Source organism: Pongo pygmaeus, chromosome 13, assembly GCF_028885625.2.
Source record: "Pongo pygmaeus isolate AG05252 chromosome 13, NHGRI_mPonPyg2-v2.0_pri, whole genome shotgun sequence".
Taxonomy (NCBI): Eukaryota; Metazoa; Chordata; class Mammalia; order Primates; family Hominidae; genus Pongo; species Pongo pygmaeus.
In genome coordinates, this window is record NC_072386.2 from 82,809,753 (window position 1) to 82,953,931 (window position 144,179).

At 44.9% G+C, this 144,179-nt stretch overlaps 2 protein-coding genes, 1 non-coding gene and 3 pseudogenes across 6 annotated transcripts; 4 read left to right on the plus strand and 2 right to left on the minus strand.

The window, feature by feature from the left end:
• Positions 1 to 14,097: 14,097 nt before the first annotated feature.
• Positions 14,098 to 14,675, minus strand: LOC129043633 (small ribosomal subunit protein eS10-like; annotated as a pseudogene).
• Positions 14,676 to 21,887: 7,212 nt separating this feature from the next.
• Positions 21,888 to 79,310, minus strand: LOC129043636 (double homeobox protein 4C-like). The gene is made up of 3 exons (XM_054500397.1): positions 79,066 to 79,310; positions 28,165 to 28,325; positions 21,888 to 23,039 (listed from the first exon to the last, which is right to left on the minus strand). Exons 1-3 carry the CDS (start codon positions 79,121 to 79,123, stop codon positions 22,506 to 22,508), a joined length of 753 nt encoding a protein of 250 aa, XP_054356372.1. The 5' UTR covers positions 79,124 to 79,310; the 3' UTR covers positions 21,888 to 22,505.
• On the plus strand, positions 55,714 to 55,820 carry LOC129044850 (U6 spliceosomal RNA). The gene has a single exon (XR_008504825.1). It is a non-coding gene; the product is annotated as a U6 spliceosomal RNA (small nuclear RNA).
• On the plus strand, positions 76,808 to 87,961 carry CDK20 (cyclin dependent kinase 20). Of its 4 annotated transcripts, XM_054500393.2 has the most exons (8): positions 76,808 to 79,562; positions 79,899 to 80,012; positions 82,642 to 82,830; positions 83,080 to 83,201; positions 83,347 to 83,409; positions 84,058 to 84,181; positions 84,628 to 84,783; positions 86,359 to 87,961. In XM_054500393.2, exons 1-8 carry the CDS (start codon positions 79,488 to 79,490, stop codon positions 86,554 to 86,556), a joined length of 1,041 nt encoding a protein of 346 aa, XP_054356368.1. In that variant the 5' UTR covers positions 76,808 to 79,487; the 3' UTR covers positions 86,557 to 87,961. The 4 variants fall into 4 exon arrangements, with proteins under 4 accessions (XP_054356368.1, XP_054356369.1, XP_054356370.1 ...); XM_054500394.2 differs by lacking the exon at positions 83,347 to 83,409; XM_054500395.2 differs by lacking the exon at positions 82,642 to 82,830.
• A 30,964-nt stretch (positions 87,962 to 118,925) lies between these two features.
• LOC129043637 (major vault protein-like) lies at positions 118,926 to 121,698 on the plus strand (annotated as a pseudogene).
• An 8,194-nt stretch (positions 121,699 to 129,892) lies between these two features.
• LOC129043638 (BEN domain-containing protein 3-like) lies at positions 129,893 to 132,297 on the plus strand (annotated as a pseudogene).
• The last annotated feature ends 11,882 nt before the right edge of the window (positions 132,298 to 144,179 follow it).

Sequence of the window (144,179 nt, forward strand, 5' to 3'; positions counted from 1 at the left end):
TGAACCCGGGAGGGAGAGGTTGCAGTGAGCCACTACACTCCAACCTGGGTGACAGAGTGAGACTCTGTCTCAAAATAAATACATAAATTAATTAATTAAATAAAATAAAAAATAAAGAGGTAACTAAGGTTAACTGAGGTCCTTAAGGTGGAACCTAATCCAATATGACTGGTGTTCCTTATCAGAAGAGGAGATGAGGACACAGGGCAAGGACGCCCATCTGCAAAGCTAAGGAGAGAGGACTCAGGAAAGAACAACACTGCAGATGCCTTGATCTCAGACTTCCGGACTCCAGAATTGTGGGAAAACAAATTTCTGTTGTTTAAGCTGCCCAGTCTGTGACACAGAAAGCCCTCACTTAACATTGTCAGTAAGTTCATGGAAACTAACTTTAAGTGAAATGATGTATAACAAAATCAATTTTCTAATCAATAGGCTAATTGATATAAACAAGAGTTAAGTTCCTACAGCACAACTTCTCCCTTTGCAGGGCGCACTCACACACATGCCCACCCTCACTCACCTTGGGACCATGTAGACACATCAGTTCACCTAATGGGCACAATCATGGGATCAAGGAGGAAACGAAAGCACCGAGAAAAAACCCACACAGACATGGGGAGAACATGCAGACAGACTCCAACACAGGTAGTGGCCCCAGATGAGGATCATTCTTTTCTCATCGACCTTATAACAAAGACCTGTTGAGGCCAGGGGAGGTGGCTCATGGATATAATCCTAGCACTTTGGGAGGCTGAGGCAGTAGGATCGCTTGAGCACAGGAGTTTGAGACCAGACTGGGCAACACAGGAAGACTCCAGTCTCTACAAAAAATATTTTTTAAAAATTAGCCAGGAATAGCGGCAGGGGCCTGTTGTCCCAGCTGCTTGGGAGGCTGAGACGGAGGAAGATCACTTGAGCCATGATTGTGCCATTGCACTTCAGTCTGGGCAACAGAGCAAGACCCTGTCTCAAAATAAATAAAAACAAAATGACCTTATTCTAGGACCTGCTGTACTTTGTTACAATAGCCCAAGCAAACTGAGACACCATGTAAATGCCAGTTTTCCATTACAATAAAGACAATAGTGCACGTACCCCAGATGTGACAACTGTAGGATTCCATTTGAAAGAGCAGGCAGGCTGGGTATGGTGGCTCATGCCTGTAATCCCAGCACTTTGGGAAGCCGAGGTGGGCAGATCATGAGGTCAGGAGTTCGAGACCAGCCTGGCCAACATGGTGAAACCCTGTCTCTACTAAAAATACAAAAATTAGCTGGGCATGGTGGCAGGTGCTTATAATCCCAGCTAGTCGGGAGGCTGAAGCAGGAGAATTGCTGGAACCTGGGAGGCAGCGGTTGCAGTGAGCCGAGATGGTGCCACTGCACTCCAGCCTGGGCGACAAAGCAACTCTGTCTCAAAGAAAAAAATGAAAGAAAGAAAGAGCAGGCAATTTTCACCTTACAGTAACTTGTGATTGAGGATCTCAGTTGCCCCTCTCAATAGATTTTCCTGTTTTATCCTTCAGTTCTCTGCCCCTGGCTGGAGACCAGACATAAGCACAAATCTGAGGGTTGAGCCCTGGGGTGGGGGACAGGAACCATTTTCTCACTACCACCACCCTCTGTGAGCTACCACTTGCTTCTGCCAAGAATCATCCTTACAGTGAGCTCCTTCCTTACTCATTATTTTTCTTCTTCCTTGCAACATGCAGAATTTATCTCTCCTCATCTTGATGTTGATGAAAGGCAATGTTCTTTGCTAATTTGAAGTGTGATGAAACATACAGAAGAAAACAAGATTTCTGATAAACACTGTTTGCTAATTAAGTATTTGGAAATCTGCTTGTACCAAAATAATATGACATTCCTCCTTGTGCCTTTTATTTCCTCTAATAGAATTGTTTTCCTCCACACAGAGGTTCTTCTTCTTTTTTTTTTTTTTTTAGACGGAGTCTCACTCTGTCGCCAGGCTGGAGTGCAGTGGTGCTATCTCGGCTCACTGTAACCTCCGCCTCCTGGGTTCAAGCGATTCTCTTGCCTCAGCCTCCCGAGTAGCTGGGATTACAGGCGCCCGCCACCGTGCCCAGCTAATTTTTGTATTTTTAGTAGAGACAGGGTTTCACCATGTTGGCCGGGATGGTCCCGATCTCTTGACCTCGTGATCTGCCTGCCTCGGCCTCCCAAAGTGCTGGGATTCCAGGCAAGAGCCACTGCTTCCAGCCAACAGAGGTGCATTCTAGATCTTTAATTTCTCCGCCTCACTTGGAAGATTGCTAGAAATCACAAATAAAGTTTGTGATGTAGTTATATAGCTTTCACTGAACATTTTAAATACTTGAACAAAAAATTCATGACGATTACACATAACCAAGCCCATCCCAAACTTTTTGAAGACTTCATTTGTCAATCCCCCAATAGTTAATAAATACTGTATTTTTTCATGACTCCCACTCTTAATCATCATACTGACTCATACCACTCAAAACTGCAGTTTAATTATATTAGTTTTCTCTAATATAAAATTAGTTACATATTTAATTAACTTCCCTTCTCCCAAAATAGCAACCATCCTCTTTGATTAACCTAGCTGAGTCATGCAAAACCTTATGGTTATCTTGCTGTCAATTACAAGCATATTTTAGTTTTAAGCAGAAATAGCTTACATTGTACCATGCAAAAATTACAGTGTTAGGGCCGAGCGCTGTGGTTCACGCCTGTAATCCCAGCACTTTGGGAGGCTGAGGTGGGCGGATCATCTGAGGTAAGGAGTTCAAGACCAGCCTGGTCAACATGGTGAAACCCTGACTCTACTAAAATACAAAAATTAGCCGGGCATGATGGCGGGTGCCTGTAATCCCAGCTACTCGAGAGGCTGAGACGGGAGAATCTCTTGAACCTGGGAGAGGTTGGTTGCGGCGAGCCGAGATTGCGCCACCGCATTCCAGCCTGGGCAGCTGAGTGAGACTCCATCTCAAAAAAATAAATAAATAAAAGAAAAAGAAAAAGAAAATTACAGAGTTAGGAGGAAGGATGGCATATGGTTAGGAAATTAATTTCACAAGTAAATGGATCCTCTATTGACTCTGACAGACAAAATGTAAGAACGAGAATGCAAAAGTAAGACCTTTTTTTTTTTTTGAGATGGAGTTTCGCTCTTGTTGCCCAGGCTGGAGTGCAATGGCAAGATCTCGGCTCACTGCAACTTCCTCCTCCTGGGTTCAAGCGATTCTCCTGCCTCAGCCTCCCGAGTAGCTGGGATTACAAGGCATGTGCCACCATGCCGGCTAATTTTGTATTTTTAGTAGAGACTGGTCTCAAACTCCCGCCGTCAGGTGATCCACCCGCTTTGGGCTCCCAAAGTGCTAGAATTATAGGCATGAGCCACCGTGCTTGGCAGTAAGACTCTTTTATATTCCTAGAAGTTTTTGGATCACTTTGGTACCAAAAGGTCCTTTACTTGATAAAGACAGTTCATGACTACTTTATTCATTACTAGTTTATTTCATTTAAAATTTTATTACTTTTGAAATCTGGATGTCACAGACAAGGTTGGGTCATAACAATTTAAGGTTAGAGTCCTCCTGCAAGGACAAGGATGTCAATGAGAGGTGAGGAGGGTTCCAGGCGCATTGGTGCCCACATAAAAGAGCGAGCTAGGGGCCAGGTGCGGTGGCTCACGCCTGTAATCCCAGCACTTTGGGAGGCCGAGGCAGGCGGACCATGAGGTCAGGAGATCGAGACCATCCTGGCTAACACAGTGAAACCCCATCTCTATAACAAAATAGAAAGAAAAAAAAAATGAGCCAGGCGTGGTGGCGGGCACCTGTAGTCCCAGCTACTCGGGAGGCTGAGGCAGGAGAATCTCTTGAACCTGGGAGGCAGAGGTTGCACTGAGCTGAGATCACGCCACTGCACTCCGGCCTGGGCAATAGAGCAAGACTCCATCTCAAAAAAATAAATAAATAAAAATAAGAATACCAGCTTTTTAAAGGAAAAATCATTCAGGACCGAGGTCTAAAAGCAATTCTTTGGGAGTGTGGGTCCTAACAGAGCAGACCCTGAGTACTGAAACTAACATGATTCCGTGTGATGGCTGCATGGTGCCTCTCAAATGTCATATGTTGAAATGCTAACCCCAAGAACCTCAGAAGGTGACTATATTTGGAGGAGGGGCCTTTACAGAGGTAATCAATTTAAAATGATGTCATATGGATGTGTGGGCCCTAATCCAATCTGACTGGGTCGCATAAGAAAAAGCTGGGTGCAGTGGCTCACACCTGTAATCCCAGCACTTTGGGAGGCCAAGGCAGGAGGATCACCCGAGGTCGAGAGTTCGAGACCAGCCTGACCAACATGGAGAAACCCTGTCTCTACTAAAAATACAAAATTGGCCAGGCATGGTTGCGCATGCCTGTAATCCCAGCTACTCGGGAGGCTGAGGCAGAAGAATCACTTGAACCCAGGAGGCGGAGGTTGCAGTGAGCTGAGATTGTGCCATTGCACTCCAGCCTGTGAAACAAGAGCAAAACTCTGTCTCAAAACAAAAAAAAAAAAAAGAGAGAGAGATGAGGACATAGACATACACAGTGGGGACACAGGGAGAAGACAGCCTCAGCCATCTGCAAGCAAAGGAGAGAGGACTCAGGAGGAATCAACTCTGCCCACACCTTGATTTTGGACTTCCAACCTCTAGAATGTGAGAAAATAAATATCTGTTCTTCAAGCCCCCCGTTGTGGCACTTTGTTATGGAAGCCCTAGCAAATTAACACATGCATGCAACAATATTCCTCAACAAATGCAAAAGTAGCTTTAAATGGGAATTTGTTAATCCCATCCTCAGAGTATTGTAAGGTCAAAATGTCTACATTTAAATTGCTGAATGCAATTTTCAAGGAGGGACATCACTTTCAAACAAGTGAGATTTGCAAATTCCTCTGCCCATTGCATGCTTCTCAAGATCAGAGTTAGGAAAGAGAAAGGGGTGCCCCTTCTTCGTGGCACACACAAATGACCCTAGGAATGATGCTAAGCAAACAGGCCCTCCCCATGGGGAAGCCCCTGCTGCCGACTCTGTGTCACAAGCAGCAGTGCCACAGAACCAGACTCTGGCCATGCCGCTTTACAGCGGTGGGTCTTCCCTGTGCATTGATACATTCATCCCAAGTGAAATGGCTTATGGAGAAACAGCTCTTCCTGGGTGCTAACTTCTATGGGGCAACTAATTAGTGCTACGGCTTAGGATAATAAAGAGATACATAAAACATTTGAGATGGGAAATGTGACCATGACATATCAAGGCTAAAGACAATAGCTGCGTCCTGGAGGGCCAGGGCCTTTGCCAAGCATCAAAAGGACTGACCTACTGCGGGAGCTCGACTCCTCCCTTCCAGAACCCAGGGTCTCCACCCCTTCCCTGCTCCTTCCCCAAGATGCCAGAGTGCCACCTGCTGGGGGCCTCAGAGGAATTGCCCTCTGCCCCCAGGAATTGCCCTCTGCCAAGTTTTGTCCCTTTCCTGGGAGCAGCCTGGATCTCATAGTTGCATGTGCCACAAAGCCAGGACTTCAGAGGGGCCAATCTCACCCAGAGTCCATTCCAGACAGCCAGCTACGGAAAAGGCATATTTCCTTGGGGTGGCACTGGATTGAAAGTCGTTCAAAAATGCTACATGAGAAGTGCCATGTGGTGTTAAACAAGACTCTAGGATTTAAGGGCAGCAGGTAGTGAGCAAGAGCCCCAGCCTGCCCCCTCCTCCTACTGCCCTTGCTTTCATGGAGAACATTCGTATTCTTCTTTGGAAGTGGAGAAAGTAATGCATAATAACTTTCTTTGACAAGTATGTGTTTCTGCAGTGAGCTAACAGGCACTGGACTGAGACGCAGGAAAGCCTGCAGCAAATCCTAACAGTTCACTTCCCTTTTACAATGTGAATTCATTCAAATTAGACCTTCGAGTGAAAGCCTCTTAATTAGATGATTTCCTAAGTCCCCATTGATGTCTCTTTTCCCATACAAAGGCATCTACAAATGACTGCGTGTTTAGTCCTGAAGTAGTGGCTTTGAGAAACAGGCTTCAGAGGGAAGTGAAATATAACCAGGTTAGCAGGCCATGCATCAGCTATTGACTGAATGAGTGCCAGGAAGTCACCTGAGGAGATATCATCAAACTACTGTTCCTCTTGCAGCCTATCATGCAGATAATAGTAGAAAAAAGCTGCAGGATCTGGAGTCATTTTCAAATAGTCATCAATGATCACCATCATGTGATCCACAAGCAGGTCCCTTCCTCGTCCCTAGAACATATCTTATCTTTTATCATCACTTATAGATTTTGCATGAATTTGCATGAAGTCTCTCCCATTACCCCTCAAACCTAGTAAAAAGTTTCCAAAGCCCTTTCTAAGCACTGCAAGTCAAAACAACTTTGACTTGGCCAGGAGCGGTGGCTCACGCCTGTAATCCCAGCACTTTGGGAGGCCGAGGCGGAAGGATCACCTGTGGTCAGGAGTTCGGGACCAGCCTGGCCAACATGGTGAAACCCTGTCTCTACTAAAAATACAAACATTAGCTGGGCATGGTGGTGTGTGCCCATAATCCCAGCTACTTGGGAGGCTGAGGCAGGAGAATAGCTTGAACCCAGGAGGCGGAGGTTTTTAGAGAGCTGAGATCATGCCATTGCACTCCAGCCTGGGCAACAAGAGCAAAATTCCATCTAAAAAAAAAAAAAAAACTCTGGCAACCTGTATTATATGGTACCTGTGTTATCTACGGGCTTTGAAACTCATCGGCTATTATGCATGGTCCTGTCTTTCCATGTTCTTTCCCTACATCTCTACTGAGTATCTTTCTATGGTTCAGGAATATTACATATTTCCTCCTCCACAGTTATAAAGGTGTATTTCATGGAAGAGCTATGCAGTAAATCCTAATTAATGCACTTAAAGAATTTTTTAGGCTGGGCGCAGTGGCTCACAACTGTAATCCAAGCACATTGGGAGGCCGAGGCAGGCGAATCACCTGAGGTCAGGAGTTCGAGACCAGCCTGGCCAACATGGTGAAACTGTCTCTACTAAAAATACAAAAATTAGCCGGGCATGGTGGCCGTGCCTGTAATCCCACCTACTCGGGAGGCTGAGGCAGGAGAATCACTTCAACCCAGGAGGCAGAGGTTGCAGTGAGCCGAGATCGCGCCATTGCACTCCAGCTCGGGCAACACTCCGTCTCAAAAAAAGAAAAAAAAAAAGAGAGACAGAATTTTTAATCAAACAATCTGGCTTATTATTTTTGAATATATTACTTAAGTCTTCCTTTAGGAGCCAGACAAAATTCCCATAGGATGCCCATACACATACCCCATCCCTGTCCCCCCACCACCACCAACAGCCAGCTTCTCCCCTTCCGGGCACACACAATGCACAGGTCATATTCTGCCCATATGTCCTTTGGCTTCATTTTCTCACATGCAGATCAAGACCAGAACCAGCCGCTTGTTAAAGGATTTCAAGATGTTTAGCATATGCATGAGGAAGAAACACCCAGGGCCTGGAAGGTGACTAGATTACCCATTTTCTTCTTACCTGTTTATTGAGTAATGGGCGGTGACTGCTTTCAGCCTGTAAGTAAGAAGTCGACTGATGCAAGATGACTCTTGAAATAAAAATAACTTTTAAAATGTATTTGAATTGCACCTAGATTGCTTTACTTAATGTGTGTATTGGCCCATTTTGCATTGCTAAAGGAATTCTTCAGACTGGACAAATTCTAAAGAAAAGAGGTTTCTGGGCTCACAGTTCTGCAGGCCGTGTAAGCATGGTACCTGCATCTGCTCAGCCTCTGGGGAGGCCTCAGGACATTTTCACTCATGGCGGAAGATGAGCAAGGAGCAAGTGTGTCACATGACAAGAGAGGAAGCAAAAGAGATGCCAGGCTCTTTTAAACAGCCAGCTGTTGCATGAATTAATAGAGCAAGAATTGACCCATTACCACAGGGAGGCCATCAAGCCCTTCCAGAGGGATCCGCTCCCGTGACACCTCCCACCACGCCCCACCTCCAACTTTGAGGATTATATTTTAACGTGAGATTTGGAGGGGTCAATGTCCCAACCATGTCACTCTGACTAAGTTGAGCTCAGAACCAAGTATATTCTTTCTTTTATTTGCTTTCCACTGCTTCCATTTTGTTACAAAACAGCCCTTAGAGAATATCAAATTGGCCGGGCACGGTGGCTCACGCCTGTAATCTCAACACTTTGGGAGGCTGAGGTGGGCGGATTACCTGAGGCCAAGAGTTCAAGACTAGCCTGGCCAACATGGTGAAACCCCGTCTCTACTAAAAATACAAAAAATGAGCCGGGCATGGTGGCACGCGCCTATAGTCCCAGCTATTCGGGAGGCTGAGGCAGGAGAATCGCTTGAACCTGGGAGGCGGAGGTTGCAGTGAGCCCAGATCGCGCCACTGCACTCCAGCCTGGCGACAGAGCAACACTCCGTCTCAAAAAAAAAAAAAGTATATATATATGCTATATATGCTATCAGTCTTTAGGTACAAAAGTGAAACTTCCAAATTTAAAGGCAGATCTTTAAAAAAATCAGATCTGGGAAAGAACTAGAGAAAACAATTGGGGTAACTCCCAACTGTACAAACATACATCTATTGTTTCTCGTGCTTGTCTTACAAAGGTGGGTCAGGTAAAACCAGAGGTGTTGATGTGGCAGGACTGACGACCAAGTTATTTGTGGTGAAGGAAATTGAAGCAATAAGAGGAAAGGAAAACCACTGATTTTTCCCTAAAACTAGACTCTTTTAAAAATGGCAACTCATTTCTTTGAAGAAGTGGCAGGATTTTTTATTCTGCTCAAGCTCTGTGGGGTGCCTGGTTGAAGAGCCGCGCACATTGACTTGAGGGTTCGGTCTTGAAGGAGCGGTGAAGGGCCGCTCGTTGTGGAGGAGACGGGGCAACCGTCAGGAAACTTGGCTGTAGGTGAACAGTGCCCCTGAGAACCATGAGAAGTTCTCCCAGATGCCCGGCTAAAAGACAATGAGCTGGATTCAGAATAAACAAGTTAGTTCACACAAAACCGTAAGCTCCTTGCCCGAAGGATTAATTTTCAAAGAGAAATTCTGGGAAGCTCTCTCTTCCCAGAAAGCTTTAAAATGGAGACCCAAGAATATGGCAACCGTGGCAGCAGCTTGGTTTTTGGATCTTATAACATCTTTTAAAGAGACAGAGTGAGAAGGCCAGGCGCAGTGGCTCACGCCTGTAATCCCAGCACTTTGGCGGCCGAGGTGGGCGGATCACAAGGTCAGGTGATTGAGACCATCCTGGCCAACATGGTGAAACCCCGTCTCTACTAAAAATACAAAAATTAGCCAGGCGTGGTGGCGGGCACCTATAGTCCCAGCTACTCGGGAGGCTGAGGCAGAAGAATCTCTTGAACCCGGGAGGCAATGGTTGCAGTGAGCCGAGATCGCGCCACTGCACTCCAGCCTGGCCACACAGCAAGACTCCGCCTCATTAAAAAAAAAAAAGTGAGAGCTGAAAATTGGGTACTCATGGACAGTAAGATGGCAACAATAGAAACTGGGCACTACAACTCTATGGCTGGGTGCAGTGGCTCACGCCTGTAATCCCAGCACTTTGGGAGGACGAGGCAGGTGGATTGCCTGAATTCAGGAGTTCGAGACCAGCCTGGGCAACATGGTGAAACCCCATCTCTACTAAAATACAAAAAATTAGCAAGGAATGGCGGTGTGCCCCTGTAGTCCCAGCTACTTGGGAGGCTGAGGCAGGAGAATTGCTTGAACCCAGAGGCGGAGGTTGCAGTGAACCAATATCATGCCGCTGCACTCCAGCCTGGGTGACAGAGTGAGACAAAAAGAGAGAAAGAGAGAAGGAGAGAAAGAGAGAAGAAGGAAGGAAGAGAAAAAAAGGAAGGAAGGAAGGAGGGAAGGCACACACTATTAGAGAGGGGAGAGAGGGGGTGGGGGTTGAAAAATTCACTATTGGGTACTGTGCTCAGTACCTGGGTGATAGGATCAATTGTACCCCAAACCTCAGCATCATACAATATACCCAGGTAACAAACCTGCACAGGTACTCCCTGAATCTAAAATAAAAGATTCTTTAAAATAAAAAATAAAATGTCAAGTATGATTTGACCATGTATCTACTACAAACTTCACAATGGAAATATGACAAACTTAGATATCCTAGAAAATCCTGGGGGATCCATTCTTCTTTACTTCACTGGTCAGAACGAGAACTAATGGGGTCAAGTGGTTGCAGGGGCCAAGGGAAAATTTCCCCTTTGCCCTCTGAAGATTTGCTAAAAAATCAACTCACAAAAGGCAGATTAACTGGAGAGAAAGCACAGAAGTTTATTGGTGTGCACAGGGGAGAACCACAGAGTGATTGCCCAGTATCTCAATGGGGTGCAAATGCTTTTACACCTTACTGCTTAAGAGAAAGGGAGATGGAAAAGTGTGGATGATTTTATGGGAATAGTAAATGACTTTTAGGGGAATTCAGTGGATATTTAAAACATACAATGGTAGCCAGGCATGGTGGCAGGCTCCTGTAATCCCTGCTACTCAGGATGCTGAGGCAGGAGAATCACTTGAACCTGGGAGGTGGAGGTTGCAGTGAACCGAGATCACACCACTACATGCCAGCCTGGGCGACAGAGCGAGACTCCATCTTAAAAAAAAAAAAAAAAGAAAAGAAAGAAAACAGATATTCCCATTACTATTGGTGCATCACAGACCATCCCCAAATTTAGTGGTGCAGGTATGCCACAATCATTTACTATACACACAAATCCTATGGCTCAAGAATTTAAACTGAGCAGACCAGGGATGGCTTGTCTCTGTTCCACAGTGTCTTGGGCCTCAGCTAGGACAACTCCATGGCTGGGGCTGGATCACTGGGAGTCATCTTCATTTGCATATTAAGAATTGATAAGGCCGGGCGTGGTGGCTCATCACTGTAATCCAAGCCCTTTGGGAGGCTGAGGTGGGCAGATCACCTGAGGTCAGGAGTTCGAGACCAGCCTGGCCAACATGACGAAACCCTGTTTCTACTAAAAATACAAAAATTAGCCAGGCATGGTGGTGGGCTCCTGTAATCCCAGCTACTCAGTAGGCTGAGACAGGGAGAATTGCTTGAACCTGGGAGGCAGAGGTTGCAGTGAACCGAGATTTCACCGTTGCACTCCAGCCTGGGCGACAAAGGGAGACTCTGTCTCAAAAAAAAAATAGAATCGATAGTTGGCAAGGTGGTTCATGCCTATAATCCCAGTACTTTGGGAGGCCAAGGCAGGAGGATCACTTAAGCCCAGGAGTTTGACACCAGCCTGGGCAACATGGCAAGACCTCATCTCTATTTATTTAAAAAAGAAAAAAAAAAAAAAAAGAGGCCAGGCACGGTGACTCACACCTGTAATCCCAGCACTTTGGGAGGCCAAGGTAGTTGGATCACCTGAGGTCAGGAGTTCAAGACCAGCCTGGCCAACATGGTGAAACCCCGTCTCTACTAAAAATACAAAAATTAGCCGGGCATGGTGGTGGGCGCCTGTAATCCCAGCTACTCGGGAGCCTGAGGTGGTAGGAGAATCGCTTGAACCGGGAGGCGGAGGTTGCAGTGAGCTGAGACCGCGCCACTGCACCCCATCCTGGGCGACAGAGCAAGACTCTGTCTCAAAAATAAATAAATAAATAATAATAAAATAAAATAAATTTAATTTAATTAAAAAAAAAAGATAATCCCTGTTGACAAGGGCATCACTGGACTTTTGGCTGAAACAACTACACATAGCCCCACTATGTGGTATCTCTGCATGGACTAGTTTGGGCTTCTTCATGATATAGCTTCCCAAGAAAACCAGGTGGAAATAACCTTCTTTTATGACCTCATCTTAGAAGCTGCAGAGAATCAACTTCATCCTAGTCAAAAACCCATACAAATCTAAAGGGAGAAAACAGAGACTCTACTTTTCAAGTGTCAAAATTATTTCAAGAGAGGGTATAGAGTTAGAGATATTGTGGTAGCCAACATTGGAAAAATCTAATACTCCCTTAACAGGAAACGAGAAAACAGCAATCAACTTTGAAAGCTGGAAAAATAAACTAATGATTAATTTTGCAAACCTAAGAAAGATGATTTTTAAAAATTATATATTTATTTATTTATTTTTTAGACAGAGTCTCACTCTGTTGCCCAGGCTTGGAGTGCAATGGCACAATCTCAGCTCACTGCAACCTCCACCTCCCAGGTTCAAGCAACTCTCTTGCCTCAGCCTCCCAAGTAGCTGGGATTACGGGTGTGTGCCACCTCACCTGGCTAATTTTCGTATTTTTAGTAGAGATGGGGGTTTTGCCATGTTGGCCAGACTGGTCTCGAACTCCTGACATTAGGTAATCTGCACACCTTGGCCTCCCAAAGTGCTGGAATTACAGGTGTGAGACACCGCACCTGGCCTAAGAAAGATAATTCTAGGCCAGAAGTGAGTTCAGCTGAGAATCAAGATGTTTAAGAAGCAGTTGGATCCCTGGATCCCATTCCCCATCCCACAGGGCTGCGTAACATTCAGCAGAACCCTGGAGGTCTATTTTCTTGAGAGGACTTTTGGGCTGAGAGTTGACCACAACAGTTGAGCTTAAGGGCACATTCCTCAAAAAGGGACGCAATTACATGAATGCAAACTGATTGCTGACAGCCCCAGCCCTCTTGGCTCACAGAATGCTAAAACCACATAAGAACCCTTCAAACAGGAAATTGGAAGACTACTTTCTGGAGAATCTGAACAGTACATGAGGAAAAGGCAAGTAATATTGATACATGCATTGGGTTCCCTAATAGCATACACACAGACATCATGGTGAATTGCAAGGTAAACAAGCCATACCTACTTACAAGACTTCCAATAAGTTGTTCAGTTCCCTATTTCTAACTGCAAGCCAGGCTGGATGCAATGGTTCATGCCTGTAATCTCAGCACTTTGAGAGGCCAAGGCGGGCAGATTGCTTGAGCCTAGGTGTTGGAGGCCGGCCTGGGCAACATAGCCAGACCCTGTCTCTACAAAAAAACTCATAATACTAGCCAGGAGTGGTGGCAAATGCCTGTACTCCCAGCTACTTGGGAGGCTGAGGGAGGAGGATCACTTAAGCCCAAGAAACCATGGAGGCTACAATAAGCTTTGGTTGCACCATTGCACTCCAGACTGACCAACAGAGTGAGACCCTATCCCTCAAAAAAGAAAAAACCCTGAGCAGACAACCAAGATTTACCAGACAAAGCCTCTAAAATGGAAGATATGGGCCAAAACAAGCAGAGACAGAAGCAAGTTGGAAGAACAAAACTGTGGAAATGTATTATCATGTTCACATATTTAGAATTTCTTTGATGATATTACACATCTATCTATGCCTATTTAGAGTATATATATGAATATATAACTATGAAAAACAAAGAGGTTGCTGTTAAAAAGAACATTCAGAACAGACGAAAAACAAAAGGTAAGTAATTAAAAACTCAGTAGAATAGTTGGAAGAGAAGGTTGGGGAAATCTCTCTGAAGGTGGAGCAAAAGTACAGAGATGAAAATGAAAATGTTAAAATCAGAGATTAAATTCACGGATTCCAATGTTATGACAGGATTTCCAGAAGAGAGAATGGGAGGAGGAGGAATGTTGGGAAAGAGAGAAGGAAATTAAATGTTGGACTGGCAAGATTCTTTGGTTTTTGTTCAACTAATAGCAACAACTATTCTTATTAGTGGTATTGGCCAAACTCTCCTAAAGTCATTTTTTTTTTTTTTTTTTTGAGATGGAGTCTCGCTCTGTCACCCAGGCTGGAGTGCAGTGGTGCAATCTCGGCTCACTGCAACCTCTGCCTCCTGGGTTCAAGCGATGCTCCTGCCTCAGCCTCCTGAGTAGCTAGGATTACAGGCGCACGCCAGCACGCCCAGCTAATTTTTGTATTTTTAGTAGAGACGGGGATTTCACCATGTTGGTCAGGCTGGTCTCGAACTCCTAACCTTGTGATCTGCCCGCCTCGGCCTCCCAAAGTACTGGGATTACAGGTTTTTTGTTTTTTGTTTTTTGTTTTTTAAGGATTTTTGGCTGTAAGTTTATTCAATGCAAAAGAATCCTCTCCAATTTTACTGAGGTGGCTGACCATGTCCACGACCAAATCCGCCTCTAAACTGGAATTCGGTTGCTGACCCAGCCCCAGCCTCGGCTTTCTTGCCGGTACCAGGTGGCACAGCACTCCGTCTGTAGGTATCTCTGTCAGCTTCCCCTCTTGTGAGTCTGGTAGGTCGCTCACCCTCCAGACCTTTAGGCCAAGGCCTGCCAGTCTCTGGACGGCTACGGCGTAGGGTGGCAGGCACAATCTCCGGGGGCAGATGAAGGTAGTCACGGAGATACTGGATACCCTCATTGGTAAGATACCATTAGAAATGTCTCCAGGCAAACTGTTCCTTCACGTAGCCTCGGGACTTGAGAGACTGCATGGCCTTCATGACATGAAGGTTGGGCACATTCTTGTCTGCCAGCTCCGGGTGCTTAGGCATGTGGACATCCTTCTTGGCCACCATGACTCCCTCCTTAAAAAGGAGTTCATAAATGACAATCCGGTTCTTCTTAGGCATCAACATCTCTGCGGCTGCAGGGTCCGGGGCTGGGCCTGGAAAAGGGGATTACAGGTTTGAGCCACCGCGCCCGGCCCCAGATCCATTCTCAAGTAAAATCGGGGGTAGGGGCTGGGTCATCCAATGCTGTGCAATGAACTCTGCTCTGTTGAGACTCACTACAGAGGTTGGGCACGGTGGCTCACATCTGTAATCCCAGCACTTTGGAAGGCCGAGGCAGGCGGATCACCTGAGGTCAGGAGTTTGAGACCAGCCTGACCAATATGATGAAACCCCATCTGTATTAAAAATATAAAAATTAGCCGGGCATGGTGGCATGCACCTTTAATGCCAGCTACTCAGGAGACTGACACAGGAGAATTGCTTGAACCCAGGAGGCAGAGGTTGCCATGAGTCGAGATTATGCCATTGCACTCCAGCCTAGGCAACAAGAGAGAAACTCTGTCTCAAAAAAAAAAAAAAAAAGACTCACTACAGCAAAAATGGCATCCTTTTCAAGTCTTCAAAATGCTCCTGCCACACTTCCAGGGCCTCCCAAGGTACTCTGGGTGGGGCAGAGGCAAAGATGCTCTGAGGTGAAGGGTGGAGCTCCCAGCACTGTGACCACCCACCCCAGGTTTCTCTCCCCCAAATCTCAGTGAATGAGAAAAGATGTCATTGCAGTCTCATAGGTGTTTGCCTAGACCTTACTGGAAAAGAAGGGAAGACAATGAGGGAGAAAGAGAAAAAGGAAATACACCAGGCATGGTGGCTCATGCCTGTAGTCCTAGCTACTCAGGAGGCTGAGGCGGGAGGGTTGCTTGACCCCAGGGGTTTGAGACTAGCCTGGGCAGCTAAGCAACACCTCATCTCTAAAAAAATTTTTTTAAGGATTTTTTTTTTTAAAGATGGACTTTTGCTCTTATTGCCCAGGCTGGAGTGCAGTGGCACGATCTTGGCTCATTGCAACCTCTGCCACTTGGGTTCAAGTGATTCTCCTGCCTCAGCCTCCCAAGTAGTTGAGATTACAGGTGCCTGCCACCATGCCTGGCTAATTTTTTAATATTTTTAGTAGAGACGAAGTTTCACCATATTGGCCAGGCTGGTCTCGAACTCCTGACCTCAGGCGATCTGCCCACCTCAGCCTTCCATACTGCTGGGATTACAGGCGTGAGCCAGTGCGCCTGGCCTGAACTGGCTTTCTCCACCTATGGCATAAAATCACAGGTGTCTACATTCACATTTCAAATACTCCACTTAGTTAGCTTTGAGGTAGGCAGGGATTGCTATCTATATATCAGAGCATCCTCCCTGGCAGACGGGAGATGCAAACCAGGCCTTCAGATGGAATGGCAGGGTTCTTTGTGGCCCCCCAGCTGTCTGCTGTTTGTACTATCACCCCAGAGAACTCACAAGCCCCACACTGAGTTTCTTCGGGGCAGTTTTCACCACCTTTCATGTTCCCATTCTCCAAATGTTGCTGGGAACCTAATGCTGGGAACCTAATGGTTGGTTTGGGCACAGACATTCCACTACCTCCTGCCTCCATGAATCATCTCTTTCACCCCCACCTTCTTGGAAGGGAGCAGCCTGCAAGGAAGGATAGAGCTACAAAGATGCATAGATAAGGGAGACTTCCCAGAAGTGAGACATTTCTTGGGGTAGGAAGGGGAAGGCAGGGTCCCCTTTGTCTTGCTGCTTGGCTGGTGTTTTGATTTGGTCCCACCAAACCCAAAGATGTTATTTCTTAGCTTGTCCCTATCTCTCCCTTGCCCTTATCCCTTGTACAATTGGAGTTTCCTCTTTATTTATTTTATTTATTTATTTATTTTGAGACGGAGTCTGGCTCTGTCGCCCAGCCTGGAGTGCAGTGGCGCGATCTCGACTCACTGCAAGCTCCGCCTCCTGGGTTCATGCCATTCTCCTGCCTCAGCCTCCCAAGTAGCTGGGACTACAGGCGCCTGCCAAACGCCCGGCTAATTTTTTGTATTTTTAGTAGAGACGGGGTTTCACCGTGTTAGCCAGGATGGTCTTGATCTCCTGGCCTCTTGATCTGCCCGCCTCGGCCTCCCAAAGTGCTGGGATTACAGGCGTGAGCCACCGCGCCTGGCCCTTTCTCTTTATTTTTGTTGAGACAAGATCTCACTGTTGCCCAGCCTGGAGTGCAATGGCAAGATCATGGCTCACTGCAGCCTCCACCTCCTGGGTTCAAGCAATCCTCTCACTTCAGCAGCTTGAGTAGCTGGGACCACAGGCATGCACCACTACACGCAGCTAATATTAAAAAGTGTTGTAGAGACGAGGTCCAACTGTTGCTCAGGCTGGTCTCAAACTCCTAGGCTCAAGTGATCCACCTGCCTCAGCCTCCCAAAGCGCTGGGATTACAGGCATGAGCCACCAAGCCTGGCCAGTTAAAGGTTCTCAACAGACCTCAGCTCAGACAGGTGGGTTCTGCTCCTAGGTCTTTCTGACTTTCCAACATATGCCAGATCAAACCAGGACCAAGAGCAGTTCAGAAGCTTCAAGGGATTTAGCAGAAAGGTGATTATGTGTCTTTACAGGCATTTATAATTTATCTGGAGAGATCTGATGAAATAAGAATAAAGGAAGTTGAGTTTGGCTAATTGTCTGCTCAGATTCTTCCCTTGTAAAATAGAGGATTTAATTAGCTTGATTATTCCCAGATGTTGAAAACAAGACTATATGCCATTAAATATTATTTAAGACACTGTTTGAAATGGTTGCATAATAGTTAATGTTAGGCTGGGCTCAGTGGCTCACACCTGTAATCGCAGCACTTTGGGAGGCCGAGGCGGGTGGATCATCTGAGATCAGGAGTTCGAGACCAGACTGGCCAACATGGTGAAACCCTGTCTCTACTAAAAATACAAAATTTAGCCAGGTATGGTGGCAGGCATCTGTAATCTGAGCTACTCAGGAGGCTGAGGCAGGAGAATTGTTCGAACCTGGGAGGTGGAGGTCACGATGAGCAGAGATTATGCCATTGCACTCCAGCCTGGGTGACAAGAGAAAAACTCCACCTCAAAAAAAAAAAAAAAGTTCATGTTATAGAAGATCGACATAACCATTTTGCTTTAATTAAACTTTACATGTTATTTCTAATTTTTACTATTATATACAATGTTCTTATGTATATCCTTAAATATTTGACCATGTAGGACTAATATTAACATTTTAAAAATACAATATGATAGGTATACGACGATTCTTCACTATTTTATTTTATTTTAATTTTTTGAGATGGAGTCTCAGTCTGTTGCCCAGGCTAGAGTGCAATGGTGCAATCTCGGCTCACTGAAACCTCCACCTCCCAGGTTCAAGTCATTCTCCTGCTTCAGCCTTCCAAGTAGCTGGGACTACAGGCATGTGCCACCATGCCTGGCTAATTTTTGTATTTTTAGTAGAGATGGGGGTTTACCATGTTGGCCAGGCTGTCCTCGAATTCCCGATCTCATGTGATGCACTCACCTCGGCCTCCCAAAGTGTTGGGATTACAGGCGTGAGCTACCACACCTGGCCTCTTCACTATTTTAAATTGTGTTCCCTTTAAAATGTAGAATAACTTTTTTTAGGAGCCTGGATCTCTCTGTGTTGCCCAGGCTGGGGTGCAGTGGTTATTCACAGGTGCCAGCATAGTCGCCTCAAACTCCTTGGCTCAAATGGGAACCTCAGCCTCCTGAGTAGTTGGGACTCCAGGTGCCTCCTGAGTAGTTGGGACTCCAGGTGAGCACCACTGTGCCCAGATTTAGTATGATTCTTTTTTTTTCTTGAGACAGAGTTTCACTTTTGTTGCCCAGGCTGGAGTGCAATGGCGCCATTTCGGCTCACCACAACCTCCATCTCCCGGATTCAAGTGATTCTCCTGCCTCAGCTTCCGAGTAGCTGGGATTATAGGCATGCGCCACCCTGCCTGGCTAATTGTGTATTTTTAGTACAGACAGGTTTTCTCCACGTTGGTCAGTCTGGTCTCGAACTCCTAACTTCAGATGATCCCGACTTCAGGTGATCTGCCTGCCTCGGCCTCCCAAAGTACTGGGATCACAGGCATGAGCCACTGCGCCCGGCCTAGCATGATTCTTTCAATGTTTCTTGCCCATTTATAGATATGCTTTCATTTTGAGGGATGCTATTTACGGTTCAAAAGACAAAATTACAACAAATTTAGTTGACTTTTATTTGAAATTCATAAATCGGGGCAGCCTCCATTCTACAAAATGGAATGAGAGATCCCACTGGGCAATGAAAGAACAGTGGGTTTTTTAAGGTGAGAACAGGGAAACAGAACAATAGGAAAAAAAAGCTGATTTGTTAACAGGTTACTTCTGGTTACTTTTTTGTAAGAGCTACAGCAGAGGAATCTTCCTTATTAAGCTAACTCAGGAAGACTGGAAATCTCTCATTTTCAGAAAAAACAATTGGTCTTTTGGGTATCTATTTGCTTGCATAGATCAGTTTCAGCCTAAAGTTTCAGTTCAATTATCTGTCAGTTAGCACGAGTTACTTCATATCAGTTTGGTTTGGTCTTCTGGGATCCAGTTCAGGAGCTCAGTCTAAAACAATAGTTTCTCAGGATTTTTGTTTAACAATCATTATCTTAGCCGGGCATGGTGGTTCACGCCTGTAATCCCAGCACTTTGGGAGGCTGAGGCAGGTGGATCACCTGAGGTCAGGAGTTCGAGACCAGCCTGGCCAAGATGGTGAAACCCTGTCTCTACTAAAAATACAAAAATTAGCCAGGCGTGGTGGCACACGCCTGTAATCCCAGCTACTCGGGAGGCTGAGGTAGGAGAATCGCATGAACCTGGGAGGTGGAGGTTGCAGTGAGCTGCGATCGTGCCATTGCACTCCAGCCTGGGCAACAAGAGTGAAACTCCATCTCAGAAAAAGAAAAAAAAAAAAAAAAAAGTCATTATCTGAACTTACTAATTTATCTGCTGTTGTAAATGTTGTAATTTTTTTCCAGCTTGTCGTTTGCCTTTCAAGTTCTGTGTGTCCCATCTTCCATTAACAGCAAAGTTGGCTCTTTTCTATTGTTTTTCTTATTTTTATGCTTTTTTCTTTTTATGTATTTCTTTATGCTTTCATTACCCCCTAACTGAGCTGGTCACTCACAGGCCATCTTGTAGTTCAGAAACCAGGCTCCATGAGAGAAGAAAGCTGGCCGAGGTCCCTATGTGAAGAAAGTGTGGGAGCCAGAATTGAAACCCAGGCCTGTGGAGGGAAGAGCCTACATGGGCCCTTCTCAGATCAGATGCCATCTCGGTTCAGAAAGAGCCTAGGAAGTGAGAGCGAGGCTTCAGGGGGCTGCTCAAGTTCCCAAAGGCGATGGAAGAGCAAGCTGACTGCTGTCCACTCCCGCTGCCGGGCAGCTCTGCTCTCATGCCTTCTTGTGGCATTGGCAATGAGACGTCCGGAACCTCTCTTCACTCAACAGATTCCTGAAAGTGATCACGGTACACTGGACTGTGGGACTCTGCCTTCCAGGATCTCACAGTCTAGTGGGAAATCCTATAGCCGCCTTCAGCTTAGACTGTCATTTTAGGAAGGTAAGTGGCCATGGGTGTGCAGAAGCCGCAGCTCCAAAGATGTCTACTGATGAACACACAAGCCCTTCGGCATCAGAGCCTGCAGCACTGATGTAGGCCCAGTGTTGGACTTCAGGCTGTGTGGCCAGAGCCTGACAGCCAGGAGCCCCACCCCACCGACCAATCCCTGCATCAGACAAATGGGGAGGACAGATGGATTACATGCACAATTCCATGTCAGTTACATGCTCAATCCCCGAATGTGTCAGCTCTTTCCTAACTTCCCAGGTTGATAAGGTAACCTGGGGATAAAACATGGGAGTATGGTGGCTCACGTCTGAAATCCTAGGACTTTGGGAGGCCGAGGCGGGTGGATTGCCTGAGGTCAGGAGTTTGAGACCAGCCTGGCCAACATGGTGAAACCCTGTCTCTAACAAAAATACAAAAATTAGCTAGGTGTGGAGGCGGGAGGATCACCTGAGTTCGAGATCAGCCTGGCCAATATGGTTAAACCCCGTCTCTACTAAAAATACAAAAATTAGTCAGGCGTGGTGGCGTGTGCCTGTAATCCCAGCTACTTGGGAGGCTGAGGCAGAAGAATCACTTGAACCCAGGAGGCGGAGGTTGCAGTGAGCCGAGATCATGCCACTGCACTCCAGCCTGGGTGACAGAGAGAGACTTGTCTCAAAAAACAAAACAAAAAACAAACAAACAAAACAAAAACAGGCCGGGCACAGTGGCTCACACCTGTAATCCCAGCACTCTGGGAGGCCGAGGCAGGTGGATCACCTGAGGTCAGAAGTTTGAGCCTAGCCTGGCCAACATGGTGAAACCCTGTCTCTACTAAAAATACAAAAATTAGCCGGGTGTGTTGGCACACGTCTATAATAATCCCAGCTACTCAGGAGGCTGAGGCAGGAGAACTGCTTGAACCTGGGAGGCGGAGGTTGCAGTGAGCTGGGATTGTGCCATTGCATTCCAGCCTGGGCTACAAGAGAAAGACTTCATCTAAAAAAAACAAAACAAAACAAAAAACAAAAACAAAAACAAAAAAACCCAGAAAACAAAACAAAACAAAACGTGGTAGTGACAAGTATTTCTGTGGACAAGCAGCACTGGGCTTGGCTTCTGGTTTTAGACTGTGTCAGGCCACTCGTCTCCCTAATTTCCTCTCTGACTTACACCAGATCCTTATTCAGTAACCCCAAAGGTGTGGTCTCCTGAAAAATGAGAGGGGTCTTTATTTCCTGGACCATGAGGGAGCACTGTCCGACCTCCCTGTTAGGTGAATCACCCCTGTGCTGGCATTCTCCCCTTCCTCCATCCCCCTTCTCTCTTTCCATCTCCCTCTCTCTCAGCGTGACTGGACAAATGTTGCACGGGGCAGAAACACTATATGCTAGACCCTGTGAACCGTTAGACAGAAGAAATGTATATCTTTCTCTCTACTCAGACCCACTCTTAAATTTTACTGTGGAGATTACTGTTAGGCCCCAAAAGGTGAGTGGCAGGGAGGGGACTGTTTCAGGAAACTGTTTGCCCAGCGGCAGGGACAGGCTCAACTTCCAGAAAGAACTCCATTTGGCTGGACGCAGGGAAAAGAAGGTTGGTTAAAGCTGGAGAAGCGAGCATGGATCAGGGAGCAGCATAAACGCCAGGCCGGGAGAAGTCACCACGAGGCAGAGAAGAGGGATCATCAGTGGGACACAGAAATGGCAAGCAGAAATCATTGCTCTTTACCGATTACAAAATAATACATTTCTACAAAGTTGTCCTCATCCTGCTGTGCCCCTTCTCTCTAGTGGACTTTGTACATTGTAAGTGCTCCATGTTTACACAGTTAATAAATGGAAGGACAGACGAGTTTATAAAGTCAATCCTTTCTTACTTATCCCATCTAAGGAAAACCCCTAGGTCCCATGCACCCCGAGGCCCTTCCACCCTAACAACCTCATTTCCCTGAAAAGCATGTTTGGAAGCCTTTCTATGACAAAGTTATATAAATCGTGATATTCCTCTTCAATTTTCATAATGTGAACTCTCACGATGGGCCTTAGCTTAGTTCATCTGTCTCCCATCGCCCGACACTGAGAGGTCATTTCCACGGGTTTGCTGTGCAGCTCCCAGAGGTGCAGACCCCGCAGCGGCCGCTGGGGCGGGGATCCTGGGGCCTCCCGCACGGGTTGGGTTCAGGAGGAAGAGAATGAACCTGTTCCTAGCGCTCAGCGGGACCCAGCGACAGCTGTGGCTGTGGCTGTGGCTGCGGCCAGGAAAGAGGCCGAGACGCGGGATGGGTCGAGAGCTGCTGGGGCGGGGACGCAGAGGGCTCCTCCTAGATCCCCGCGCACTCAGGCGCCTCCCCTGGCTCCCAGCCCCACCTCGGCTGCTGCTCCGCGGCGGGAAGGCGCGGCCCCGGCTCCCGCAGGGCCCAGGCCCCGTGCGCGAAGAGCAGGCCGGGTGCCCCGGGACGAACTTGCCCAGCACTGTCAGCTTCCAGCTGTGGGAAGGGCTGGTGGCAAGTGGGACCTGGAAGCAGCGCCGAGCCCGAGGGCGGAGAGCAAGGGACGTCTGCGTAAGGCTGGCCCGGCGCGCTGGCTGCCATCTCCAGGTCAGCGGGGACCACATTTGCGCCCGGGACACCAATGTGCCCCCAGAGGACAGCGTGGCCCGAAGCGACCTCCGATTCCCAAGAGAAGCTGCCCACGTTGCTCGGGACCCCTGGGAAGCCCTGCTGGTAGGAGTAGTTGGGGGCCAGCACCCCGGACTGACCGGGGCCTAGGATCGGGGCCTGCGCCCAGGCTGCCTCCACGCTGGGCCTGCTCTGGCTTCTCTTCTGTACACGAGCTCTCCGGTTCTGAAACCAAACCTGGGAGCCAAGAAGGAGAGACGGAGATGGGGAGGGAAGGAGAGAGAGGGAAAAAAGGCATTTCTAATCAAGCCCATTCCCATAATTATCACCAAGTAGCATGTGACCAGGGTTAAACACCTACCAAATAAAACACCCCCTGGAGCTTAGAGCAGGAGCAAACTCCTTGGCTAGGCTGATTCAAACCGTTCCCTGCGTGGCCCACCTTCCTTCCAGTCAACTCTCCCCAAAGCCCCACCTTGCGGCCTCACTGCCGTCCTGCGCCCCAGCCCTTCTGAGTGTCCTGTGTGCCGACACCTTCCTCGGACCGCTTCTCTACCTGCCAAATGCACTTTATCCTTTGCTATCCCTGTCCTCTCTCAAAAACACCTCTTCTGTTCTATCAGACAGATTTTGCTTTTTGTTTTTAAAGCCGTGAGGACCTTTGCCTTCTTAAAACATTGTTGGCCGGGCGCGGTGGCTCACGCCTGTAATCCCAGCACTTTGGGAGGCCGAGGCGGGTGGATCACGAGGTCAGGAGATCGAGACCATCCTGGCTAACATGGTGAAACCCCGTCTCTACTAAAAAATACAAAAAATTAGCCGGGCGTGGTGGCACGCGCCTGTAGTCCCAGCTACTCGGGAGGCTGAGGCAGGAGAATGGCGTGACCCCGGGAGGCGGAGCTTGCAGTGAGCCGAGATCGCGCCACTGCACTCCAGCCTGGGCGACAGAGCGAGCCTCTGTCTCAAAACAAAAACAAAAACAAACAAAAAAACATTGTTATTCATCACGTAACTGCCCCCTTTTTAAACATATACACTCATTATTATCAAATACGTATTAAAAACATACCGTGTGCCTGCCCAGCCCCGGGAAGACGGCCAGGGCCTGACTATACAAATGGACCACGCAGGCCAGGCCACCTGCAACACCAGGACCCGGGCCCATGCCTCTGCAGCCTCTGCACGGAACTGCTCTCCCCTGCTTTTTACATGCACACCCTCTTCGCTTCCTTCCAACCCAGAACCAACCAAGGAAAGCCAAATGTGCTGCCCTACCTAATCCCATAGAATGCCCCCATCTAGTCAGCCACCCCAGCTCCCCCAGGCCCACAGCCTCCCTCAGAGCCTTCCTGGGGCTTCCCTTGTCCCACGATGAAGCTTCCTGCTCCTAGACCTGCTGGAAATCTCTGCAAACGCCAGCAGTGGCTGACTCCCTTGCAGTAGCAAGATCTGAATAAACAGCTTTTGCAGCCCTGCAGGGTGGCTCATGCCTGTAATCCCAGCACTTTGGGAGGCCTAGGCGGGTGGGTCATTTGAGGTCAGGAGTTCAAGACCAGCCCCGCCAACATAGCGATAAACCTATCTCTACTGAAAATACAAAAATTAGCCGAGCATGGTGATGGGTGCCTGTAATCCCAGCTACTCGGAGACTAAGGCAGGAGAATCGCTTGAGCCTGGGAGGCTGAGGTTGCAGTGAGCCAAGATTGCTCCACTGCACTCCAGCCTGGGCCACAGAGCAAGACTCTGTCTCAAAAAACAAAACAAAAATAGCTTTTGCCTGTTCTCATGGGGGTGGTCTCATGTCCACAACAGCAATGCATAAAATAGACACCCATCTGAGTAAATGCCTCTTGCCACCGCTAATATCTTAGTTCAGTTTCTTTTCCTTCTTTTTTTTTTTTTTTCCTGAGACATTGGTTGTCTTGCTCTATTGCCCTGGAGTGCAGTGGCACCATCTCAGCTCACTGCAACCTCGACCTCCCGGATTCAAGAGATTCTCCTGCCTCAGCCTTCCAAGTAGCTGGGATTACAGGCATGTACCACCACGCCTGGCTAATTTTTGTATTTTTAGTAGAGATAAGGTTTGACCATGTTGGTTAGGCTGGTCTTGAACTCCTAACCTCAGGTGATCTGCCTGCCTGGGCCTCCCAAAGTGCTGGGATTACAGGCATGAACCACTGCGCCCGGCTTTAGTTCAGTTTCAATCCCTGTGGGTTCTTTCTTTGACTCCACCTCATGCAAATATATCCTGTGTGCAAAACACACCTCTCCTTTTCCCAAACACAGTCAGTCCCTTCTCCTGAATTTTGGGGCAGGGCATCAAAATCACTCAAAAAGCTGAGTCATGAGTCCTGGGAGGGCTCAGCCAGGCCCCCAGGAACACAAGGGCAGCCTCTTCCCTGTCCCAGCCTCCAGGCAGCTCTGAAGGCCTCAGGCTGAGCAGTGCAGTGACAACACAAACAATTCACCTGCTGATTGCAAGACAAAGACCCAATTCTCAGCCTGGCATTCCCGTAACCTCTGGGCACACCCAGCCCCAGCCGGCCCAGCTGCTGGCTGCTCACCAAACCCAGACTGCCTTCCTCCCTCAGGGCTTTTGCTTTAGGAACTTTTAAGGATTTGGAAAGAAAGAAAATTTTTAATTTAGTTATTATTTTTTTTTTTTGAGACAGTCTTGCTCTTGTTGCCCAGGCTGAAGTGCAATGGTGCGATCTCGGCTCACCACAACCTCTGCCTCTCGGATTCAAGCGATTCTCTTGCCATAGCCTCCTGAGTAGCTGGGATTACAGGCGCCCGCCACCATGCTCAGCTAATTTTTTTTTATTTTTTAGTAAAGACGGGGTTTCCCCATGTTGGCCAGGCTGGTCTCGAACTCCTGACCTCAGGTGATCCACCCACCTTGGCCTCCCAAAGTGCTGGGATTACAGGCATGAGCCACCATGCCTGACTATTTAAATTTTTTAAAAAGGGCCTCTGCAAGCACAGAGCCGTCTTCCTATGCAGTGAACTCTGCCAGACCCTCTGGGTCAAATTACCTGTGTCTCCCAAGTGCCCCCTGAAGGGACATGCAGTGTCACATCTAAGCTGCAGAATTTTGGGGTTTCCCATTTCAGTTCCAAGAAATACGAGCAAGAGCCAGCCATAACCCAAACCATTTACTGAACTTTTGAAGCCAGTTCTTTTGTCTGTAAAGTGGTCATGACATTGTACCTACCCAGTAGGGGTGTTTGGGCTTCCAGGACACAAGGAGTGGAAAGTCTGTGGGTGCTGTAATAAAGATCCAGCGGGCTGCTGACTCCCTCCCCAACAGTTGCATTTTCCTAAGGCCAGCAGATAAGGCTGTCATCCTCTTTGTTTCCAACCCTTAGGGCTAGCTCAACTTTTCTGTCTCCTAGCAAACACTTTGTAAAGTTGGAACAGCAGAGATCCACAGGAAAGAAGCTATGGAAATTACTGCAGCTACTAATTCCAAAATTAAAAAACCCTACCCCGTCCCCACCCTCACCCTGCTCTACCATGTTCTTGATTCTCTGGTCAAACCTTTCCCCTCTGGGTTGTGTTGGTTTAAATATCTCTGGGGTTATATAGATTTTTTAAATAAAATTCTTAACAGCGCTCCTTGCACATAGCAAATCCTCAGTGGATGTTCATTCTTACTTGGTTAGGTCCTGACTTATTGCACCATTTTTATTAAGCACCTCCCAAAGGCAAGAAGGAAGAAAAAAGGGAATAAGACACAATGGCTGTCTGGGAGAAGCTCTCAGATGACTGGGGAGATGGGGGCTGATGGCTGGAGGAGGAGGTGTCACAATAGCAGGCAGAGAAGACGGGGTGGGATAAGTCACCCCCTCCCCCTGTGAGGCAGTTGTGGATGATTCAACTCTGCTGCACCTGAGAACTGCCTGGGGGAATTTCAGAACTCCCTGGGCCCAGCGGTTGAGCCCTAGACTAGTAAATTGGACATGCATTGTACAGCTTAGTCCATAGTAAAGCTTTCCAGTTGATGACAATGAGCAGTCACAGCCAAGAGCCCCATGTGTAGGGCTTCAGGTCTGCGTGCTGGAGTCACCTGGAGCTGAAATGCTTAGACATGCCTGGGCCAGACTCCCAAAGATTCTGATTCCAGTGCTTTGGGGCGGGGCACTGATGGAGTCTAGGGTTGAAAACCTTTGGTCCAGTCCTAGCTACACATCAGAATCACCTGGCGAGCTTCTCAAGTAACCTGTGCGTTCTCAGCCTCCACTCTCAGGGACTCAGAGAGTTCATTTCGGGCAGCCACTGTCAAACTTGGCTGCATGCGTCAATCACCTGGGGGTAGGGAGATGAAAATTCCTAGGCTGCACCACACTCATCACCTCAGACCTCCTAGGGTAGAGACTCGGTGCCCTGAATGACTACAATGTGTTGCCCCAAGGCTGAGACCCAGAGGATCAAATCCCACGGGAGCCCTGGGAGCCTCAGGGATCCCACCCCTTCCAGGGGTTCCTGTGAGACTACAGCTGTGTCTGTATCACACTCAGTGATTTGCCCCTGCCTTTTCACTCCCCATTCTCTGAGTGGATTTTTCCAGAGGCTGCATGAGGTGAGGCAAGGATGAAATTTGGAACATCTGAGAATTTTCTATTCGCTAGTCTTCTGATGCCATTCCTCTTGCTACATGTTCTGGCTTTGACGATACAGTTGCTTTTCTTGAAGAAAATGTTACTTAAGTTATGATGTAATAGGTTTTTTTTAAATGTATTAGTGAATACTTTTCAGTTTTACAGTTTTTTTTGCTTTTTTTTTTTTTTTTTTTTTGAGACAGGGTCTCCCTGTGTCACCCAGATTGGAATATAGTGCCACAATCACGGCTCACTGCAGCCGTAACCTCTTGGGCTCAGGTGATCCTCCCACTTCAGCCTCCTGAGTAGCTGGGACCACAGGTGCATGCCACCACACTCAGCTAACTTTTGATGTTTTTTTTTTGTAAAGATAAGGTTTCACCATGTTGCCCAAGCTGGTCTCAAACTTTTGGGCTCAAGTGATCCATTCACCTTCACCTCCCAAAGTGCTGGGATTACAGGCACAAGCCACTGTACCCAGCCCAGTTCGGCAGCTTTAATTTCTAATATGGTAACTATTTGACAGCTATAACCCACATAAACCAATTTAGACACCACCACTTGCCAGAGCTGTAACCTAAATTACTAAACCTTGCTTATCTTTATCTTCCCAATCCAGTGAATGCGGATAATACTGACCTCACAGGGATACTGAGAAAATTAACTCAAAAATGCTTTTTAAGCCTGTGGAAAAACAGACGCACAATATATGCCCCCCCTTCCCAGTTAGAGAGACAGAAATAGCTACATTTACACTTTACCTGGATTCGTGGCTCGGGAATCTGTGTTTTTCTGGCCAGTTCTTCTCTGACAGTAATTCCAGGATAGGGGTCTGTTTGGAAGGCCTCTATAAGAATCATGTATTGATATTTGTCGAACTTGGTCCTCCTGCGCCTCTGGCCTCGCTCAGGTTCTGGGACAGCTACACGGTGTGAGGCAAGAGAAGGAACACTCAGAGGACCGCTGGCTGAGCTGTGAGATCCAAGACTTTACCTCCCATCCCAGCTCAGCCAAGGGCCCGCAGCCTCCCCAAAGGAAGGAGTTTACTACCCTGCACGAAGCTTAGGCCACTTGGCAGGGGCCTCTCCACTCTCCCCTACATCTGGGTTGTGTTGTATTCCTCTGAGTGAATTCTATTTTGAGCTGGGTCGCAAGGCAATAGTGAGTCCAAATCTGATGGACTCGGCATCCACCCCAAGATGCTGCCACTGGGCCCCTCTGCACAATCTCATGAAATGGACTCAACCTGCGCCCAGACTCCCTTCAGCTCCAACTTGGGGGCTCCGCCTGCATGTCTTATGGATACGAGAAAAGTCAGAACACCCTAAACAGTTTAGGGGCATTAAAATGTAAAATATAGCTACAACGTTTAGACACACGTCCAGATACTGATGTGAGTGAGATGGGCTCTTGCAGGGCTCCTCCTAACAAGCACTCTGTTAACCCGTAAGTTACTTTTGTCCTTTGCTAAGACCCAAAATATACAAATATTAAGAAATGCCAGAAAACAAAACAGAAATAAATTTTTATGTTTAATGCGAGAAAAATCTAAAATTGAAGTATTGTTATGCATTACTTTGTATTTTCCCTTACGACCTGGGAAAGCCCCAGCCCTCAATTTGAGCCTTGGGCTCCCTGAGTTCATCAGATTTGGACTCACTATTGACTTGTGACTCAGCTCAAAATAGAATTCACTCCAAGGAATAAAACACAACCCAAGCAAAGAAGCTAAGGCTGCCTTCCGCTGAAAGACCTCCCTTGCGTAGCAGAGGAGAAAGCGCCTCTGCCCAAATCCAGAGCTCCCAGGAGTGCTGCCCCACCCTGCAAAAGGGAAATTTTCCCTTTTCTACACTTTACATTTTGAAAAAGAGCTGTACCACGCATGGATGCCTTCCACTTTTTGAACTCATCAAAGGTGGCTTTAAGGGTTTGGCTTGATTTCTCAGCCTTGATTTTTTAAGCCTTCCTTTTTTATTGCTTTTTGTTTGTTTGTTTTTAATTAAGACAGGGTCCCACTCTATCACCCAGGCTAGAGTGCAGTGGCATGATCACAGGTAATTGCAACCTTGACCTTCTAGGCTCAAGCGATCCTCCCACCTCAGCCTCCCAAGTAGCTGGGATTAGAGGTGCACACCACCACACCTGGCTAATTTTTTAAAAAAACTTTTGTAGAGACAAGATCTCACTGTTTGCCCAGGCTGGTCGTGAACTCCTGAGCCTTCCCCTTTCTAAGCCTCAGCACTGAATGTCACGTTGGACAGTAAACTTTAAGGCAGCCACATCAGGCAGGACCTGCCACTCACAGTCCACGATGTATCACCAAAAGAGAGGCTTCGATCCAGTTCCCCAGCTTCTCCCACTTCCAGAAAGGAAGCCCGCCTGACCCTCAGAAAGAACTCACTGTCTGAAGCCATGAGCCGAGCTCGCTGTCCACTGGGAGCGTCAGTGGAAACAGATTACCTCCTGGGAGGCTTGTTAAAATGCTCCAAGGGACCCACCCAGGTAAGCCCCTTGTTAGCACTTTGCAAGGTCCGCCTCCCTTAATACTATCTTCTCTGGGAATGGATGTTCCCAAGAGCAGTCAAGGAACGCTTTTCTAGCTTCCCTTGAGAGCACAGAGATTTTTCTTTATCTGCTCCCCTGGCCTTACAGAATTGTTGAGATGAGCATGCCTAAACCAGGGCTTCGAGAAACATTATGTAAGGTTGCCAAGCATGGCCTCAGAATAGTGTAGAACCAATCTGAACATCATTAGTCATCAGGGAGTGTTGTTTTGAAGGGCATGTCCATACATGAATTAGTTACAGATGGAAAAGGAAACATCTTTGCATCCCAAATGTGTCCCTCCTGTCCTCGTTGGGTGCTGCAGACTCCAAGAAAACATGCCCCAGAGGAGAGTTGAGCTTCAGTGTCACTTGGTTACATGGAACTCTCCACGGCTCTGTTTCCTCATCCCAGTCCTCATTATTACCACGTACCCCATGTGATGTTTTGATCATGAAACGAGCTCTTACAAAGCAGCTACCATTGTGCCCACTCTTGTGCCTACCCAGCACATAGATGGTGGTGAGTCCAGATTCAGATTTGTGCCATATCAGAGCCTGTTTCTCTTGAATTTGGATGGACTGATCAAGCTCCACGGTTTCCTAGTACCACGTAAACTGAAGTAAATAGGACTGTGCTGTCCGGGCACGGTGGCTCACACCTCTAATCCCAGCACTTTGGGAGGCTGAAGCGGGCAGATCACTTTAGGCCAGGAGTTCGAGACCAGCCTAGTCAACATGGTGAAATCCCATCTCTACTAAAAATACAATAATTGGCTGGGCACGGTGGCTCATGCCTGTAATCCCAGCACTTTGGGAGGCCGAGGCGGGTGGATCACCTGAGGTCAGGAGTTCAAGACCAGCCTGGCTGACATGGTGAAACCCCATCTCTACTAAAAATACAAAAATTAGCCAGGTGTGGTGGCGAATGCCTATAATCCCAGCTACTGGGGAGGCTGAGGCAGGAGAATCACTTGAACTCAGTAGGTGGAGGTTGCAGTGAGCCGAGATCGCACTACTGTACTCCAGCTCAGGGGTGACAGAGCAAGACTCTGTCTCAAAAAATAATAATAAAATAAATTTAAAAAATAAAAAAAATTAGCCAGACGTGGTGGCGGGCACCTGTAATCCCAGCTGTCTGGGAGGCTGAGTCAGGAGAATCGCTTGAACCCAGGAGGCAGAAGTTGCAGAGAGCTGAAATCACACCACTGTACTCCAGCCTGGGTGACAGAGCAAGACTCCGTCTCTCTCTCTCTTTCTATATATATATATATATATATATACACACACACATACATATATACATATACATATATACATACATATATACACATACATATATACATATATACACACATATATACATATATATACACACATATATACATATACATATATATATATACACACACACATATATAAATAGGACAGTGCTCTGAAAACTGCCTTGAGGTAGCAGGAAAGGAAGAAGTGAACAGAGGACCAGTTGGCAATCTGCATATCTACCAGTTTAACTCACTCTGAGACTGGCAGGATGGGACATTACTTACAATCACTTTTTTTTTTTTTTTGATATGGAGTTTTGCTCTTGTTGCCCAGGCTGGAGTGCAAAACTCGGCTCACCGCAACCTCCGCCTCCCGGATTCAAGCGATTCTCCTCCCTCAGCCTCCCGAGTAGCTAGGATTACAGGTGTGTGCCACCAAGCCCTGCTAATTTTGTATTTTTAGTAAAGACGGGGTTTCTCCATGTTGGTCTGGCTGGTCTCGAACTCCCGATCTTTGGTGATCTGCCCGCCTCAGCCTCCCAAAGTCCTGGGATTACAGGCGTAAGCCACCACGCCCGGCCTTACAATCACATTTTAATGACCACAAGTGGTCTCTTTCAAGCTACTATAAAGTTTTGTTTTGGTTCTAGCTAGATTAATTTGCAAATGAAATGTTTTTGGGCATCCTAATAAGGTATTTGGGGATTGTCTTAGAAAAGCAAAGAAAGAAAAAGAAATTATTCCCACCAAGGTCTGTGCTGAGCTGGAAGATTTAAATACCAAAAAGAAATCATGTTCTTTGCAGCAACATGGATACAGCTGGAGGCCATTTTCTTAAGCAAATAAATGCAGAAACAGAAAACCAAATACCTTGTGTTCTCTCTATTAAGTGGGAGCTAAATACTGGGTTCACAAGGACACAAAGATGGGAAAAATAAACACTGGGGATTCCAATAGGAGGGTGGGAGGAAAAGGGGCAAAAAATTACCTGTCAGGGACTATGTTCACACTTGGTCGATGGGATCATTAGAAGCCCAAACCTCTGCTGGGCATGATTGCTCACACCTGTAATCCCAGCACGTTCGGAGGCAGAGGCGGGAGGATCACCTGAGGTCAGGAGTTCAAGACCAGCCTGACCAACATAGTGAAACCCCCGTCTCTACTAAAAATGCAAAAATTAGCTGGGCGTGCTGGCGGGTGTCTGTAGTCCCAGCTACTTTGGAGGCTGAGGCAGGAGAATCGCTTGAACTCAGGGGGTGGAGGTTGCTGAGATGGCGCCACTGCACTGCAGCCTGGGAAACAGAGCAAGGCTCCATTAAAAAAAAAAAAAAAAAATCACCAATAGGCCAAGCGTGGTGGCTTGTGCCTGTAATCCCAGCACTTCAGGAGGCCAAGGTGGGTGAATCGTTTGAGACCAGCCTAACCAACATGGTGAAACCACCGTCTCTACTAAAAATACAAAAATTAGCCCGGTGTGGTGGCGCATGCCTGTAATCCCAGCTACTTGGAGGCTGAGGCACAAGAAATGCTTGAACCTGGGAGGTGGAGGTTGCAGTGAGCTGAGATTGTGCCACTGCACTCCAGCCTAGGTGACAGAGCAAGACTCTGTCTCAAAAAAAATAGAAAAAAGCACTACGATCCTAATTGTCAATGGCCAAAAGATATACTCTTTACATTTAAAAGACTTCTACATTTTAAAACAATTTTAGATAGCTCTCATTCTAAAAAATTGGCCCATTGGTATTTACTTAAAAATCAGATAGCAAAAAACTCAAAAAAGTATTATGGCTAGCCTTAAAAATTCCCTTAACAGGTCAGGCACGGCGGCTCATGCCTGAAATCCCAGTACTTTGGGAGGCCAAGGTGGGAGGATTCCTTGAGCCTAGGAGTTGGAGACCATTCTGGGCAAAATACAGCCACCCCATCTCTATTAAAAAAAAAAAAAAAAAAAATCCAATCCGGGCGCAGTTGCTCACAACAGTAATCCCAGCATTTTGGGAGGCCGAGGCGGATGGATCACTTGAGGTCAGGAGTTCGAAACCAGCCTGTCCAACATGGCGTCTCTACTGAAAAAGTACAAAAGAAAAAAAAATCGCTTAACCCAATTAAAAAACAAAAAGCAGACCTAAAGCAAAAGGTGCAATCCACTCCCACTATAAATCCTCCTTCTCCACCCATTTACACTCCACATTATTCCCAACTTCCTTTTCCTGACCTCAAGTGATCCGCCTGCCTGGCCCCTCTCAAAGCGCTGGGATTACAGACATAAGCCACTGCGCCCAGCCTGCCCTCACTTTCTTTTTTTTTTTTTTTTTTTTTTTGAGACGGAGTCTCGCTCTGTCATCCAGGCTGGAGTGCAGTGGCGCGATCTCGGCTCACGGCAAGCTCCGCCTCCCTGGTTCACGCCATTCTCCTGCCTCAGCCTCCCGAGTAGCTGGGACTACAGGCGCCCGCCACCACGCCCGGCTATCTTTTTTGTATTTTTAGTAGAGACGGGGTTTCACCGTGTTAGCCAGGATGATTTCGATCTCCTGACCTCGTGATCCACCCACCTCGGTCTCCCAAAGTGCTGGGATTACAGGCGTGAGCCAGCGCGCCCCGCCCTGCCTGCCTTCACTTTCAAAAGATCCTACCAAGTTTAGAAAAAAAGTGGAGAAATTAATGGCCGTCCATAATCCCATTCATAGGGAGCTTGACTGGCTTCTAAGGGGTATTCTCCCCGCTCATGACCAGACTACAGATATTAGACAAGCCAGGCAGCCTGTGGGGAAAGAAAAACCGCCACAGAGGGAGAAGAGAGATGACTGGAGCCCTCCCTGGCCCTCCTGCACATGATAAAGAGATAGCTCTGCTAGATGCTGATATTCAGGGCCTGACAAGGGCCATGTTGGAGGCTTTCTCTCCTAAAGTGAATTGGCCTAAAGTTGAATCACATATCCAGAAAGAAGGAGCGCTCTCTAAGGCATCTGTTGAAAGACATACAAGTTTTTCAAAGATGTTCTACATTAGATCCTAAAATTCCTGAGCATGAAAATCTTCTAATTTCTGCTCTGGCTGATAATCTTCTTCCTGATGTGGAGACAAACCCAAAGTAGTATAGTTAGTTGGGCTGGTCAGTCTCTAAACATTATAATAAAAACACCTACACAATTCGTTTTTTAAATTTAATTTAATGTAATTTTTTGAGACGGAATCTCGCTCTGTTGCCAGGCTGGAGTGCAGTGGCATGATTTCGGCTCACTGCAACCTCTACCTCCTGAGTTCAAGGGATTCTCCTGCCTCAGCCTCCTGAGTAGCTGGGATTACAGGCATGTGCCATCATGCCCGGCTAATTTTTTTTTTTTTTTGGCTTTTTTTGCATTTTTTTGCATTTTGCAGTGGCTCATGCCTGTAATCTCAGCACTTTGGGAGGCTGAGACAGTTGTATCACTTGAGTCAGAGGTCAGGAGTTCGAGACCAGCCTGGCCAACATGGTGAAACCCTGTCTCTAATAAAAATACAAAAATCAGCCAGGCATAGTGGTGGGCGCCTGTAATCCCAGCTCCTTGGGAGGCTGAGGCAGGAGAATCGCTTGTACCCAGGAGGCAGAGGTTGCAGTAAGCCAAGAACATGCCACTGCATTCCAGCCTGGGCAACAGAGCAAGACACTGTCTCAAAAAAAAAAAACAAAAAAAAACAAACTCAAGGACTGTCCTTTGCTCTGCTAAAGTCACTGGAAAGGAATTTCCCCTCCATATTGAAAGCAGGGATAAGGGATACTGCACCTTTCTTAGGTCACATGCCAATGAGGCACTGCAATCAAAGCCTGTGGTTCGACTCCACTGACGCCTATCCTTGAGCCTCTTGCTAAGGTCTTGAGCAGTCCTGACACTGACTGTCCTGGTGCAAACACGTGCCAAATCACCAGATGTTACAAAGGGCTCCCAAGTCAGCCCTGTGTAACTTGGAGAAGCTCACTTGCCCCCCTCGTTAGCCTAGCAGAGACACCAGAGATTACATATGGATAGACCAAAATTCTGGACTAACTTGGCCAGGTGACAAAATTAAGCCCTGTAACAGCCAAAATCAAACTAAAGGCTTCCTCTGTCAGTTATTTTGCAACCCATTCTGTTCCCCTCTGGACGGAGAGGGACACATGGAGGATGGAGACACACAGATGTCACTCTGGCAGACCTGGCACAATAAACTCCAACCTGGGGTCACAAAGGCCACTCTGACCTTATTTGTGAACTATCAGCCTTTCTATCTTTTTTTTTTTTTTTTTTTGAGACGGAGTTTGCTCTTGTTGTCCAGGCTGGAGTGCAGTGGCACGATGTCAGCTCACTGCAACCTCTGCCTCCTGGGTTCAAGTGATTCTCCAGCCTTCCATCCTGGGTAGCTGGGATTACAGGCAACAGCCACCACGCCCAGCTATTTTTGTATTTTTAGTAGAGATGGGGTCTCACTATGTTGGCCAGGCTGGTCTCGAACTCCTGACCTCAGATGATCCACCTGCCTCAGCCTCCCAAAGTGCTGGGATTACAAGCATGAGGCACTGCGCCCAGCTCAGCCTTCCTATCTTGTGTGGTGATAAGATATAGAAACATTTCCCTAGATGGCTGGGGCAATGTGGACTCAGGAGTTAGCCACTTCCGTCCCCAGGTACTCTACTTTAAATGCTAGCCAAATTACACACTTAGGCTCCTTTGTTTATAAGGTAGTACCGCTGGGCACAGTGGCTCACACCTGTAATCTCAGCACTTTGGGAGGCTGAGGCAAGAGGATCACCTGAGGTCAGGAGCTCGAGACCAGCCTGATCAACATGGAGAAAACCTGTCTCTACTAAAAAATAAAAAATTAGCTGGGCGTGGTGGTGCATGCCTGTAATCCCAGCTACTCAGGAGGCTGAGGCAGGATAATCGCTTGAACCCGGAAGGTGGAGGTTGCAGTGAGCCGAGATCATGCCATTGCACTCCAGCCTGGGCAACAAGAGTGAAACTCAGTCTCAAATAAATAAATAAATAATAAGGTAGTACCACACAAATGTACTGGATAGAATATTAAAAATCTACTGACTATCACAATTCTAAGTTCTATTCAATATTGAGAGCCTGGCCGGGCATGGTGGCTCATGTTTGTAATCCTAGCACTTTGGTTGGCTGAGGCAGGAGTGTCGCTGAAGGGCAGGATTTTGAGACCAGCCTGGGCAACATAATGAGACCCCATCCCTACAGAAAATACAAAAGTTAGCTAGGCATGGTGGCATGCATGCATCTGTAGTTCCACTTACTAGATAGGCTGAGATGGGAAGATTATTTCAGCCTGGGAGGTCAAGGCGGCAGTGAGCCATGAGCGTGCCACTGCACTCCAGCCTGAGTGGCAGAGCAAGACCCTGTTTTAAAAAAAGAAAAGAAAAAATACTGCTTGTATGTAAATTGTCCTGGACAAATAGAGTAATCTCAGCACTTTGGGAGGCTGAGGTGGGCAGATCACCTGGGGTCAAGGATTTGAGACCAGCCTGGGAAACATGGTGAAACCTTGTCTCTACTAAAAATACAAAAATTAGCCAGGTGTGGTGGCATGTGCCTGTAATCCTAGCTACTTGGGAGGCTGAGGCAGGAGAATCGCTTGAACCTGGGAGGTGGAGGTTGCACTGAGCCAAAATCACACCACTATACTCCAGCCTGGATGACAGAGCGAGACTCTGTCTCAAAATATCGGACAAACCTACTCCCAGCAAGGGGAAGCTGGCTTACTGGAGCATGGGAAACTTGCTTAGATTATTCTCTTCTGTTTGTCCATTCTTCTCCTAATCGATGCTCTTCTCTCCCTTTTCAGATCCCTTGTGATTCAACTCTTCTCTCCACAGCCACCAACTCAGATTTTAATGTTCGAAATCATCTAGTGAAGTTCCAAGCCAAGGAAATGAAGGAGTGAAGAATGTCCCATCCCAAATATGTCAGATTGGTATATTGATTATTTCAAGTTGATAATATTGGAGAACTATAGTTTCAGAAAGGGCGAGCTGATGTGTCTCTTCTTAACGAAACAAGCCATAAATGTTCCTGGAAGGGACACCCTCACCATACCAGGGTGAAAAAAGAGCCCTATCCCCAGAGACTGGGAATTGGAGGCTGTAATGGACCTAAATAAATATACTTAATGAATAACCCTCATCTTCCACTAGTTTGACACCCCCCATACCTCCTAGTGACTCCCCTGGAAAATTTACTGCCTGTTGCCAGATTATCTTTGTCCTGTTGTTTTTTCTTAAATTTATCACTCTTTATCTAAAAAGTATAAAAGCATCTTGCTTTGCCACTCACTTCTTCAGACCACTCTCTTGTAAAGATCCTCATGTTCATGTAAAACTAATGAAATTTGTGTACTTTTCTTTTGTTAATCTACCAGCTGTCAGGATGGGCAGTGGCTCATGTCTGTAATTCCAACACTTTGAGAGGCCAGGACAGGACGATTACTTGAGCCTAGGAGTTCAAGACCAACCTGGGCAACACAGTGAGACCCCATCTCTACAAAAAATTTGTAAAAATTATGGGCCAGGTGCAGTGGCTCACACTAGTAAACCCAGCACTTTGGGAGGCTGAGGTAGGGGGATCACCTGAGGTCAGGAGTTCTTGACCAGCCTGGCCAACATGGTGAAAGCCCATCTCTACTAAAAATACAAAAAAATTAGCTGGGCATGGTGGTGCACACCTGTAATCCCAGCTACTCTGGAAACTGAAGCAGGAGAATTGTTTGAACTTGGGAGTTGGAGGTTGCAGTTAGCCAAGAACACACCATTGTACTTCACCCTAGGCGACAAGAGTGAAACTCCATTTCAACAAAAAAAGGCAGGACACGGTAGCTCACGCCTGTAATCTCAGCACTTTGGGAGGCTCAGGCAGGCAGATCACGAAGTCAGGAGTTCGAGACCAGCCTGACCAACATGGTGAAACCCTGTCTCTACTAAAAATACAAAAATTAGCCAGGCGTGGTGGAGCGCGCCTGTAATCCCAGCTACTCAGGAGGCTGAGGCAGGAGAATCGCTTGAATCCGGGAGGCAGAGAATGCAGTAAGCCAAGATCGCACCACTGTACTCCAGCCTGGGCGACAGAGTGAGACTTCATCTAAAAAAAGAAGAATTAGATTGGCATGGTAGGTGCCTGTAGTCCCAGCTATTCAGGAAGTTGAAGTGGGAGGATCACTTGAGCCCAGGAAGTCAAAGCTGCAGTGAGCTGTGATTGCACCACTGCACTCCAGCCCAGGAAACAGTGAAACCCTGTCTCTAAATAAATGATAAATAAATAAGTTTTTAAAAATAAAAAAATTATTTGCTTTAAAAAAATCTACCTGGTATCATTTGGTTTCTAGATCCGGCTGAAGACCACTGAGAGCTAAAAGTGGAGCTGGAGGTGATCTCTGGCTCCCCTAACAGTCTTGATCAAAAATCACAGAGTGCCTTAACCGCTCTGTGATGCAGTCAGCTACAGGTTTTTCCCTGCAGGCTTGACCCAAAGCTGGGCCTCAGCATTGATAAAGATATCTAGGTTGTTTGCTGAAAACACAGAAAGAAACTGGCCCTGACCCTCAGCTAAATTCCTTCAACCCTGACATCTGTAAACCCTGGTCCCCCTACTGCAGACATACCTAGGGAGAAACCCCTTGTCTCTCACTGTCCCTCGAGTGGGTTGCTGCAGCCTCTGTATGTAGGTTCCCTAATAAATGCTCTGGACTCATCACCCTGGTGTTACTGGTGTTAGTGCTTTTTTTTTTTTAAGACTTAGTTTCACTCTCGTCCCCAGGCTGGAGTGCAATGGCACGATCTCGGCTCACTGCAACCTCCTCCTCCCAGGTTCAAGCGATTCTCCTGTGTCAGCCTCCCAAGTAGCTGGGACTACAGGCGTGTGCCATCAAGCCTGGCTAATTTTTCTATTTTTAGTAGAGATGGGATTTCACCATGTTGGCCAGGCTGGTCTCGAACTCCTGACCTTGTGATCCACCCGCCTCGGAGTGCTGGGATTACAGGCATGAGCCACTGCGCCTGGCTAGTGCTTCTTTCTTTGGAATCCCAACCAACCCCATCTTGGGATGGTATGGGGCACTCCCTTCTGGGAATTTCCCTGCCAGCATTTTGAGGCAACTCTAGCCGTGTGCTTGGCGGGACAAAATAAGACCATGTGGAGCACAAGGGCTGGTGTATTTTGCTCTTTCCTTTAGGCCAAGTCCTACCCTAAGACCTCATGTGTATTAATTAGTCCTCACAATCTCCCCCAATCCCTTTATCTCTTTTCTTTCTTTTCTTTTTTTTTTTTTTTTTTTTTTTTTGAGACAGGGTCTTCTCTGTCACCCAGGCTGGAGTACAGTGGTGTGATCACAGCTTACTGTAGTCTCAACCTCTGGGGCTCAAGCAATCCTTTCACCTCAGCCTTCTGAGCAGCTGGGACTACAGGCATGTGCCACCATACTTGGATAATTTTTGTTGTTGTTGTTTTGTAGAGACAAAGTCTCACTATGTTCCCCAGGCTGGTTTTGAACTCCTGGGCTCAAGCAATCCTCCTGCCTCAGCCTCCCAAAATGCTGGGTCTATCTCCATTTCTTTGAGAGAGAAGGCCAGAGCACAGACTGAGCTCCTCTCTCAGAGCAGCCCTGGGATTCTGGCCCGTCTCAGCCACCATGAACTACCACACTGAACCCGAGAAGGGCTGCTTCCTCCTCTTACAGGCTAGCAGGTGTGGGAGGAGAAGGGCAGGGAAGGCGTTCGTGTTCACTTGTCCTGTGCTGTCCAGGACAGCAGCCCTGGGCCACACACGATGATTGTGCACCTGAACATGGTGAGGCCGAATTGAGTTGTGCTGTGAGTAGACAAAACGACACACACTAGATTTTGGAGATTTACCATGGAAAACAGAATGCGACCTATCTCAATGATTTTTATATGCATTACATGTCAAAATGACATTTTTGACATATTGGGTAAAATGAAATATATTATTAAAATCAATTTCACCTGGTTCTTTTCAGTTCAATGTTATTAGTGTAAATGTAATGTTACATATGTGGCTTACATTATATTTTTCCTGAGCAGCACGGCTCCAGGAGGGTGGACACTGAAACTGCTCTCAGCTTGCACGGTTATGCAGTAGAGCTGTGCTGCCAACTCAGGCCTGGGGACTGGTGTCATCCCTATGTTTCCATGGAAACAGGTATTCCTAAGAGAAACACCAACCCTCCTCCACCTAGCGACAGATGTCTATTTTCTTTTTTCTTTTTTAGTAGAGATGGTGGCAGGGAGGGTGGGGGGTTTCGCTATGTTGTCCAGGCTGGTCTCAAACTCCTGGCTGCAAGGCAAACCTCCCGCCTTGGCTTCCCAAAGTGCTAAGATTACAGGATTGAGTCAATGAGCCCAGCTGGGAACAGATGTTCATGTCCTCCTCTCATCTTTTTCCCAAATTGCCCTTGGAAACTCTTGACAAGTTTTGGCCTAAGTTCTCTACCTCTTCCCCACCTAGCTAGAAAAGGCTACCAGAGCCCAGAACACTTGGACAGATGATAGCTTTCAAGGTGCAGAGATAAAGAGTTCCCAGAAAGGAGATGCATTTTGGAGACTGTGAATTGTCTCCTTAGTGGAGAGAAGGACAAGCTTCCTGCAGCTTTCACCCTCTCCTTTGTCCTGGAACCTGCCCCTGCCTAAAGAACTCTGGCAAAAGACTTTGCTTTCTGGGTCTCGCTTCCTGCTTGATAAAATAAGCTGCTCAGCATAGATTATCCTTAAATGCCATTGAGATGCAAACAAATGTCACTGGTGCCCTTTGAGCACCACCCGAACATTTTAACACCTCCAGACAGGAGGACTGTACTTGTCTCCTGTTTGTTGTGACTTTTCTCCAGCTTCTTTTCGGTAGGTTGTAACAGTCAGAAAACTTGTTACAATTACCATGGAGCTGGGCTTGCAGGGGTGAAGGCTAGGAGATGGAAAATCACTTCCCTAAAGGAGACCTTACCCACAAGTGGCAAAGCCAACATTTTAACCTGAACTTCAGGTCCCAGGTGAGGGCCGGCACCCCTGCATCACCTGAAAAAGGAGGTCACTGGATCACGATTTCTAAGAAATCATCCAACTCTGACATGTGGGGGCCTATTTATTTTTATCTCACTAGAAAACAAAGTCAGAGACTGGGTCTGAAGGTAAGGACGCAGACATCTGAGACAAAATCTCTCTCCTTCCTGTCTTAACTTTGTTTTATTTAGTGTGTGAGGTTTGTTTTTTGTTTTTGTCTGTTTTTGAGATGGGGTCTCACTCTGTGGCCAAGGCTGGAGTACAGCGGCATGATCTCAGCTCACTGAAACCTCCGCCTCCCAAGCTCAAGCAATCTTCCCACCTCAGCCGCCCGAGTAGCTGGGACTGTAGGCCTGCGCCACCACACCCAGCTAATTTTTGTATTTTTAGTACACACAGGGTTTCACCATGTTGCCCAGGCTGGTCTCGAACTCCTAGATTTAAGAGATCCACTCGCCTCAGCCTCCCAAAGTGCTGGGATTACAGGCGTGAGCCCCCAAGCCCTGCCCTGTTTTATTATGTATTATTGTTTATTTTTTTGTAGAGAAGGCGGGTTGCACTATGTTGCCCAGGCTCCTCTCGAGCTCCTGGCCTCAAGAGATCCTCCTGCCTTGGCCTTGTTTTATTAGTTTCACTAGGAAAATTACAGAGGAAGATAAACCACACAAACAAGGTTAAAACCAACAATAATCCCACAATTTTTTTAAAAGATAAAAATTAAAGTGAAGCATCTCCCCTCGGCTCACCACAGCCCTCAGTCCCTGCCCTTCCAAGAGCAAACCCCTCCCCTCCAATAGGTAACTATTCATATTGCCCTCGTAGAATTTTCTTTTTTCTTTTTCTTTCCTTTTTTTTTTTTTTTTTTTGAGACGGCGTTTTGCTCTTGTTGCCCAGGCTGGAGTGCAATGGCATGGTCTCAGCTCACTGCAACCTCCACCTCCCGGATTCAAGTGATTCTTCTGCCTCAGTCTCCCAAGTAGCTGGGATTACAGGCGCCCACCACCATACCCCTCTAATTTTTGTATGTTTAGTAGAGACATGTTGGCCGGGCTGGTCTCAAACTCCTGACCTCAGGTTATCCGCCTGCCTCGACCTCCCAAAGTGCTTGGATTACAGATGTGAGCCACTGCACCTGGCCCAGAATTTTCTTATATTAATACACACAGTATATTATTTATTTTACAAAAAGGTAAGCATGCTAAATCTATTAGACTGCAAAATATGTTTTCTCATCTCTTGGACATCCTTTCCTGCCAGCACACTGGCAGTATTTAGTGGGTGCCCAGAATTCAGTTTCCTGGATTCTCTCTGTTTTAACTCTTCCTCCCTCTGCTGGTAGACATTTAAGTTTTTCTCCAGTATTTTGGAACTGCAGTGAACAGGGCAGCTCTCTACAGGGGCAGATTCCCAAAAAGAGACCTAGTGCCCTGGGAAGAGAAGGGGGTTTCATCTACCAAGAAGCCAGGCAATTAGGAATGAGTTTGCCATCAAATCTGTCAGAGAGAAAGGACTGGGCAACAAGAGCAAAACTCCGTCTCAAAAAAAAAAAAAAGAATTTAAGTTGCTAGAGCATGTGGAAAGTTTCGAAGGCAGAACTTGTAGCCCTGACATAGTAAAACCTTAAAGCATCTTTTAGAAAGTCTTGGGCAAAGGCCTTGAAGCCCAACTGGCTCTACACTGACTCTCGCTCCCAGCCTTGGGCAAGCAGATCCACCTGCCAACTCTCAATACTGCCTTTACATAAAACCTCAGATAAGCACAGCGCTCTCAAACAGCATAAAAAGCACTAGCCACAAAGGGAAACAATTATTCCATTAAAAACATTTGACTCCATTAAGGCCAAGAACTTCTGTTCATTAAAAATCTGGATTTAAGAGTGAAAAGGTGGGGCCAGGCTCGGTGGCTCATGCCTGTAATCCCAGCATTTTGGGAGGCTGAGGCAGGTGGATCACAAGGTCAGGAGTTCAAGACCAGCCTGGCCAAGATGGTGAAACCCTGTATCTACTAAAAATACAAAAAATTAGCTGGGCGTGGTGGTGGGCACCTGTAGTCCCAGTTACTCGGGAGGCTGAGGCAGGAAAATGGCGTGAACCCGGGAGGCAGAGCTTGCAGTGAGCTGAGATTGCGCCACTGCACTCCAGCCTGGGCGACAGAGTGAGACTCCATCTCAAAAAAAAAAAAAAAAGGTGGAAAGGTCAGTGATAATGGGAAAAGACATTTATCATCCATAAATCCAACCAAGAACTCTGCATAATTATGGCCCTATATTAATTTTAGGAATTGGTATGACTATCACATAAAAGAAAATAATATTTTTGGTGGTGAGGGATGGAGTCTTGCTCTGTTGCCCAGGCTGGAGTGCAATGGCATGATCTTAGCTCACTGCAAACTCCACCTCCTGGGTTCAAGCAATTTTCCCACCTCAGCCTCCCAAATAGCTGGAATTACAGTTGTGCGCCACCATGCCTGGCTAATTTTTGTATCTTTAGTAGAGATGGAGTTTCACCATGTTGCCCAGGCTAGTCTTGAACTCCTGACCTCAAGTGATCCTCCTGCCTTGGCTTCCCAAAGTGCTGGGATTACAGGTGTGAGCCACTGCGCCTGAACTGATTGTGTCCTCTAATGCACAAAGTTTTAAACTTGTTTGTTTGTTTGTTTTCTAACCACTAGACCACCAGGGAAAAAGTTTTCAATTTTTATTAACTTCAGCTTATCTATTTTTTCTTATATTGCCCATGCTTTTGGTATCACATTCAAGAAATCATTGTCAAATCTGATATAAGGAAGACTTCTTTTAAAATTCTTATAGTTTCTTTTCTTTTTTTTTTTTTTTTTTGAGACAGAGTCTCACTCTGTTGCCCAGGCTGGAGTGCAGTGGCACAATCCTGGCTCACTGCAAGCTCCGCCTCCCGTGTTCACACCATTCTCCTGCCTCAGCCACCTGAGTAGCTGGGACTACAGGCGCCCGCCACCACGCCCGGCTAATTTTTTTGTATTTTTATTAGAGACGGGGTTTCACCGTGTTAGCCAGGGTGATCTTGATCTCCTGACCTCGTGATCTGCCTGCCTCGGCCTCCCAAAATGCTGGGACTACAGGCGTGGGCCACCGTGCCCAGCCTAAGATTCTTACAGTTTTAGCTTTTATAGTTAGGTCTTTGATCCATTTTGAGTTAATTTTTGCATATGGCACTAGGTAAAGGTCCAGCTTCATTCTGTTGCATGTGGAGACTCAATCTCCCTACAACATTTATTATTTTTATTTTTTCAGAGATGGGGCCTCACTATATTGTCCAGGCTGATCTTGACCTCCTGGGCTCAAGCAATCCTCCTGCCTCAGCCTCCCAAAGTGCTGGGATTACAGGCATGAGTCACCATATCCGGCCTTTCAACACTATTTTTTGAAAAAACTATTCTTTCCCTGTAAATGGTCTTGGTATCATTGTTAAAAAAATCATTTGAAAGCCTGGCGGGGTGGCTCACGTCTGTAATCCCAGCACTTTGAGAGGCCAAGGCGGGTGGATTGCCTGAGGTCAGGAGTTTGAGACCAGCCTGGTTAACATGGTGACACCCTGTCTTTACTAAAAATACAGCAATTAGCCAGGTGTGGTGGTGTGTGCTTGTAGTTTCAGCTACTCGGGGGGCTGAGGCAGGAGAATCACTTAAACCTGGGAGATGGAAGTTGCAGTGAGCCAAGATCATACCACTGCACTCCAGCCTGGGTGACAGAGCAAGACTCCATCTCCAAAAAAAATAAAATAAAAATCACTTGACCGTATATATAAAGGTTTATTTTTGGGCTGTCTGTTCTATTCCATTGGTCTATGGGGCTGTTTCTATGCCAGTACCACACTGTTTTGATTACTGTAGCTTTGCAGTAAGTTTTCAAATCCAGATGTATGAGACCTCCAACCTTATTGTTTTTGAGATTGTTTTGGTTACTTAAAGTCCAAGAAAATAACATTTTGACAGACACAATGTGATGCACTGATAGCAAATTATACCATTATTTGTAAAATGCTTGGTCAGGTACTTATACAGAGAACTACAGTAGTTCCCTCCTCCTTATCATGGGGGACACATTCCAAGACCCCCAAGACCCCCCAGTGGATGTCTGAAACCTCAGATAGTAACAAACCCTATATATATTTTACTCTGGGTTGTTTTCTATGCATACATAACTATGATAAAGTTTATTTATTTATGTATTTTTTTTGAGACAGAGTCTTGCTCTGTCGCCCAGGCTGGAGTGCAGTGGTGCAATCTTGGCTACTGCAACCTCTGCCTGCCAGGTTCAAGCAATTCTCCTGCCTCAGCCTCCTGAGTAGCTGGGATTACAGATGCGTGCCACCACACTCGACTAATTTTCGTATTTTTAGTAGAGACAGGGTTTTACCATGTTGGCCAGGCTGGTCTCGAACTCCTGAGCTCAGGTGATCTGCCCACCTTGGCCTCCCAAAGTGCTGGGATTACGGCATGAGCCACCACGCTCGGCCTTATGATAAAGTTTAATTTATAAATTAGGCACTGTAAGAGATTAATAACAATAATAAAATAGAACAATTATAACAATATACTGCAATAAAAGTTATGTAAATGTGGTCTCTCTCTCTCTCTCTGTCTCTCAAAATATCTTATCCTTTACTTACTTTTCTTCCTGATCTGATAACTGAGACAGCTAATAAGTGACTAATGGGCAGGTAGCATAGACAGGGTGGATATGCTGGACAAAGGGGCGATTCATGTACTGGGTGGGACAGAGCTGGACGGGGCAAGATTTCATCACACCACTCAGAACAGCATGCAATTTAAAACTTATTAATTGTTTATTTCTGGAATTTTCCATTTCATATTTTTGGACCAAGGTTGACCTCCTGTAACTGAAATTGTGGAAAGCGAAACTCCAGATTAGGGGTGATGACTTTAGGTGTATTTCTTGTCTCATGTCACAGAGGAGCAAGATAAAAATAAATTATAGAGCCGGCTTCAGGCAGCTGCTGCCTAAAGTCAGGGCCTAGAGGGAAAATGTAAAAACTGACTCAGTTTGTTACCTGAGGCATTTTATTTTTCTGCCAAAGGCAAAATGAGCCACTGTGAGCTCTGCAGATTCTCCAGGCAAAAGGATTTAAATGGCTTATGGGTACCTCTCCAGAGACAGTCACCACATTTTGGCGTCTTGAAATATTTCGGGGAGCATCTGCTATTTCAGTTCTTTAACAGGATCAGTCTGAGAAGCCGCTATTCCATCTGAGGCACCCTTGGCATTCTTGCTCTGTGGCCTGCTTTTTCCTTTCTAGGTTCTTCCATCCCTTGAGAAGTCCCGCCAGACGCCTCTTCCCCTTCCCAACAGGAGGGGTTGGGCTGCGGGAAGAGTTGGGGGTCGGAACCACGCCGCCAAAGGGCGGGAATGAGCGTGTGACCTCTGAGCGCTGGAAGCACACCCACATAAGGTGTGAGCCAGCTAAGAGGAGGAAAGAAACCAAGAAAATCTTTAGCAGAAGAGAATCTGGAGAGGAGGGAGGTTAGCGTGGCTTACCGCAGGAGTCTATTAGGTGAGGGAAGGTTTACTTCTCTCAGTCCTTTGAGCCGATGCAATAAACTTTTTATTTTAGGAAATAAAAAGGAGGCCTTGCCTTCTGCAAGCAGAATTCAGAGCGGCTAAGAGTCAGCTCTAAATTCCCAAATGTATGTTTTTTCTCGTTTTCTCGGAACAATGGGGGTGAGGAGAGGTGGGGACTTCCCAGACAGTTCTGCAAGTCATGTGAAATTTCCTTTTACATCCTGTGGCTTAAAATGGAGCGGCAATAGCCATTGTGGGGTGAGAGGAACACCTACCCACAGCCCACCCCACCACACCACACCACACCGAGGGCATGGCATGGGGGTGAGCCGGCCAGCTAAGGAATGGCCGGGACATCAGCGTTCGGACGCTCGTGCGGGCCCTGCCGTTTCCATCCTGAAGCTGGCCCGGGAGGAGCGCCGCAGAGTGAGCCTGGAGCCTGGGGAGTCCCCCCACGTGCGGGAGCCGGAGCTGCCTGGACCGGCCTCCTACTCGCTGGCTGGACTGCGGCCTCCGGGGCTGCCTTGAGTTCTGGGGCCTGCAGGGACTGGACACGACATCTGGGCTTCCCGCCTTCCCCTGCTCTGCATCCTCAGGCGCTGGAAGGTCCTCGGACAGGATGTGCTCGGATGGGCAGTCCCCGAGTTGTCCTGTGGCGGGGCGGTCCAGGGACTGGGCCACCCTGGGGCTGAGTGGTCCTCGGATGAGACTGTCCCCCGCGTTGGGGGGTTTGGAGTTCCTTGAGAGAAGCTTCAGGTCATGCGGCTGATGGGCCCCCTGAGCCTGAGAGTAGGGATGACCCTGGAAGCGGCGCTAGTGCTGATCTGCAGGTCCCTGCGCTCCCGCCAGAGCCGCGACCCGGCTTGTGCCACCCAGCTTCGGGGCCTGCAGGGAGCGCTGCTTCCTCTGAGCCTGAGCCTGGGACCCTCCTTGCAGTGTGGCTGTGGGGGCGCTGGTCCCATCACGGCCTTTTTCATAAAGTAAGGAGACTGTTTTAGGCCTAAATTCTAGGATTATACTGATTTGCCAGGCAGCCTTTTTCCATGATTTTGGAAACATTAGCCTCAAATAACAACAAAAAAATTCGTTGATTCACAGCTATGTTGCAAATCCCGGCTGAGCGCGGTGGCTCACGCCTGTAATCCCAGCACTTTGGGAGGCCATGGCGGACAGATTGCTTGAGTCCGGGAGTTCGAGACCAGCCTGGTCAACATGGTGAAGTCTCTACTAAAAATACAAAAATTAGCCGGGCATAGTGGTGGGCGCCTGTAATCCCAGCTACTCGGGAGGCTGAGGCACGAGAATCCGTCTCAAAAACAAAACAACAACAACAAGAAAACAAATCCAGCCATCTCTTATGGAAAGAACATATTAATTTATGAGTGTCTAATATACTTTGTGAATAAAAACATAGTCTTGACTAGATCAACTCAACTCACTATGGAATGTCTTTGTTGTTATTGTTTTGGAGACAGAGTCTAGCTCTGTCGCCCATGCTGGAGTGCAGTGGCACCATCTCGGCTCACTGCAACCTCCACCTCCCAGGTTCAAGCAATTTTTGTGCCTCAGCCTCCTGAGTAGCTGGGATTACAGGCATGTGCCACCATGCCCGGCTAATTTTTTGTATTTCTTCTAGTAGAGAGGGAGTTTCGCCATGTTGCCCAGGCTGGTCTTGAATTCCGGAGCTCAGAAAATCTGCCCGCCCTGGCCTCCCAAAGTGCTGAGATTACAGGCATGAGCTATTGCACCCGGCTGAAATGTCTTTGGAGGAAAAAAAAAAAAAAATTAAAACAAAACAAAACAAAACAAAACAGTGGTGGTGGTGTTGTTGGTTTTTTGTTTTTTGTCTTTTTTTTTTTTGGCCTCTTTCCCTGTTATTCTTTGAAGGAATCCAGAACTTTGATGGTCTCTCATGAGGTTCATGGAATATTTTTGAAGCCATAAAACAAACCGTATTTTCCTTGTTTATATTTTGTATTTTCTTTAGAATCTTACCCAGTAACTGACACTGAACAGGCACCACATAGCAATTACAAGCACAGAATTCAAAGTTACTTAGGAATTGTACTTCAGTTCACCTTCATTTTTGAAAGGTATTTTCTCTGGTTATAGAATTCTGGTCTGGCAGGGCTTTTTCTTTCAGCAAATATGACATTACTTCCATTACTCACATAAGAAAAATGAGGTTTAGAGCATTTTTTGGAATCTTCCAACTTGAGGGAGCTAGAAGGGGAGGAGCCAAAACCACAACAAAACCCACCCGATCTCAATGCCTCACTCCGCTCCCTGAAAGAAAAGAGAGAGCCGGGCGCGGTGGCTCATGCCTGGAATCCTAGCACTTTGGGAGGCCGAGGCGAGTGGATCACGTGGTCAGGAGTTCAATACCAACCTGGCCAAGATAGTGAAACCCCGTCTCTACTAAAAATACAAAAAATTAGCCGGGCGTGGTGGCAGGCACCTGCGATCCCTGCTATTCAGGATGCTGAGGCAGAGAATTGCTTGAACCCAAGAGGCGGAGGTTACAGTGAGCTGAGGTCATGCCAGTGCGCTCCAGCCTGGGCAACAGAGTGAGACTCCGTCTCAAAAAAAAAAAAAGAAAGAAAAGAGAGAGGAGACAGCAGGGGGAGATGAAGGGGGGAAGGGACGGGGAGACAGGGAGCAATAGAGATAGAAGGGAGAGAAACAAGTATGAGAAAGAGAGATTAATATTAAGAGTAATTGAGAGAACTAAAACTATTCTTTCCAAACTTGTCTTCACCAAGGCTCTGTGTATCAGCTGTCTTCAAGGCCATCCTCCCCCAGTTGACTGAAATGAACCAAACCCCTTTAATTTTTTTTCCCACACATTCTGACCATGTTCTAGATGACTAGATTCCCTCAATCATGAAATACACACTCAATAATAATAATGGCAACTTAATTTGACTGTGTGCTTACTACATGCCAGGAACCAGTCTAAGCCAGTTCATGAATTATTTTAGATATTCTTGATAATTACCATAAGAAATCAGTACACATGCAGCTTTTCAATGACTTAGTATGATTTGGGGGCTTGGTTCTTAAATTCCTTCCCTATGCACAAGATGACAGTAAACAGCCACACTAGACAATTCCTGTGAACTTGCTTGTCTTTAATCCACATGGGACCTAAGCAGCTGAGTGTAACAGCAGGGTGTGGCAGGAATGCTCTGAGGCTGCCAGCCTTCCTTGCCTAAGGTATTCAAATTCAAATCCTTTCTAAAATACTCAATCTGTCCTCGTGTTTTAATTTCTAGGCCCAAAATTTGGCCTGCACTTGATTTTGCTTTCTGTATATCAGCTCAAAAAATATTAGTCTGTAATAACCATCAGAGAAGAGACTTTAAGTCTATAATTTTTACAAGTTTTTTTTTTGGAAGTAATAAATGACTTTATGATGACAAAGGTGAGGGTAGGGAAAGCTAGAATCCTCACAAATTGGTAGCAATTGAATTAGGTTTATCACTTTCTAAACTATGAGCTTGGCTGGGCACAGTGGCTCACACCTGTAATCCCAGCACTTTGGGAGGCTGAAGCAGGTGGATCACTTGAGCCCAGGAAGTCAAGTCTGCAGTGAGCTGAGATCACGCTCCAGTCTGGGTGACAGAGTGAGATCTTATTTCAAGAAAACACACACAAAACTATGAGCTTACAATAAAGTTCCTTAGGAGTATTAATAAATTATAATAAAGATATTTAAAATAACAAAATTATAATGAAATATAGCCAAGCAGTTATGGATCTGATCCCAATACTAAATTTTCCTTACCTCTGAGATGGAACTGGCTCTGTTAGCTTAAGAGAGCTGATTATTATTATTGTTTTTTTTTTGAGATGGACTTGCTCTTGTTGCCCAGGCTGGAGTGTAGTGGCACAATGTTGGCTCACTGCAATCTCTGCCTCACAGGTTCAAGCAATTCTCCTGCCTCAGTTCCCTGAGTAGCTGGGATTACAGGTGCCTGCCACCACACCCGGTTAAATTTTGTATTTTTAGTAGAGACGCCATGTTGGCCAGGCTGGTCTTCAACTCCAGACCTCATGATCTGCCTGCCTCGGCCTCCCAAAGTGCTGGGATTACAGGCGTGAGCCACTGTGCCTGGCCAAGAGAGCTGATTATTAAATTATTAAATTTTGCAAGCTAATTGTTAAAAACACTTGTATTAGTCTGTTTTCACGCTGCTGATAAAGACATACCAGATACTGGGCAATTTACAGAAGAAAGAGGTTTATTGGACTTACTGTTCCATGTGGCTGGGGAGGCCTCACAATCACGGTGGAAGGTGAAAGGCACATCTCACATGGTGGCAGACAAGAGAAGAGAGCTTGTGCAAGGAGACTCCCATTTTTAAAACCATCAGATCTTGTGAGACTAATTCACTATCATGAGAATAGCATGAGAAAGACCCGCTCCCATGATTCAATTACCTCCCACCAACACGTGGGAATTGTGAGTGTTAGAATTCAAGATGAGATTTGGGTTGGGGCACAGCCAGTTCATATCATTTTGCTCCCGGCCCCTCCCAAATCTCATGTCCTCACATTTCAAAACCAATCATACCTTACCAACAGTCCCCTAAAGTCTTAACTCATTTCAGCATTAACTCAAAAGTCCACAGTCCAAAGTCTCATCTGAGACAAGGCAAGTCCCTTCCACCTATACACCTGTAAAATCAAAAGCAAGTTAGTTTAGTTACTTCCTAAATACAATGGGGGTATAGGTATTGGGTAAATATAGCCATTCCAAATGGGAGAAATTGGCCAAAACAAAGGGACTACAGGTGCCATGCAAGTCTGAAATCTAGTGGGGCAGTCAATTCTTAAAGCTCCAAAACGATCTCCTTTGACTCCAGGTCTCACATCCAGGTCATGCTGATGCAAGAGGTGGCTTCCCATGGTCTTAAGTAGCTCTGCCCCTGTGGCTTTGCAGGGTACAGCCTCCCTCCCAGTTGCCTTCACAGGCTGGCACTGAGTGTCTGTGGCTTTTCCAGGCACATGGTGCCAGCTGTTAGTGGATCTACCGTCCTGGAGGATGATGGCCCTCTTCTAACAGCTCCACTAGGCAGTGCCCCAGTAGGGACTCTGTGTAGAAGCCCTCACCCAACATTTCCCTTCCACACTGCCGTAGCAGAGGTTCTCCATGAGGGCCCTGCCCCTGCAGCAAACTTCTGCCTGGACATCCAGGTGTTTCCATACATCTTCTGAAATCTAAGCGGAGCTTCCCAAACCTCAATTCTTGACTATTGTGCACTCGCAGGCTCAACACCAGATGGAAGCTGCCAAGGCTTGATGCTTGCACCCTCTGAAGCCATGGCTGGAGCTCTATGGTGGCCCCTTTCAGCCATGGCTGGAGTGACTGGGATATAGGGAACCAAGTCCCTAGGCTGCACAAAACATGGGGACCCTAAGCCTGGCCCACAAAACCACTTTTTTCCTCTAGGCCTCCATGCCTGTGATGGCAGGGGCTGCTGCAAAGGTCTCTGACATGCCCTGGAGACATTTTCCCCATTGTCTTGGAGATTAATGTTTGGCTCCTTGTTACTTACGCAAATTTCTGCAGCTGGCTTGAATTTCTCCTCAGAAAATGGAATTTTCTTTTCTATTGCATTGTCAGGCTGCAAGTTTTCCAAACTTTTATGCTCTGTTTCCCTTTTGAAACTGAACGTCTTTAATAGCACCCAAGTCACCTCTTGAATGCTTTGCTGCTTAGAAATTTCTTCTGCTAGATACTCTAAATCATCTCTCTCAAGTTCAAAGTTCCACAAATCTCTAGGGCAGGGGCAAAATGCCAGCAGTCTCTTTGCTAAAACATAACAAGAATCACCTATGCTCCAGTTTCCAACAAGTTCCTCATCTCCATCTGAGATCACCTCAGCCTAGACCTTATTGTTCGTATCACTAGCAGCATTTTTGTCAACGCCGTTTAACAAGTTTCTAGGGAGTTCTGAACTTTCCCACATTTTCCTGTCTTCTTCTGAGCCCTCCAAACTGTTCCAACCTATCCTGTTACCCAGTTCCAAAGTCACTTCCACATTTTTGGATCTTTTCAGTAATGCCCCACTCCCGGTACCAATTTACTGTATTAGTCCATTTTCACACTGCTGGTAAAGACATACCTGAGACTGGGCAATTCACAAAAGAAAGAGGTTTATTGGACTTACAGTTCCATGTGGCTGGGGAGGCCTCATAATCATGGTGGAAGGTGAAAGGCACATCTCACATGGCGGCAGACAAGAGAGCTTGTGCAGGGAGACTCCCGTTTTTAAAACCATCAGATCTCATGAGACTTATTCACTATCATGAGAATAGCATGGGAAAGACCTGCTCCCGTGATTCAATTACTTCCCACCAGGTCCCTTTCACAACACATGGGAATTGTGGGAGTTAAAATTCAAGAGGAGATTTGGGTGGGGGACACAACCAAACCATATCAACAATCATTTATGAAAAATTAAATCATATAAACTTGTAATTAAAGACATTATATTAAACACAGAGGTATTGAATACTCAAACTCATCACTTTCTAATTATTTGACTAATTATTAGAAGTCACTCATATCATTGAGCAAGTGAAGTTCTCTCATGTTGGCAACAAAACTGTTAAATACTCTTCTGGATTTTACAAGAAATAGCAGTTCAAAGTGAAGTCATAGGTGCATGAAATTTGTGATAGAGTATTGTATATTTTACTATTAGTAGTAAATTGTGTGCTATATATTCTTTATATCAGTAAAATTTATAATAAACTCATAAAATATATATAATAACTCCCTATAAGGCCTGTTGATAGACATTTAGTCATACACCACTGAATGAAGCTGTTTTGCAGCACATGGAACTACAAGGAGATTTGGCATGAAAAGCTCTAGAAGATTTAGGGTAAAATACATAATCCAGCATTTATTATGCACAACTTTAGATCCTTAAATACATTATTATTTAATTTCTCCAGGCTTGTAAAGACTTAATAATAACAAACATTTATTGAGGTCTTAAGGACTTACTATGGACAGGCCAATAACATGATGATCTCATTAAATCATTGCAGTAACCCTCTGAGATGAATATTATTATTATTATCCCCAATTGAAGAGAGGGAATGCAGTAGTTGTCATGGTACCCCAGATGGTGAAGAGCAGTTTGAGAAACCTACTGCAGATGGCTGTGCTCTGAGCCCTGTCTGAGCCTATACATGCTGAGGTAGAGACTGCAGCTCCCTGAGATCGAAGCTTGGTTCATGGACCTCGGCCCAGGAGATGGCACATTATGGACACTCAGCAGAGGTTTACTGATTTATTACTTAATGGATCAAGTAACAATGGATCAAGTCATGATTTAAGCATGATGGGAAGCCACTGATTCAGTTTTAGTCTTGAGAAAATAGTGAATTTGGGGAGATGAGAAGCTGTAGAGGGGAGCAGAAAGATTAACTAGAGCTAGAGTTTAAAACACTTGCTGCAAATATATTAATATTTAATCCTCACAAAGGTCCTTTATGAGAGCTGTTGTCTCCTTCCTTCAGCCGAGGAACTGCAGGCACTTGCATAGAAAATGGGACTTCTGTCTTCGTAAAGAAGAGCTTATAGAGGGTTGTTCTTGACCTGTAGTGTGTATCTGAGTCATCAAGGGACCTTGTTAAAAATGCAGAGTCTGGTTCAGTAGGTCTGGGGTGCTGTTCAAGCATTTGCACTTGTGACAAGCACCTACAGGAGGCTGAAGCTGCTGGTCTGCCAGTAATACTTGGAGTAACTAGTCAAGAGGGTTTGTGTTCTGTTTGTTTTTCATTGAGAAAACTTTCAATGAAAGTTTCAGTTGAGAACTTTCAAGCTCATTGGCTTGGATGGGATAAGGCAAAATAACGTATTCTGTGTATTCTGAATACACAGAATAACCTGGGGTCCTGCATAGCTCCCTTTTGATAAATGAGAGCTCCCTTTTCTAGACAGATAACTCACTGTTAACTTATTGTCAGAGTACTTCACACAAGATTACATGGAATCCTCCCAGCAGCTCTGGGAGATGGATATTGTTTGTGGATAGAGATGCTAAGGCATAAAGGGAATTCCACATTCATAAAATAAATAAGAGGAGGAGAGAGAAAGTTAATATAGAGTAAGTGAATATAAAGTCCAGAAATGAGGGATCTATTGACATTATTCCTGAAGGACAAAAAGTTGTCGAGATGAGTTTTAGGCTCCTGAACTGACCATGTCACTAGGAACCAATTGTTATGGGAGCCAGAAGAGAAACTGATGCGCTAATGAATTTTTGATTGCACGAAGCTGGAGGCTCAGTGAGGGAGAACAGAGGTCTAAAAGAAAGACAGTTTTATGCCAGTTCCACTACCATTACTTTTGTCTGGAAATTTAAAGTTTGTATCAGTGTGTAAAGTTTGTTATTCACTCACATTTCTTCATATACACATAGACCACCTCTGTCAAGAAAGAACTGCTGGGGCTGGGGGAATGTGGCTCGTGCCTGTAATCCTAGCACTTTGGGAGGCTGAGGCAGGTGGATCACTTGAGGCCAGGAGTTTGAAGCCAACGTGGTGAAACCCCATCTCTACTAAAAATACAGAAGTTAGCCAGACATGGTGGTGTGTGCCTGTAGTCCCAGCTACTCAGGAGGCTGAGGCAGGAGAATCGCTTGAACCCAGGAGGTGAAGGTTGCAGTGAGCAGAGATTGTGCTACTGTACTCCAGCCTGGCTGACAGAGCAAGGCTCTGTCACAAACAAACAAACAAACAAACAAAAAACAAAGAACTGCTGGATACAGGTCATCTTGGCTGCAGAAAGGAACCTGCCTCCTTACTATATATCTGTGCTAATATTTATATTTTAATTCATGCACTTACTAATTTTTCAAATATTTTATATTAAAATCAGAATGTATGTGCTCACTTCGGCAGCACATATACTAAAACTGGAACGACACAGAGAAGATTAGCATGGCCCCCGCACAAGGATGACACACAAATTCGTGACGTGTTCCATACTTAAAAAAAAAAAAAGAAAAAAAATCAGAATTTATGGTAACTACCAAAGTCTATTGGGTTATGAGCTCAAATTTATAGCATAAATACATAAACATATTTTGAAAGAATAAGTATATGAAGGTATACCAAAGGAGAGAGTAAGAGTGAGAATCCAACAGGATATAAACCCAGGCTTCAGCAGGGGCTGTCCCTGGGTGGACATGATTATGGGGGTAGCTCATGACTTTTGCTCATCTGAATGGAGTGAGGTTGTTTTCACTGAACTTGCTTTGAATAGTGATAAGAAGGTGTCAGCCCATTCTGTGCTGCTATAACAAAAAACCTGAGACAGAAATTTATAAAGATCTGAAATGCATTTCTTACAGTTCCAGAGGCTGTGAAGTCCAGGATCAAGGTACTGGCATCTAGTGAGGTCCTTCTTGCTTCATCCTCACATGGTGGAAGGCAGAAGGGCAAAAAAGAGCAAACCCACCCTTAGAAGCCTTTTTTTTTTTTTTTTTTTGAGGTGGAGTTTCGTTCTCGTTGCCCAGGCTGGAGTGAAATGGCGTGATCTTGGCTCACTGCAACCTCCACCTCCCGGGTTCAAATGATTCTCCTGCCTCAGCCTTCCAAGTAGCTGTGATTGCAGGCATGCACCACCATGCCCGGCTAATTTTGCATTTTTTAGTAGAGACAGGGTTTCTCCATGTTGGTGAGGCTGGTCTCAAACTCCCAACCTCAGGTGATCCGCCCGCCTTGGCCTCCCAAAGTGCTGGGATTACAGACGTGAGCCACCACGCCCAGCCAGAAGCCTTTTTATACTGGCATTAATCATGACCTAAATACCTCCCCAAAGGCCCATCTTTTAACACTGTTGTCTTGGAGATTAAGTTTCCAACACATGAATTTGGGGGGACAGAGTCAGCTCATAGCAGAAGGGAAAGAGGAAAAAAGAAACAAGCTACAAATGAACCTTTGAAACCAACATATTGTTAGACCTCTAGCTGTTCCAACTAATCTTCTGTTGTAGGACATTTTTGTTCTATGTAATCTTCTATTGTTGAGAATTCACTGATTTTTAACACTGTACCTGGATTGACCATGAGTAGTTATTAAGTGTGATAAAATAAAGATAAAAGTTAAAAGTACAATTGAGAGGAAAAAAAACAGCAGATTAAATCTCCAAAATTCTGTCCAATACAAAAGCAACAAGAAAAATAGCAAAAAATGGCCAGAATCAAACATTTTCAGAACTCCGGAAATTAATTCAGAGAGTATTTATTCAAAGAAAGTGGCTGAATTTCAGTAAGGACAGTGAGCTTTGTGATGCCATCACTGGTTCTAGTCCCATCCCTTCTTGACCAGCTCCATAAAACAGCTCACAACTGCCAATGAAACCAGCAGCTTGGCAGCTAATGGAGGGGGCATAGCAGGATTTGAAATCCTTCAAACCCTCATTCCCAGAGAATTGTCATTATTTGACTCATCTGGTAACCACCTGGATACCCTACTCAATAACGCTATCTTTATCTCACCTAACTTGTAGTTAACCCAGTGCAAAAAGCCTTTACCCTGGGACATTAGAAGCAATTTATTGATTTTGTAGCTGCATGATGCAGTAGATAACAATCTGGGCAAACAATAGGCTAACCAAAAAGCTTGAAAGAAAAGGCTGAGGAATGAAATGTCGACAGGGCTTTAACATATTCCTGGGAATCTAGAAGGCCATGCACATGTATGGTAATGTGTGCATGCCCAGGGCTATGTGCCTGCTCAGAAGAGATGTGAGAAGGCCCTAAATTCTCACCTCTGGGTCATCTTGAGGCTCTATGTAAGGAGGAAGTGAAGGATAAGTCCGTTAGCAACCTCCTAGCTGAGTGTTGAAAGTGTGTCCCAGCACATACACAGAATCCCTCTGCAAGGACTAGAAACCTAGTGGTTTCAGGTATTTAAGGAAATTTCTCTCTAATTATCAGTTGATCACTAAGCTAACTGAGCAGAGATTTCAGAGGCCACCATGATAAGAAAACAGACATTACTCAACCAAGTCGGAAAATACACTAAATAAGCAAACAACAACCAAAAGCAACAACAATAAACCTTTAGGAAGAAAGAGAATCTGATTTCCAGAGCTGCCAAAATATGTTACTTTAAAAGTTCAGTTTTCAACAAAAAGTTATGAGACTTGCAGAGAATTTAAAAAGTATGGTCCACACGCTGGAAAGTAAGCAGAAAACAAAAATTATCCCTGAAAAGCACAGATGTTTGATTTACTGGACAGACCTTAAATCACCTATTATATTTTTTTCTTTGAGACAGAGTCTCGCTCTGTCACCCAGGCTGGAGTGCAGTGGTGCGATCTCGGCTCACTGCAAGCTCCGCCTCCCTGGTCCACGCCATTCTCCTGCCTCAGCCTCTCAAGTAGCTGGGACTACAAGCACCTGCCACCACACCCGGTTAATTTTCTGTATTTTTAGTAGAGATGGGGTTTTACCGTGTTAGGCAGGATGGTCTCGATCTCCTGACCTCGAGATCCAGCCGCCACGGCCTCCCAAAGTGCTGGGATTACAGGCATGAGCCACCGTGCCAAGCGACCTATTTTAAATGTGTTCAAAAACTAAGCAAAACTATGTGTAAAGAACTAAAGAAAAGTATGAGAATAATCTCTTACCAAATAGAGAATATTAATGAAAAAGAGAGGAAGTATTAAAAAGAACCATATAGAAGTTCTGTAGTTCAAAATTACAGTAACTGAAATGAAAAGTTCACTAGGGAGGCTTATCAGCAGATTTGAACCATTCAGAAGAAAGAATAAGCAAACTTGAAAATACATCAATGAACATTATCTAGCCTGAGGAACAAAATGAAAAAAAAAATGAATGAAATTGAATACAAATGAACCAGTGGGATATCATTAACTGTGCCAATATATACACACTGAGAGTCCCAGAAGGAGAGAAGAGAAAGGGCAGAAATAATATATTAACAAATAATGGTCTAAAGTGTCTGACTTTATTTTTTTTGAGACAGTCTCATTCCGTCACCCAGGCTGGAGTGCACTGGCATGATCTTGGGTCACTGCAACTTCCACCTCCTGGGTTCAAGTGATTCTCTTGCCTCAGCCTCCCGACTAGCTGGGATTATAAGCACCTGCCACCATTCCCAGCTAATTTTTGTATTTTTGGTAGAGACAGGGTTTCACCATGTTGGCCAGGCTGGTCTCGAACTCCTGACCTCAGGTGATCCACCTGCCTCAGCCTCCCAAAGTGCTGGGATTACAGGCATGAGCCACCATGCCCAGCTCTTGGGCAGTTCTTTATAGCATCCTGAGAACAGACTAATATACTTGCCCTGTGAGAAATGCTAAAAGGAGACCTTTGTACTGAATTGTAGGGCTCTAGATAGTAATAAGAATCCACACCTATAAATAAAGAGTACCAATGAAGATAACTACATAAGCAAATGTAAAAGACAGTATAAATGTATTTTTGTTTGTAACTCTTTCTTTTATTTGATGTAAAAGACAGCCACATAGAGAAATAATTCAATAATTATAAATCTGTGTTGATGCATACTCTATGTATAAAAATTAGTTTGTTTGCCAGTAACAGCACAAAGGAGAAGGGAAAGAACAGAGCTATAGGACCAAAGTGTTTAGATGCCATTAAAATGAAGTTGGTATTAATCAAAATTAGATTAATATGTTATTAATTTTAATCCCAAAAGCAACATTAAGAAGATAATGTTTTTAAATATAGAAGGCCAGGCGCAGTGGCTCATGCCTGTAATTCCAGCACTTTGGGAGGCTGAGACAGGTGGATCACTTGAGGCCAGAAGTTCAAGACCAGCCTGGCCAACACAGCGAAACCCGTCTCTACTAACATACAAAAATTAGCCAGGTGTGGTGATACACGCCTGTAATCCCAGCTACTTGGGTAGCTGAGGCACAAGAATCACTGGAACCAGGGAAGTGGAGGTTGCAGTGAGCTGAGATTGCGCCACCGCACTCCAGCCTGGGAGACAAGAATGAAACTCCATTTCAAAAAAAGAAAAAAGAGTGGGGAAACTCAGCATCTGTCTAGGTTTTTTGTGGTCTCTGTGAGCATGTGAGCACGCATTCTTTCCTTCTGGGTGTGGAGCAGAGTCCTCTCAGCAGGGATCGGAGTCTTATGACCTACAATCAAACAAGGTAGGTCAGATAATCCTTTATGACCAGTTTTTATACAGAAAGATGGAGGAAAGGCTAGATTCATATTTTTAGGTTTTATAGCTGGCTTTGGGGAAAAGGGGTTCTGGTTTCTATAACCCACCTTGTGGAAAAGGGATTCTAGGTGTCTCTGGCTAGCCTTGGTGGAGAATGGAACTGAGAGACAGGAGGGCAGGAGAAGGTCAGAGAAAAACTTTTTCTTCTGAGGCTGTTTCTGAGGCCCTCATTCTGGAGTATGGTTTTCTGAATGCCAAAATTCACAATGGGATGAAATTAGATATCAACAACAAATTTGGCAAATATGTGGAAATGAAACAACATACTCTTGAATAACCAATGCGACAAAAAATAAACACAAGAAAAATGAGAAAATGCTTTGATATTAATGAGAACAAAAATGCAGAATACCCAAACTTATGGATGCAGCAAAATTAATGCTTAGGGTGAAATTTATAGCTATAAATGCCCATATTTTTAAAAACGAAAGATTTCAAACAATAATCTAACCTTCCATCTTAAGACACGGGGGGACCAGGGATGGTGGTGTGTGCCTGTAGTCCTAGCTACTCAGGAGACTGAGATGGAAGGATCACTTGAGGCTAGGAATTTGAGGCTGCAGTGTGCTATGATTGCATCTGTGAATAGCTACTGCACTCTACCCTGGGCAACTTAGTGAGGCCCATTTCTTCAAAAAAAAAAAAAAAAGACGCTGGGGAAAAAGGAGCAAAATAAACCCAAGGCAACCAGAATTAAGAAAATAATAAAGATTAGAGGGAAAATAAATGCAACTGGGAAGATAAAAACAATATAAATAATTAATAAACCTAAAAGTTAGTTATTTGAAATGATTGATAAAACTGGCAAAACTTCATTATAGCTAGAATGACCAGGAAATAAGAGAGAAGACTTGTATCACTGAAACCAAGAATAAAAAAGAGGACTTGGCCGGCACGGTGGCTCACGCCTGTAATTCCAGCACTTTGGGAGGCCAAGGTGGGCGGATCACGAGGTCAGGAGATTGAGACCATTCTGGCTAACATGGTGAAACCCCGTCTCTACAAAAAATACAAAAAAAATTAGCCGGGCGTGGTGGCGGGCGCCTGTAGTCCCGGCTACTCTGGAGGCTGAGGCAGGAGAATGGCGTGAACCCGGGAGGCGGAGCTTCCAGCCTGGGCGACTCCGTCTCAAAAAAAAAAAAAAACAAATTCGTGGAAAGACACAGACTACCGAAACTGACTGAAGAACAAATAGAAATTCAGAATAAACACATAACAATTAATAATTATAAAGCTTACCACAAAGAAAAGCGCAGGACCAGATAGCTTCACTGGTCATTCTACCAAATGTCTAAAAAAGAATTAACACCAAACTCTTTCAAAACATAAAAGAGGAGGAAATACTTTTCAACCCATTCTATGAGGACTGTATTACATTGATACATAAACCAGACAATGACATTGTAAGAAAACTACAAACCATTATCTTTTATGAAAATGGATGAAAAAAATTCTCAACAAAATACTAACACACCAAATCTAGCAACATATAAAGATTACATCAAAAGAATATTAAGACAATTCATAGACTGGGAGAAAGTACTTGCAAAAGACATATCTTACAAAGGACTGTTATTTAACCCAATTAAAAAATTGACAACCTGTCCGGGAGCAGTGGCTCATACCTGTAATCCCAGCACTTTGGGAGGCCAAGGCGGGTGGATCATTTGAGGTCAGGAGTTTGAAACCAGCCTGGCCAACGTGGCAAAACCCAATCTCTACTAAAAATATAAAAATTAACCAGGAGGTGGTGCATGCCTGTAATCCCAGCTACTTGAGAGGCTAAGGCAGGAGAATTGCTTGAACCTGGGAGGCAGAGGTTGCAGTGAGCCAAGATTGCGCCACTGCACTCCAGCCTGGGCAACAGAGCAAGACTCCATCTCAAAAAAATAAAAAATAAAAATAAATTGGCAAAATCATCCGAGATGTGAGGACTTGAAAAGAAAAAAAAAGAAAAAATTGGCAAAAGATCTGAACAGATACCTCACCAAAGAAGATATACAAATGACAAATAAGCTTATGAAAAGATGTTCAACATCATATTTCTTTAGGGAATTGCAAATTAAAACAATAAGTTATCACTACAAATCTATTAGAATGGTGAAAATCCAAAACGCTGGCAACAGCAAATGCTGGCTAGGAGACAGAGCAACAGAAACCCCCATTCATTGCTGGTGAGAATGCAAAATGATATATCCACTTCGGAAGATAGTTTGGCAGTTTCTTACATAAGTAAACATACTCTTAGCATACATTCCAGCAATCATGTTCTTTGGTATTTACCCAAATAAGGTGAAAACATGTCAACACAAAAACCAGCACACACATTTTATGGCAGCTTTATTAATAATTGCCAAAACTTGGAAGCAACCAAGATGCTCTTTAGGTGAGATCAGGCGCGTTCAGGGTGGTATGGCCGTAGATCAAGATGTTCTTTAGTAGGTGAGTAGATAAATAAATTTTGGTACATCCAGGCAACAAAATATTATTCAGCACTAAAAACAAATGAGCTAACAAGCCATGAAAAGACATGAAGGAAACTTGCATATTACTAAGTGAAAGAAGCCAATCTGGAAAGGCTACATATTTTCTGATTCCAACCATATGACGTGTTGAAGAAGGTGAAACTATGGAAACGGCAAAAACATCAGTGGTTGCCAGGGGTTTGTGTGAGGGGAAGAAGAGGTAGAGCACAGGCATTTTTAGGGCAGTGAAACAATTCTATATGACACTATAATGGTGGATATGTGCCATTATATTTGTGCCAAAACCTACAGAATGTATGACACCAACAATGAAACTTAATGTAAACTATGGAACTTGGATGATAATTAAGTGTTAATGTTGGTTCATCAATTCTAGTAAATCTCCCACTCTAGTGCAGGATATGGATGGTGAGGAGTGCTATGCATGTGTGGGAACTCTGTACTTTCTGCTCTGTTTTCTATGAACCTAAAACTGTTCTAAAATATCAAGTGTATTTTTAAAGAAAAGGATTAGACACAATGAGTAGGTGCGAGTTACTCCACAAATGCAAACTGGGTTCAACATAAGAAAACCAATCAATGTAATACACTATATTAATAAAGGACAAACTCTACATGATAATCTCAAAAGACAAAAAATTTGACAAATCCGAAACCTTTTCAGGATACAAAATATTCAACAAAGTAAGAATATTCCTCAACCTAATAAAGGCATCTACAAAAACCCCACAACTAACATCTTACTTAATGATAAAAAGCTGAAAGTGGCTGGGTTCAGTGGCTCATGCCTGTAATCCCTACATTTTGGGAGGCTGAGGTGGGAGGGTCGCTTAAGCCCAGGAGTTCAAGACCAGCCTGAATAACATAGCAAGACCTTGTCTCTACAAATAATTTTTTTTTTGAGACGGAGTCTAGCTCTGTTGCCCAGGCTGGAGGGCAATGGCGCAATCTTGGCTCACTGCAACCTCTACCTCCCGAATTTAAATGATTCTCCTGCCTCAGCCTCCTGAGTAGCTGGGATTACAGGCACTCACTACCACACCCAGCTAATTTTTGTATTTTTAGTAGAGACGGGGTTTCACTGTGTTGGCCAGGCTGGTCTTGAACTCCTGACCTTGTGATCCACTCACCTCGGCCTCCCAAAGTGCTGGGATTACAAGCGTGAGCCACCGTGCCTGGTCTTACAAATAATAATTTTTAAAAACTAGCCAGTCATGGTGGTGTGCACCTGCGTTCCCAGTTACTTGGGAGGCTGAGGTGAGAGAATCACTTGGGTCCAGGTGGTTGAGGCTGCAGTGAGCCATGATCATACCACTGCAGCCTGGGTGACAGAGAGAGATCCTGTCTCAAAAAAAAAAAAAAAAAAAAAAAAAAAAAAGCTGAAAGTCTTCCTGCCAATATAAGGAACAAAACAATGTCTGTTTTTTCCATTTCTATTCCACATTGTACTGAAGATTTTAGTCAGGACAATCAAAAGAGGAAGAAATAAAAGGCATACACATTAGAAAGAAGAAATAAAACCATCCATTTGCAGATAATATGAATTTGCATGTAGAAAACACTAAGGAATTCACATGAAAATTGTTAAAGCTAACAAATAAGTCTGGCAATGTTGCAGAATACAAGATCAATATATGAAAATCAATTATATTTATACACACTAATAGTGAACAATCTGAAAATAAAATTAAGACAATAATTCCATTTACAATAGCATAAAAATACATTTTTAGGAATAAACTTAAAAGAAGCACTACTTGTTGAGATAGTTTTGATATTTGTCCTCTCCAAATCTCATATTGAAATGTGACTGCTAATGTTGGTGGTGGGGCCTGGTGCAAGGTGTTTGGGCCATGGGGACAGATCCCTCAGTAATGGCTTGGTGCCTTCCCTACATTAATGAGTGAGTTCTAGTGCCATTAGTTCAAGCAAGATCTGGTTGTTAAAGAGTCTGGGATCTGCCCCTCTCTCTCCTGCTCCCTCTCTCCCATATGACATGCCAGCTTCTTGCCTTCTACCATGAATAAAAGTTTCCTGAGGCCCTCACCAGAAGATCAGCCAATGCTGATGCCATGTTTCTTGTACAGTGTGCAGAACTGTGTGCCAAATAAATTTATTTTCTTTATAAATTACTCAGCCTCAGCCAGGTGCAGTGGCCTGTAATCCCAGCACTTTGGGAAGATGAGATGGGTAGATCACTTGAGGCCACGAGTTCAAGACCAGCCTGGCCAACACAGTAAAACCCTGTCTCTACTTAAAAAATACCAAAAAATTAGCTGGGTGTGGTGCACATGCCTGTAATCTCAGTTACTTGGGTGGTTGAGTCACAAGAATCACTTGAACTCGGGAGACGGAGGTTGCAGTGAGCTAAGATTGTGCCACTGCATTCCAGCCTGGGCAATGGAGTGAGACTCTGTCTCAAAAATAATAAATAAAAATAAAAAACAGATAAATTACTTAGCTTCAGGTATTCCTTTATAGTGGTGCAAAATGGACTAATATGTAAAATTAATACTGAGGAGTGGCGCACGGCTATAAAGAAAGCTGAAAATGTGGAAGCAGCTTTGGAACCGAGTAATGGGCAATTTGGAAGAGTCTGGGGGGCTCAGAAGAAGAAAGGAAGATGAGGGAACATTTGGAACTTTTATGAGACTGGTTAAGTGGTTGTGACCAAAGTGCTGATAGAATTAGGGACAGTGAAGGCCAGGCTGATGAGGTCTCAGATGGAAATGAGGAACTTATTGGGAACTGGAGGAAGGGTCACCCTTGTTACACCTTAGCAAAGAACTTAGCTGCACTGTGCCCATGTCCAAAGACTTTGTGAAAGTCTGAACTTAAGAGTGATGATATGAAAAACTGCAAAACAACATTGAAACAAATTAAGATCTAAATAAGTAGAAAGACATCCTGTCTTCATGGGGATTAGTATTTTCATCTTAAGATTGTGTACAGATTCACTACAATCCTCACAAAATTTAGTTGGCTGTTTTTGTTGGAAACGTTGAGAAGCTAATCCAAAAATTTATATCAAAATTTTGAAGTCTTCCAAGGACAAAAAAATTTTTTTAAATCCAAGGAACTCAGAATAGTTAAACAATCTTGAAAAAGGGAGACAAAGTTAAAGGATTTACATTTCTTGATTTCAAAACTTACTACAAAGCTACAGTAATCAAGATCAGGTAGTACTGGCATAAGGATAGACATGTAGATCTATATCCATATGAACAGAATTGAGAATACAGAAATAAACTTATACATTATGGCCAACTGATTTTTGACAAGGGTTCCAAGACAATGCCAAAGGGAAATAATAATATTTTTAACAAACACTGCTGAACAACTGGTTATCCCTACATCCAGAGGAATAAGTTGGACCCCTGCCTCACACCATATACAAAAATGAGCTTAAAATGAATCAAAGACATAAATGTAAGAGCTAAAGCTATAAAAATCTTAGAAGAAAATATAATCATACATCTTTGTGATTTGGAATAGTCAATGGTTTCTTAGATATTACACTGAAAACACAGGCAACCTCCAAAAAATTGGTAAATTGGACTTCATCAAAATTAAAAATGTTTGTGCTTCAAATGACACTATCAAGAAAATGAAAGACAATCTCCAGAATAGGAGAAATATTTGCAAATCATACATCTGATAAGACAGCGGTCCCCAACCTTTTCGGCACAAGGGACTGGTTTTGTGAAAGATAGTTTTCCATGGATGGAAGTAGGGGGATGGTTTCAGGATGAAACTGTTCCACCTCAGATTGCATAACCTAGATCCCTCACATGTGCAGTTCACAATAGGGTTCACACTTCTATGAGAATCTAATGCTCCTGCTAATACAACAGGAGGCAAAGCTCAGGCGGTAATGCGAGCTTGCCAGCTGCTCACCTCCTGCTGTGCCAGTACCAGTCTGTGACCCCGGGGTCTGGGGACCCCCAAGATAAGGAACTAACACCTAGAATAATACATAACTCTATTGTTATATAAGTCAATGGTAAACTACAAATATCTCTAATGAAAATGGGCAAAGGATTTGAATAAACATTTTTTCCAAAGAAGACACACACATGGCCAAGAAGCACATGAAAAGAGGTTCAACCTCACTGATTATCGAGGAATTGAAAATCAAAACCACAATGAGATACCACTTTACACCCACTAGGATGGTTGGAATAAAAAAGACAATAGCAAGTGTTGATGAGGATGTGAAAAAATTGGAACCCTCATACATTGCTGGTTGGGAATATAAAATGGTGCAGCCACTTTGAACAGTGTGGAAGCTCCTCAAAAAGTTAAACATAGAGTTACCATGTGACTCAGCAATTCCAATCCTATGCAGATACTAAAGAAAAGTGAAAACATAAGTTCACACAAAAATTGTATGTAAATGTTCATAGCAGCACTATTTATCATAGCCAAAATGGAAACACTCCAAATGTCCATCACTGATTAATATATAAACAAGATATGCAGCCTGGGCAACACAGCAAGACCCCATCGCTACAAAAAATTTTAAAACAATTAGCCAGGTGTAGTGGCATGTACCTGTAGTCCTAGATATTCAGGATGCTGAGGCAGGAGGATCTCTCGAGCCCAAGAGTTCAAAGTTATAGTGAGCAATGGTCATGCCACTGAACTGCAGCCTGGGCAACAGAGGGAGATACTATCTCCAAATAAATAAATAAATATAAACAAGATATGCTATATTTATTCAATGGAATATTATTCAGCCATAAAAAGAAGTACTGATATACATTTCAACGTGAATAAATCTTGAAAATATTATGCTAAGTGAAAGAAGCTAGGCACAAAAGGTGACTTACTGTATGATTCCATTTATATAAAATGTTCAGAAGAGGCAATTCCATAGGGACAGAAAGTAGATTAGTGTTGTCAAGGACTGGGGGAAGGGAGGAATGTATACTGACTGTTAATGGGTGTGGGCTGTTTTTGGAGGGTGACGAACTATTTGGATTAGATAGTGACGATGGTTGCAATCTTGTGTATGTAACAAAAACATTGTAAATATGCTAAAAACATTTAATCATACAATTTATAAGGGGGAATTTTATAGTATGTGAATTCTATGTCAATTGAAAACTAACAGTTGGCCATATTAGTGTTAGTCTACTCCTGAACTTGATTCCCTTCCATCTACTTGTATGTCTGCCCCTCTGCCATATCATACTATCTTGATTAGAGTAGCTATATAAAACCTCTTAAAATTGGCTAGGGTGAGTCCTCCAACTTTATTCTTTACCTTCAAAACTTTAAAAAAATAGCTATTCTAGTGCCTTTGCTTTTCCATGTAAATTTTACAACCAGCTTGTCTCCATCTACAGAAAATCCTGTAGTTATCTGGTTGATGGTGCCGTTCAGTTCCTCTATACCCTTGCTGATTTTCTGTCGGGTGATTCTGTCAATTACTGTGAAGGGTGTTAAAATGCCTGACTATAATTGAGGATGCGTCTACTTCTTCTTTCATTTCTGTCATTTCTTTTGTTTAGTGCATCCACATTTTTTATTGTATCTTCTTAGTGAATTGATCCTTTTATCATGATAACGTTCTTCTTTGATTCTGGTAATTCTCTTTGCTCTGAAGTCCACTTTATTTTCTAATAATGTAACCACTCTAGCATTCTTTTGATTAGTGTTTTCATTGCCTATGCTTTTTTATTACTTCTTTTTTTTTCTTTTCCTTTCTTGTTTCTTCTTTCTTCTTGTATAAATTTAGGGGGTACAAGTGCAGTTTTGTCACATGAATGTATTGTGTAGTGGTGAAGTCTGGACTTTTAGTGTAACCATCACCAGAATAGTATACATACTCATTAAGTCACGTCTCATCTCTCACCTCCCTTCCACCCTGTCAAGTCTCCACTGTCTATTATTCTACACTCTATGTCCATGCGTATACATTATTTAGCTCTTACTTATAAGTGTGAATATGCCACATTTGACTTTCTGCTTTTGAGTTATTTTACTTAAGATAGTAAGCCGGGTGTGGTGGCTCATGCCTGTAATCCCAGCTCACCCTGTAATCCCGGGTGACAAGAGCAAAAGTAGCTGGGTGTAGTGGTATGTGTCTGTAGCCCCAGCTACTCGGAGGCTGACATGGGATGGTTGCTTGAGCCTGGGAAGTGGAGGCTGCAGTGAGCTATGATTATACCACTGCACTCTAGCCTGGGTAACAGAGGAGATCCTTTCTTAGAAAAAAAAAAAAGGAAAATGGGAAAAGAAAGCCAAGCACGGTGGCTCATGCCTGTAATCCCAGCACTCTGGGAGGCCAAGGTGGGCAGATCACCTGAGGTCAGGAGTTTGAGACCAGCCTGGCCAACATGGTGAATCCCCAACTCTACTAAAAAAGTACAAAAATTAGCTGGCCACGGTGGTGTGTGCCTGTAATCCCAGCTACTCAGGAGGCTGAGGCAGGAGAACTGCTTGAACTTGGGAGGCGGAGGTTGCAGTGAGCCAAGATGCTGTCACTGCACTCCAGCCTGCGTGACAGAACAAAACTCCATCTCAAAAAAAAAATATATATATATGTATATACATATATATACATATACATATATACACATATATATACATATATATATATATATAATGATATCCAGTTCCATGTTGCTGCAAATGACATGATTTTATTCTTTTTTTATGGCTGTTGGGAAAAGGGCTTGTGGGGTGCCTGCATAAACTGGCCATAAAAATATGGGACAATAAGTTGTGGAAAGCCACAAGAGGCCTCTGAGGAGGAAAGTCTTCTAATTGCCATAACGTTCCCATGACCAGAGCATGACCTGCTCTCTTATCTATAAACACTGTACTCAAGGAGAAAGACACTCCTTTGAAGCATTGGAATGTGGTCAGATATGCTGGCTCCTAGTTAGGCCCACTCCCAATAGCTGCTCTCCAATAAGTTAAAGAATAAATCAGTAGTTAAGTTTATGCTGCTTCAGCACAAAGAAAATTTACCTAAACCGCCATTGCTATAGATTAGGTGTATGTCACACTGCCCCCCCCCCTTTCACCGTTTCACCCCTGAACATCTGCTTCTTAGATCTAAGTGACTGTACTCAATAAATAGTGTGGAGACCAGAGCTTGGCACCTTCGCAGCCTCTGATTTGCTCTGGCCCCCGGCTCCCACCTTTATGAACTCTTAACCTGTCTCTTCTCATTCCTTTGTCACCACCGGACTTCGGGTACCCTACGGGTGGTGTTGGGGCTGGTCCCCAACATATGGCTGAGTAGTATTCCTGTATATACACATACACGTATGTATGTGTGTGTGTATATAAAACATTTTCTTTATTCAATCATCCTTTGATGGACACCTAGGTTGACTTAGGTTGATTCCATATCTTTTCTACTGGAAATAGTGCTACTACATACATACAAATGCAGGTACGTTTTTGATATAATGATTTCTTTTCCTTTGGGTAGATACCCAGTAATGGGATTACTGGATTGAATGGTAGTTCTATTTTTAATTCTTTGATAAATCTCCATACTGTTTTCCATAGAGGTTGTACTAATTTACATTCCCACCAACAGTATACAAGCATTGCCTTTTCTCTGTATCCTCGCCAACATCTATTTTTTTTCTTTTTTCTTTTTTTTTTTTTTTTTACAATTTATTTTGAGACAGAGTTTCGCTCTTATTGCCTAGGCTGGAGTGTAATGGCACGATCTCGACTCACTGAAACCTCCGCCTCCGAGGTTCAAGCGATTCTCCTGCCTCAGCCTCCCTAGTAGGTGGGATTACAGGCATGTGCCACCATGCCTGGCTAATTTTGTACTTTTTAGTAGAGACAGGGTTTCTCCATGTTGGTCAGGCTGGTCTCAAACTCCCAACCTGAGGTGATCCACCCGCCTCGGCCTCCCAAAGTGCTGGGATTACAGGCGTGAACCACTGTGCCTGGCCTTTGACTTTTTATTAATAGGCATTCTGACTGGTGTAAGCTGATATCTCATTTTAATTTGCATTTCCCTGATGAGTAGTGATGTTGAGAATATTTTCATATGCTTGTTGGCCATTTGCATGTCTTCGTTTGTCAAATGTCTGTTCATGTTCTTTGACTGCTTTTAGTGGGGTTATTTGGTTTTTGTTGTTGTTAAGATGTTTGAGTTCTTTGCATATTCTGGATATTAGTCCCTCAGATGCATAGTTTGCAAAATATTTTCTCCTATTCTGCAGGTTGTTATTTACTGTGTTATTTTTCTGCTGTGCAGAAACCTTTTAGTTTAATTAAGTCTCATTTGTCTATTTTTGTTATTGCTGTATTTGCTTTTGAAGTCTTAGCCATGAATTCTTTGCCTAGACCAATATCTAGAAGAATTTTTCCTAGGCTTTCCTTATGTATATTTATTTTATACTTCGGTTAATAATGTACTATTATATTTTTTATTTTATTGGTCAAATTGTTCTAGCTTTGGCCATTGGGAATTCTTTCAGCTGACTCCTGTGTCTCTATAACATACCCCCATCACTTCTTTTTACAATTTCTTAGTTTTTGTCACTACTTGTTTTCAAACTATTTATATTGTTATATTTGGAATGAGTTCATTGTAGATGGTTTATGGTTGGGTCATGTTTTCTTTAGATTCATTCTGTTTGGTGTTCACTCAGCTTCATGAGTCTCCCTTTCCGTAGACTGCTTTTTTATTCTACTGTGTCCTTTGATGCACATAAGTTTTTAATTTTGATAAAATCAAATGTGTCTATTATTTTTTTAAAATTTTGATTGACATATAGTAATTGTATATATGTATGGGGTACATAATGATGTTTTGACACGTACAGTGTCCAATACATAATGTATAAAGATCAGATCAGGGTAATTACCATGTACATTATCTCAAATATTTATCATTTATTTGTGTTGGAAACATTCAATATCCTCCTTCTACCTATTTGAAACTATATATTATTGTTAACTAATATATAGTCATCCCACAGTGCTACAGAACACTAGAACTTATTCCTTTTATCTAACTAGTTGTAATTTTGTATCCTTTGACAAATCTCTCACTATGTACACCCCCTTCTCCACTACAAGTATGTTCTGTTCTACTTTTTACTTCTCTGAGATTAACTTTTCTTGGCTTCCACATGTGAGAATATGTGATGTTTCACTTTCTGTTCCTGGTTTATTTCACTTAACATACTATCCTCCAGTTCCATCTATGTTGCAGTGAATGACAGGATTTCATTCTCTCTGAGGCTGAATAATATTCCATTATATATATATATATATATATATATACATACTACACTAAAAAATTCATTCATTTATTGTTGGACACCTAGGTTGATTCCATATCTTGGCTGTTATGAATAGTGCTGTGCTGCAATAAACATGGGGATGAAGATGTCTCCTCAACATACTGATTTCCTTTCCTTTGGATACATATCCAGTAGTGACAGCACTGGATCTTATGGTAGTTCTAGTTGTAGTTTTGTGATGAATGTCCATACTGTTCTCCACAGTGGCTGTACTAATTTACATTTTCATCAATAGCATATTAGAGTTTTCTTTTCTCTGCATCCTTGCCAGGATTTGTTATTTTAGCCATCCTAACTGGGATGAGATTATACCTCATTGTAGTTTTGATTTGCATTTCTCTGACAATTAGCGTCATTGAGTATTTTTTCATATGTTTCTTGGCCATTTGTATGTCGTCTTTTGAGAAATGTCTTATCTAGATCATTTGCCCATTCTTAAACTGAATTGTCGTTTTTGTTTTGTTTTGACTGTTGAGATGTTTGAGTTCCTTGTGTATTCTGGATATTAATCCCCTGTTGGATGAATGGCTTGCAGATATTTTCTCAGATTCTGCAGGTTGTCTGTTCACTGTGTTATTTCTTTTGCTGTGCATAAGCCTTTTAGTTTGATATAATCCCATGTGTTTATTTTTGCCTCTGTGGCCGTGTTTTTGAGGTCTTACTCATAAAGTCTTTTCCCAGACCAATATCCTGAAGCACTTCCCCTATGTTTTCTACTAGTAGTTTTATAGTTTTTTTGTGTTACTTTTAGGTCTTTGATCCATTTTGGGTTGATTTTTGTATAAAGTGAGAGGTGGAGGTCTAGTTTCATTTTTCTGCATATGGATATCCAATTTTCCCAGCAATATTTGTTGAAGACATTGTCTTTTCCTCAGTAAGTGTTCTTGGTGCCTTTGTCAACAATCAGTTTGCTATATATATGTGGATTAATTTCTGGGTTCTCTATTCTGTTCCATTGGCCCACATGTCTGTTTTAAGGTCAGTACTATGCAGATTGTGTTACTACAACTTTGTAGTAGATTTTGAAGTCAGGTAGTGTGATGCCCTCAGTTTTGTTCTTTTTGCATAGGATTGCTTTAGCTATTCAGAATCTTTTGCGTCTCCACATTGTTTTTAAATCTTTTTTTCTATTTCTGTGAAGAATGTCATTGGCATTTTGTTAGGGAGTGCATTGAATCTGTAGATTGCTTTGGGTAGTATGGTCATTTTTTTTTTTTTTTTTTTTTTTTGAGACGGAGTCTCACTCTGTCACCCAGGCTGGAGTGTAATGGCACAATCTCAGCTCACTGCAACCTCTGCCTCCTGGGTTCAAGTGATTCTCCTGCCTCAGCCTCCCGAGTACCTGGGATTAGAGGTGCCTGCCATCGCGCCCGGCTATTTTCTGTACTTTTAGTAGAGACAGGGTTTCGCATGTTGGCCAGGTTGGTCTCTAACTCCTGACCTCAGATGATCCACCTGCTTCGGCCTCCCAAAGTGCTGGGATTACAGGTGTGAACCACCATGCCCGGCATAGTATGGTCATTTTAACAATATTAATTCTTATACTCCATGAGCATGGGATGTCTTTCCATTTGTTTGTATACTCTTCCATTTCTTTTATCACTGTTTTTTAGTTTCCTTGTGGAGGTCTTTCACCTCCCTGGTTGGATTTATACCTAAGTATTTTATTATTTTTTATTTTTTGTAGCTATTGTAAATGTGATTGCCTTTCTTTTTCAGCTAGTTTACTGTTCAAATATAGTAACACTACTGATACTTATATGTTGATTTTGTATCCTAAAACTTAACTAAATTTATCAGTTCTAAGAGTTTTTTGGTAGAACTTTTAGGTTTTTCCATATATAAGATCATGCCATCTGCAAATAGGGACAATTTGACTTTCTGCTTTCCAATGTTGATACCCTTTCTTTCTTTCTCTTGCCTAATTACTCTGGCTATTATTACATTTGTTGCCTATGTTTTTAGTGTTACATCAAGAAGTCACTGTCGGGCCAGGCACGGTGGCTCACGCCTGTAATCCCAGCACTTTGGGAGGCTGAGGTGGGCAGATCATGAGGTCAAGAGATCGAGACCATCCTGGCAAACATGGTGAAACCCTGTCTCTACTAAAAATACAAAAATTAGCTGGGCTGGTGGCATGCGCCTGTAGTCCCAGGTACTTGGGAGGCTGACACAGGAGAATTGCTTGAATCTGGGAGGCAGAGGTTGCACTGAACCGAGATCACGCCATTGTACTCCAGCCTGGCAACAGAGTGAGACTGTGTCTAAAAAAACAAAAAGAAGTCACTGTCAAACCCAATATTATGAAGCTTTTCCCTTATGTCCTTATGTTCTCCTCTAAGAGTTTTATAGTTTTAGCTCTTTCATTTAGGTTTTCCTTTTTTTTGAAACAGAGCCTCCCTCTGTTGCCCAGGCTGGATCAGTGGCGTGACCTCAGCTCACTGCAACCTCCACCTCCTGGTTTCAAGTGATTCTCCTGCCTCAGCCTCCTGAGTAGCTGGGATTACAGGCATGTGCCCCAGTGCCCAGCTCATTTTTTTGTATTTTCAGTAGAGACAGGGTTTCACCATGTTGGCCAGGCTGGTCTTGAACTCCTGACCTCAAGTGATCCGCGGGCCTTGGCCTCAAGTGATCCTGCCTCAGCCTCCCAAAGTGCTGAGATTACAGGTGTAAGCCAGTGCACCTGGTGTAAATTTGGGTCTTTAATTCATTTTGAGTTAGTTTTTCCATATGATATAAGGGGTCAATTTTTTCATTTTCTTGCATGTAGAGCTCCAGCTTTCTCACTACCATTAGTTAAAGAGACTGTCCTTTCCCCATTGAATGGTCTTCACACTTTTATTGAAAATCATTTTATCAGGTATGTGAAGATTTATTTCTAGGCTCTCCATTCTATTCCATTGGGCTGTCTGCCTTTATGTCAGTACCACACTTTTTTGATTACCATAGCTTGTAGTAAGCTTTAAAATCTGGACGAGTAAGACCTCCTCCTTTTTTAAGATTGGTTTTGGCTATTTAGGGCCTCTTGAGAATCCACATTGGTTTCTGAATAATTTTTTTTTTCTAATTCTGCAAAAAAGAAATCCCACGGAGATTCCATTAAACCTTTAAATTGTTTTCAGTAGTACTGACATATTCAAAATATTAAGTCCTTCAGTCCATGAACACAAGATGTCTATTTATTTGTGTCTTTCTTTCAGCAACATTTTTTAGTTTTCAACCTATGAGTCTTTTGCTTCCTTATTTACTCCTAAGTATTTTATTCTTTTTGATATTATTGTAAATGGAACTATTTTCTTAATTTCTGTTTCAGAGTACTCATTGTTAGTATATAGAAACTATTGATTTTTGCATATTGATTTTGAATCTTGCTACTCTGTTTATCTTGTTTATTAGTTTTAACAGTTTTTTGTGGCATCTTTAGGATTTTCTACATATATTACCATATTGTCTCTAGACAGAGATAGTTTTTTCTTTCCAATTTGAATGCTATTTATTTATTTACCTACATTCATTTATTTATTTATTAGATGGAGTCTCACTCTGTCACCTAGGCTGGAGTGCAATGGTGCGATCTCGGCTCACTGCAACCTCCACCTCCCGGGTTCAAGCGATTCTCTTGCCTCAGCCTCCCAAGTAGCTGGGACTACAGGTGCGTGCCACCATGCCTGGCTAATTTTTGTATTTTCAGTAGAAACGGGGTTTCACCATGTTGGCCAGGCTGGTCTTGAACTCCTGACCTCAGGTAATCCACCTGCCTCAGCCTCCCAAAGGGCTGAGATTACACGCATGAGCCACTGCGCCCGGCCTATTTATGTATTTATGTATTTATTTTTCTAATTGCTTTGGCTAGGACTTCCAGTATTATATAAAATAAAAGCGGCAAAAGTGAGGATCCTTGACTTGTTCTTGATCTTAGAGGGAAAGCTTTCAATCTTTCACCATTGAATGTAATGTTAACTGTGGGCTTTTCCTGCATGGCCTGTATTATGTTGAGGTGGTTTTCTTGTATTTATAGTTTGTTGAGTGCTTTCTTCATTAAAGAGTGTTGAATTTTGTCAAATACTTTTTCTGCATCAATTGAGATTATCATCTCCTTTTACCATTTCTTGAAGAGAATAGTGAAATAACTCCCATTACCATAATCATACTAGTCTTTGTGCTGTGATGTTATGCACAAAATGGTGCTTCATAAAGCATTTGATAATTGTATGACAGTCTTATGTGTGGGAAGGTAAGTAAAATTGAGTCATGTAAAAGTCATTATGCAGCTATTGATTTGGCAAAAAAAAAAGAAAAAAGTCACCAGTCCAATAAAAAGGCATTTGCTTTGAAACTTTTCTTGAACCTCAAACTAGCCAGTAAAACTTGACAAAGTGGAGCCGTGTGTGGTGGCTCAGGCCTGTTAAGTCCAGTACTTTGGGAGTCCAAGGTGGAAGGATCCCTCAAGCCCAGGATCAGCCTGGACAACATAGAGAGACCCTGCCTCTACGGGCGTGGTGGTACGTGCCTGTGGAAAAAAGTGCCAGTTTTTCCAAGGGGTTGTATGAACTTGCACTCTTAGCAGCAGTGTATGAGAGTTCAAGTTGCTTTGCTAGCATTTGGTATTATCTATCTTTGCTAGCATTTGGTATTATCTATCTTTTTCATTTGAACTATTCTAGTGGTTACAATAACACTCTGTTGTGGTTTAATACGAAATTCCCTTCTAGTCAGGGAAGTTAAACACACATATTGCAAAAGTTTATTGGCTGTTCAGGAATCACCTTTTGCGAAGTGTCTATTCTAGGTTTTTCTATTTTTTTTTTTTTGTAAGATTGCTTCTTCTTCAGTGTTATAATAAAAGTTCTCTATAAATTCTAGATGTGAGTCCTTTGTCAGATATATGTACTACAGTTCTCTTTTGCCTTTCTGTGGCTTTCTTGTTCACTCTCTAATGGTATCTTTTTTTTTTTTTTTAATTTGAGATGGAGTCTCACTCTGTCACCCAGGCTTGAGTGCAATGGCGTGATCTTGGTTCACTGCAACCTCCACCTCCTGGATTCAAACAACTCTCCTGCCTCAGCTTCCCGAGTAGCGGGGATGACAGGTGCATGCCACTATGTCTGGCTAATTTTTGTATTTTTAGCAGAGACAGGGTTTCACCATGTTGGCCGGGCTGGTCACGAACTCCTGACCTCAAATGATTCTCCCGCGCTGGCCTCCTAAAGCATTGGGATTACAGATGTGAGCCACTGTGCCTGGTCTCTAATGGTATCTTTTGATGAACAGATATTCTTAGTACTGATGGAGGCCAATTTCTCATTTTTGTTTTTCTTTTAGTGTATTCTGTAATCTAAAGATCTTGAATTAATCCAAAGCCATTAAGATATAATTTTCTTCTAAAAGCTTCATTATTTACCTTTTATATTTAGATTGCAGTCCATCTGGAATCAATTTTGTGAATGGTGTGAGACTGGGGTCAATATACATTATTTTCCCCTTATGACTTCTCAAATGACCCAGCACTATTTGTGAAGACCATTCTTTCCCTACTGTATCTATCCTCACCACTTTTTTTTGAGACCAAGTCTTGCTCTGTCACCCAGGGTGGAGTGCCTTGGCACAATCTCGGCTCACTGCAACCTCCGCCTCCTCGATTCAAGCGATTCTCCCGCCTCGGCCTCCCGAGTAGCTGGGACTACAGGCCGAGCGCCACCATGCCTGGCTAATTTTTGTATTTTTAGTAGAGACAGGGAGTTTCGCCATGTTGGCCACGCTGGTCTCGAATTCCTGATCTCAAGTGATCCGTAGGACTCGGCCTCCCAAAGTGCTGGAATTACAGGCCTGAGCCACCATGCCCAGCCTATCTTCGCCAGTTTTAATGCTAAAAACTATTCCATTCTATGGCACTCCCTTAACTTAACTTAGCCATTTTTCCATCCAGGTATTTGGGTTGTTTTCAGATCTTTGCTATCATCAAACAGGAGGAATACTTTGTATGGACATCAAGTCATTCTTCTGCAATTATTAACCCAGAAGTGAAATTTCTAAGCTAGAAAATATTTGCTTTTTTGGAAAATTAATAAATTATATTCAAAACTCAAATAATGTAAAGAGACCCAGTGAAAAGTCTGCCTCCTATCCTGTCCCCTGTCCTTCCAGTCCCTCTTCCACCAGGTAACCACATTCAGGAAATCTTGTGTATCTTTCCAGATATCTTGTAATGGATGTACAAGCATTATTTATATTCTTTTCTCCTTTTGTTTACACAGCCAGTGGTACTCTATACATTCTGTCCTGCATCTTGCCTTTTTCATTTAACAACCTATTTTAGAAATCTTTCCATTGCTGTACATAAAAAGACACATAATATTTCATTTGAAAGATGCACCACTATGATGGACATCTGTGTTGTTTCCAATAGTTTGCCGTTGAAACAACGTTGCAATGGAATAACTTTGTACATGTCATTTCACATGTGTAAAAGGTGTCTATTGGGGAAATTACTAGAAGTGGCTTTGCTGAGTCTGAGGGTCTATGCATTTGTGATTTGATCAACATCGTCAAATTATACTGCCACCAGCAATGTATTAAAGTGCTTGCTTTCCCGTAGCTTGGTCAGTGAACTATTAGACCTGAGATCTTTAGCCATCCAATATGTGAAAAACTGTAACTTTAGTTTGCATTTGTTTATTGTATGTGAAGCTGAGCATCCTTTCAGAAGTTTAAGGCCTACTCTGTCCTGTCTGGGTCAGAATATGCCCTTTTATTTTTATTTTTTGAGACAGAGTCTCGCTCTGTCGCCCAGGCTGGGGTACGGTGGCGCAATCTCGGCTCACTGTAACCTCTGCCTCCCGGGTTCAAGCGATTCTCCTGCCTCAGCCTAATGAGTAGCTGGGATAACAGGCGCACGCCACCACGCCTGGCTAATTTTTTTGTATTTTTAATAGAGATGGGGTTTCACCATGTTGGTCAGGCTGGTCTCGAACTCCTGACCTGATGATCCGCCCGCCTCAGCCTCCCAAAGTGCTGGGATTACAGACGTGAGCCACCGTGCCCGGCCCTCAGAGTATGCCCTTTTAAAAACCTGTGGGTACACGTAGCCAACTTACATTTTAAGACAAGAGGACCCACAGACCCTCTTTCCACATCGCACCCCGGGGCCTGTCTGTCTGCATCATAGTGTCTGGCTCTCAGAGCTAGAAAACAGCACCTGCGCGTGGTCGAAGCCGAAACCTCTACTCACAGGTGCGGGGCTTCCGGCCTGCCGGGGGAAGGAGCCCGCCCCTCCCGGCTGCGTGCATCAGCGCAGCTAGTCACGTGACGCCGAGGAGGGGCAGATAGGAGGTGCCTGCTGCCATTGCTCCGTGGGCCCTGCTGCCGGCACGCTCTCCGCGCATGCGTTTTTTATGCGGGATTAAGCTTGCTGCTGCGTGACAACGGAGGGCTAGGAAAAGGCGCAGTGGAGCCCGGAGCTGTCACCTCTGACTTCACGCAGCTTCCGTTCTCCTGGTGACGTGGCCTACAGGACCCGCCCCGGTGGTCAGCTGCCGCGCTGTTGCTAGGCAACAGCGTCCGAGCTCAGATCAGCGTGGGGCGGAGGAGAAGTGGGATTTGGAAGCTCAGGGGCACAGGGGCCCAGGGGCACAGGCCCACGACTGCAGTGGGATGGACCAGTACTGCATCCTGGGCCGCATCGGGGAGGGCGCCCACGGCATCGTCTTCAAGGCCAAGCACGTGGAGGTGAGGCTGGACCGCGGCCGGCAGCCTGGCGGGCGTGTGCCCCTGCCACCCTCCGGCTAACGCGCTAAACTCTTTCGGTTCCCTTTTTACATCGGTACAGTTTTTAAAACCTACTCATAATCTAAACCTACTTTGGGCCGTTGCGCTTACCTCTGCACAGCTGGCTTGGTCCCCTACCCCAGCGGCTGGGTCCCAGGCTAGTCCTATACCCCCGAGGGAGGGCCTCTGGCCGAGCCGGGGGCGCGGGTCTCTCTCTCAACAACCCTCCCCGCACCCACCTTCATCTCTCTTTCCCAGCCGAGGGTGGGCTGGCAGTGTCTGCCTTCTATCCTGCAGACTGGCGAGATAGTTGCCCTCAAGAAGGTGGCCCTAAGGCGGTTGGAGGACGGCATCCCTAACCAGGCCCTGCGGGAGATTAAGGCTCTGCAGGAGATGGAGGACAATCAGTATGTGAGTAGGGGAGGGGGGGCATCGTATTCTCACCCTCCGTCTCTCGTTCCCACTTCCTTGTGCCTTCATTTTCCCAGCTACGCCTTCACCAGCTTTCAGGGATTTCCTCCCCCTGTCACACACACACACTGCTCATTCATCTGCCTCCTTACCCCCTTTTGCCCTTTTTTGTCCACTTGTTCACCTTTATTTACCTATTTCATTTCTCACACATTCACTCTCATTTGCCTACTTATTTCTTAATGTATTCATTCATTCACCGACTTTTTTTCTCAAAACATGTAGTGATTTATAATGTAACTAGCACCTATTGAGCTCCCGATGTGTTCTGCAGGCGTTATATACATTGTCATTTTGAGACCTCTTTACTACTGTACAAGGCAGGTTTCAGGATCTCTGTTTCTCAGGTGAGAGGAGGAGGTTATGTCACCAGCTCATGGGCCCTCCGTTAGTCAGTAGAGGGTTTGGCCCAGGTTTGATTGAAAGTCCAGACATTCTTCGCTTGGGACCTCCCGTAGGCTCTACCCTGTGTTGGGCACTGGTGACACAGAGGAACCAGCTCCAGCCCAGCTCCTGAGGACTTAAGTGTGCTAACAAGAGACAGAGGCAACAGGGCCCACCTAGTGTGGTTCGTGCCGTGATAGGGTACCGGGGGGGGCTGCTGGAACACGAAGAGGGGCATCTTTCACCCCTAGTGTCATTACTCTTTTGGTGCTCTCTCTCATCCATGTCGAAATAGGAATGTATTTGACTTCCTGGAGAGTAACAGGGTTGGGTCTCTGTGATCCTCTGACTTACCTTTGCTGTTCCCTGGAGATATGCATGATATATTGGATGACAAAAGCTTGTTATAAAACTTGGTGTCATCTGGGTTTTGTTTGGAAATATTATATATGTGAATGTGTATTTGTGTGTGCCATACCTGTTGTAAAGTCTGGTAGGGTACACTCTAAGATTGACCGTAGGATTTTTCTTTTGTTCTTTTTCTTTTGGATTTTATGTCTTACCTGAATGTGTGCATGTGTTTTGATCTGTTAAATGGTTGTGTGCCACCTGAAAAATCTGAAAACAGCAATCAGGCCATTTTGATTTTTTGAGGAAGATAAAAGGGCTTCCAGACAGCCATGTGTGGGATAGGTGGAGAGAGATCCATAAGGAAGCTGGTGATATGGTCCCTACATTCAGTTGGTCAGCAATTCTGAAGGTTCTAACTTTAAAACATACTCTAGATTTGCTCCTTGCCCAAGTCATCATCACCACTCATCAGAATGACAGCAGCAGCCTCCCCACTGCTCTCTGTAGCCACAGTCCGGAGGGCTTTGTCAAAAGTGTAAGTTAAGTCATTGGCTCCCCTGCATAAAGAGCCCTGGTGGCTTCTCTTCACACTTAGAGCACTATCACCATGTGCCCACCTCCAGCTGGCCTCTCCCTTTTCTCTCATTCAACACAGCTTCTTAGGCGTCTCTCCAGTGACCAGCACCTATCTAGGGTCCAGGAGCACAGAACAGGGCAGACACATCCTTCCCTTAAACGACCTCATGAGCTCACATCCCTCTAGCATCCTTCTGTGCTGGCATTAGGGCCTTGCACTTGCTTTTCTTCCTGCTCAGAGCTTCATCCCAGATTCCCACAAACTGGGTCGTCATCTAGCCCCACCCCACCTAAAAAGAAGTATCCTTTTCTCCACTCACAGAATCACACTATCCTCTTATAGTTCTGTTTTCTTTTTTTTTTTTTTTTTTTTTTTTTTTGATACAAGGTCTCACTCTGTCACCCAGGCTGGAGTGTAGAAGTGCGATTTTGTCTCCCTGTAGTCTCAACCTCCTGGGCTCAGGTGATCCTCCCACCTCAGCTTCCCAAGTAGCTAGGACTACAGGCACGTGCCACCATGCCTGGCTAGTTTTTTGTATTTTTTGTAGAGACAAGGTTTCACCATGTTGCCCAGGCTGGTCTCAAACACCTGGGTTCAAGCCATCCGCCCACCTTGGCCTCTCGAAGTACTGGGATTACGGGCATGAAATGTCACACCCAGCCCCCTTGTATTTTGGTTCCTGTACTTACAGCATTTGAATATATCCCATTTGTTCATGTATTTGTTAAATTGTTTGTCCTCTGTGCTGTGAGTTCATTAAGAGTCCTGTCTCTCAGCTCACTGCTCTGTGTAGCCTGGCTCCTCCGACAGTAGTGGCCTCGGTGTTTGTGATGTGTCTGTAGCTGTCCCAGCACTGGGAAAGGTGGGATTCCTGGTGTCCTTTCCTTGGTGCTGGGATTCGGTGGCTCTAGAGGAAACAGGAGGAGACCTGTGTGTCCGTCTCGTGTGTGACCATCCAGATGATTTTCAGGCAGGTGGGCTGGGTGGGCGGACCAGATGGTGCCACTAAATGACCGTTTTTAGACCTTTACTTTTAGTGTTCATGGAGAATTAGAGTGGGGGCACACCTTATCTCAGGAGAGCAGAGCAAACATGAGCATGGAGCTCTCTGATTCTTAGCTCGGGTCCACGTCACCTTCTTTGCTTACTTTCTTTTTGGATACAGGGTCCTCTTTCAGGGCATGGGCTGGGGTCACAGGGTCACAGTGAGGGTCTGGTGACTTGAGTCTGGGGGCTAACAGGATGTGCTGTCCACAGGTGGTGCAACTGAAGGCTGTGTTCCCACATAGTGCAGGCTTTGTGCTGGCCTTTGAGTTCATGCTGTCGGATCTGGCCGAGGTGGTGCGCCATGCCCAGAGGCCACTAGCCCAGGCGCAGGTCAAGAGCTACCTGCAGATGCTGCTCAAGGGCGTCTCCTTCTGCCATGCCAACAACATTGTACATCGGGTCAGTCTCAGCATAGGCCAGGCATGGGGTCTGGGGAGCTGACTTGGCTTGGGGATGGGGCTAGCCCTTGTAGAACGTGTGATAAGAAGTTGGGACAGAGCTGGTCAAGGCCTCCAGGTAGGTGGCCAAGGCATGGCCCTGGAGGAGGTGGGGACTGGGGCTGACCTGGGTGGTTAGACTGCCAAGCCCGCTTGTCCCAAGGTCTTATGGGGGATTTGGAGGGACTGATGCTTCTTTTGGTACTCCCAGGACCTGAAACCTGCCAACCTACTCATCAGCGCCTCAGGCCAGCTCAAGATAGCGGACTTTGGCCTGGCTCGAGTGTTTTCCCCAGACGGCAGCCGCCTCTACACACACCAGGTGGCCACCAGGTAGGGCGGGCCAGATCCCTTCCAGTCCTCTCCATGGGGAAGAGATGCTTCTGGGCCTTTTCTCCAGACATTGCTTGTGGAGCTGGGGTCACCTCCCCAGGCATCCTTTTCTCAGCCCAGTGCCTACCAGCCCTCTTCCTTGCAGGTGGTACCGAGCCCCCGAGCTCCTGTATGGTGCCCGCCAGTATGACCAGGGCGTCGATCTGTGGTGAGACCCCAGCGGGTGGTCAAAGGGTAACATGGCTCATGGATTTCTGCTAGGCTCTGAGGTCTCTGAGCTGTTTGGTGGTGTTTTCCCTGGTGGGAGTTTAGGCTTCCTTGAGGGTGTCTTCCCCGGTTGGGGTATTCTGAGCACTTTGGGGTTGGGGTTCCTCACTATGATGTTTTTGAGCTGAGTGGGGGCCAGGTGGGATGAGAACAGTGGTCCCAGGTGGGAAGCTTTCTGGGCTAGGTGGGGAGGTGGTCTGAGCTGGTATGTGCTGGAGTTAGATCCCAGGATATGGCATCTCTGAGCTGGTCAGAGGCCTGTGTCCTTGGACATGAAAGCTCTGAGCTTGTTTTGCAGCAAGAAGATAGTTGGCAGTGCCCATGGGTCTGAGATTTGGGGCAGGTTTGCAGGTCTGCCCCAGAAGCATCCTGGAGCAGGAGTCTCTGAGAAGTCTTGGAACAGCTGGGGCTTTGCTCTGGGTTCTAGGGTTGAGGGCTCTGAGGGTTCAGGGACTGGGCCTCTGGACGTGAGGCTCCAGGGCTGGCTTGTGGGGCCTTGCCCTGGAGTGCAGTGTTAGAGCTGCTCTGTGGGTGGGTCTGTGGTCCATGGTGGGAGATCTCTGACCTGCTTGGGGCTCTGTGTCCACAGGGCCGTGGGCTGCATCATGGGGGAGCTGTTGAATGGGTCCCCCCTTTTCCCGGGCAAGAACGACATTGAACAGCTTTGCTATGTGCTTCGCATCTTGGGCACCCCAAACCCTCAAGTCTGGCCGGTTTGTAGGGGCCCTTGGTGAGGTGGGTGTGGGGCAGGTTTACTCCACTCCCAACAGCAAGTAACCACTCCCTCCCCTGAACCTTCTCTCTCCTGGCCCCAACCCCCCTTGATGGACAGGGACCACTGTCCTGGCCCAACTCGGGGGTTCCTCCTTCCTGATGTCATTTGGGTTAGGGTAGGTCCTGTCCTTTGTCCCTTTTCACCCCAGTACACACATGTGCAGTGTCTCAGCAAGCTGTGCACAGAGTCGTCATCTGAGAGGGCAAGGGGATGGATGAAGGAATACAGGGGTGGGTGAGTGAATGAATGATGGGTCAGGGAGACACATGGATGGGAGAGCACCCCCCGTGTGAGTGTGTGTTAGGGGCTGAGAGCTGACAGCAGAGAGCATGGCAAGGGTCGGGGACTACTCTCATTGTACCCTGTTCCTTCTCCCTGGCCCAGGAGCTCACTGAGCTGCCGGACTACAACAAGATCTCCTTTAAGGAGCAGGCGCCCGTGCCCCTGGAGGAGGTGCTGCCCGACGCCTCTCCCCAGGCATTGGATCTGCTGGGTCAATTCCTCCTCTACCCTCCTCGCCAGCGCATCGCAGCTTCCAAGGTAGGGGGAGAGGCCGTAGTCTCTGCTCCTTCAGCTCCCCTCCCCATTGCCCTGGTACTCTGTACTTGGTAGCCATGTGACCCCATCAAATCAGTGACCCTCAGAACCTGTGATTGGCATGGACCAGCACCAGACATCTGGAACACCAGACATCTGGAACCCAGGGGACAGGGGACAGGGGTCTACTCATGAGAAGCAGGTGTGCCTCTCATGAGTAGACCCCACTGGACATCCCCAGACTTCCCCTGAGGGTGGCCCATACGAGGGGCATGCCCAACTCTCAGGAGAGCGCATGTCTGGGGGTGTAGGCTTCTGGGCTGCCCCTGGCCCTGTGGCAGATACAGTAAGAGAGTCACTGGGGACTCATTCCTTTATTCCATTAGCAAGTATTTTCTACACATCTGGCACATGCAGGGATTGTCCTGGGCCCCGCACAGATGGTAAACAATCAGACCTGCCTCCACGGGCACTCCTGGTGATGAGGTAGCTCCAGGTCAAAAAGGTCACAAGAGGTCATGTTCTCCAGGTGTGGGAGCCCCAGGAGAGAGGCGAGGCCGACTTTGGGGTCAAGCAAAGCTTTCTGGTGGAGGGCAGGTTTAAGCATGAGATGTTTGAGGAGGTGTTCGCTGAAGAGAGAAATGGTGGGCAGAGGCCTAGAAGAGAGGACCCAGGAAGGCTGGTGATGGCTGGAAGGCCTGGGAGGACGATGAGGACCACAGGAGCATGGGCTGACAGGTGTCAGGGTGTCTCTCTCAGGGGTCCCTGTCCCCTCCCTGCACTCAGCACCAGCAGCGTGTGTTTACATACGCCCTCTCGGTCTCCACTGTCAGCAGCTCCTGTGGGCTCTGTGTCCACAGTGTACCCAAGCCGTGTGACCCTTATCTTTTGGATTGCCTCCCAGAATCTGGGTCTGCCCTCATCCCATTTAATCTCTTCTCCACCTGGCAGACAGAGTAACTTTATCCAAGTAGAACAGGACACATTCCTTCTCTGCCAGGGCCCTCCTGTGGCTTCATCTCAGAGGAAAAGCCAGGGTCTTTTTTGTGACCCACAGATGTCATATGCTTGGGTGCCATCACCTCATGACGCTGCCTGCTGTTGTGCCCTGTGCTCACTCCTCTCCAGCCCCAGGGGTCTGTACACTTTTGTCCCTGCCCTGGAGCCTGGAGCAAGACTTGAGACTTGCTTATGTCTCAAGTCTTGGCTTAAATGTCACCTCTCAGATGGCCTTCCCTCATGACTCTTCAGATCTGCAACCTCTCTCCAGGATTCCTTATTCCTCTGTCTTGCTTTCTCTTTTCCACTGCACTAATCATTTTCTGACATACTGTGTATTTTACTTCATTTGTTTATTACCCCCCACCCCCACCTATGTCAGAAAAACAGAGCTTTTGTCTTGTTTTATTAATGGCTATGTCCCCAGCTTCTGGAATAGTGCTTCAGACATAGTAGACACTCAGAAAACACCCAGACACACTGAGTCAGCTGAATGCTTAGATGAAGGAACATCTGCTAGAGGCTGGGGACAGGGAGGTGACTAGTTTCCTTCTGCTGTTCCTTACTTGCCACCCTCAGGCTCTCCTCCATCAGTACTTCTTCACAGCTCCCCTGCCTGCCCATCCATCTGAGCTGCCGATTCCTCAGCGTCTAGGGGTACCTGCCCCCAAGGCCCATCCAGGGCCCCCCCGCATCCATGACTTCTATGTGGACCGGCCTCTTGAGGAGTCGCTGTTGAACCCAGAGCTGATTCGGCCCTTCATCCTGGAGGGGTGAGAAGTTGGCCCTGGTCCTGTCTGCCTGCTCCTCAGGACCACTCAGTCCACCTGTTCCTCTGCCGCCTGCCTGGCTTCACCCTCCAAGGCCTCCCCATGGCCACACTGGGCCCACACCACACTCCGCCCCTTAGCCCTTGCAATGGTTGGTCTCGAGGCAGAGGTCATGTTCCCAGCCAAGAGTATGAGAACATCCAGTTGAGCAGAGGAAATTGGCTCTGCCTTATGTCTGTTCCTCCTTCATTTCTCTCAAGGGAAATGGCTAAGGTGGCATTGTCTCATGGCTCTCGTTTTTGGGGGTCATGGGGAAGGTAGCACCAGGCATAGCCACTTTTGCCCTGAGGGCCTCCTGTGTGCTTCACTTCACTGAGCGCTCATTTGGAAGTGAGGGAGACAGAAGTCTAGGCCCAGGGATGGCTCCAGCTGGGGATCCAGCAGGAGACCCTCTGCACATGAGGCTGGTTTACCAACATCTACTCCCTCAGGATGAGCGTGAGCCAGAAGCAGCTGTGTATATAAGGAAACAAGCATTCCTGGAATTAATTTATAAATTTAATAAATTCCACTATAATCCCAGCTAGTGCTTTTTCCTTATTATAATTTGATAAGGTGATTATAAAAGATACATGGAAGGAAGTGGAACCAGATGCAGAAGAGGAAATGATGGAAGGACTTACAGTATCAGATACCAATATTTTAAAGTTTATAGAATAATAAAGAGTATGATTGTGGTTCAAGGATAAAAACAGACTAGAGAAACTTATTCTTAGCCATCCTTTATTTTTATTTTTAATTAGTTTTTGATGGAGTCTTGCTGTGTTGCCCAGGCTGGAGTGCAGTGGCACAATCTCGGCTCACTGCAACCTCCGCCTCCTGGGTTCAAGTGATTCTCCTGCCTCAGCTTTCCGAGTAGCTGGGACTACAGGCGCGTGCCACCACACCTGGCTAATTTTTGTATTTTTACTAGAGACAGGGTTTCACCGTGTTAGCCAGGATGGTCTTGATCTCCTGACCTCGTGATCTGCCCGCCCGGGCCTCTCAAAGTGTTGGGATTGTAGGCGTGAGCCACCATGTCCAGCCCTAGGCATCCTTTATTTTTAAAATGTTTATTTTATGCTTCATGTGGATAAACTCTTCTGTGAGCACTGAGGGTGACTAACACTGCTACAGATGCTGGCCTTCAAGCACTTAGTGGAGAGAGAAAACATACTCAACCCTCGTTCTTGGTTTTCAGGAAAGTCTGATGTTTTCATGATGTTTTCATGATGTTTCATGTTTATTTCTCCAGCCACATCTTCTGCAGACTGTAAGCTTCTAAGAGAACTTCAAAGAGAACTCTAAAATGTATATAACATTTACAAGTAAAAGGATAAAAAATGATTTATCATGCATACACAAACCAAAAATCTGGTGTAGTTATTTGAAATCAAATAATAGAGGCCGGGTGCAGTGGCTCATGCCTGTAATCCCAACACTTTGGGAGGCCAAAGTGGGCAGATCACCCGAGGTTGGGAGTTCGAAATCACCCTGGCCACCATGGTGAAATCCTGTCTCTACTAAAAATACCAAAATTAGCCGGGTGTGATGATGCATGCCTGTAATTCCAGCTACTTGGGAGACTGAGGCAGGAGAATCGCTTAAACCTGGGAGACAGAGGTTGCAGTGAGCCAAGATCATGCCACTGCACTCCAGCCTTGGTGACAGAGTGAGACTCTGAAAATAGATTTTAAGGCAAAGAGCTGTTATTTAATATAAGATACAATTTCAAGGGAAAAATTACTAGTGGTAAACACATTCAGTTCTAATTATATTCAGTTCATTGGTAAAATTTTTCAAATTTGTATGTACCTAATATAATTTCAAATATTATCAATATTAGAAATGAATAGGATTCAAAAGCCTAAGGATATTAGAAGTAACTTTATACATGCGAAATTTTGGTAAAATTGACAAATCCATAGAAAAATTCGACTTGCAATAATCAAAAACAAACCCCTGAAGTGTCTTAAAACTGTTAAAAAGGAATTGAACCTTCAAATTAAAATATTTTCATTATGTAATCTCCAGGCCCAGATAGTTTCACTACTAAATTCTACCAATCAATCACTTAATAAATAGAAAGTGTCACGATTCCAGAGAATACAGGAGAAAGCTTACTCAGCTTATTTTGTGACACCAGCAGTAGTCTTGATACTAAAATTCAACAAGGACATTAGAAAAATGAAAATTATATAATGATTCTTGTGTTATCTTTCAAAAATAACGGAAAAATCAGCTGGGTGTGATGGCTCATGCCTGTTATCTCAACACTTCGGGAGGCTGAGGTAGGAGGACTGCTTAAGTCCAGGAGTTTGAGACCAGCCTCAGCAATATGGCAAGACCCCATCTCTACAAAAAAAATTAGCCAGCTGTGGTGGCATGCGCCTGTAGTGCCAGCTACATGAGAGGCTGAGGTAGGAGGATCGCGTAAGGCAGCAGTGAGCCGTGATCACACCACTGCACTAAGCTTGGGTGACAGAGAGTGAGACCATGCCTCCCCATAAGGGGTAGCCCCCACAAAACAGGAGAGTGGTCCTCCCTGACCCTTGCCTGGCCAGGCTCTTCCCAAGGCTGCGGCACCTAGTGGCATGAGGGTCTCCAAAGAGCCTGGGGCCACAGGCCTTGCTCTGGGAGCCCCAGGAGCTCAGGGTCCAGCCAGCCTGTCCCCAGCCTAGGACAGACCACCAGTTGTTTGGTGGTTACTGCAATGGAATTCAGTCCCAAACCTCCCCGTAGACCCTGACATCAGGGCCCCTGGTTCCCACAGTACTGCTTCGGGCAGGAATGCTGGGCCCCCATCCCTTCAGCATCTGCCCTGGCTACCTCCCGGACCATGGACAGACTGGCCCTGCAACCCCACTGGGGCCCATCATCAACCCCTGCCTAGCTTTCTGAAGATCCACAGGAACAGCCCAAGACACCTCCCCTTCACAGTGGCCCGTGTCCTATCCCTGTCAGTTTCACTGACCTGCATGGTCTGGAAGGAGCCAGGACAGCAGCCTACCCTGCAAGCTGCCTGGAAGCCCTGGATGGCCCCTCAGCCAGCTGAAACCACTGCCCACTGGGAAGATGGCTACTTGGAGGCCTCTGGAGGGGAGGGGGTGTGTGGCATCCTCATAGCTCTGGCCAGCCAGCAGGATGACTTGTGTCCTCATGCTGACCTCCTGTGGGACAGAACTCCCTAACACGGCACAAGGTCCAGATCCAGAGGGGTCTGATCTGGCCTCAACCCGAGCCTGGGGCCCCCAGCAGCCAAAGTGATCACCAAAGGGACTGAGCCACCTGTGGCTCTGACCAGTACTAGAATCCAGTCCAAGGCAGGGCGAGCCCTCTCTGAGCAGTGCATGGCTACTTGGGACCTGTGCAAACCCCAAAAGGCCAAGTCAGTGACCTTAGGGGGCCTGAATAGCAACCAGTCACCTTGGCGATGAGGCTGCAGGAGTAGGCAGGCCGGCCACCACCCTCGTTCATACAAGGAGGCAGGGATGGCCAGGCTCCAGGACCTGAGTGGTCACCTGGTCACCCATGAGAAAGAGCCCTAAGGCCAAGTGTGGTGCTGGGCCCTCCTGCTCCAGGTGGTAGGACTGGAGGAAACTGGGCAGGCCTGGGCCCAGGAGACTGGGTCCCTCTATCTGCCATCCTTGGCAGGCCACGGTCCCCAAAGCTCATGAAATGTGGCCTTACTCAAAGCAAGGAGGCTCCAAGGTGGGGACCAGGGAGTCCCCAGTCTGGGTTCACCATTCAAAGCTTCCCTCCCGGGGACAAGGGATGCTCCCTTGGCCTCATGCCCACCCCTCCCCACCCCCCACATATTGGTTAAAAGACGATAAATTGTTTATCATTATGACTTACCTGTTCTTGGGGCACCCAGAGTTGTCTGCAAGAAGCATCAGACACCCTGGAACAAGTGGGAGAAGAGTGTGGCACAGCCCATGCTGCCTGACCCGCCTCCCCCTTGCAAAGGCTATAGTAGGGCCTAGGGCCATACAGAGCCAAGGTTCCCGTATACTTCGTGTAAGACCATCAGGAGGCTTCAGGAAATCTGAAGCGGGGAGGTCAAAATTCTCTGATTGCCCACTCAAATGTCCTAATCCGACATCTTAGGGTCTTACTCTTTCCCTATCTGGGCCTGACTTTTCAAAATTGCCATCGACCATGAGGCTGCTTCCCTTCTGCAAGCCAAACAAACCACCTACAACCATGCTCCTGCCAAGATGAACAAGAGAGGTTATACTAGAACCTAAGGGACAAGGGGGTCCCAAATTGGATGATCTCTGGGAAACCCATGGGGCAATTACAGTTCTTACTAGGGTCAGATTATGGTATCTCCTTCAAGCCATCCCCGCCTTCTGTTCCTACCCCTGATTTCCACCAGTGGCAGGTACCCACCCTACACAGGGATTTGGTGATTGTGGAATCAGGTTCCCCTGAAAGACAATCACCCTTTTCCATTACCTGTGGTTTGGGCTCCAAAAAATAAACACCACAGTCTGGCTCTGTTGGATGTGGATGCTCAAATCTCCCTAACCCGGGAAGCACTCATGCTTTAAAGGGACTCTTCAAGGAGGTGACAGGCTTGGAAGGAAGATTAATAAGCCACTTAACTATTAAAGTTAGCCTCTAGGGCCGGGCATGGTGGCTCACGCCTGTAATCCCAACACTGGGAGGCCGAGGTGGGTGAATCACCTGAGGTCAGGAGTTTGAGACCAGCCTGGCCAATGTGGCAAAACCTTGTCTCTACTAAAAATACAAAAATTAGCTAGGCGTGGTGGTGTGTGCCTGTAATCCCAGCTACTCAGATGAGGCAGGAGAATTGCTTGAACCTTGGGAGGCAGAGGTTGCAGTGAGCTGAGATTGTGCCACTGCATTCCAGCCTGGGCGACAGAGCAAGACTCCGCCTCTAAATAAATAAATAAATAAATAAATAAATAAATAAAGTTAGTTCCATTTTGCTAAGAAATACTTCTCTCTTGTTCCCATTACTGAATGGACCTCCTCAGTCAGCAGCAACAAGCCTAAGACTTTTACACTGTTGGTGGGTGGGTTCCCTGTGGGAATTGATCAGCCTTCCTCTATCCAGTTGAGGTGGTAGATACACCACTGTGCTGGCTAAGACAAGACACTGAAGGGTGCCAACCTGTTGGGACTGACTTGAGTAAGAAGGGGTGCTGATTCCTACCATCTTACCTTTCAGTTGCTTTAAGCCTGTGCTTAAAGCTGTTACTAATGACTGGACTTATTATAGATGATACAAAGCTAAACAATGCTGTTCTCTTCATTAGAGCATCTCTACCAGATATTGTCACCTTAATGGATGACATTCAAAACAACATGGGCAAATGGTTTAGAGTTACTGCACAGACTTGGCTAACAGGTTTTATTCACTAAAATTTTTTCATGACAGCCAATCACAATTGATTTAACCTTTGAGAGTCAACAGCACAGCTTTACCTGACTGCCTGCACTGTGGTGAAAGGCCTTTACTTACATCTGGACTTTGCTAAGAGGACCCTGATGCTTGCCCCAACTTCCCCCAAGAAACTTAGCTTTGGCATCATATCAGTGACATCCTCCTCACTGGTCCTGACCAAGGCTTTGTTTCACAGGTCATCACAGCTGTGAGCAAGCACCCCACTGAGGGGATGGACAGTTGCCCCACATAAGGTGCAAGACCCCTCCTGACCTGTTAAAGTGTTGGGCTACACCTAGAACTCAAGAGAGGTAAACTATTCCCAATTTGGCAAAAGATAATCTCCTAGCTCTCCAACCTCCCACATCAATAAAGGGATTCAATCAACACTGGGATTCTGGCACCAATGCATCCCTTTCTCCCGTATTTCTTTGTATCCAGTCACCCACAAATTTTCTACTTTTTAGTTATCAAAATTGAAGCCCTTACTAGGGCAGAGCCCATTTACCCTATGAACCAAGATTCCTATTATGCCCTGGGTAATGGAAGAAGCTCACTGTAAAATTGGATCAGCAACAGAAACCTTCTTACTACAATGGAAATGGTATTTACAGAATCAACTCACATTTAGTCCTACTGGAGTGTAACATTCCATGAGAAAATAGCCACATACCCTGCCACTGTGGTCAACTTGCCAAAACCCTGAAAATGCCTCTGCCTCTTGCTCAGTGGGGACTGGAGGGAGGATGGTCAGCAATCTCAAAACAAGAAAACCAATGGCCTCTCATTACTGATGAGTGAGCACAGGGCATAAGGAATTCAGACCAAGGAGAGCTACAGCCTTTAACCCCATTCAGACACTCATTCCATATGTGCACTACTCCTAGCAATAGATATGCCATTTTCCCAAGGTTTATATCTTCACAAACTCCTGGTTAATGGCTAATGAGCTAACTACTTGGTTGGGACTTTGGCAATATCAGAGCTGGAAAATATAAGGCCAAGATATTCAGGGTAAAAAGATGTAGGGAAAATAATCATTATGAGACAGTATAGGAAAGAGACTTGGTCTTTGTAGACCGAGGCTCATGGGGCTCACATGTCCGGGCATATTCCCTACCCTACCTTCTTGTCTCCCTTAACAAGCTGACCTAAGTCACATAGCAGAAGGGAAGCCTCTCCTAACTTAGCTGATCAGGCTGAATTCTTAACCATAAATAGAGGAAACTGTTTATCACCTTAAGTGATGTCTCCCAAGGTTGCTAAAAGCTGGACTCTAGCATTCCTGGTAAGAACCTGACCATATTCCAAGTTTACTAAAACAAAACTCTGGCATTCCCTATGAGAACTGGACCAGATCCAGTTGGCTGAAGACAAGATGGACTTCAGCACTGACCTTTCACTGAGTTTTCCTCATAATCTCACTGTAATACGAAAATCTCTGCCCAAATTGGGGCTTATCTGCCATTTTCCAATTATGCAATGTATGTTAGGGCATGACACCCCACTGTACAGGCACAAAGAAAACTGCCTAAACAGGTTTCTGACAGAGCAGGAACATCACCATCTTGGACAAGCACCACCATTTTAAAATTCCCCTTGATCAGAAACCACCTAAATCCAGGCATCAGCTAAGGTCAGCATGACCATAAATCACAAATGACATCTCCAACCAGAAACATTCCAACCCCTAAGATAAACCCCTCCCCAATCAGAGACGTGCCAACCCCAAGATAACCTCCCCTCCGACCGGAGACATTCCAAACCCGCAATAAACTTCTCCTCCACACAGAAACATTCCAAGCCTGTGATAAGATATCTTGCCCTAAAACACTTAAATACTCTTAGTCTGTAAGAGAGAGTGCTCTTGACTGAAATCAGCCAGAAGCCCCTCTCAGGTTCATTCTCCAAAATAAACCTGTGTTTGACTGTTGAGCCACTTTTTGTGTTTCTTTCCTCTTTCTTTAACTCTTACAGCTTCTACATCATTCCTTTCTCTGCCTCAGCTTCCTTAAAATGACAAGAACTGAGCCCTTTTTTGCTGTAGCACTGGGGTCCTTTTCCTGGGCACTGCTCCCTTGCTTTGATTGAGCTCAAGCCCATTAAACCTTGCCTGAGAAAAATTACTGTTTGGCCTGGTATTAATTCGTATTTACTCGAGAGCCAAGATGCTGCACTAACAGTTACAGTGGCTCCCATTCTGCCTACCTTGGTGCGCTGTACCTTGGCTCATACCAGACAAGACATGGAAGAGGCATGACAACACCAAAGCTGATGAACTAACCATAGCATACCAGCAGGTAAGCCTCTTGAAGGAGGCAGAGTCCTAGAGCTTTGGGATGAGCTACCTACCCCTCTTCCAGTGGGCATGCAAGAGGAGAGGTCAGGGCATTTGGGCATCATGGGGTTACAAAAATGAATTATTATTTTTTATTTTTCTTTGAGATGGAGTCTTGCAGTGTCACCTAGGCTGAAGTGCAGTGGTGCAATATCAGCTCACTGCAACCTCTGCCTCCTGGGTTCAAGCAATTCTTGTGCCTCAGCCTGCCAAGTAGCTGGGACTACAGGCACGTGCCACCACACCTGGCTAATTTTAGTATTTTTAGTAGAGACGAGGTTTTCACCATGTTGGCCAGGCTGGTCTAGAACTCCTGACCTCAAGTGATCCGCCCGTCTCTGCCTCCCAAAGTGCTGGGATTACAGGCGTGAGTCACCATGCCCGGTCAAAAAGGAATTATTAACAGAGGAGTCAACCAAGCAGAGAGACATTTATGCAAGGTTATTAGGGATTGTACCATGCTAGAAATTTAGATACTGGGCCCACTGCCTGGGAGGAGAAATTCACAGGAAGGCCATTATTAGAACTGGCAAATCAACTTCAAAGGGCCTCCCCCTACAGTGACAGGAGCCAATGAATATGCTAATGGATATCTACACAGGCCATCCATTTGCTTACCCATGTGAGGCAGGACCCTCTGCTAATGTCACAATGGCTTACCAAAACAGCTTTTACAGCCTTTGGGTGTGCCACAAGTTACACAGTCAGATCAAGGCTCTTCTTGTACCACAAAGCAAATGCAACGATGGGTATTACAAAGTAACATTACAAAATAACAGCAGTGGGTATCATAGAAAGATATAATGAGCTTTTAAAACAGGGGCTACTGAAACAATGTAGATGACAATGGTGACCTGAGTCATCAAAATGCTGCCTCTAGCCAGGGATGGTGGCTCACGCCTGTAATACTGGCACTCTGGGAGGCCAAGGTGGGTGGATTGCTTGAGCTCATGAGTTCGAGACCTGCCTGGGCAACATGATGAAACCTCGTCTCTAGTAAACATACAAAAATTAGGCATGGTGGCATGAGTTCTAGTTACTCAGGAGGCTTAGGTGGGAGGATGGCTTGAGCCCAGGAGGCAGAGGTTGCAGTGAGCTGAGATTGCACCACTGCACTCCAGCCTGGGTGACAGAGCGCGACCCTGTCTCAAAAAAACAAAAACAAACAAAAAACCCCAACATGGTGTCCCAAGTCCTAATTACATTATATGAACTCTGCACCCCCTAGGGCATAACTACACAATACAGAGAGGCTTCGACCTCTGCCCGTGACCACACTGGCCACAATGTAATTACAGTTTTCAGGGACACAGAAGCACTGATATGGCTGCACATGGCCAAGAAACCACTCGACACTTTGACTTTCCCCTTCTCCCTCATAGAAAACCCACAGCCTAACCACATCCCCCTTGATCCTGCCGCCCACATACATATAATACATATGTGTGTGTATACACATCTATATATGTGTCTATTCATGGTGTGTGTGTGTGTGTGTGTAAAAGAGAGGCTGGGCCGGGCACAGTGGCTCACACCTGTAATCCCAGCACTTTGGGAGGCCGAGGTGGGCAGATCACGAGGTCAGGAGATCGAGACCACCCTGGCTAATGTGGTGAAACCCCGTCTCTACTAAAAATACAAAAAATTAGCCAGGCGTGGTGGCACATGCCTGTAATCTCAGCTACTCGGGATGCTGAGGCAGGAGAATCACTTGAACCCGGGAGGCAGAGGTGCAGTGAGCTGAGATTGCACCACTGCACTCCAGCCTGGGCGACAGAGCAAGACTCCATCTCAAAAAAAAAAAAAAAAAAAAAAAAAATGAGGCCACTAAGAATATTTTGTACTTGAATCACAAGTATCTTTAAACATGAGGGTGGTAGATACGTCATGGTTAAGTAGGAATATACAAGCCTCTAGTCGCCTGGGTGTGTGCATTCTGATTGTTAGATTTTTTTCTCTAGGATGCTGCAAACACATTTCAAAGTATAACCATGGAGTTATAGTATCAAAGAACTTAAAATTGAAAGGGCCTGTGGACATTATCTAGTCTGACTCTCATATTATAGCCTCAGAAAAAAATGAATGCCTACGAATGGAAACAGATTTGCCTAGCAATCCTGGGAAGAGCTGGGAACAGAACTTGAGCTCTATTACACAGTAATAAAAATATTAATGGAAACAACAGTCATCACAAGAGCTAGTACCATTTTAGGGGTGGCTGCAATATGCCCTATATATATGTTATCTTATTTAATCCTTAAAAACAATATTTTAATATAGGTATTATTATCCTCATCTTGAATTTAAAAAATGAGTTTTTAAGTCTAGGAACATACAACTAATACATGGGAAAACCTACATTTAAATTGAGTTTTCTTATAGGTACAAAATTCCATGTATTTCCCACTATTATTTTCACCTTAATTTTAATATTTATTATTATTTACTCATGCTATTAAAACTGTAGAAAATAATTGAAAATGATATCAATGAGAAGAGAACAGGATTAAGGCAAATATAATATGTATTTAATGATCAATATCTGAAAGATCTCTAAAATAGCTAAGCTTTATTCTTGCCTCCAGGAGAATCTGTAAGAAAATAACACGTGCACTGCCTCCTCACGTGTTACCTAACATATTACCTAACATATTACCACCTCAAGTTGTAAAGAAATAGAATCAGCTGGGAAAAAAATCAGCGCATTATTCTCTCTTTTGTAGGAGGTTTTGTTTATTATTTTAGAGACAGATCATTTATGTCCTCAATTATCTAGTCCTTTTTTTCTTTTTTGGCTTGTCCCAGTAGCCGCTTCTATTGCTTTCCTGGGTCACAGAGAGATACAGAAGGAGACCCAGGTGTGTTCTGTCTGTATTGGACGTTTCAGATGAAATCCTCCCCTATGGTAGCACAGCATCAGTCACCAGAGTGGTTTTTGAGGAAAATAGCCAGTTGTCTTGTGAAGCTTTACCAAAAATCTCTTCAGGGCTGCTTTTTCTCTATCAATCTCCCTGATCTGGATTTCTAAAGCCTTCTGAAGGCTTTGGATCTGAATCCTGGTTCTCCTTTCCTCTCCAAGGTTGTTCATGAGGGCCCTTCGCAGGTACAGGGGATCTCCTGCTTTGAAGGCGCTCGTATTAGTTACAAAGCCCATGCCACCCGTGTTCACACTTTGGTGGAGGATGTTCAAGACAGGACAGTGAGGCTGCCTGTAAATGTCTCTGGAAAATGATTCTCCTGTGGTTTGGAATATTAGAACCACAGCACCATGGGAACAGAACCTTGGAGCTGAGTGGCATCAGAGATCCACTTAGCCCCAAACCCTTACATTTACTAGTGAGAAGATTTTAAGCTTGCAGATGTTCTTAGTGTAACAATATAGATGAGTGCATTGATAGACCAGAATGGCCATAAGGATGCTTACTGCCATCCTGGGCTTCTACTTAGGCTGAAAGGTAAGTGCCTTTGGGTCCTCATAAATCAGGACCAGAATGTTTATGGAGAGAAAAAATTAGAAAGTTGGTTCAATAAATTTGTTTAGCTTCAGAAGCAATTCTTTATTCCTTTATGTGTATGCATACTTGAAGTTGCTAAATAATTAAGATTGTGCCATTTGTCTAGGTTTAGGGTTACACTTAAATTAGATAACTTTTTTATGAGGTATTTAGTTTTCATTTAAGAAAGAACAGGAAACAGAAAAATATACATGTTATCTATTCTTTTGCTCAAAAAGGAAACAAGAAATCTCAACGAAAAACCAGTGAGATTAGAGAGACAGGAAGAGGCAGGATAGATAGGATGGGGGAATGGGAGTAGAAAAGGAGGAATAGGAAGAGGGATACCTTTTTGAGTGTACCCTTTACCTGTTCTTATATTTAGAAACAAGCTAATTTTTCATGTGCTCAAAAATAATTAAACAAGGAGTGGGAAGGATGCTACCCTAAACTGCTTTATGTGTATTCTAAGAATGTGCAAAGAAGTAAATAAAATATGGATAATGAGGGCCAGGTTCTCTCTGTTGGAGAAGGAGCTATAAATAAGAAAGGAAGAAGGTTAAACTATACCTGTGGTGCTGAATTGGAATTGGAGATACCAGTATAAATTTATGATTCTACAAATCAGTATGAATCTGTAGTTATGTGAATCCATTATTACATGAACCAGTATGAATGAATGGTTCTATGAATCAGTATGAATTCTTGTGAAGAATGGCCCACTAGACCTTCTGGCCTTCAAAGTTACCTTAGAGAGTTGGGACTTTGTGATTCTTCCTCGCATGAATTGAGCCCCATTTATTCCCAGCTTCAGAATTATTTCTGAAAAATGCAGAAGACAGGTTTTATGTCTCATCTTTGGGTTTTATCTTTGACTTTCACCTAAGTCTTGATTATGTTATTTTATTCCTTTAAAATTCATCATGAGCAGATACATGTCAAATTCTTCCTGCTGTCTTTAATCAGGAGCAGAAAATCGGAGCAATGTGTCCTTCATGTTTAGGAAGGGGCATTTTTCTTCTGACAGGATAATTTTATTAGTTTTCAACTTTCAACTATAGCCCTTGGAAAGCATCAAAAGACTTAGTAAAGTATTCATATTCATGTCACTAACTAGAAATGAATGTACTTACTGAGAGCCCAGTCAGGCCCACATACTTGGAAGTGGCATCTCAAGAGACCTTTCCAGACAGGACACTCTGGCAGAGATGACCAAGCTGGCATGAGGTGTGGAAATGAATGTTTGGACAGAAAAGACGTGGGCAAGAAAATCCCTTCAAATCACTGAAAGGCTGGCCTGTGGAAAAGGAAGTAGACACTGTGCCCTGACCACAGAACCAGGATCAGCAGATAGAAACAGCACATTACTGCTCAGAGCCAGGAGGAATTTCCCCAACTTCTAGAGGTGTCCACTGATAAAATAAAATCATTGTCACTGGCGATGTTCAAACTGAAACAGAAAGATCATCACAGGGGTGTATACAAAGCAAGAAGCTAGATGGGTGTCACCTCCTTTGGAAATATCCTTCACCGACCTGACATAGATGTGAACTATGCCCTGAGGTGGGCTCCTCTGAGACACCCTGAGCACTGCCCAGCTTTGGAGGATGTTTGAACAGTGGCCATGGCCTGGGAGGAGCTGGGCTGCTCTCCCACAAGCCTGTGGCTGTCAAGTCTAAAGTTTGCTAGTTTTCATGCAGGTGAATGTCAGTACATATATGCAGAAGACATAAACTTGAACACACAGCAATATAAACTGTCCAAAGTAAAATAAAAACAAAAGGCTGAAAATAAAGAACAGATCATAAGTGACCTGTGGGAAAACTTCAAGCAGCCTAAATACAAATACCTGTAGTCCCTGAAGAAGAGGAGAATGGAAGAGAAAAATTATTTGATGCAATAATGGCCATAATTTAAAAAAATTGGATGAAAACTATAAACTCACAGATCCAAAGAATTCAATGAAACAGAAGAACAAGAAACAAGAAGAAAATAAAGCCAAAGCAAATCATAATAAATTTTTCACTACTAGTGATAAAACAGCCAGAGAAATAATATTACATATAAAGGAGCAATAAGAATAACAGAAGAGGCCGGGCATGGTGGCTCACGCCTGTAATCCCAGCACTTTGGGAGGCTGAGGTGGGCGGATCACGAGGTCAGGAGTTTGAGACCAGCCTGGCCAACATGGTGAAACCCCATCTCTACTAAAAATACAAAAATTAGCCAGGCATGGTGGCGCATGCCTGTAATCCTAGCTACTCAGGAGGCTGAAGCAGGAGAATTGCTTGAACTCGGTAGGCGGAGGTTGCAGTGAGGTGAGATCGTGCCACTGCACTCCAGCCTGAGGACAGAGCGAGATTCCATCTTGAAAAAAAAAAAAAAAAAAGAATAACAGATTTCTCCTAAGAAACAAATTAAACTAGAAAAAAAACAAAAGCACCATCTTTATAGTATTAAAATTAAAAACAAAACAAACTGTCAACCTAGAATTATATCCTCAACAAAAACTAATTTTAGAAATGAAAGACAGGGATAATCACTTTTTTTCAGAAAGGGAAAATCTGAATGAATTAATCACCAGCACATGTGCCCTATAAGAAATGTTACAAGAAGTCCTTCAGGCAGAAGGAAAAGGATGCCATATGGATATATGCATCTTCACAAACGAATAAAGAACACTAGAGGCCAGGCGCGGTGGCTCATGCCTGTAATCCCAGCACTTTGGGAGGCCGAGGCGGGCGGATCAGGAGGTCAGGAGATCGAGACCACCCTGGCTAACGCGGTGAAACCCCGTCTCTACTAAAAATACAAAAAATTAGCCGGGTGCGGTGGCGGGCGCCTGTAGTCCCAGCTACTCGGGAGGCTGAGGCAGGAGAATGGCGTGAACCCAGGAGGCAGAGCTTGCAGTGAGCCGAGATAGCGCCACTGCACTCCCGCCTGGGCGAAAGAGCGAGACTGCGTCTCAAAAAAAAAAAAAACAAACAAACAAACAAACACTAGAGCCGGGTACAGTGGCTCACGCCTGTAATCCCAGCACTTTGGGAGGCCAAGGCAGGCAGATCACGAGGTCAAGAGATCAAGACCATCCTGGCCAACATGGTGAAACCCTGTCTTTACTAAAAAAAAACAAAAATTAGCTGGGTGTGGTGGCATGCACCTGTAGTCCCAGCTACTCTGGAGGCTGAGGCAGGAGAATCCCTTGAATCCAGGAGGTGGAGGTTGCAGTGAGCCGAGATTGTGCTACTTTACTCCAACCTGGTGACAGAGCGAGACTCCATTTCAAAAAAAAAAAGAACACTATAAATAGTAAGCATGTGGGTAAATATAAACGATACATGTTTTCTTATTTTACAATTCTCTTTGGAAGACTTTCTAAAGCATAGTAATAATACATTGTGGGGTTTATGATATCTGTAGAAGTAACATGTATTGTAATAATAGCACAAAAGCCAATAGAGTAGAAGTGTAACTATACTATTATAAGGTCCTTATACTATCACATGAAGTAGTATAATATTACAGAAAGTTAGTGACGAAGAAGTATAAACAAACATAGGGCAACCACTACAAAAAATAAAAAAGACAGTTACAGCTAATAAGCCAACAAAAGAGATAAAAATAAAGCTATAACAACTACTCATTCCAGAAAGAACGAGGAAGCTGAGAACCCTGCATAGAGTTGCCCAGCTCCTGGCCCTGAACAAGTCCTAAGGGAGGGTGAGTGAAGGAACTATGGGCAACACACTCCTGTCATGGGCTTCTGGGATCCTATAGCCACAAGAGATGCCATGGCCCCACAGTGGGGTCATGCCCGGGGCACTGCCAGAGAGTAGCCAGAGGCAGAGCTCATGCCTGCGTGGAGCCAGAAGGTTTTGTGTGCAGGGCAGCTGCAGCAAAACACAATCATAAGTGCTCATCCTCCAAGGCACACCATCTTGCTCTGAGTGGCTCTAGCCCCTGCTCAGTGCTGGGCAGGAGAGAGCAGGGCTGTCTTTCCTGTGGGATCAGGGTGCATCTGACCTCCCCCAACTACCCCTGCCCCCTGCTCAGCATCTACTGGCCCCTCCCAAAGCCTTTGCCTGGCTGCTCCTGCAAGAGCATGCACAAAGCACAGCCTCCACTGCCTTGCCTGGGAACACTTTGGCTCCCCCAGCACAGCCAATGCTTAACCTCAACAGGACAAAGCTGCAAGCCCAGTCCAAAACCCCCTGGGTGTGAGAATATAGCTCAGGAGTATTGAGCTGAGATCTGTGACTGGAGCTCGAGCAAGAGAGGAGCCTCCACTTTCAGAACACTGAGAAGAGTGAGGCACAGGTTCATGGGCCAGTGTGGGAGCTAGGCCTGCCTCCCCCTGTAACACTGGTCTAAAAATGATATAGCTTATTTGCCAGCTGCAGCCTCTGCCCAAGGGTGTCCCAAAGCCCAGAGCACCTAACAACCCAAAGATCTACTGCAGAAGGCTTGGAACAAAACTAGCTGGCTAGGCCAGCTACCAGGGCAGACACTAGGAGACCCAGTCTGGGTAGCACAAGCTGGGTGGTTCTCACAACCATCTGCTGGGCAAAAAACCCTGGGCTGCAGGTGCCACACCAGCTGCACACCCACAGCAACACCACCCTCCCCAGGGATCCTCCACTGTTGACCCAGTGCATCCACAGACACCTGCAGACATAACCCACAGCCTGCTCAGACTCTGCCAAGCACAGAGGATCAGTGGGCCCTTGGGGAGCTGCAGGTCTCCTGGAGTCCTAATCTTCAGCTCAGGCTGCCCCTAAGGGAGGCAGGAGCGCAGCCTGCCAGAGCCCTCCTTGGGGCTAAGGAAACGTGGGGGCAGTGCCAATGATTGGAGGGGCTTCCCTAAGGCCTGGGAATGCACTTAGTGAGGGGGTCATCTCTCACTGCCCCCTCCTCAGTCTCCCCCACCCAAGAGTACTGCTGCAAACATGCTAAAATACAGAGGCAGGTGGCTGAGAGCCTATCTGCTGACCCTTACACTTTAGCACCATCTACTGGATTATGGCTTTAATTACACCACCAAACGAAAATGCCTTTAGCGCACATCACCTGTGAAAGCCAATGCAGGTATCTAGCCACAAATAAAGATCCTGTATGAAGCCTTGGCCCTCTGAAAGCACCTAGAAACTAAACCTATCAACTATACTCAACATACCCCACAGTCAAACCTTCAATGGAAATAAAGATATAAAAACAAAAAGCCACATCCAATGACAGCAATTTCAGAAAGATAAAGGAACATAAGCCCTCTCAGATGGGGATCAGTACAAAACCCTGGCGATTCAAAAAGTCAGAGTGTCTATTTGCCTCCAGAAGATCACACTAGCTCCCCAGATTGAAATGGCTGAAATGACAGAGAATTCAGAATCTAGGTGGCAAGGAAGCTCAACAAGCAGCCAACAAACATATGAAAGAATGTGCATCATCACTAATCATCAGAGAATTCCAAATCAAAACCACAATGAGATACTATCTCACAACAGTCAGAATAGCTATTATTAAAAAGTCAAAAAACAACTGATGCTGGCAAGGCTGTGGGGAAAAGGGAATGCTTATATGCTACTGGTGGCAATGTAAATTAGTTCAGTCACTGTGGAGAGCAGTTTGGAGATTTTTCAAAGAAGTAAGAGTTGAACTACCATTTGACCCAGCAATCCCATTACTGGATATATACCCAAAGGAAAACAAACCATTCTACCAAAAAGACACATGTATGCGTATCTTCATTGCAGCATTATTCACAATAGTAAAGACATGGAATCAACCCAGGTGGCCATCAACAGTGGACTGGATGAAGAAAATGTGATACATATATACCATGAAATACTATGCAGCCATAAAAAAGAATGAAACTGTGTCCTTTGCAGCAACACGGAAGCAGCTGGAGGCCATTATCTTAAGTGAACTAATGCAGAAACAGAAAACCAAATACCACGTTTTCATTTACAGGTGGAAGTGAAACATTAGGTACACACGGACATAAAGGTAGGAAAAATAGACACTGGGGAACACGAGATGAGGTATAGAGAGGAGAACAAAGGCTGAAAAACTAACTGTTGGATACTATGCTCACTTCCTGGGTAACAGTCAATCATACTCTAAACCTCAGCATCACACTATATACTTTTGGAACAAACCTGCATATGTACACCCTGAATCTAAAATAAAAGTTGGAAAAAAAAACCCTACTCATTCCAAGAGCAGGCAGAAAAAGACAGAAATGGGAATGAACAGAAGATGGGACAAACAGGAAGCAAACTGCTACAATGGTAGAATTAAGCTCAGTTATGTCAGTAATATCAAATGTAAATGGCCCATCTAAACAGCCCCATTAAAAGGTAGATATTGTTAAATTAGATAAAGAATCAAGATTCATCTCTATGCTTCCTATAAGAAAAACACTTTAAATATAAAGATGCAAAGAGGTAAAAGTAAAAACACGGAAAATGATATACCATGGTAACACTGAGCAGAAGGAGCTATAGTGGCTAAATCAGTAACAAAGTAGACATCAGAGAAAAGACAATTACCAGGGTTACAGAGAGTCATTTCATAATGATAAGGGGTCAACTAATCAAAAGTTTATAACAATTGTATATATTTATGTACCTAATAATTTCAAAATACATGAAGCAAAAACATATAGGATTGGAAGAAAAAAATTTAAAAATCCAAAGTTATACTGGGGAGATTTCAGTACCTTTTTCTCAATAACTGATAAAATAAAAATAGACAGAAAACCAGGGACAACATAGAAGACTGAAACATTATCGGCTGGGTGCGGTGACTCACACCTATAATCCCAGCACTTTGGGAGGCTGAGGCAGGTGGATCACCTAAGCTCAGAAGTTTGAGACCACCCAGGGCAACATGGTGAAACCCCATCTCTACTAAAAATACAAAAAAATTAGCCGGGTGTGGTGGCGCATGCCTGTAGTCCCAGATACTTGGGAGGCTGAGGCAGGAGAATTGTTTGAGCCCCTGAGGCAGAGGTTGCAGTGAGCCAAGATGGCACCACTGCAATCCAGCTTGGGCTACAGAGTGAGACTCCGTCTCTCTCTCTCTCTCTCTCTCTATATATATATATATATATATATACACACATATATATGTATATGGGCCATTTACATTTGATATTATTGACATAACTGAGCTTAATTCTACCATTCTAATAATTTGCTTCCTGTTACTATATACCATTGAAACACAATGTTTCAATGTGTGTGTATATATATATATATATATAGTATCAATGTATATATGTGTGTGTGTGTATATGTATCAATGTGTATATATATAGTTTATATATTTAAACTATATATATAAACTTGCTGTAATATTAATACTCCACCCAATAACATAATATATGTTCCTTTAAAATGCACTAATAAGATTTCCAAGATAGTCTATATTCTTGGCCATAAAACAAGTCTTGATTAATTTTAAAAAGATTTAAATCATATATAGTAGACCACTGTGAAATCAAAGTAAAAATCAATAACATTAGTATCTCTAGAATATCTCCAAATACTTGGATATCAAACAGCACACTTCTAATTAAACCATGAATCAAAGATATCAAAGGGGAAATTAGAAAGTTTTTTTTCTTTTTTTTTGAGACAGAGTCTCACTCTGTCACCCAGGCTAGAGTACAGTGGCATGATCTCAGCTCACTGCAACCGCCACTCCCAGGTTCAAGCGATTCTCCTGCCTCAGCTTCCTGAGTAGCTGGGACTACAGGCACCCGCCACCACGCCTGGTTAATTTTTGCATTTTTAGTAGAGACGAGGTTTCACCAGGTTGGCTAGGATGGTATCAATCTCCTGACCTCGTGATCCACCTGCCTTGGCCTCCCAAAGTGCTGAGATTACAGTGACAATGAAAACACAATGTATCAAAATTTGTGGCATGCAGACAGAAGGTCTGTATTAGAAAAGAAAGCTCTCAAATCAGTGGTTTCAGCTTCCCACCTTAAAATACTAGAAAAAGATAAAAATGGATTAAGGACTTAAATGTAAGACCTGAAACTGTAAAACTCCTGGGAAAAAAGTAAAGAAAAAGCTTCATGAAATTAAATCTTGGCAATGATTTAATAGATTTGACACAAAAAGCAGAGGCAACAAAAGCAAAAACAAACAAGTGAGACTATATAAAACCAAAAATCTTCTGCACAGCAAAGGAAATAATCAACAGAGCGAAAAGGCAACCTACAGAACAGGAGAAAATACTTACAAACCGTACATCCAATAAGGGGTTAATTTCTAAAATATGTAAAGAACTGCTATAACTCAATAGTGAAAACTCAAATAACTCAATTAAGAATGAACAAAGAACTTCAACAGATATTTTGCCAATGAAGACATAAATGGCCAAGTGTCTGAAAAGGTGTTCAAAGTCATTAATCATTAGGGAAATGCAAATAAAGACCACAATGAGATATCATCTCTGTATTAGTCCATTTTCACACTGCTATGCAGAAATACCTAAGACTAGGTAATTTATAAAGAAAAAGAGGTTTAATAGACTCACAGTTCCACATGACTGGGGAGGCCTCACAATCATGGTGGAAGGCGAGGGAGGAGAAAGTCATGTCTTACATGGCAGCAGGCAAGAGAGTGTGTGCGGGGAACTGCCCTTTATAAAATCATCAGATCTCATGAGATTTATTCACTATCACGAGAACAGCATGGGAAAAACCACCCCCAATTATTCCATTACCTCCCACCAGGTCCCTCCCACAACATGTGGAGGTTATGGGAACTACAATTCAAGATGAGATTTGGGTGAGGACACAGCCAAACCTCAGACCTGTTAGGATGATTATTATTTAAAAAAAAAGATAAAAGTGAGGTTGTGAAGAGATTGGAACTCTTGTACACTATTGGTGGGAATGTAAAATGGTACAGCCATGATGGAAAACTGTGGAGATTCTTCAAAAACTTAAAAATAGAATTACTATGTGATGCAGCAATTGCACTCCTGGTTATATATTCAAAGGAATTAAAATCATGATCTCTAAGAGATATCTACACACCCATGTTCACTGCAACACTATTCACAATAACTAAGATACAAAAACAACCCAAATATCCACTGGTATATGAATGGAAAAAGAAAATGTAGTATATATATACAATGGAATACTATTCAGCCTTAAAAAAAAGAATTCTACCATTTGTGACAATATGGATGGACATAGAAAACATTATGCTAAATGAATTAAGTCAGTCACAGAGAGACAGATACTCCATGATTCCACTTAAATGAGGCATCTAAAATAGTCAAACTTATAGAAGTAGAAAATAGAATAGTGGTTGCTAGGGAATAGGGGAGGGAGGGGGAAATGGGGAGTTGCTGAATGGGTGTATAAGGTTACAGTTAGACAAGATGAGTAAATTCTAGAGATCTGTTGTACAACATAGTGCCTACAGTTAACAATATGGTATTACGCACTTAAAATTTTAAGATCTCATGTTAAGTGTTCTTACCACATACACACAAAACAATAAACAAACAAATAAACAAAAAGCAACAAAAGGACACAAGAAAACTTTTGTAGGGATAGTATCATGAGAAGATGCCTATGTTCAAACTCATTAAATTGTACACATTAAATATGTATAGTTTTTAATATATCAATGATATCTCAGCAAAGCTGTTAAAAAATTAAGCTGACATACACAATAAGCACAACAAATTGGAAGAGAATATCAAAGTTAAATAAGCCAAAGGGAAAGATAAAGAAAATAAGTCAAAGGGAAAGATAAAGATTAGTAACCATGAAATAGAAAAGAGAAAAAATATAAAGAAAATAAATGAATTAAAAATGGTTCTTTGAGATTAATAAAGTCATAGATTCTACAGATATTCAAAGGATATAATAAGAGAATATTAACAGCTTTATGTTAATATATTCAACAACTTAGATGAAATTCATTGAAATAGATAAATTACCAAAAGGCACTCAAGAATAAATATATCTATTAAAAATTAAACATAGTTAAAAACATACCCACAAAGAAAACCCTAAACATATATGGCTTCACTGTCAAATAGCACTATATATTTAAGGAGTAAATAATGTTGATTATACACAAACTCTTCTAGAAAATTGAAGAGGAGGAGACATTTTCCAACTTACTCTATAAAGCCAGTGTCTCAGTCCATTCAGGCTGCTATCACAAAATAACTTCTACTGAGTAATCTATAAACACAAGAAAGTTATTGCTCACACTTTCGGAGTAAAGACAGACCAAGATCAATGTGCCAGCAGACTCAGCATCTGTCAATTCCTCATCGATGGCACCTGCTATGTGTCCTCACACGGTGGAAGAGGTGAATGAACTCCCTTGTGCCTCTTTTATAAGAGCGCTAATCCCATTTATGAGGTCTCCACCCTAATGACATAATCATCTCCTAAAGTTCCCACCTCTTAATACTATTGCATTGGTGGTTAGGTTTCAATGCAGTGAATTTTGGGGGAAACACAAACATTCAGACCACAGCAGCCAGAAACTACTGGCTACTACCTTCTTTGGTTTCAGAGTAGATATTACAGGAAAATAGATATTACAGGAAAATAAAACTGCAGATGATAATCCCCACCATGCACACAGACACAAAAATTATCCAATTAATAAAAATGTAGCTAAATGAATCTCACAATATATAAAACAGTTCATATATGACGACTAAATGAGGTTTATCCCAGAAATACAAGGTTGCTTTAATTTTGAAAATCAATTAATATAATGTGCCATATGAACAGAATAAAGATGAAAAATTCCGTGACCATGTCCACAGATGCAGAAAAAACATTTTACAAAACCCAATATTCATTCCTGATTAAAAACTCTCTGGAAACTATGAATTGAAGGAAACTTCTTCAACCTGATAAAGTATACTGACCAAAAACCTGCAACTAACATCACATTAGTGATAAAATGCTCTTCTTCCCACGCCACAGGACGACTTCCCAGCGCTCGGCGGCCCCTGCCTGCCCCGGATGCCGCCGCCCCCAGGCTTCAGCGCTGTGGTGCTCCTGAAGGGCACGCCTCCCCCACCCCCGCTGGGCCTGGTGCCCCCAGTCAGCAAGCTGACCCCGGCTTCTCTGGCCTTCTGCCTAGCCGCCACCCGGCCTGTGTCCGCAGTCCCGCCACCACCACCACCACCACAAAAGCACCCAGGCCGCCGCCTGCCCCACGGGCCTACCTAGTCCCCGAGAACCTCCGGGAGAGGAATCTTCAGCTCATCCAGTCCATCAGGGACTTCCTGCAGAGCGACGACGCCCGCTTCAGCGAGTTCAAGGGCCACTCAGGGGAGTTCAGACAGGGCCTGATCTCCGCAGCCCAGTATTACAAGAGTTGCCGGGACCTGCTGGGGGAGAATTTCCAGAAGGTCTTTAATGAGCTGCTGGTCCTGCTGCCCGACACGGCCAAGCAGCAGGAGCTCCTGTCTGCACGCACGGATTTCTGCAACCGCGAGAAGACTCTCAGCAACAAGTCCAAGAAGAACAAGAAGAGCGCGTGGCAGGCCACCACCCAGCAGGCGGGCCTGGACTGCCGTGTGTGCCCCACCTGCCAGCAGGAGCTCGCGCATGGCGACGCCAGCAGCCACCAGGCGCTGCATGCTGCCCGGGACGACGACTTCCCCTCACTGCAAGCCATCGCCAGGATCATCACGTAGCTCCCGCCAGCGTGGCCAGAGCTATCGCACCATGAGCGTCCTTCCTCCTTCCTCTCCGGGCTGCCAGGCAGCCAGGTAAGGCCCGGTAAGGCCACCTGGCCTCTTGGTTGGCCAGGCCCACCAGGAAGTCACCAGGACGGTCCACCCGCCCTGTTGGCACACTCAGTCCACCCCTGCCTCAGTGGTGGGCCAGTCTCGGTTTGCATTCTTGTGCTTTTGGGAGGCGCCAGGGGAGGGAAGGGCTGGGATGCTGGGACCTGTTGTTGCTGGCAAAGCCAGAGGTCACAGTGGCCTGATCTGGGCCCTCCCGAAGCTGAGGGCTGCAGCCCCTGCGGCCTCAGAGCTGAAAGCTGCGGCGCCACTGGTGCCAGAGTCAGATGTCACAGATGTGTGTTGTGTAAACAGTTGGCTGTTTGGTGCTTCAAGAATGTTCAGGATTAAAAGCAGACAAGAAATTGTGCTACTTGAAGTTGAATCTTTTTATGAGACAAGCTGAATCTGGGATCTCGAATTGCCTCTGACCTTTTATAAGACAGTTTATCTTCAAATAAATTTATTTTGCAATACCACACACACACACACAAATGCTCTTCTTCTAATATCAGGACACAGCAAAAATGACCACCCTTTCATTTCTATTCAACAATGTATTAGAGATCCTAGCCATTCTAGCCAATAAAAATAAGATATAGAAAGTGATCTTATTTAAATGGGAGAAGTAAAACTCTTTAATTTGAAGATTACATGATGTTTTATTTTTATGCAGAAAATTCTATAGATTCAACAACAAACTACTAAAACTAATAACTGAGTTTAGGAAGATCACAAGACATAAGGTCACAAAAATCAATTGCATTTGTACTCATTAGCCAAAAAACTGAATTTAAAAATGTTTAGGTACAATTTATAAGGTACCAATAACATATAAAATACTAAGATGTAAAGCTAATTAAGTATATGCAGGAGATATATGTTGAAACTACAAAATAGTGATAAAAGGAACTAAAGAAGACCTAAATAAATGGAGAGACACATTATGTTCATGGGTCAAAGATTCAATATTTTTAAGATATCAATTCTCCCCAAATTGATCTACAGATTCAAAACAATCTCAGTAAATCTTTTAGAAGGATTTTTTGTATGTATTGACAAGATTGACAAGATGATTCTAAAATCTATATAGGAAAGCAGGTAACCTAGAATAATCAAAACAACTTGAAAAAGCCAGTGTTTAGCACCCCTGCCATATCCATTCTTTTGCCAAATTCTTTTCTTTTTTTGAGACAGAATCTTGCTTTGTCACCCAAGCTGGATGCGCAGTGGCGCAATCTTGGCTCACTGCAACCTCCACCTCCCAGGTTCAAGCGATTCTCCTGCCTCAGCCTCCCAAGTAGCTGGGACTACAGGCACATGCCACCACACTCAGCTAATTTTTGTATATTTTTAGTAGAGACAGGGTTTCACCATATTGGCCAGGCTTGTCTTGAACTCCTGACCCCAAGTGATCCACCTGCCTCAGCCTCCCAAAGTGCTGAGATTACAGGTGTGAGCCACTGCACCCAGCCCCAAATTATTTTCAATGCCACTTTGGTCATATATAAAATTTCCTTATGATTGTGATTCTGTTCCTTAGCCTGTATTCTCTTCTCTTATACAACCACTATCTTTGCTATATTATCACCTATCAAATTTATTATAAATTTAAAACATGCCCTCTCTGTGCTAATTTTTGCCTTGTTCTCCTTCAAAATTGTCTTGGCTATGTTTGGCCCTCTTATCTTTCATATAAAATTTAAGATATTTTTGGAATTTCCATAAAAATCTATCATTATTTTGACTGAAATTGTATTACATATATGATCATATTTGAAAACCAAAATCTTTATGTTACTGTCTTCCCATCCATGATCATCTATCATAACTTTATTCAGTTTTTCTTTTAATACTTCTGACTAAAGTGTTATATATTTTGAACAGTCTAAATTTATCATGCCACGTATATAATAGATTGATCATGTGTTTGTTATTCTAAGTATCTTTTTAAAAACCTACTTAATGTAACTTTTTGCTGGTATATAAAAATGCAACTGATTATTCCTGATATGTTTTCCTCTGACTACTTTTAAGATCCTCGTTGTCTTTAGTCCTCCCCATCTTATTATGTTTTTTTTGAGACCGAGTCTTGCTTTGTCACCCAGGCTGGGGTGCGGTGGCATGCTTTTGGGTCACTGCAACCTCTGCCTCCCAGGTTCAAGTGATTCTTGTGCCTCAGCCTCCTGAGTAGCTAGGATTACAGGTGTGTATCACCATGCCTGGCTAATTTTTGTATTTTTAGTGGAGATGGGGTTTCACCATGTTGGCCAGGCTGGTCTCGAGCTCCTGATCTCAAGTAATCAGCCCGCCTTGGCCTCCCAAAGTGTGAGATTATGGGCATGAGCCACCATGCCCAGCCTAAGATGTGTGCTTTTTATTTCATGTTTTTAATATGTTTTTGTGCCCTACATTCTTAATACACTCTGAAACACTGTCAGTCTTCATCTCACACCAAGAGTTGTTCTGTTTTCCTAGGCTCCTCATTTTTTCCCTCAAAGCTACTCCTTTTCCTTTGCTATCTATCATTTATACAATGTCCAGAGTGAGATTTTTAAAATGCAATTCAGATCATATCATGCCCCTGCTTAAAAGCCTGGGAATGATTTCCTTTGCATTTAGGGTTCTTAAAAAAATCTTTATAGTAGCTGACGAGGCCCAGCTAATGTCTACACCCTTTCTTTGGCATCCTCCTTTGTTTTGTGATTTAGTCCCACTGACCACCTTCAAATTCTTTCCAAAAAAGTTCCTGTCAGGCCATTCACTCTCTGGTCTGTTTGGGCCACTGCTCCTCACTCACCGTACCTGCCTCATTTGTCTTTATTCTTCATGTTAGAGCTAAAGTATAACTTTCTTAGATGACTTTCTCCATGGAACCTACTATTATAATTCACTGTCCTTGTTAAACTCCACATAACACCCTGTTTTTCCTTTATAGAACCTACTGCGTATTATGATTATATGTATATTTGTGATTACTAATTTGTTTCTTTCTCCTTCCTTACCACAAATCTTGTAAAGACAAAAATTAGCCTTTTAAGGCCAGGCATAATGGTTCATGCCCATAATCCCAGCACTTTGGGAGGCCAAGGTGGGAGGATCACTTGAGGGCCAGAAGTTTGAGCCCACCCTGGACAACATAGCAAGACCCTGTCTCTACAAAAAATAAAATAACAGTAAGTCTTTTGTCTGGATTTCAGTATCTAGCTTGGTAACATGCTAGGCATTTAAAAATTTTATAAGAAATAAAGTACAAATATAATATTTCAAGTGAGCCTCAGATGAGACATAACTTGCCTGAGGTCACTCAGCAAACTAGTGCTGCAGCCACCACTATCAGTCTAAAGGGGAGAATGCAAATGTGTCTGTCACACACCTCAAGGGCAGGTGTGAGAACCACATCTGGGAAATGCTGTGATCATGCTTCATAAACATTAAAGTGGCAAGGGGAAATGTTATAAAATAAATGCAACAAACCTAATCATCCTAAGAATGATAGGCCTGCATATCCATGAGATCTAAGAAAGGCTCATTCAATTAACCAGACTTTGTAAAGTGGAAGTAATCTCTAACTGCAGTTAGAGTATATCTAGTTCATGTTTTTGTTGGGGTCCTAGATTTCTAATACGGTTTTTAAAGGGAATAAAAAATTTAATTCTCTTGTGTTATGTTCCACAGCATAATTGTAAATGTTCTTTGAAAAATGTACAAATGTAAAAATTAAAAAAATCTTAGACAAAGAAAATATTCAGACAATTTTAATTTTTCCATTAATCTGTTAATTGGGTAGTTTTGGGAAACAGAGAATTTTTACCTTCTCTGAATGTCAATGCCTCAAGAAAAAACAGAAAATGCTGTTAGAAGGTGAAAATCCTTTGCCCTAATTGAAAACTGGATAATCTTTCAAATTGGACAGGACTCAGGACTCTCAGCAGAGTTATGACTTGGGCACCTTCATTATCTCAGAGCAAGCAGGGGCTGTCACTTCTGAGATTGAAAACACAGTGGCACTCTCCAGATCCATTCATATATTCAAATCCAAATCCCAGAGGGGCCCAATTGATCAAAGGCATGGCAGGTTTTTCCAAGATTAGATTTATTTTTGTCCAGCCTTTGTTTTATATGGTTGGTAACAAAACCAACCACTTGCCTGTTTCCCTTGATTATGCTCCTCTTGTCTGCAGCTACACCTCCAAAGTCAGACATGCTGATGGGAGTGTAGAGTGTGTGGTGTCAAGAACTGGACACAGTTTTCTGGTGATGTGCTCTTTGATGTGATATGGTAACAAATGGAATATCTCTTGCTTTATCATTCTACGTGTAGAAGATTCTGATCACGAACCTCAGAAAAATTATGCTAGTCACTTTACTTATGCTGTCTTCTATGTCTACTATGGATTAGAAACCAAGACATTTCACTTGGCATTGTGAAATAAGAGCAGTGAGAAGCATTTGCCTTAATCTCAACCAGAGGATAAGTTAGTATGGAGGTAAAAAGAGCAAATACATATACCAATACAGAATTTAAAACTAAGCAATACAAGAGTATGCTCAGGGGAAACTGTAAATTCACACTGGGGCTAGTTTCAGAGGAAAATCTGGATCCTTCAGAGTTAATTACTGCAAACAGTGAAAATCAATGGTGGATAACTTAAACAGAAAGAGAATTCCATGTATAGCTCGGCCATGGTTTGCATGTCACCCTGCTACTGCAATGATGAAAGCTTCCAAGTTGAAGAGTCGGCAAAGGCGAATGGAGTGAGAGAAGAAATCAGTATTTCAAGCATTAGGACAGGAATCTCCCCATCAGCAAGGAGTTTGATTTTTTCCAGGAATTGAAAAAAAGCCTGTGTACCTGGAGTAAATGATAGAGGGAGTGTATATCAAGATAAGGATGAAAGTCAGAAGGTGTCAAATCATGCAGAAGATGGTAGGATAAAATTCAAATTTTTTATCCTTAAAACACAAAGAAAATATGTTGAGTATTTTTAGCAAGACAGCAAGAAAATTAGATCTGTGTGTGTGTGTTTTAAATCGATGCTTATTAATATTTAGAGAATAGATCTGAAAGCACCTACAGTATAAAAAAAGCCAATTAAGCCATTTTTAGATGGTATATTCAATAATAGTAGATGGGGTCAAAAAAAGCAATGAATTGGAATTATTCCTAAAAACTATGGTTTCCACAGAAGAAGGGAGGCAAAAATAAGAGGTTCTTACATGTTTGTAAAAGAGGTCTTGCTATGTTGCCCAGGCTGATCTTGAACTCTTGAGCTCAAGCAATACTTCCCCTCACCCTCCCAGAGTTCTGGGATTACAGGTGTGAGCCACCTCACCCAGCTGAAACTCCATAACTAATGTATGAGAATACCAATCTCATTTTCCAGCATTGAATGTTCCTTCTCATTAACAAAAAATGCCATATATTGTTAATTAGATGATACATGCTTTAATACCTGCAATTAGCATGTACAGCGTGTGGTGCAGATACATTGATTTTTTTTTTTGTAAGTCATTGTGCCTAATAAAGTGCTGGACACATAACAGAGATTTCACAGTTGAATGTTTAATAAGCTGAACTATTTTATATTTCATGTTATTATTGGTATATGAACACCTGTTGAATGTTTTTCATTGCTGACAGAAATGTCTCTGATGCCTATGGGCAATTTAATATCTCTGAAATTTTATTTAATCCCTGGACATAGTGTCAGCTGAAGCTGTTTAGGAAAAAAATCAGAGGAAGAGGGCCCAGGGGACCTGCTTAAGACCACGGCAACTACTTCCGTTGCTCCCATCTATATAGAGGCTGGAAACCTTTGATCTTTGGAGTTTAAAAAACTATAATGGTTAACTTGAATCTCAGAAGACATTTGAGAGGCAAAAGGATGCCAAAATAAAATGGCAATGAAAGGCAACCTATGAGAAGACAGGCATTTTAATGCACAATTAATTTTATTTAACACAATCTTGGGAAACAGATATCCCTGCTATACAGATATGAAACTGAAACTCAGAAATGTTACCAACATTCCCAAGTTCGCACAGTTAATAAACAGTGAAGGTAGACCATATCCTAAATAAACAGTGAAGGTAGACCATATCCTAAAGACCATATCCACTTTACTATACCATATGAGGTGCTATAAGTAAGACTGTAGTTTTGTTTTAGTCACTTCTTGGCCAAGACAATGCTGTTTAAACACTTGACTTTTCTCCTTGTAACTCTACAACTGTTATCACCATAACCATCGTAGAGTTATTAATCTATTATTACCATAAGCAAGGGTTCATTGCCACTCAAAGCTATTTATAATTACAAATGTAATAAAATATATCTACGCCAAAAGAAATAAGACACATTTGCTTGCTTCGGCCAATGGAACACAGCAAAAGTGATGACTTGTCAGTTCTGAATCCACACCCCCTGAAGCCCTATGTGCTTCTTCTTTCTCTGTCTTGGAGCCTGCCCAGTTGCCACATGAACAAGCTCAGGCCTCTTGGAGGATGAGAGACATCATGGAGGAGGGAGAAGATGAGTCATCTCAGCTGCAGCCACTCTTTGGCCAATTGGATGACTGGGTGACTATGGTAGCACTAGCCAGCCCTGTCTAGAACCAGCTGGACCTGGGCCAGATCATCAGAGCCACTCAGGAGCTAAATAAATGGTTGGTGCTTCCAGCCATCAAGTGTTTGGGGGTAGTTTTTTACACAATGATAGCTAATTTTCATTTAAACAGTAAAAGCCTTAGTAAATATATGCTACTGCCGGCCAAGAGTTATTGTCGCTCTTCTTACCAGCAGTGATGGAGTCCTTGTTCTCATAACCCTAATGGGTACTGCAGGGATCTTCCTACAAAAATCCCCATCTTCTCCTTAGATTAGGGCTATAGGTAAACTGACTTAGGCTAGGGAACTAGTCAGTGATGTCCAAAGTTGCATGGGCCCGGAGGCTTATAGTTTTGGAGGAACCTCTTTTTAATAATAGAAAATTATCTCTCCAAGTGAACATTTATCTACATTGAGAACATAAATCACAATGAGTTACATATTTAAGAAGGCTTAAAGGCTGGGCGCGGTGGCTCACACCTGTAATCCCAGCACTTTGGGAGGCCGAGATGGGTGGATCACGAGGTCAGGAGTTTGAGACCAGCCTGACCAACATGATGAAACCCCGTCTCCACTAAAAATACAAAAATTAGCCAGGCATGGTGGCATGCACCTGTAATCCCAGCTACTCAGGAGGCTGAGGCAGGAGAATCTCTTAAATTCGGGAGGCGGAGGTTGCAGTGAGCCGAGATTGCACCACGGCACTCCAGCCTGGGCGAAAGAGCAAGACTCTGTCTCAAAAAAAAAAAAAAAAAAAAAAAAAAGGCTTAAAAATATCACAAGAACATTACAAAGTACAAAAAATACCATATTTGTGTTAACAGCCTGAGGCACTATTTAATGGCTCCTTACTCTTTGATTAGTTCTCATTTGAAAGTAAACTTGCAATTTGTTTTTCTCTAGAGAAAACAGAGATTCTTTCCAGATATCTTGCTTAACAGAAATTCATTTGTAGTTGTCACTATGAGTGGCACAGAAAATTTCATTAGCTTCACAACTCCTTATTGGTAAAGTCACATACAATTTTAGGATTGTTGTCAAATTTAAGAAAAATTCTATCAAATTTATTTCACTTATGAGCTACAAGATATCAGGGAATTTCATATAAATGGTACACTGTCTGCTCTTTTAATATGAAACCACTAACCTTCATTATGACAAATGTCGGATACCCTAAGATAGAGTCCATTATGTGGGGTTTATAAAACAAGTGACTTCACATGCAAATGGACTCACTGTAGTATTCCTACAAGTATTTACCTTACAATCGTAGACATTTTGAGGTGTGTGTGTGTGTATGTGTGTGAGCGAGAGAGAGCAAGAAAGAGAAAGAGAGTTAATTAATAAATTAATATAAATTAATAAATATATTCCTGATAGGAAAGACTTCCATTTGAATGGGCCAAGATGAGAATAAAATATGCAGCTAGCAGATTTACATATCTGATGATCTGATGCTTGGGAGAATTTTCTATAGATAAACTCTTGGCTCCTTAGATTTCAAGCCATTTTTGTCCCTTCTAAACCATAAACATACTTCCAATGGCTGAAACTACAGAGCACAGTGATGTCACAATCTTACTGCAATGGCAAGTGGATCAACACTGTTCTCCAGGAGTGTTCCTAGAGAACACTTCTACTCAGGACAGCTAGCAATAACTTATCTACACACAGAAGTGACTGGGAAGCATATAAATACTCCCCTCTAAACTCAAACTAAATGTATCTTCAACTAGAATATGCCTTGGGTAAAGTCCAAACATGTCTGATGCTATACCAAACTACCCAATATAAGAGGAAGCCAGAGAGGAATGAGACAGTTATCCTAACTGACTGTGGTTAAAATATTTTACTTTTCATATGGAAAACATTAACTATGTGAGTAAATTCTACTGTTTTTTTTCCCCAAGAGATTGAAAGGGAACATGTAAATATGAGGCCCTGGTGCTTCAGTTCCATTAACTTCAAGATAAATCCCTGTCTCATTCTAAGAGAGTTAGAAAAAAGAGGATAAAATATAGATTGCGCTAAATTTATCAACATCAAGGTACTCTCAGGATCTGATACTTAATGAGTTGACTCAAGCAGTTAAGAGGGGTGTTAATAATGTGGCAGGTTAGTTAATTGAAATCTGGACTCAATGGAGAACTACTCTCCCTGACAAACTGTAGAGGAAAGTGTCTGAAGATTCTGGAGAATGGAAATATTGGGTGTCACTTCTTATAACCAACATGTTCAGCCACCTTTGAACCACACCCTGAAGGGGGCCCAAAGGATAGACCCTTCACTAAGTCAACTAGATAATGCATTGATGAGGGGCACAGCTGAATTTGTGGGAAGCTCTCTGGTGGTTCTCCCAGTATGAGCTATGGAAGATGGTGAGAAACTGTGGTAGTCACCAATTTATTGCCTCTCAGCTGCAAATTCACCCTGTAATACATGCTCTGCAATAACTGACAGAACTCCTTTCAGCATCTCTCCTTAACAGCGTTTGGTTTTGTAAACCAAAAATAAAATTCTAAGCCCCCCAGCCATCTGAGTGGACTTCTCTTCTTGGCCAAGGGCATTCCAAAGTTAACCTGAAAAACTAGTTCAGGCCATGAGAAAGGGGGCCAGTGGGGGTAGGGGTTGGACATGCTTCATTACCATTAACATCAACGCAGACCTTAAGACTCATAGAGCCCCATCTGAGGCGTTTGTTGCAGCTACCTGTACTTCTAGATTCATCTTTTGGTGAGCCCTGGGCTTAGGAGTCACCATGGCAACTGAAGAGTTCATCATCCACATCCCCCCATACCACTATATCCATGTGCTTGACCAGAACAGCAACGTGTCCCGTGTGGAGGTCGGGCCAAAGACCTACATCCGGCAGGACAATGAGAGGGTACTGTTTGCCCCCATGTGCATGGTGACCATCCCCCCACGTCACTACTGCACAGTGGCCAACCCTGTGTCTCGGGATGCCCAGGGCTTGGTGCTGTTTGATGTCACAGGGCAAGTTCGGCTTCACCACGCTGACCTCGAGATCCAGCTGGCCCAGGACCCCTTCCCCCTGTACCCAGGGCAGGTGCTGGAAAAGGACATCACACCCCTGCAGGTGGTTCTGCCCAACACTGCCCTCCATCTAAAGGCGCTGCTTGATTTTGAGGATAAAGATAGAGACAAGGTGGTGGCAGGAGATGAGTGGCTTTTCGAGGGACCTGGAACGTACATCCCACGGAAGGAAGTGGAGGTCGTGGAGATCATTCAGGCCACCATCATCAGGCAGAACCAGGCTCTGCGGCTGAGGGCCCGCAAGGAGTGCTGGGACCGGGACGGCAAGGAGAGGGTGACAGGGGAAGAATGGCTGGTCACCACGGTAGGGGCGTACCTCCCAGCGGTGTTTGAGGAGGTTTTGGATTTGGTGGACGCCGTCATCCTTACGGAAAAGACAGCCCTGCACCTCCGGGCTCGGCGGAACTTCCGGGACTTCAGGGGAGTGTCCCGCCACACTGGGGAGGAGTGGCCGGTGACAGTGCAGGACACAGAGGCCCACGTGCCAGATGTCCACGAGGAGGTGCTGGGGGTTGTGCCCATCACCACCCTGGGCCCCCACAACTACTGCGTGATTCTCGACCCTGTCGGACCGGACGGCAAGAATCAGCTGGGGCAGAAGGGCGTGGTCAAGGGAGAGAAGTCTTTTTTCCTCCAGCCAGGAGAGCAGCTGGAACAAGGCATCCAGGATGTGTATGTGCTGTCGGAGCAGCAGGGGCTGCTGCTGAGGGCCCTGCAGCCCCTGGAGGAGGGGGAGGATGAGGAGAAGGTCTCACACCAGGCTGGGGACCGCTGGCTCATCCGCGGACCCCTGGAGTATGTGCCATCTGCCAAAGTGGAGGTGGTGGAGGAGCGCCAGGCCATCCCTCTAGACGAGAACGAGGGCATCTAAGTGCAGGATGTCAAGGCCGGAAAGGTGCGCACTGTGATTGGAAGCACCTACATGCTGACCCAGGACGAAGTCCTGTGGGAGAAGGAGCTGCCTCCCGGGGTGGAGGAGCTGCTGAACAAGGGGCAGGACTCTCTGGCAGACGGGGTGAGAAGGACACAGCTAAAAGCCTCCAGCCCTTGGTGCCCCGGAACAAGACCCGTGTGGTCAGCTACCGCGTGCCCCACAACAACGCGGCGCAGGCGCGGAAGCGCGCACGCTCTTCTTTCTACCGAGAGAAGCGAGCACGCGTGGTCTTCGGGCCTGAGCTGGTGTCGCTGGGTCCTGAGGAGCAGTTCACAATGTTGTCCCTCTCGGCTGGGCGGCCCAAGCGTCCCCATGCCCGCCGTGCGCTCTGCCTGCTGCTGGGGTTCTTCACAGACTTTATCATCATTGAAACGGCGGATCATGCCAGGCTGCAACTGCAGCTGGCCTACAACTGGCACTTTGAGGTGAATGACCGGAAGGACCCCCAAGAGACGGCCAAGCTCTTTTCAGTGCCAGACTTTGTAGGTGATGCCTGCAAGGCCATCGCATCCCGGGTGCGGGGGGCCGTGGCCTCTGTCACCTCCGATGACTTCCATAAGAACTCAGCCCGCATCATTCGCACTGCTGTTTTGGCTTTGAGACCTCGGAAGCCAAGGGCCCCGACGGCATGGCCCTGCCCAGGCCCCGGGACCAGGCTGTCTTCCCCCAAAAGGGGCTGGCGGTCAGCAGTGTGGACGTGCATTCGGTGGAGCCTGTGGATCAGAGGACCCGGGACGCCCTGCAACGCAGCGTCCAGCTGGCCATCGAGATCACCACCAACTCCCAGGAAGCGGTGGCCAAGCATGAGGCTCAGAGACTGGAGCAGGAAGCCCGCGGCCGGCTTGAGCGGCAGAAGATCCTGGACCAGTCAGAAGCCGAGAAAGCTCGCAAGGAACTCTTGGAGCTTGAGGCTCTGAGCATGACCGTGGAGAGCACCGGGACTGCCAAGGCGGAGGCCGAGTCCCGTGCAGAGGCAGCCCGGATTGAGGGAGAAGGGTCCGTGCTGCAGGCCAAGCTAAAAGCACAGGCCTTGGCCATCGAGACAGAGGCTGAGCTCCAGAGGGTACAGAAGGTTGGAGAGCCAGAACAGGTCTATGCCTGGCTCAGCTGGAGCTGGAGGTGAGCAAGGCTCAGCAGCTGGCTGAAGTGGAGGTGAAGAAGTTAAAGCAGATGACAGAGGCCATAGGCCCCAGCACCATCAGGGACCTTGCTGTGGCTGGGCCTGAGATGCAGGTAAAACTGCTCCAGTCCCTGGGCCTGAAATCAGCCCTCACCACGGATGGCTCCCCTCCCATCAACCTCTTCAACACAGCCTTTGGGCTGCTGGGGATGGGGCCCCAGGGTCAGCCCCTGGGCAGAAGGGTGGCCAGTGGGCCCAGCCCCGGGGAGGGGATATCCCCCCAGTCTGTTAAGGCCCCTCAAGCTCCTGGAGACAACCAAGTGGTGTCTGTACTGTGCTAACTCTTGATTAATACAATGGAAGTTTCTGGGCATTTAAAATTTCAAAAAAAAAAAAAAAAAAAGACTCATAGAACAGACTGTTTACATCTGATAAGAAACATTTACAATCTATTCTCTCTGAAGCCTGCTACCTGGAGGCTTCATCTCTGCATGATGCAACCTTGATTTTTCCACAACCCCTTACTGTAACCCAGACATTCTTTTCTGTTGATTCCAGCTCTTTAGATAATAACCAATTGCCAATTAGAAAATCTTTGAATCTGCTATGACCCAGAAGCCTCTGCTTCCAGTTGTCCTGCCTTTCCAGACTGAACCAATGTATATCCTACATATATTGATTAATGTCTTATTTCTCCCTAAAAGACATAGTTTATAAACCAATTTGTAGGCTGACTACCATGGGCACATGTCATCAGGGACTCCTGAGGCTTGTCACAGGCATGTCCTTAGCCTTGGCAAAATAAACTCCTAAATGAATTGAGACTAGGCTCAGGTACTTTTGGTTTACAGTTTTCTCAGTAGAGGGTGCTTGGAGAACATTGCAAGGAGAAAGGGGCTGTCCTGCTGCTTCTGGGGCCACAAAGTTAAGAAGTGATATGAGGTGGGTACTCTGCCCAGCCATGTGCCCAGAGGAGAGTCACTCAGTGATCTCAGAGCCTGGCCTGTCTCTTGCCCTCTGGACACAGACACAATACTCTCTATTCCTCCAGTCCCAGTAATGCACCCCTTTTCTTTGCTCACCTGCACCCCACCTGCACTACAGAGGGTTGCCATTGGCACCCTCCTCCCTCTGCAAACCTGCATACTGGGTTTCCTGCACCCCAAAGTTGCTGCCTGCCTACCCAACTAGCAACTGAGGGCCAACTCACCTGGGAAAATCAGCAAATGTCTCTACCTCCCAGTGGGTTGCAACCATACCTTCTCCAATGAGGTCTGAACCTCAGACCCCTTGAAAGGGGTCCCTCTTTCAAGCTTCTCCTTTGAGTACTCTACTTCAGTCCAAAAGTGCTACACAGTTTTATTACATATTATAGTTACTCTTTTAAATAAATTTTTAATTTTAGAAAAGCTTTAGATTTACAGAAAAGTTGCAAAGACAGTAAAGATTGCTCCCATATACTCTATATCCTATGTCTGCCGTTGTTTACATCTTACATTACCAATGTACGTTAGTCATAGCTAATGAACCAACATTGGTACTATTATAGTTTGCTATTAGCTAAACTCTGTATCTTATTAAAATTTCATTAGCTTTTCCCTAATGTTCTTTTTCTGTTCCAGGATCCCATTCAAGATACTACATTAAATTTACTCATGTCTAAAGAAAATGTCTGTGTCCTAACTCCCAGAACCTGTCAAAATGTTAGGTTACATGGCAGAAAGTAACTACAGTTTCAGATGAAATTAAGGCTGCTAATGCACTGATCTTAAATTAGGAGGGTTAGAGGAGTAATGTCAGTAAGATGGAAGACTAGGAAGCTTCCAGAAATCCCCGATATAAATGTAGAATAAACAACTAAATACTGGCTAAAATAGCCTAAAAGGAACCCTTGAAATCAGTAAAGATTACAGCAACCAAGCAAAAGCCCAATCAAGAAAAAGTTACATTCAAAACAGTAAAAAAAGTTCATGGCATTTTAATTTGCACTTGCCCTACTCCCTCCCTGGAACTGTACAGTATGGTTTGGGGGAAACAGCAACCCAGTCCCCAGTTACCCTATGGGGCAACTGAGCAGAATAGCAGGGCAGGCCAAATTTGCAACATTCTAATCTGTCCAAGGATTGCCTGATTAATCTCTGTGTCACCCAACTGAGAGCTCAGATGGCCAAATGAAGCACACCTCAGACTGGACAAAGCTGTGAAATATAACTTATGAAAGCTTCAAGGGGATTACAGACCTGCAGATGCCTGGGGCAAGAGATTAGCGATTGAGAAATACAGTAGAACTGCTAAGACCCTGGGAAGAGGCAGGGGTGACACTCAGAGAAATGAAGTCATGAAAAGTAGCTGTGTATAAAGTAGACTGGAGAAAGGCACGCACACAGGGAAGACATATGCCCAGAAAAAACCTGAGAAGACTTCAAGTGTTCATGATGAGCTGATACATGAAGGTCTTCCCCTATACAGAGCCAGTCTATAAAGACAGAGGTGGCTGTCTTTTCAACTGCCAGTTTTCAACAAAAGGTCACAAGAAACAAGAAAACATGGCCCACTCATAGGCACAAAATAACCCTCTAAAAGTTGTTCCTGAAGATAAAAGGCATCAGACTTACTAGCAAAGACTTTAAAACCACTGTCTTAAATATGCTTAAAGAGCAAAAGAAAAACACAAAGAACCCCCCTCCGCCCAAACCAGGAAAATGATATGTGAACAAAATGAAAATATCAACAAAGAGAATTTATATAAAAATAACCAAACAAATTCTGGAGCTGAAAAATCTCACATCTGAATTGTAAAATTCATTAGAATTCATCAACAGATTCAAACAGGCAGAAGAAGGAATCAGTGAACTTGAAGACGGGCCCTGTTGAATTTGAGGAGCAAAAAGAAAAAAGAATAAAGAAAAGTGGACAGAGCATAAGGAATTTATGGGGTGCCATCAGGTAGACCAATACATGCATTATGGGGTGGGGGTCATAGTAGGATAAGACATAGAGAAAGGAGAAGGAGATAGGCAGATTATTTCAAGAAATAATGACCCAAAACTTCCCAAATTTGAGGAAAGACATAGACACATAAATCCAAGAAACTTAATAAAATCTGAAGAAATACACAATAAAACACATAAATTCTTGAAAGACAAAAAGAGACTCTTAAAAGCAATAAGGGAAAAGCAACTTATCACATACATGTGCTACAGTTTGAATGCCTGTCCCCTCTAAAACTCATATTGAAATTCAATTAACACTGTATGTAACACTATTAAGATGTGAAACCTTTGAGATGACTAGGCCATGATGGCTCTGCCCCCATTGGTGGGATGCATGCCATTAGAAAATGGCAAGTTCAGGTTCCCTTTGTCTCTCTCTCTCACCCCTGTTGCTCTTCTGCCACATGATGCTTGTCACCATGGGATCACACAGTAAGAAGGTGACACTGAAGAAGACCTTCACAATATGCCAGCACCTTGATACTGGATTTCTTGGTCTCAATAACTGTTAGTCAGTAAATTTCTGCTCAGTATAAATTGCCCAGTTTCAGACATTCTCTTAAAGCAGCACAAGATACTTCCTCAAAGAAATTATCAGCATATTTCTCAGCAGAAGTTGTACAGTCCAGAAGTTAGTGGGATGGTATAATTAAAACGCTGAGGAAAAAAAATCAACCAAAAATTCTATATCTAACAAAACTGTCCTTCAAAAGTGAGGGAGAAATTAAGATATTCCAGATAAAAGCTGAAGGACCTGCCCTACAAGAAATGCTGATGGGAATCTTTCAAAAGGAACAAAGGATGCTAGACAGTAACTAGAAGCCATGTAAAAATACAGATTTCCCATACAGGCAAATCTATGGATAAATATAAAAATCAGTTTTTGGCTTATAACTTCACTTTTTATTCTTCTACATAATTTAAAAGACAAAAGCATAAAAATAATTATATAGTAATGGGTACACAATATATAAAGATGTAACTGTAACATCAATAATATAAAATGGCGGGAGGTGTTGTAAAGGAGTAGAGTTTTTAAATTGTGATTGGAATTAGCCAGTATCAATTTAAAATACATTGTTACACATGTAGGATGCTATATGTAATCCCCATAGTAACCACAAAGATAATATCAATAGAATGTACACAAAAGGAAATGGGAAGGAAATCAAAATATTTCACTACAAAAATCAGCTAAACAAAAAGGCAATAATGGAGGAAATGAAGGACAAAAAAAGCAATAGGACTTAAAAGAAAATAAATGGCAATAGTCAATTCTTCCCTATCAGTAATTACTTTAAATGTAAATGTATTAAACTCTGCAATTAAAAGACATAAATTGGCAGAATTGATTTTTTAAAAATATGATTCAACTACAGGATGTCTACAGAGACTCACTTTAGATCTAAAGACACAAATAGGAGGCTGACCACGATGGCTCACACCTGTAATCCCAGCAGTTTGGGAGGCAGAGAAGAGCAGATCACTTGAGGTCAGGAGTTCGAGACCAGCCTGGTCAACATGGTGAAACCCTGTCTCTACTAAAAATACAAAAATTAACTGGGCATGGTGGCGTGCATCTGTAATCCCAGCTACTTGGGAGGCTGAGGCACAAGAATTTCTTGAACCCAGGAGGCAGAGGTTGCAGTGAGCCAAAATAGTGTCACTGCACTGCAGCAAGGCTCCATCTCCAAAAGAAAAAAAGACACAAATAGGGCTAGGTGCAGTGGTTAACCCAGCACTTTGGGAGGCCAAGGCAGGCAGATCACTTAAGGTCAGGAGTTTAAGACCAGCCTGGCCAACATGGTGAAACCCCAACTCTACTAAAAATACAAAAATTAGCTGGGCATGGTGGTACACACCTGTAGTCCCATCTACATCTACTCAGGAGGCTGAGGCAGGAGAATCACTCGAACCTTGGAGGCAGAGGTTGCAGTGAGCCAAGATTGCGCCACTGCACTCTAGCCTGGGTGACAGAGCAAGACTCCATTTCAAAAAAAAAGATAAAGACACAAATAGGATGAAAGCAAAATAATATAAAAAGGTACCTCTGATTACAATGTTGGGTGTGTTAGGCCTTAGGTGTAGGTCTCAGGAAACAGAATCTTTCTGACTCCTCTTGTCTTCCCTTTACCTGCTCCAAGGTAGAATCTAATCTCCCTCACCTTTCTTCCAAGAAACCAGTCACTGGTGCTGAAAAGGCTGGGGATGGCTGCTTTAGAATAAACTGGCAAACATTAAGTGCTTCCCTGAGCTCTGTAAGCCACTCCAGCAAATTAATCCATCCCAAAGAGGGAACCCCAACTTGAAGCCTGTCAATCAGAAGTTCTGGAGGCCCAGAGTTGTAACTAGTGTTTGGCGGGGGCAGTCTTGGAAACTGAGCCTTCAACCTGTGGGGTCTGACATTATGCTCAGGTAGATAGTGACAGAATTTAATTGGAGGATACCCAGCTAGTGTCTACTGCTTGCTGGTGGGGAGAATCCCATACAGTTTGGTCACAGACATCTTCTCTGTTGATGATTGTCTTGGTGGTTTGAAAGCAGAAGCAAAACATGGTTTGATGGTTTTTTTCCCCCTCTAAAACAGCACCCTATGCAAATAGTAATAAAAAGAGATTAAGGCCAAGCACGGTGGCTCACGCCTGTAATCCCAGCACTTTGGGAGGCCGAGGTGGGTGGATCATGAGGTCAGGAGATCGAGACCATCCTGGCCAACACGGTTAAACCCCATGTCTACTAAAAATACAAAAATTAGCTGGGTGTGGTGGTGCATGCCTATAATCCCAGCTACTCAGGAGGCTGAGGCAGGAGAATTGATTGAACCAGGGAGTCAGAGGTTGCAGTGAGCCAAGATCGCGCCACTGCACTCCAGCCTGGCAACAGAGTGAGACTCTATCTCAAAAAAAAAAAAAAAAGAAAAGAAAGAAAAAAGAGAGAGATTGGGGTGACTATAGCAACATTAGACAAAATAGACTTTAAGTCAAAAACTGGTATAAGGTACATGAACATTGTATAATGATAAAAGCATCAACTCACCAAGAAGATACACACATTTTTCTCAAGTGCACATTGAACATTTTCCAGGACAGACTATGGTAGGCCACAAAATAGGTCTTAATAGTTTAAAAACATTTAAATCATACAAAATATCTTTTCTGATAAAAATGTAATGAAACTAGAAATAAGCAACAGAAGAATCCACATATATGTGGAAATCAAGCAACCTTTTTTTTTTTTTTTTTTTTGAGACTGAGTTTTGCTCTTGTTGCCCAGGCTAGAGTGCAATGGCATGATTTCGGCTCACTGCAACATCTGCCTCCTGTGTTCAAGTGATTCTCCTGTCTCAGCCTCGAGAGTAGCTGGGATTACAGGCCCCCGCCACCAGCCTGGCTAATTTTTGTATTTTTAGTAGAGACAGGGTTTCACCATGTTGGCCAGGCTGGTCTTGAACTCCTGACCTCAGGTGATCTGCCCACCTCAGCCTCACAAAGTGCTGGGATTACAGGCTTGAGCCACCACACCTGGCCTCAAACAACATATTCTTAAACAAACAATGGATCAAAGAAGAAATTACAAGGTAAATTAGACAGTATCTTTGAATGAAAATACAATATACCAAAATGTATGGGAGCCAGCAAAAGCAGTTCTAGGGGAAATGTATAACTGTAAACACTTCGATTAGAAAAGAAGAAAGATCTCAAATTAATGATGAAACTCTACATCTTAATAAACAAAAACAAAAACAAAAACAAACAAACAAACAAAAAAACTAAACCCAAAGCTAGCAGAGAAAAGTTAACAATAAAGGTTAGGGCACAGAAATAAAATAGAAAAATTTTTTAAAAAATAGGAAATCAAAAAAATCATGTGTTCTTTGAAAAAAACAAACAAACAAAGAAAAAACAAAAAAACAAAAAAACAAAACCAAAGGCTGGGTGCAGTGGTTCATACCTGTAATCCCAGCACATTGGGAGGCCAAGGTGGGTGGATCACCTGAGGTCAGGGGTTCGAGACCAGTCTGGCCAATATGGTGAAACCCCATCTCTACTAAAAATACAAAAATTAGCCAGGCATCATGGCAGGCATCTGTAGTCCCAGCTACTCGGGAGGCTGAATTGCTTGAACCTGGGAGGCGGGGCTTGCAGTGTGCCTAGATTGTGCCACTGCACTCCAGCCTGGGCAACAGAGCAAGACTCCATCTCAAAAAAAAAAAAAAGAAAACAAAAAAACTAACAAATCTTTAGCTAGGTTACCCAAGACAAAAGAGAGAAGATAACTAAAATTCAAAATGAAAGAGGGGATATTGCTGATTTCATAGAAATAAAAAAGATTATGAGAACTATGAATGATTGTATGTCAACAAACGGATGATCTACGTAAAATAGACAACTACTACATAAACACAATCTACCAAGGTTGAATCATGAAGAAATGGAAGATCTGAAGCCTATAACTCATCAGGTGATTGAATCAGTAATCAAAAACTTTCCAACCAAGAAAAGCCCAGGACTAGATGACTTTACTGGTATATTCTATCAACATTTAGGGAAGAATTAACATCAATCCTTCTCAAACTGTTCCAATAAATTGAAGAGGAGGTCACACTTCCAAACTCACTCTACAAGGCCAGCATTGTCTGATAGCAAAGCCAAAGACACTGCAAGAAAAGAATACTAGCGAACAATATCCCTTATAAATATTGATTCAAAATTTCTCAACAAAATACCAGCAAACCAAATTCAACAGTGCATTAAAAGATTATCCACCAGGACTAAGTGCGATATATTCCTGAAAAGCAAAGATGGCTCAACATCAATGGTATTGATAGTTCAACACCATTCAACAAAGATGGTTTCAATGCACCGAAAATCAATCAGTGCAATACACCACATTGATAGAATAAAGGAAAAATATCAATTATTGCAGAAAACACATTTGACAAAATTCATAAAACACTTCCCTTAATCAATACCTCTAAACTCTATCACATCATAAACTATGCATATACTTTCACCCCCAAAGCATCCTAAAACAATTCCTATTTAAAAATACATTTATATCCATGCTACTCACAAATATACATCCCAAGTATATGCAAGAACCCTAGAAATATACAATTAAAATTTCCGAAACCCACATATACATGAAATTATCCTACTCTTCTGAGCAGTCTAGGAAAAAAATAATAAAAAATAAATAAATAAGAAGGAAATAGCCCACGTGTACCCCGCTGAGGGGGAGGGGTGGGCCGGAGCTGTGGGTGGAGGGTTTGCAGTTCCACTGCAGCAAGGGCTCCTGTGTCCCTATGCGGAAATGACACATGGAGTCCTGTCATATCACACGAGAGCGCAGCACACAGACACTCACAAAGAGAGGGGAAATCTACGGCACCTGACTGTCTGCTGCCCCCCGTGCCTCCCCCAGCCACCCTGGCCAAGCCCTTTGTGAGCTGCCCCCACTCCCTGGCCCTGCACCCTCCCTGCCACATGGCGCCCAAACTTGGCTCGGGCCTGCCCAGCAAAGTACAGAACTCAAGTCCCAGTGGAACAGAAGATGAACTCAACTGAATTCAGTGAAGATGTAGAACTTCTAAGAAGTGAAAGTGGAGACAGAGGCCAAAGGTGCTGCTCTAGACTGCTCCATTAATTCCAGAACTTCTGAGAAGCACCCTCTGGACAGCGTCTTCACTGCCCTCCAGGACTCAGCTGGTCAGCAATGGCCAGCCAGACTCTGTCCCCAGTGTGGAGAGGAGGCAGCTGATTCCAGAGGCGCTCCTGGCAGGCATGTGGAACACAAGAACAGCTCACCCTGCCAAGGCAATGGAGAGCAGGCCGGCAGGGCAGGAGCTCAGGCTCTGTGTGGCCAGGCAAGGAGAAGCCCTGCAACCATGCCACCACCCCTTACTACAAGAAGCCTCTGTATGGCATCTTGCACAAGGTCATGGAGAAGAAGAACCCTCCCTCAGGGGACCTGCTAAACACATATGAGCTCTTCCAGAAGGTAAATGCCAGCAACAGCCCCTCACCATTTAGGCTCATGAATGAGTCACAGAAGTGGGACTGTGGCAGCACTGGAGCAGCCACCAACAGTGACCCTAACATCTACTTCCTGATCCAGATGTTCTACATGCTTAACACCCTCACGTCCAACAGGTCCCAGCTGCACAGCAAAGTGGACCTGCTCTCCCTGAAGGTGAACCCCACTGAGATGGTGGCCAAATTCCAGCCGCCGCCACCACCCCATAGCAGTTCACGGGCCACAGAGCTCAAGCAGATGGTGGACCAGAGCCTGTCGGGTGGGGTCCTGGCCTGCTGCCCGCTGGTGCAGCTCTTCTCCAAGCTCTTCAGCCGCAGTCGACTTCTCCCGAGGCTGCAGTGCCTGTGGCTTTGAGGCCAAGCGTAAGCTGGAGTCACTGCACCTGCAGCTCATCCACAACTACGTGGAGGTCTACTACCCCTCAGTGAAGGACACGGCTGTGTGACAGGCCGAGTGCTTGCCCCAGCTCAATAACTTCTTCAGCCGCTTCTGGGCCCAGTGGGAGATGGAGAACAGCCAGCCCGGTGGCCAGGCTGCCAGCTCTTTGAGGCCGAGCAGTGGACCCTGGCCATTTCCTGGACCACAAAGACTAGGAGGAGGGCCTGTCTCTGGACCAGAGCAGCACCATCACCTCAGACCATGTGGTGGACGTGCAGGACCTCACCGAGTTACTGGATGAAGCTTCTTTGCCCGGCGAGTTTGCTGTCTTCCTCCTCCACTGGCTCTTCCCTGAGCTCTTCGACCACTGCAAGCTAGGTGAGCAGTACAGCTGCTACGGGGACGGCGGCAAGCAGGAGCTGGAGCCGCTGAGGCTGCAGATCATCCACAACTACATGGAGGTCTACTTCTCCCACATGCAGGAGGAGACCTGTCTGCAGCAGTGCACCCAGAGCATCAACGACAAGCTCCAGGGCCTGGGGCTGGATGCGGTCAACAAAGGTGAGCCCCCCACGCGACGACTGCTGCAACTCCTCCAGCCTCTGCCCGATGACATCTCAGTAATCAGGGTGGAGGATAGCTTCAAGGGCGAGCAGTGCCACTCCAAGATCTGGCTGGTACCCATTGACCTGGACAAATTGGAGATCCCCCAGCCCAACTTGGAGGTACCTGGCGCCAACTGCCTGCTCAGCAAGGAGCGTCTACGCAGTATCTAGGAGAGCAGCCTGTCCATCGGCAACTTCACCTCACACCTGCTGGTGCTCCTGTTCCCCAAGCTCTTCACCCACGAGAACCTGCACAAGCAGTACAGCTGCAGTGGCTCCCTGGGCAAGAAGCAGCTGGACTTGTCCTGCATCAAGTTCACTCACCACTAGGTGCACATGCTCTACCTCCGTGCCAAAAATGACCGCTTCTGGACCCTGGAGATCATGGGCAAACTGGACAAGCACTGCCCGTGCCAGGACATGAGCAGAGGCGCTCCTACCAGCAGCAGTGCAAGGTCCACATGCTGACCCCCAGTGCACAGACATGAGGAGCTATGCAATCAACCCCGAAATGTTCGGGGAGGAGTTTGAGGGTCCCCCGCTGTCCCCGAGAGGAGCAGCAAGGACTTCTGCCAGATCCCCTTGGACGAGGTGGTGGTCCCTCGCCCAGCTTCCCAGTGCCCTCTCCCTACCTGCTGTCTGACAAGGAGGTACGCAAGATCGTGCATCAGAGCCTCTCCGTGGGCAACTTGGCTGCAGGGCTCCTCCACCACTGAGAACCTCTGGCTGCAGTACAACCATTCCTGGGCTTGCAACAAGAAGCAGCTGGATCCTACACAGCTGTGGCTCATCCGCCACGACGTAGAAGCCATCTACCCTGTGGAGAAGGTGGAGGAAGTGTGGCACTGCGAATGTATCCCCAGCATTGATGAGTGGTGCCACTGCCCTAACAGGAAAAAATGCAACATCCTCAAGAAACCCAAGAAAGTGGAGAAGTGAAGGCCGTGGCCTGCCCAGAGACTTGGGGTCACCAGAGACTGAGCGTTGCTCAGGAGCATGCCTATGGCATCCACAGACAGGCACCTTATATCCGTGGGGTGTGGCTTACTATACTTGCACACATAAACACCCAATCAACCAGAAGAAAGAAGCCTTGAGTTTGGTCTCTTGTCCTTATGACTTCTGTCCTGTGTCCCCTGGTGCAGCCTGAGTGTGGGGAGTGCAAGCTGTGAGAGCAGGGACTAGTAGGTAGGGGTCCTCTCTCCCTGGTCGTGTCCTCCCCAGCCCCTCACAACTTCAAATGCAAACTCAGCAGCTCTCTTGCTCCTCTTCCCATATTTTACAGCTTCCATTTTTAGCCTTCTTTTTTTAGTTAAAAAGAAACCCTTAAAAAAATCATTGGGCTCTTTGGGGGCCGTTTTACTTAGAAAAAAATCTTTTTAAAAGCGCCATCTTCAGGCCGGGCATGGTGGCTCATGCCTGTAATCCCAGCACTTTGGGAGGCCAAGGCAGGTGGATTACCTGAGGTCAGGAGTTCAGGACCAGCCTGGCCAGCTTGGTGAAACCCCATCTCTACTAAAAAAAAAGGAAAAATTAGCCGGGCATGGTGGCGGGTGCCTGTAATCCCAGCTACTCAGGGGGCTGACAGGAGAATCACTTGAACTCGGAAGGCAGAGGTTGCAGTGAGCTGACATAGTGCCATTGCATTCCAGCCAGGGCGACAAGAGCAAAACTCCATCTCAAAATAAATAATAAATAAATTTTAAAAAGTGCCATGTTTGTGTACAATGGCTAATCATAGCTTCAGGTGGCATGGATACTGATTTTACCGACCTTGTCTTTTACATCTGATTCTAGAAGAGTCAAGAGGCCTCTTGGATGACAGTAGAGGGGATGGAATAGTGTGACGTCCTTTGCGACGATGTGCAAGTTTTCCCTTCTGCTCCGGTGCCTCGGAAGGCTTCCATTCAGCTTGGCCTGTCCGTCAGGCATGTGGGCAAAATGTTGTGCTCACTCTGTAGAGGAGAACACTTGATGATGATGATATGAATGTAGAAAGCCATGGAAACATGTCCACAGTGTCTTCATTTGAGCTGTATCCTTCCACTGTCCCCATTACCTCTGCACACATGGTTGCTTTTTGGAGATTCTGGGTTCTGGGAGCTGTGGGGTGACTTCCCCAAACCTCAGTGTTAGCTCCTCCAGGCAGCACCACATCCTTGTTCCCTAGGGTGGGCCCATGTCTGGGCCCCTCTTGGGGATACCAGGCAGTGGAAGGACACAGGTCATCTCAGATGGGGCACCCATGTCCCTTCCCACGGTCCACTCACGACTTTCCCCTTGGACCCCCTAGAAAGTCCTGCTGTCCTCCACCTGGCCACGCCTTGGCTTTGGGAGACACATGTCTTCTCTCCCCACTGACTGGGAATATCAGACTCCTGCAGGCCAGCTGCATGCTCTCCAGGAGCACCAACCAGGAAATTCCCCGACAGGTAAAATCTTTAAAAATGACACTTTTACATACCTAACTTTGGGGGCCAAATGCCTAAGAGGGAAAGGAAACAGTCTAACCAGAGTCCAGGAAAATTAATTGAATCACATGGGATAGACATAAAACCCCTGTGGGAATATTATAGGTTGAATAACCTAATGGCTTAGTATTTTGCTACTTTAAAATGCAGAGATAACAGAAACAATCTGAATATTTTTCACACAGCTGGTAAGGACTTCAGTTCCAGTGGCCATATGACATAATTTTGCCTGTACCCAGGGGCATTTTTAAAAATATAACATCAGATTTTAAGCAATGTAAAGTTGCTAACGTAACTAGTAAATTTGCTCTTGTGTCATTTACAGATTATTCCTGTTGAAACTGCAAACCTGAATTGCTGAAATCTAGAAAGACACAGGGACTTACTCTGTCACACACAGCTACTCATACACATACACATTGCTTACTAAAAGCTGAAGTGAGCCTACATGAAAAACAAGTTCAACTTCTTTGTGCCTGCAAAGAAGGGACTGGAGCAGCCAGGAGACTCTCCCTTATCGCTTGGGCCCTTCTCTATGCCTTAGTCTCTCCAGCAGATACACACAGCACGCACACACACATGCCCTACCCAAAGACAGCTGTGGCCCTCTCCCCACCTGCCCGGCTGGTTGTTGGGGGTGACGGGTCCCATGAAATTGGCTCTGGTTTCTGGGATGTAAACAAGAACACTCCAAGCCATGAATTGCCTTGCTTTCTAGAGGGTGAAATGTTGACCCTGCAACTTTAGAAGCACAATCATTTATTAATAACTTTTTTGAAATTGCCATCTACCTGTGTCAGAGGAATCAACAAGTTCTAGGAATTAAATATGTCTGTTTGTAACCTAGAGCATGCTCGATTTTTGGAAACCATATTTCAGTGATGATTTTCTTAATACCTTTCACGTGTAGGGCTTCTTCCCCCAAAATCTTACAGTACCTTTCGTGAAGCGAAATGGACACATCCTGGGAACTATTCCCATCCCTCTGGACTGTCATCAGGAAATGCCTGCAGGTCCTGTGCCCTGTCCATATCATGTCCTCACTTCTCCATCCATACAGGTGGCTCCAGTGGGTGTTTTTTTACTTTAAACTTTTTACATGAAGCAATAGAAGTACAAAATACTGATTTCTTCAAAATTTAGTATGTTCCATGAAATCTGTTGGCAATCCCTTTCCTTCCCCCCATCTAAATTATTTGGTTTTTACTTGTTTGTTTTTTGGATTTTTTTTGTCTTGTATCCCAAGGACTAAAAAATTAGCACAGACACGTTTTGATGTTGAGTGAACTAGTAAGTCACAGTAGGTGGTAGGGTTCATTGGTTTCTCTGTTAGTAAGTTTTTAAAGAATGAAGATAGTCATGAATGTACTGAGTGTTCAAACCCTGCTTCAGTTCACCTTGGCTGTGTCTACATGACGACGAATGTCTGACAGGGAATAAAGTCGTGTCTGGTGTCATTTGCACTAGTGCGCCTCTCCCCCTTCAGGGTTGGCCCCAAACCTTCCTTTTCTTTTATGTTTGTTGTTGGGGAAGGAGGACCACATCAGCAGCAATCAGCAACCAACCAGTGGGATCTACTTAGTGGTGAGTGGACTGGCTGTTTAATTGGTAAGAGTCGCTGGCCTGACCACACTACAGCATGGCCACGTGGGTTCCTGCAGAGATGGCCTCAGTTTCCAACATTCACCCCAAATGTTTGCTTCTTGCCCAATTGAGAGGGGATCTTGAGACTCCCAAGTGGAGGTCATGAGCTTGCACCCTGCCTGACTGTGTAGACAGGCTGTATGGATATATGAAGTGGGGGTGGGGGCCAAGGGGCTATTACTGCTGTTTGGAAATATTTGCCTCTTGTAGATCCAGCTTTAATGGTTTTGTGACATCCTAGTACTAGCAAACCCTGCACAAACTGGGTATCAGAGTTAATACTGTGAGGAGACAAAGTAGTGAGAATAGTTTTGCTAAAGATAATGAAATACCACATCATGTCTGCATTTTACCATTGACTTGAGTGCATCCTTAGAAAAACTTAATGTAATGAAAAGCCCAGGACATTTTTGGAAATCGTATGCTCTCTAGCAACTTTGTGTGAAATTTTATACAAACACTGTTTTTTGAATTACATCAAATGTTATAAAAATAGAAAAAAAAAAGGAAATTATCCTATACTCCCCTGGTAGAAGCACAGACCACACACTCACAGCTCTAGAATGGACACACAGCCACCACGTTTCCTGAAAATATTAACACTCTTCAGATTACACAAACTCAAACATGCAGATGCCTGAATAACACACCCGCAATATACTCATAGATCCAAATACACACATGGCTGTATACTCCCACATACAAACATACACAAGCCTCCATCTTGAAAACTATAAATATTCTGTCCATATCCTCAGGTTACATACATACAGCTGTAACACCCAAATACACCCAGCCATCTCTCTGCCTTCAAATTCTTCACACACCTAAATTCTCATCTAGACACTGTGAGCATAAATAAAACTCCTCTACTCTGAATACGCACAAATCCAACACACAAAGCATTAAAACATAGAATGTTTCCTGCCTTTTCAAATATATGCACACATATTCACAATATCTCACAGTACCATCAAAATACACAGAACCACCCTCAGCATGCAAATACAAACGCACACACACCATTCAAATATGAACACATAACTATCCAGTACCCTCAGAATAAACCCAAAACCCACTATGCATCTGTAATATACTAAAAACTCACCCATATTCCCCTAAAAACACATTTCCAACACCACCGACTACTTAACCTACCTACGTAAATATATATCTTAAATATAAAACACATATACATGACACAGAATACAAATACCCAAAACAGACACAAATCCCCAAAATGTGTTAGTATAAAAACATACCACACCTGCCAATGCCTCCCTTGCCACACAGCAGCCTTCACACACCTAAACACACTCCTCATCAACTCCCCATACTCCTTAGTGAAATGTAAACACAGCAATGGAACATGTTCTGAATGTATACACAATGGGGCAGATGTATCACCATGAAGAGTATTCATGGTCCTTCTCTGTGGTGTCTCTGTCTGAGATATTATACCTCTCTAGTCTGTTTAACTCGAGTATGGCCACATGACTTGTTATGGCAAATGAAATGTGAGCAGAAATGCCACATATGACTGAGCAGAAAAAGTCCTTCTAGTCCTGTCCCAAATGAGGCTGCTCCGTCCATCTGGATCCAAGGCAGAGGACCAGTAACTGATCAAAGCCAACCAATGGAGGACATGTAACATACGTGAGAAACCTATGTTGTTGGAAGTCACTGAGATGCAGAATTATTTTTTACATCAGATAATCTGGAATATTCTAAGGGATACATACCCCACCCACCAAAACATAGAGAAATACCACACTGCACACACACACACACATCCTCTCAAAACTCCCCAAATATGCATCCTCAATTATATACAGTTAGAAATACACATCTACAACCTTCCATGATCCAAATAAATGCACAGACACACCAACTCCCAATCTCCAAATGCATATATTAGACATGCCAGCCTTCTCAGGCCAGCTGCATAAAACCTGCACAAGCTATGAATTCACACATGCCTCATTCTACCAGAATTCAACACATACTTCACATAACCTTACCCTCCTTCAAATACATATACACGCTCCCTATACATACTCTGAATATCCACATAAACTACCCACAGTCTAGAACACATATAATCCAAAAGAATCCTCACATTATACACAAAACTCCAACTCTACCACAAACATATGTGGTGACTTTCCTCCCTAATACATACACAGCCCCCTCACACTCCCTAAATTCATACATACAAACTCCAACTTTGTAGCACAAAGACACACTACCCTAAATATACAGACCTCCATCTCCTACAATCCTGAACACACAGACACATACATTTGTTTTCCACCCTCAGACTACAAATGAAGAAATGGATTCAAGCTGAACAGGAGCAGGCTGTGGTGGATGCAGACATCAGCCACCTAGATCCCTCCTTGATGAACGACTTGTCTCACCATTTGCTGGGAATACTGTTGGAAGATAGACTTGGTTCTCAGGCCCTCCCAGGGTTGCCTCAGCTATGGAGAGGACCTGTGCTGAGTTCTCTCCTCTTTCTGGCAAATCTTCATATCCAGTGGCTAACCGAAGCAGGTATAAAGTGGCTAAGGACAGTTTTATTGAGACACTTTAGTACCACAGCAGCATATGAGGTCAAGTGAGACTGTTTGGGGGCCTGAGTCATAGTTTAACTTCTCTTTCAGTGCAACTATGCTCCCTTTTTTCACTTCTTTTAAAAAACAAAACATTATAAACTCTCAGGGACTGAACTAAGGGTGCCCAACCTGAGACCACATTCTTTGATTCCTTCATTCAATGATTATGTATTTTTTATTTTATTTTATTTTTGAGATGGAGTCTTGCTCTGTCACCAGGCTGGAGTGCAGTGGCGCCATCTTGGCTCACTGCAACCTCTGCTTCCCAGGTTCCAGCAATTCTCCTGCCTCAGCCTCCCGAGTAGCTGGGACTATAGGCGCACACCACCATGCCCAGCTAATTTTTTTGTATTTTTAGTAGAGATGGGCCACCATGCTGGCCAGAGTGGTCTCAGTCTCCTGACCTCATGATCCACCCGCCTTGGCCTCCCAGAGTGCTGGGATTACAGGTGTGAGCCACCGCGCCCGGCACATTCAGTGATTATTTATTAAGCACCAACAAATACAATGATGGCTCCTCTCTTATGGAGACTACACCCCATGGAAGTAAACAGATAATAAGTAAATATACTATGAATACAAACACATACACACAGTTTCCTGGAGATGTTCAGTCAGCAATTAGATTAAGTGACTGAGGCTCTGTGGAGACAAGTGAGGGGCTAAAAATACAGACTTGAAGAAAAATGCAAAGGAGAGAGTACATTCCCTCACATAAAATTGTTCCTGCTGCTGAAGTTTCCTGCTCATGGGGTATCTGCAATTTTGGCACATTCATTTTCAGGTTTATCAGTTATTTGCCGTGGTAATACTGTAGATCGGCAGATTACCGCAGAATCCAGTGGACTGAAGCCATAAGCATTCACATCATGCCTCTGAGGGTCAGTGATTTGGCTTGGCTCTGCTGGGTGGTCCTTCTGTTCCAGTCTGTTCCTCCATTCTTTATTGCCTCCTTGGTACAGACACTGTAATGGGTGCCCCAGAGGATTCTAAGGTGAATAGATCAGCTCCCTGTGTCTGAGGTTTAAATCCTGTAGGAGCAGAGGTTTCCAGCATTAATTTTGCTGTGAGACAGAGGCTGAAGTTGTGGACTTAGGGGCAAGAGCAGGGAGCCCATGCTCCTCTGGGGCTGTCAGAAGAGAGGACTCTGAATGTGGATGGGAGGGGGCCTATACTAGGGAAACGGGCAGTTATATTCCGTATGGACTAGTAATCACATTAGCTAACAGTTACACCATATGTACCTAGATGGGAGGGGGCCTATACTAAGGAAATGGGCAGTGTAGACCATGGGAACACGGGAAATGTTCCATATAGACTAGTAATCACATTAGCTAACAGTTACGCCATATGCACCTACAATACAGCATTCACTGCTCCAAGCACTTTACATGTATGAATGCCAATCTTTATAACCCTGTGGTGTTAGCACTATTATCCTCATTTTACAGATAAGTAAGCTGAGGCTCAAAGAGGTTAAAATACTTGTCTAAGGTCACAAAGGTCAGGTGTACACTGGGGCTTCTGGGATTTGAACCAGCAGCCTAGCTCCAGAGCCTGTACCCTTGACCTGACCATGGCTGCCCCTTGAGAAACTTCCCTGCCACTGGGGGAGTGCTGAGTGCAGAGAGGACATTTCATACAGGAAGTGACATTTCAGTTACATCTTCTGGCAGTGAAGCTCCCCCAACAATAAGGGGTCCTCATGGGGGAGGATCACCCAACCACAGCCCTTTCCAGTGCCTGCTGTCAGCACAGCAGCTGTCCCCTCACTGGGAGAACACTGCATCTCCCACCGCCTGCTTCCCATGCTGGGCCTGGGCTTGTCTCTCATGGGATACCTCCAGCTACATTTGCCTCCACCTCTCAATAGGAACCTGGGGTGACTCCCAAGAGAAGGCCCTGGGCTCCTTAAATATCCCAATTCTAACCTGCAGACACCATGGACATACTTATTACTCAAAGGATGGTTGAATAAAGTCTTGATCTGCAAGAAGGACCTAGACTACTGAGCCCCAAGCTGACATTCCCCTAGTGTTTCCTACTTACAGCCCCAGGAAATGAGTCTGGGCAAGGAAGGAGAGGCTGGGGACTCTTATGTTGTGGGTAGGGGGACTTCATATGCCCTGACATGCTCCCTCCACCTCTTTGTGCAGTCAAAGCCTGCCTCCCACTCCGTTCCCGACCCCCAGCTCTCTCTGCTTTGTTCCTAGTGTCCGCCTGGCCGGCCCATTCTGCCTTCCATGGTCGGCCCATTCTGCCTTCCCTGGTCTTGCCTGCTGAGTCTCCCTCCTTTGACCCCAGGTTCCTGCAATGGGCATCAGAACAGACTCCTTTGAAGGGGCGGTTCCTCAGTGGCCTCACTGTTTCCTTCTGAGTGTCCTCAGACCCACTACTGTGTTACTATAGGGTACCAGGGCCCAGTGAGGACTGAGACGGGAACAGATCCTTTTTCCTATCAGCTCCTGGGAAACAGAACAGTCAGGGGCTTCTAAGGGGTGGGACAGAGGGGCCACTCAGCACACAGTTGAGGATATCTTCTGTTCATAGAGAGAAGGGGGTGGTGCAGGATACGCTTCATGACACACACTCCTCAAAAATATTGAGTCCAGAACAAATGGCTCAGGCTGACCTCAGTGATTCTGGCAATTTCCATTCATGCAACCTGCATGGGAGATTTTCTGTGCTGATTCAAGACCAAGAGACACAGGTACTTCTCCCCTAAAACTCAGGATCCATGACTTCCCATTTCAAAACAAAGAAATCCAAGAAGATCTACTTGGTATACATTACAGTGCATTTTTATTTAAGACATATATTATAAAAGCAGACAGAGCTCCATTCTGCCAATGAAACACAATACAACTAGTACAACATACCCTCATTATGTTAGGGCAGGACATGAGGGGGCAGCAAGAGCCACCAGGAATCCATTTGTACCACAGGGAAGTGGCTATTAGAACATTAAAGGAAGTGATGTTGGCACATTTTATTGGCGGGAGGATTCACCACGAAGAAGAAAAGGCCAGAAGGCAACTCCCAGTAAGGAGCAAGGCCCACAAATCCTCAGGTGAGTCTGAGGGAGGAGGTGGCGGCTGTGGGGACAGCAGGTGGACACCTCCATCACGTGGCTCCCTCTGCTGGGCTTGTGGCCCCATGTGCAATAGAGAAAATATGCAAGGTTGGGTCACCCAATCAGAAACATGAAGCTGGCCAGGCATAGTGGCTCACACCTATAATCCCAGCACTTTGGGAGGCCGAGGTGGGTGGATCACCTGAGGTCAGGAGTTTGAGACCAGCCTGCCCAATATGGCAAAACCCCATCTTTACTAAAAATACAAAATTACCTGGGCATGGTGGTGCCCGCCTGTAATCCCAGCTACTCAGGAGGCTGAGGCAGGAGAATCACTTAGAACCCAGGAGGCAGAGGTCTCAGTGAGCCGCGATTGCGCCACTGCACTCCAGCCTAGGCAACAGAGGGAGACTCTGTCTCAAAAAAAAAAAAAAAAAAAAGAAAGAAAAGAAAAAAGAAAAAAATAAATAAACATGAAACTGAGACATGCTTGCCACTCCAGGGGCATCCTGAGCCTTTAGAAAGAAAGAAGAACCCATCAACAGGGTTATCAGAAACATCAGAGCCAATTTTCTCAGGGGGGCTTCCCTGTCTCTCCAGACCCCAGCTCCCAGCACCCCTCAAGACAGAGTCTGCCCAGCTCTGCCCGTGTCACTTCACTGACCCCAGCCCCTGCCAGGCTTCTCCCACACCCGCAGGGCCAGCACCCAACGTGGTGAGAGAGTGGGGACCCAGAACCAGATGAACACATCAGGGGAAACCAAATCCATTCTCTCTTGGGGTCCTGAGCCTCCCAGTGACAGAAGATCCAGGAGATGTGAGTGGGAGGCCGCCCTAACAGGATCTAACATCATGCTCCAGATTGCTGAAGGGACACAGATTGGTGCCTCCTCTCTTTGACTCTACCCTCCTCACTCCTTAGCATCAGGCCTGGCTGTACATCCCTGCCGAGGTGCAACTAAGACTTTTGCCTACAGCTCAGGGGTGCCCCAGACAGGAGCACAAGAGGAGACTCACCCCACCCACAACCCAGGCTGGAGCGAATCTGGCTGCCCAGCCTCTGTGTCTGGCTTCTGCCCCAGGACCTGAGCCCGTGTAAACTCAGCCTTCCTTGGCCTGCCCTCCTCAGGCTCAGGTTCTAAAGGTGTGCTCCCCACCACTTCCTTGTTGCTCCTCTACTTTGTCCCTAGAATTACAACCCAGCTCTAGGTGGGACTGCCAAGCTCTGCCCAATGCCTTCCATGAGAAACCAGATTCAAGCCCTTGTGATTGAAGACTCCTTGTGAAGGCTCCAGATGACACCTTCTCCAAGATCAGCTAAGGAGTCACCTTGGGCTCCTCAGGCTGAGTATACATTTTCTGTACGGAACTTCAGAAAGAAATGGTCAACATTCATTCTTCACTTCACCAGAGAAAGAAGAAAATGTCACATGCCTTTGATTCCCCCTTTTTAGCATGACTCCACTGAGATAAAATTCCTAATACAGAAACCAACATGTATTCTCAACATTGGGTACCTGCTGGAGGTCCTGCCTTAGCCCCAAAGCCTCAGGTTTCCATGGAGACAGGTTGGTTGAGAACTGGTGGCCCAGCTCTCAGCCTGACACCCAACAATATCCCCACCCAGTTAGTGCTGCAGATGGTAGTGCAGGCACAGGTTCTGCAGGCTTTCATCTTGTGGAACATATGTTAGAGGGTGTCCTCGTCACTCGCCACACCCCAGAGGAATCAGCAGGGACATCAGGACTGAGAGAAGACATGGCACATCTGACCTCCTGTCCTGGAAACCCCACATCTTTCTGACTGTGCCCAACACATGGACAATATCTAGGAATGTTCTACTCTGCACAGTGTTCTGTCTACCAGGCCCACCCATCTGAGGACCCAGATGCTACGAACACACAGATACTGAAGGAGCAACCACCTGCCTAAGGTGCAGGTACCCCTGTATCCATCTGTGGGAGGAGGAGCCAGAAACTGCCATTTATAAGGATTATTTGGCCCTAAAGAATGAACCAACTATTTAGGAGTAACACAGTGATGCAGAATGACCAGGGTGGGTCATTCTGCATCACTACAATACACGTAGAATCCCCAGTATACACACCCATTAAAGTCTCAATGTTCTTGCTTCATACAAACATCTGCTTACAGATTCTGAACACACACACACAGCCCAGTAGAGTGTTGTTAACTGCTTAATAAAATGCCCTCCAATTTGTGATGCTTATGTGGTGTAAATGTCTCAGCATGACTAATTTTAAACTACCAACCTAATGCCACTGAACACAGAGCTGAGAAGAGATGCGCCGTGCGCAGTGGCTACCCCAAGCTAGCACAAGCCAGCTCCAGCACAGCCACATCCTTTCATAGGAATACATGTACACAATCTACCTGCACCCTGAGTAGGACCCTCTACTCTCACCCCAAATATACAAACAAAACCAAACTACGTACCTCCAGAACACAACCTCCTCATGTGTCCTGAACAGACACACACAACTGAGATAGGATAGGGTGGTCATAGCCTCCATTAAAGGAGAACAAACTTGCTAAACAGATGAAAAGAACAAACCATCCAACAGTGCACAAGGAGGTCCTGCAGTAAGGAGGTGGAAAAGAAGAAGGGAAAATCCCCAAATTCACACAAGTGCGAAAACCCATGATTAGTGTCCCTGGGTTGACCAATGCTTATTCTAACAGTGAAAAACACACCCATTGAGTAGAGATTTAAGATGTTAATGATTCACGTCATATAGGCAGTAGGATGTGCAGCAATAGTGCATGCGCGTCCAGAGAACCACCTGGAGCGTGCTTAACAGTGACACCCCTTCTCACCCCTTCATGAATAGTCAGGTAAGGCTCCCATAAAGGAGGTTCCCCCAGTGTCAGTCAATGCTGTCTCACCTTTGAGCAGCCCACTCTGATCGGCTATCAGAGTGTACATTCGCTTTGCAATAACCTCTCTTGCTTACTTTTATATTAGACTCGCTCTCAAAGTAAGACTTCTTTTGC

What these genes read in the sequence shown, in the direction of transcription:
- LOC129043636 (XM_054500397.1), bottom strand. Translation starts at nt 79,123, where the DNA reads ATGCACGCAGCCGGGAGGGGCGGGCTCCTTCCCCCGGCAGGCCGGAAG. An exon ending in AGGCCGGAAGCCCCGCACCT is followed by an intron (nt 28,326 to 79,065) that starts GTGAGTAGAGGT and finishes CACACCGTGTAG; the next exon opens with CTGTCCCAGAACCTGAGCGA. An exon ending in TTCCCGAGCCACGAATCCAG is followed by an intron (nt 23,040 to 28,164) that starts GTAAAGTGTAAA and finishes CTTGGCTCCCAG; the next exon opens with GTTTGGTTTCAGAACCGGAG.
- CDK20 (XM_054500393.2), top strand. Translation starts at nt 79,488, where the DNA reads ATGGACCAGTACTGCATCCTGGGCCGCATCGGGGAGGGCGCCCACGGC. An exon ending in AGATGGAGGACAATCAGTAT is followed by an intron (nt 80,013 to 82,641) that starts GTGAGTAGGGGA and finishes TGCTGTCCACAG; the next exon opens with GTGGTGCAACTGAAGGCTGT. An exon ending in CAAACCCTCAAGTCTGGCCG is followed by an intron (nt 84,182 to 84,627) that starts GTTTGTAGGGGC and finishes TCCCTGGCCCAG; the next exon opens with GAGCTCACTGAGCTGCCGGA.